Genomic DNA, 144,179 nt, shown 5'->3' with positions numbered 1-144,179 from the left:
AAGAGTTGCAGTCTTACGAAATCACTGATTGGTCTGTCTGTGCTAGATATTTTTGTTTCTACTTGTGTATTGTTTTCCTTCAGTCAGCAAAAGTGTCATTATATATTTTCCCAAAATAGGGTGGCGACTCAGTCAAGGTTTTGAAGCTAGTGCTTATTGTAACAAAAAGGTGAATATGGCTGACAAGAGAAAAAACACAAGAGCTTACATGAGAGCCAATCCCGATGTATCAATGTATACTGATCTACCCCAAGGTCTTAGGAAGAACCAAAATAAGAAAAAGACAGATCCAAATCCCACTTGGAAACCCAGAGGTAATGCATTAGTCAATTCCCATTATCAACCACTAATAGGAAGAGAGTCTTCTTTGCTTAGCTCTGAATCCGAAACTACAAGACTCTTAGGAGGCATTTTCAGTACCCCATTACCAGATGAGAGAGTCTTTCAGGATAAAGATGTATCCACTATAGGAATTGCTTCGTCAAGGCTAGATCCTGTAGTAGATATGAACTATAGGCTAGGATTTAGGAGTTCATTTGATAATCCTTTTAATCTCAGAGCAACCCCATATGTAGAACCAAATCTTATAGATCTGGATGACCCTACTGATTCAGAGGAAACTTCGGCAGATCCTAAAGAAGTGCACTTTGAAATAGGATTTTTGAAGAAATGGATTGCTGAGGAAGAAGCTAAATGCATTCATCTTGAAAAAGAAAAGGAGCAAGCCACCTTGGATGCCATAATAGAAAGGGATGCTTTGCTAAGAAGAATGGCTGCTTTGAAAGAGCAAAATAAAAAGTTAGAAGAGAATACCACAACTCTCCATAAGGATATTTTTGGAGATGTTGATAATCTGAGAGCTAAAGTTCAAGAACAAGAGAAATGCCTAAATCAAAGGCAAGAACCAGTTATTGCTCAAATCCAAGCCTATAAACCTATTCAAGTGGATCCTGTAGAGCCCACTGCAAAAGCTCTAGATAAAGGGAAAGGCAAAGCTATAGGAATCCAAATAAATGAGCCTCAAGCTATACCAAGCAAAACTATACAACCCTCCATGTCAAAATTAGATCTAGATCTTGAGAAGGCTCGAAAAGAGAGGGAAGATCTTGCAAAAGAACTTGAGAAGGTTGAGAATGAAGCTCAAGCTGCAGAAACTAAGAGAAAAATCCAATTCATAAAGTCTAATTCTGCATTGGCTTCATGGCCTAGTTTGTCTATCCCACCTGCAAATACTACACCAGTTAGTGGTCCAATAATCTCAACTCAGGGAGTACCCCAATCTGCTCCTACCTCATCTTCCACTATTGGCACCCAAGTACCCTTTGTCCCACCTCAACAATCCCAAGCTGCTCCCCTGAGTCAAGCTAATATAGCTAGTACTTCAAATGTTCCTAGTTTCCATAAGAAACTTGTATACCTAGAAAAGTATAGACAAATATCATTTGCTAGTATTCCTGGTGCTCCACATCCCATATCGTTTGATTTAAGAGATAAAGTGGTTAAGTTCTCTGGGAATAATGCTGTTATTGGTGAAGAACATTTGAGAATTTTCATTGATATGTTGAATGATTATGAAGTTGAGCATGAAGATATCGTAATGAAATTGTTAGTACATTCACTAATTGAGGATGCAAGGGATTGGTTTAGGAGGTTGCCTGATGATAGTATTACCTCATGGAGTGATTTGGAGAAATTGTTCAAAGAGAAATATGGAGACAACACTAATGCAGGATTCATGTTGAATGAGTTCAACAATATCAAGAAGAATCCAAATGAATCCACATTTGATTTCAATGCAAGATTCCAGAAAGGTATGTACAAACTTTTTCAAGTTATGAGGTTAAATGAAGATGTCTGTCTCATAACATATTTCAATGCTTTTGATAGTAAAATGGCTTATCAATTGAGGCATAAGGATCCTAAGACTTTAAGGGATGCCTATAAAATTGCAATAAATATAGAGAATAATAGGAAGGCATCTGGCAAACTAGGTAGAAGGGATGATCCTAAGCTTTTCAATCCAAAGAACAATAACAAAAGAGAGGGTGATAAAACTCCTATAGGAAAGAAGCCTGAAGAACCTACTATAGGCCAGGTTTTAGAAATGCTCAAAAAGATGAATCCCACTAATTTCAATAAGCCAAATGTTGCTGAAAGACCCCCTGTGAATAACAACAGTTTCAATAGGCAGCCTAGAATGCAAAATTACCCTTACACCACTCAGTGGAAAGATGGTAAACTAGTTCCCAACTAGACCCACAATGTGAAGGATAAAGGTACTCCAAATCCCCTACAAAGGAACACTGTAAATATGAATGATGATGTACCATGGTGCATTATATGTCAATCACCTCATTCTACTGATTATTGTGCTGTGGCTCAGTCATTTTCCCAAAGTCAAGGAGTGCAACCTGAAGAAGAAACTGAAGAGAAAAGCCATGATGATATCAGTTGCAATATGGTAAGCATGTGTGATGATTTGATAGATTCTGAATCAGAAGAGCCCTAAAATGATATTACTAGCCAGAGAATTTCTTACCACCTACATCATCAACAAGTGCTTTTAGATGATGAAGGGTATGATACAGATAAGGTATGCAGTACATTTTTTGATGTAGGTCTTACAAGCTTAAGAATGCCCTCCAAGGAGGAGATTGACAGAATTATAGCAGAAATGATTTCACAAATCCACAATAACTACAATTTGAGAAATAGAGTAGTAAATAATGATGCAGGAAAGCCATCTAGTGTATTCATCAAAGACATCACTCATAAGATGAATGATCAAAACAAGAAAGTCAATGTAGATGTGCCTAAGATCAAGGAAAATAAGGGTAAGAAATGGGAACCAAAGAAGAAGGTTTAATTTCAGATAAATGAAGCAACAAAACTAGTTATGCAACCAAAGAAATCGGAACCTGATGTTATCAAGCAAAATACGGTGCCTGCTGCTCAAAAGATTCCAACTCCAAGTACTCTTGTAAAACCCACTATGGTTGAACCTATTGATATGATATTTATGTTGTCTCAAATTACTGTAAAAATGCCCTTGTCTAAACTTTTTAGAATTGAAGAGCATAAGAATAAGGCTTTGTCTTGGTTGGGTGGAATAGGAAACAATAATATTGTTATAGATCAAACTGTATCCCAAAAAACCCCATTAGTAATAGAGGATAGTGGTATCATATCCCATATTTCTCAAATGTTTTTAGATGATTCCTTAGTGGCATTCATAGAAGATATTGATCCTTTTTTCCTCAGTCTAATCATAAAGGGGAAGACCTTAAAAAATTGCATGATAGACTCAGGAGCTTCCAACACTATAATGCCTTTCAAAGTAATGGAAGTCTTAGGATTGAAGGTGGATACCAAGCAGGGCAGATGCAGAGGAATGGATGCTAGGGAAGTCCCTGTCATAGGTACCATAAATGCCTTACCATTCAAACTGGCTGCATATCCTGAAGTAGAATTAACCATGTCTGTCCTTGTGGTAGATATACCTCCACACTATGAGATGTTACTCTCTAGGAAATGGAGTGCTACCATGGGGGAAAGCCTGCAATGTGATCTCACTTATGCCACTTTTCATATAGGGGACAAAGCTATCAGGGTAAATAGGGAGCCAAGGGTAAATCACATTCTAGGAGAAGAAATTGACAAAGACACCACTTGCTTCTTGGATACCGGGACTAATGCTTTCAGGGCTGAATTAATTATTCAGAAAGTTGAAAACTTACCTACTATTATTGAACATGAAGTTGAATGTTGCATGAACTCACCAAAATTATGGACAATGTTCTTTGATGGGGCTAGTTCTAAAGAGGGTGCAGGGGTAGGTGTAGTTTTTGTATCCCTTGAAAATAACACTTTTAGGTATTCATTTACTTTGAAGTTTTCCTGCACTAATAATATTGAGAATATGAAGCATTTCTGCTAGGACTCAAAGTTGCCATACATCATAGAATTAAGAAATTATGTGTCATAGGGGATTCTGAACTAATTATCTCTCAGATCAAAGGAACCTACTCATCCAAGAATAAGAGACTGAAATAATATAGAAATGTAGTTTGAGATCAGATAGAATTATTTGATGCATTTGGGATCTCATGGAGAGATAGGACTCAAAATAAGATGGCTGATCTGCTAGCAAATGTAGCAATCAAGCCAAAAGAGATATCATTTGCAGGAATCTCTCAGATTGAGGTGCAAAATAGACCTTCCATACCTGACAACATTGAAAATTGGTAGGTTTTTGAGGATGAAAAAGATATTACAAATTTTTTGTTAAATGAAGACAAGTACCATGGTCAGGAAATGGATTGCAGCAAACTGATTGAAACCATAAATGGGAAGGAAACCATTTTTGGTCAAGAGATTATGCAATTAAAAACAAATAAGATGCCGAAGGGGTTAGTGGTCTTGGAAAATATTTTTGATAACCAAGACAAAGTAAAGTTAAGAGTTAATGACCCCAAACCTCAGGAGTTAGAAGAGATAAACTTGGGTACTGATGAAGTTCCCAAAAGGGTTTATATTGGCCAAAATTTTCTTGTTAAAATCAAGAAAACATTGATTGACCTACTTAGGAAATATAGACATGTTTTTGCTTGGTCATATGATGACCTTAAGGCTTACAGGGAGGATCTGTTCCAACATGTCATACCATTGAAGGAAAATGTAAGACCTTTCAAGAAAAAACAAAGACCAATCAATCCTACCCTTGCCCCAAAAATGCAAGAAGAACTAAAAAAACTAAGAGATGGTGGGATAATCAAGCCAATCAGGCATTCCACTTGGGTTTCAAACTTGGTTCTTGTTAGGAAGAAGAATGGAGATATTAGGCTATGTGTGGATTTTAGAAACTTAAACATTGCATCTCTGAAAGACAATTATGGCCTACCTAATATGGAAGCCATGTTGCAGCAAGTGACTGGCTCTAAATTAATGTCAATGATGGATGGTTTTTCTAGATATAATCAAGTTCTAGTAAAGGAAAGTGAACAGTTCAAGACAACCTTCACAACCCCATGGGGAACATATGTATATGTGAGGATGCCTTTTGGCCTAATTAATGCAGGAGCTACCTTCCAAAGAGCCATGGATGTAGCATTTCATGATTATATTGATAAATTTATGGTTGTGTACCAGGATGATCTTATAGCATATTCTAATAAGGCTGAAGATCACTGCAAACATTTGGAATTTTTTTTTATCAAAGCTCTGGAATATGGGGTTTCTTTAAACCCAAAGAAATGCACATTTGGGGTCACAGAAGGCAAACTACTAGGACACATAGTGTCTAAGGATGGGGTGAAAATAGACCCTGAGAGAGTAGCAGCTATTGAAAAATTCCCCAAGCCAAAAAATGTAAAAGGAATTCAATCTTTCTTTGGCCAAGTCAATTTCCTTAGAAGATTTGTTACAAATTTTGCTGAGATCAGTAGACCTATCTCGAAGATGCTCAAAAAGGGAGCCACTATAGATTGGAATGGTGAGCCTTCACAAGCATTCTAAGATATTAAAATTGCAATAGAAAATGCTCCAGTATTGAGAACCCCAGATTATTCAAAACCCATGCATATTTTTCTTTTGCATCCTTCCACACTGTAGCTGCAGTCTTATTGCAGAAAAATCAAGAAGGATATGAGCAGCCTATTGCCTTTTTCAGTAAGTCACTACAGCTTGCTAAACTTAAGTATAAAATAAATGAAAAGAAAGCATATTATTTAGTAAAGGCTGTAAAAGCTTTCAGATGTTACTTGGTAAGTGCTACTGTTATCGCTTTTGTACCTAGTGCTGTAGTCAAGGATATATTTTCTCAACAGGAAGTATCAGGCAGGAGGTGTAGATGGATCAATAGAATCCAGGAATTCAACATTGATATACAGATAACAAAGTTAGTAAGGGGCCAAGGTTTGGCCAAACTCATGGCTGAAGCTAATCTAGAGGCTAATCAGATAAATTTGGTAAATGATGATCTTAGAACTGACTTATGTGACATGGACTAGTGTGACTAGTATACCAATGTCATATATTACTTGCAACACATGGAAGCTCCTCCCCATTTGCCTAAAAATGAAAAGAGGAATACTAAATTGCAAGCCATCAGGTATGTAATTTTCCAAAGCAACCTATGGTGGAGAAATTTTGAGGGAGTATTATTCAAATGTGTTGATAAGGAAAAGACAAAAGAGGTTTTAAAAGAAATGCATGTTGGAGTGTGTGGGGGGCACTATATGGCCAAAACTATTGCACATATGATAATGAGGGCTGGATTCTGGTGGCCTTCCCTTTTCAAAGATGCTCAAGTTATGGTTAGGAAATGTGATCCTTGTCAGAGGTTTGCTGGAAAGCTAAAGTTCTCAGGAAATACCCCATTGAAGCTAGTGGAGATTCAAGCACCTTTTCAACAATGGGGTTTGGACTGCATAGGAGAAATTTTCCCCAAGTCTAGCACTGGCTATTCTTGGATTCTGGTTGCTACTGACTACTTTACAAAATGGGTTGAGGCTATCCCCACAAGAAATGCAACAAGTAAATTTGTCAATAATTTCCTACTGAATAATATTATTTCTAGATTTGGCTGTCCATAGAAAATTGTAACAAATAATGCTATGTGCTTCAGATCTGAGGAATTCATCAAGTTTTGTGATAAATATGGAATGACAAGGTCATCATCTACTCCATATCATCCACAAGGGAATGGACAAGCCGAGTCCACAAATAAGAGCCTCTTGAAGGTCATTAAGAGAACCTTGGATGATAATAAAAAGGCATGGGATTCCAAGTTACAGTTGGTAATATGGGCTGACAGAGTAACTGTAAAGAAAGCAATTGGTGTAGCTCTATTTGATTTAGTGTATGGGATTCAAGCCAAAATGCCTCAGAACAACTTGATGGGACTATACAATTACATCCAGTTGTATGATGAAGATGCTACAGATGAAATGCAAGAAAGAATGGATGAATTGGTAGGACTGACTGAAACCAGAAGAGAAGCATCTTTAAAGAACCAAAAGTTGTAATTGCAAGTCAAGACACTCGATGATAAAAGAACTGTCAACAGAAAATTTGAAAATGGAGATTTAGTCTTAATGTGGAATGCCAGAATTGAAGATAAAGGAAAACATGGAAAATTTGATCCTATTTGGTTAGGCCCATATCTCATTGAAAATACTTGGGGTGAAGATTCTTATATACTCAAAGATGTATTTGACAATAATTTCTTGGGGATTTAGAATTTGTTATTCATTTTCTCCTTGAATGCATCAAAATAATTGTCCAAGATACTAGTATAATTTTCTCCCATTTTAGCAATGTATTCATTTATTTGATAAAGTACTGGCACATCTTTCCTCTAAACAATAGTACCTTTTGATGGAAAGAATTTTTGAACAAAGAAGAATAAACATGTCAAAAGTGAGCCAAACTTACATGGATTGTTCTTTGACATCCTGATGCTCTCCATGTTCTTGTTGAATTGATTCAATAATAACTTGACAAGGTCAAGAGAAAGGTTGTTCTTGACTACCTTGTAAGCCAAATCAACTACTTTGCAAGACACACTATTCAATCTGCTCGAACTGTAGATTTTATGTCAATGACATGAATACTGAACTTCAATTCCATGGCAGTGACACTACTTTTTTTTATTCCCCTTCCTTCCCACTTGGCTAGGGTTTTCTTCTCCAGTTCAACTTGACCTAGGGTTTTAGTCATTTTAGCTTTTGCCAACATTGGGAGACCGATGATCCTATGGATCATCTTCTTGGTTATCAGGATTGGTTGCTCCAACCACATCTAACCATTATGCACATGACAAAGGACAAACCTTATCCATTTCACTTGGAAATCTTATGGAAAGTGAGGAATATGAGTTAAACCTTTTTCCTCAAGATATTGGTGTTCGGGTTTCAACATACCATGAATGCATATCTCCTTTAAACATTCATCCATTTCTAGTGTACCAATATCCTAAATTGTATAGTTGAAATGAGAATGGATATCATGAATCAATAGTACCTTAGGAGGGATGTGGGACTGCACTCCACTCAAATCTAGGATTTTTGCAACTGTATGAGTGAGCTTGAAATCTAGTGCCTTCCATTCTACACCATGAACCAACATATTTGAACCTCATTTCACTTTGTTGCTAGTAGCTACCATCTTCACTAGGTAGGGTTTGAGAGAATTTGAAAAAATTCTATCACAATTTGCTCAAATCACTTGAATGCTCTTGAAGATTGCTTTGCACAAATAGCTCTTTAAAATTCAGAGTAAAAAATGACTTCAATTTCATTCCTTTTATCAAAATTTTCCATAAATGTCTAGTATGAATGTTAGATCAAATTGATAGACTATCATCCACTATATTAGCACTGAATACTTAGTGGAGTCTTTCATGACTTGGTAACCACATAAGAGTTAGTTACTCCCAACATTGCTTGGTAGAGTCTATAAACTGACATTTCTCAGTAAGGAATGTAACTTGGTAGTAACTGGTACTTCTTACTCGGTGATCCCTTTGCATCTTGAATGTTAATATGGATCTTTCGTCCTTTCAACTGGACTAATTTAGATGTATTCTTTAGTATCCTAGTTCCAATTCTCCTCTGAGAAATCAAGCGAAAATGGTCGAGTCACTCAATTCTTGAGTGACTTGATCATCATCACTCAGACTTGCATTCTTAGTAGACTTTGGAACCCATTGTTGTCTCATCTACTTTTTGATGTTATCATCTTTTTCCTTCTTTTCATCTTTAATTCTCTCAGTATTTATACAATTCTTGGAAAGATGACCAAGTTCTATACAAATGAAACATCTTTTGGTAGTATCTCTTTTCCTCATGTGATGCTTTACATAATTCATTCCAATGTGTCCAAATTTTTCATAGTAATGACATCTACACTAAGTGTTATAGTCCCAACCAAATATAGCTTAATTCACAATTTGTTCTACTGGATTCAATAGCTTAGTTTTGTATTTTAGTGACTTGTGCCCATGCTTCTTACATTTGTTACATTTGCCTTCAAATTTTGGTTTCTCTTTGCATTCATTCTCTCTATGTCCATATTGATTATAATTGTAGCATTTTCCATTGAATTTTTCTTTCTCATTGCTCCAACATTTGTGTGATGTATGACCTATCTTACCACAGCGACTGCAAGTAGGTTTAATCTTTTGAGCTCCTTGCTTGGGTGTTTCACCTTCTTCTGTGTATCCAATTCATGCTTTCCCTTTTTTTCTAAAATGACTTTTCTCATTCAACTAATTCATGTTTTCTTGGGATTTCATCATTCTTTCATTGGTTTTCCTTTCAATGTTTAGATCATTCTTCAACCTTTCACTATTTGATCTTAGCTTCATGATTTCTTCATTTGCATTGGTGAGATGATCAATGAAGTTCGTTTGCTAAAGGAATAGGTGTTGAATTTCATTATTCTTTCCTTCTCTCTCTTCTCTTATCTTGTTCTTTTCTTCCATGACTTCACATAATCTTATTGACTAAATTTTTTGTCTCTTCTTATTTTTATTACTTCTTCTTGAAGAGTACTATTCTTTTCCAATAGTTATTTGATTGTTTCATTAGCTTTGATCAAGAGGAATATTTTGAGTATGTGGATATTGAGGACCCTGATAGGGTTAAGTTTGTGAAGACCAAACTAAAAGGCCATGCCAAAATTTGGTGGCAAGAGATTCAGTTAGAAATGAATAGAAGAGGGAAGGAGAAAATCACCAAATGGGATTGCATGGTGAATAGACAAAAGAAGAAATTCATTCTTGTTGACTATGAGCTTGATTTGTTCAAGAAGATGAAATGGTTAAAATTGTTAGAGTAAATAGATATTTTCTAATTAACTCTGGTTGATTAAGCTAAACTTTAGGCATCTAATAATTAATTCTTTTATTAATTATTTTGATGCAACCTAAGTTAGACCATTTTAGGGTTTTCTATCTCCTTTATAAGGATGATCTCTCATTGTAAAAATTATTGAGAGCCACTCAGTTTTGATTATAGCAATCTCTTTTTTTCTCATCAAGAATGTCTCATCTATGGATTTGGCAATTCCTGCCTCCATAGATTTTTGCCTCTCTCTTCTATAGTAGGTTTTTGCATGCAGGTGATTCTTGGGAGCTATAGGGTTGATCTTTCATCAACTTCAACATGGTATTAGAGCTCTAGATCTTCATGCCCCTATTGTGTTTGTGAGAGATTTGGCATTAGATTTGACATTGGTTTTCAGATATAAGCTTTCAACATTTTTTATATTGGATGTAAGGGGGTCACTATTTTTTAGAGCACTTTGAACAAAAAAGAACATTAGTGTTGAGCTCAGAGTACTCAAAAACCCCACATTTTCATATAAAATATGTCCAATTTGGATACTATTGGAATTTGAGGCAAAAATTTTTTGCACCTAGGTTGTTTTGAGCTGGGCATGCAAAATTTTTTTGCACCCAGGTTGTTTTGACCTAGGCATGCAAAATGAGACAACAACATTTTTTATATAAAAAAATTTCAAATCTTCTTAATTTTTTTATCAAAATTTTTTTGTAGACATGCTTTTTAGACATGTTAGATATTTTTTCTTAATGAGGAGGCATTTCTATGTCAAGCATGTACTTGCACCATGTGACTTCTCCCATCTTGGTGTGCTCTCGGTGTGTAATGCAACTCTCCTAGTGTGCCTATTTTGGTCCCTCAATCAATATTTTTTGGAAGAATTGGTTAAATAGTTCAAAAATCCCAATTATTCATTGCATCCATGTAGATTGAGAGTCATGGTGTTTTGGAGATAATGCAATTCCTTGACGCCCATGCATTTGGCCTCTAACATTAGCCTACACCTTAATCACAAGCTCTGTCATCAACACTGTATTCCAACAGTCAATCCAAATTCAATGCCATCATTGACTACAAAAATTTCATGCCTTCAAGTGTGTTGTCTACACCATCTCACCTCTATGGTTCACTTTACCACACATCATGCCAGATTTCAAGTACATGAGAGTTTTTGTCTTCATCAGATATGAAATGGCACATTTTAATGGGGAAGCGATAGTGCTATAACCAAGGCAACTCCTTCAACAAACTGTATCAACAATAGATCTATCATATCAATTCTTCTTTTGATGCCATGAGCCATGTGGCATTTATATGGACCCATTATTTTTGATGAGATCTAAACATTTTCTTAGGATCCATCAATGAATGTTTTGCAACTTTTTGAGAGGGTCAACCTACAATTTTGGAGTTGTGGTGGGCATTGAAATTTTCTCTTTCAATCCTCGGGCTCTATGTTCTCTGAGGCTATCTTTTGTTTGTCTTGAGTTCTATACTTTGACCCTGGCTTGCACTCCACCTTGAACAACTATGCTCCATTACACTTTAGTAGTTTTCTTTGCCAATAGATTGTGGTATCCAATTTTAATGGTGGGCTTTTGGAGTGAACTTCTATTTTGGAGTTTTGATCTACCTTTTGTGGGGTTGTTGAGTTTATTGGTTGGGGATTGGTCATCTTCTTTTGTGGCCAATGTATGATTTGTTTGCAGGCCTCCTTTGGTGATGACTTTTGAAATTCATGCATTTTTCTCATGACTCCTCATCTTTCACTAGCGTGTGTTCCCTCCATCATGTCTTTCTTTATGGGCAGATTTGGTTCTCTCTAGTTTTGTTGGCATTTGGTTCTCTAGTTTTGATGAGGGGGTTCTAGATTATTGTTCGACTGGATAGCAATTTTTTGTTAGTTTTTTTTGGTGATGGAAATCTAAAAAAATTGGCATCCACATGTTTTATGTGCTGACGTAGGGAGCTCCCCCTAATCCCATAAACTCATAACAGAAACATAGAAACAACAGAAAATGCAAGAAAATATGGCCTTCTTATTTGCACTATAAATGTAGAATTATAGAATTCATAAGTACAATATGCTAACCCGCATGGGCACCTTCAGCACAATAATTTGCAAGACAAGCTGTGAACTATCACCTAGAGTTGTCTTAGTCAATGTTTGGGCCTTCTTAAATAGGCAGTTTTATGCCACCTAGGAAGGTTCTAGATGCTCAAACTTAATACCTAAGGCTGACAGACCTTAACAATACATATAGAGTCGGCCAAATACATCTTTGACAAACTATTTTAGAAATTTTGGTAGCCCAACTTCTGAAGGCCATAACTCATGAACTGTTGCTTGGATTAGCTATTATAACTACTTTTTGGAAATGCCAGCTCCTGATCGACAAGCTTGAAACTGTGCTAGTGCCCTTCTGTCAATTTTTTGGAGCTCATTTAGGAACTCTAAAGCCTCCAATGGTGAGCTTGAAGATTTTTCTACAAATTTTTCCACCAAAAATCCACAATAACTTCTTTGATACTAATACTTGAGCAATGATATTTTTATGGTAGGCTTACAACTCTAAAATGAACCTTCCTATAGAAAATGAGAACATTCTAATCTCGTATGAAAAACTTATTAAAAAATAGTAAGTTTCTATAAATAGTAGCCACCCTATCTACTAGTCCTTACTAAAATGGAAAAGACTGGAAATAAAATATTTTTGGGTGATACAAGATTTCCCTTGCACCCAAGATGCTCTTGCATCATGTGCATGAGCCGAGACTAGTCCAAATTGATAGATCCCTCAAATTTTCTTATGCAACATTTACAACATTCTCTTATGCATTCAACAATGTAAAGGTCCTTCCTCACATCACAAAAATCATGATCTCTCTTGTATAGACTCATCATGATTTGGAGGGATCTTGACATCTTTTCCACGTAAACACCATCGGGTATTTTTTTCCTAGCTCTGACTCTTTTTTTTGATGATTTGTGTTTTGGCCACTAGTTTTTAATCTAGCACTAGCCCTTTGTTTGGATCTTGTTTCCAGTGGTTGGATTAAGTTTTCCAATAGGGGTCATTTTATGACATCTTTTTGCCTCGCTAGCCTTTTGACCATCAAATTTGGGCTCCTCACTTGCTGATGTCAGTGCCACATCAACATTGCATTACCATTTCTTGTCACCTCCTTGGCCTCTATTTCAACCTACCTTCACATTTTTTCTCATATCTTGGGCATATGAACTCCATTTTTTGCAAACAAGATATCATTGAAAAGTTGATTCTAAGCCCGTCATAGTGGTATAGTTAGTTTTCAATTTTAATGCGGTTTTGATGGCTTTTTTTCTATCAAAGTCAAGAGTTCAGTTTTGCAGTCTGGGAGACATATCTTGAGTATTTGATCTATGATTTAGGAATTCTTTATATCATTGGAAAGGTCTTTCCAAAATCTTTCCAATGATATTGGTAGTTTTTCCACATTCTGTTCAATCTTCTTCATTTTTGCATTTTGGTGGATAACTTGGTTGTTTTTAGGTTTGGGGATTGATTTTCTTGCTTTAGATGATTTGTCATGACTTCTGTTATCTTTTATATTTGTCTTATGTCTCTTCTAGTCTATTTAGACACCATTTGTATGTATTCTTGCAAATGTACTGAAATAAAGTGTCATACTACATTTGTATTTTCATTTCATTGTTTGTCTTGTTTTTTCTTTTTATTTTAGAAGTGTCATCTAAGGAAACTCATGTAGATTATTGTATTCTTGGGATTCATTATGTCTTTTTCCTTATTGTACATGCACTACTTTGATAAAGTGTCATGAGGGATTTGATGTTTTGCCTTTTTTTCCATCTTCCTTTGTCTAGTGAGTGTCCCTTCCATGACATTAGCCTCATGACATATCTAAGATTGACCATCTTAGTACACAAATATGTACTCTTTTGTGCATCTTGATCATGGTTCCTTGACATTTAGTTTTTTTGAAACACTTTTCTAGTTTCTTGTCACCTCACCCTTGTGTTCATTAGGGGGTGCTTATGTTGTTTCTCATGCTTTCTTGGTTCAACTGATCAGATCTTTACGCTTTGGTGTTTCATTCCATTTGTATCTTTGAGTTCAGTTGTTTGCCTTTGTGTGCCTTCTGATTAAATACAGATTACGATCTTCTCTATCTAGTTAGGTTCTATTTTAGTGGAGGTTCTTTATATCAATAGTTACTTTTGACAGAGCTTTGCAACTTCTACATGCTTCAATTGTGTTCTTCATGATCATCTTTTGTTTATAAGTTCTAGGGTATTCCCTAGTTTAGAGGCTTCTTTAGTCCTTCACTAGTTTCTTTTCAGCATTATTTCCATCTCTTTTTGGAGTAGAGTTTTCCCATGTGGTTTTCTCTATTTCTCCATTTTTTAGAGATTTGGTTGTGCTTGGGTACCTCATATGGCCTTATTTTTCAGGACACAAATATATTTTTAGTAGTAGTTTCCAAGTTTTTAGCTACTCCCTAAGTTTATCTTAGGGTGGGTGTTAGAGTAATTAGATATTTCCTAATTAAATCTGGTTGCTTAAGCTAAACTTTAGGCATCTAATAATTAATTCTTTTATTAATTATTTTGATGCAACCTAGGTTAGACCTTTTTAGGGTTTTTGAGCTCCTTTATAAGGATGATCTCTCATTGTAAAAATTATTGAGAAGCATTCAATTTTGATTATAAAAATCTCTTTTTTGCTCATCAAGAATGTCTCATCTATAGATTTGGCAATTCCTATCTCCATATTTTTTTGCTTCTCTCTTCTGTAACAAGTGTTTGCATGCAGGTGATTCTTGGGAGTTGTAGGGTTGATCTTTCATCAAATTCAACAAAATAAAGTAGGAAAATATATCTAGGAATATATAGAGGAGTTTTATCAAGTCCTTATTAGGACAAGGCATGTGGAAGCAAATAAGGAGAAGGTTCCTGTTGCCTTAATGGGTTAAGACCTAACATTCAAGAGGAGCTAAGTCTAGTTAGAATGACCAACATTGAAGAGGCATACTAGTTTACCTTATGAGTTGAGGAGAAGCTATACAAAATTTTTGATTGAAGGCAAAGAGGGCATGATCAAGGAGAAAGGGGTAGTGGTAGGTCATTTGGAGGCTAAAATGAGGACAAGAAGAAAAATGAAGATGTGGGTACCATCCAAAACTATATGAATGAGGGTTTCAACCACTCCCATGATCAAGAATTTAGAGACCAATGAGGAAGAGGTAGAGGACATGGACAAGGTTCAGAAAGATGAGGCTTCTGTAGTACCTATTTTGATTGCAATGAAGAAGGTCATCATTCCTATGAGTTCTCTCAATTCCAAGGAAGGATAGATAGAAGAGCTAATGGTCAAGAAAAAATTTCTCATGTGGATGATGATGCTAAGTCATCACATTTTGAGGATGCAAAAAGAGAAGTCCTAGTTAATGAAAGGGTTTTGCTAAGTGGTGAGATTGAACTTGGATAAAGGAGGACTCTGTCTCGTACCAAATACAAGTGTGAGGATAAATTTTGTGATGTGATTATTGATGGTGGGAGCACTGAAAAATTGGTTTCAGATGAGATGGTCTTAAAGATAAATCTCAGATGAGATGGTCTTAAAGATAAAGCTCAAGAGAGAGAAATACCCCCATTTGTATAGGATTTTCTGAGTGTAGGATGATCATTGGTTAGTGAACAATGTTTGGTAGAGTTCAAGAGTAGGAGTTACCATGATGAGGTTCTATGTGAAATGATCTAGATGGATGTGTGTCATTTTTTGTTGGGAAGGTTGTGGTAGTATGATAGGTGTGCTATACATGATGGTCATGCAAACAACTATTCTTTGGTGAAGGATGGAGTTCATCACAAGTTGAAGCCCTTGATAAAGGAGGGTGAAAATGTATGCAATAGTGCTAGGGTATGTCTTGTTGTTGGAAGAAATTTTTTGGATGACATGAAACATCAACATACATGTTATGCTTTAATTCCTAGAAAGGATAAGGAAGGTAGTAGTGAAGTTCTAGTTGAATTTTTAGGTCTATTAAGTGAGTATGGAGATATCATATTTTATAATGTTCCAGAAGGGTTTCCACTAGTAAGGAAAATTAGTCATCAAAATGATTTAGTCCCTGGAGCTATTTTGCCTAACAAGGCTTCTCATAGGATAACTCCTACTAAGACTGAGGAGTTAAACAAAAAAATTTAGGAGCTAATGAGGAAATGTCTGATTCGAGAGAGCTTGAGTCAATGTGTAGTACCTATAGTACTAGCACCAAAGAAGGATGGAGAGTGGAGGATGTGTACATACTCTTGGGCTATAACAAGATAACCATCAAGTACTAGTTTCCTTTGCCAAGGATGGATATCTTATGGACTACTTGAATGGGGCTCAATACTTCACAAAGATATATCTCAAGAGTGGTTATCACCAGATATAGATGAGAGAGGGAGATGAGTGGAAGACTTCATTAAAGACAAAGGAGGGTCTATATGAGTGGTTACTCATGCCCTTTGGACTGACCAATGTGCCAAGAACCTTCATGTAGCTTATGAATGAAGTACTAATGAAAATTTTGGGAAAATTTATTATAGTGTATTTGGATGATATTTTGTTTTTTAGTAAGTCTCTAGATAAAACTTTTTTACACATTCATAGTGTCCTTGAAAGGTTTATGGAAGATATGTTTGAAATATAGATGGAGTAACTAGGGGGGGGGGGGGGGGGGTGGGGTGAATCAGTTACTACAAAAATATTTTTACAGATCGTGTAGATGTCTGACAAAACTAATTATTGCTATCACTCGGTAAACATACTAAAAATGTTGTAACTCGGTAAATGCAAATTATATTTTACTTAGTAGACCTAACATCAATAGTAATAATTTGCAAACATGAGAAAAAATAAATGAACATAAGAGACACTAGATTTAATGTGAAAACCCAATATGGGAAAAACCACCAATGTAACTAGTTACTAATTTTCACTCTTCTAAAGTGAGCCATATTAGGAGCCAACCTAGTTAAAGGTTACAAAACACATTGTTAGGTGTGACCTTATTAGATGATTTAATCACCTTGTGAGGAGTGGCCTTGCAAGAGGTCTTAAAACAATTCAATGGAACTGTCACCTTGTTAGAGGATTTACAACAAGTTGTTAAACCAACTTTGTTAAGAGATTTTGGATCACTACTATAATGATAAGAAAGTAAAAATGAAATGACCTGATTGAGATGCAACCAAATTTTTGATTACAGATCTCTATTCTACTTCACACAAGTTTTATCCTTCCTGATTGAATATTACTTTGCTAATCCACAAGGGTATCTGGCCATCCTTCAAGTTCGCTCACACACTTTCCTTCTCAATCAATCAATACACTTGCATACTCTCACACACACTAGAATCTCAACTTAACCTTATATTTATATCATTCAAATTTTCAAGTCAGCTCAATACAAATTATAATGAACAATAATCATTACCATAGTCGGTTGGAATCAATACTTGAAATAATTAAACTTCATATCCCAAATCAACAAAATCCTTCGATACCTGACCTAGCTTGATAAACACTAGTTCTGAAATGATTTCTTATGTTAACCAATAGATGCTTGGTTAACATTGTAAAATTTGTACAAACCCTTTAGCAACCAAGTTTACTCAGTTAATACTAACTCTGACCAATTTTCCTTTGTTAACCATGAGAACTTGGTTAACACTGCTTTCTGCCATAATTCTTTCAACACTTGAATGAGCTCGATAGACACTATCTTTGCTAGAGTAATCTTTAGGAATGCTTGGTAGACAAGAAAAACTATCTTGCTGACCAAGTGAGCTCGATAAGAATTGACTAACAAGTGATATGACATTTGTGTAACATCAAAAACAACACACAATTAGATAATTATATCCAACAATCTCCCTCTTTGGCATTGATGGCAACACAACATGTCATAGCACAATGAAATTTGAGAACGAGACTTTCTCTGATAGAAAGTTTCTCCCTCTTAGATTTTATATCACAAGCTTCTCTTTTATGCAATAATCTCCCTCTGTGAAGGAATTACATAGCTTCTTCTCAAAACAAATTTTAGAAAGATATGATAGTAAAATCTCCCTCTTTGACAACACATGCCAAAGACAACACATACCAAATAAGTATCAATGTACCTTGTGTACTGATTCATATGCAATATTTCCTTCCATATGCAATATCAACTAATTGATCTTCAACTTGATTCCTATTGATGCATCACTAAAACTTCATTTAGTGTGCTTCAGATAGGGGAATGACCCTTAACTTACCTCTTAGATATAAGAATGCATCCTTAGGTAATTTCTTGGTAAATATGTCTACAATATGCTCTTTTGTATGGACATATTCCAATCTGATTTCTTTGTCCTGCACCAATTCTCTGAAAAAATGATATTTTGTAGCAATATGCTTGGTTTTGGAATGCATCACTAGGTTCTTTGATACGTCAATTGCACTTGTATTATCACAAAACATGACAACTGGTTCTTTGATCTCAAACTTTATGCTTTCTAACAACTATTTAAACCAAATAATATTAGAACAATTCACTACTATTGCAACATATTTTGGTTCTATTGTGAATTGGGATGTGCAATTTTGCTTCTTTCTTGTCCAAGATACCAACCTTTTACCAAGAAAGAATGCTCCACTGCTTGTACTTTTTCTCTCATCAATATTTCTTGCCTAATCAACATCAATAAACACTTTTAGGTGTAGATTTCCTCCAAGTTTATACCTTAAGCCATAGTCTTTAGTACCTTTTGAATATCTCAAGATTCTTTTGATTGCCATCATATGATTTTCTTTGGGTTTTTCCAAGAATCTTGCCACTGTACCAACTGCTAAAGCAATATCAGGCCTTGTACGAACTAAATATTGTAATTTTCCAATCATTGATCTATATAAGGTCTGATCTACCTCTTTTGAATCATCATCTTTGGTAAGCTTTAATCCAATACACATGGGGTTTCCAACTAGTTTTGAATCTTCCATACCAAATTTCTTAAGTATCTTCTTGATATACTTAGACTGAGTGATGTAGATACCATTCTTGTTTTGCTGTATCTGAAGTCCAACAAAGAACTTAATCTCACCAAATAGAGACATTTCAGATTCTTTGTTCATTTGTTCTAAAAATTCTTTACATAGATCATCATTCTTTGTAAATAAAGTATCATCCACAAATATTTCTACCAATGCAATCTTGTTATCTGGTCCTTCCTTGATGTACACACTATTGTTATCATTAGTTTTCTAGAAACCAATATGTATAAGGTAGTTGTACAACCTCTCATACCATGCTCTAGGAGCTTGTTTTAGACCATACAATGCTTTGTGTAATTTGTAATTTGTAGACCATGTCCCTTTTGTCTGGATCAACAAAACCTTTTGGTTGTTCAATGTAGACTTCTTCATCAAGAATACCATTGAGAAATGTAGATTTAACATCCATCTAATATACCTTAAATCCTTTATGTGTTGCATATGCAAGTAAGGTCTTGACACCTTCCAATCTTGCACCAGTAGAAAAATTTTCACCATAATCAATGCCTTCTTCTTGAGAGTAGCCTTTACATACCAATCTAGCTTTGTTTCATGATACCTTACCATCTTCATTCAACTTATTCTTGAATACCCATTTTGTTCCAATCACATTTTTATCTTTAGGCCCAGGAACAAGAGTCTAGGTTTTGTTCTTCTCTATTTGTTCAATTTCTTCATTCATAGCCTCAATCCAACTTTCATTTTCCAATGCATATTTAACATTTCTAGGTTCAAAATCAGCAAGTAAACATGTACCTTTTAACTTACTTCTTGTCATAGTACCTTCTAATTTATCTCCAATAATCTGATCTGGTGCATGATGCCTCCTGACATATTTACCCAATACAGGTTCTTTGCCTTTTGAATAAATTGTATTGTCTTCATTTTGAACTTCAATTTCTGGCTCTGTTTCTTAGACTTAGTAGCCATTGGCTCGGTAGCTTCAAAATATGACTTGGGTCCTTGTGACTTGGTTTGAACTTCTTGCAACTCGATACCTAAGGAAGACTTGGGAGTAGAGGTCTTCTTATTGACAGATGTGTCTGGCAATGTATCAAGTTTGATGTAAACAAATCTCCTGTAATCTTCTGGTTCCTTTTTTCTTTCTTCTTTAGTCCTTTTTGCAAACTCATCAATTCTCACATTGCACTTTTTATGATTTTTTGAGTAGACAAATTTAAACATTTATATGCCTTACTTCTGCAAGAATATCCAAAGGATATACCTTCATCACCTTTCACATCAATTTTGCCTTTTCTAGATTCTTTCAAGACATAACATTTACTTCCAAATACTTTCAGGTAGCTTACATTGGGTTTATAGCCATAACATAATTCATAGGGAGTTTTATATGAATCCTTCTTCAACTATACTCAGTTTAAGGTATGAACTGCAGTGTTGATGGCTTCCTTCCAATATTTGATAGCAACATTCTTTTGAATCATTAGAGTCCTTGTACAATCCATGATGAATTTGTTTCTCCTTTCACCTATTCCAATTTTCTCGAGAGTTACAAGGGTTGATACCTATCTTTTGATTCCTCTTTCAATGCAAAAGTTGTTGAATTCATTGGAGATGAATTCACCACCTCTATTTGATCTTAAGAATTTCAGTGTTTTCCCTGTTTCTTTTTCTACTCTTTCCAAATACCATTTCAATTTCTCAAATACTTCTAACTTTTCTCTAAGATACATGACAATCATCATTCTTGAATAGTCATCAACAAAAAGAATAAATAATTTTTCTCTACTATAGCTTTCTATTCCAATAGGTCCACGCAAATTAGTATGGACAATTTCTAAGATATCTTCAGATTGATAGTTTTTTCTTTTAAAACTAGTCTTTCCCATTTTTTCAATTTGATAGTTCTTGCATAGTCCACCATTTGGTTTCTTCAAACTAGGAATGCCTCTTACTTTCCTGAATTTTCTTATTTTCACCATGTTATCAAAATTTACATGACATAACCTTCTGTGTCATAACCACATTTCTTCAACTTGAGCAATAAAACATGAGCAATCACCAAGATCAAGATAAAATAGGTTACCTTTTGTTTGTTTGCTTGATCCAATCAGTTTTCCTTTATCATCCAATAGTCTTCCCTTGCTATGCATGAATTCTACCTTGAATCCAATGTTGATTACTTGTGCCACACTCAACAGATTATGTTTTAGTCCTTTAAACCAATAGGCATTGTTACATACAAGTTCTTTGGTTAATGAGATTTGGCCTCTCCCTCTTATGCAAAAAGGTTTATTATTTCTAAACCTTACACTACCACCATCATAGTCTTCAAAGTGTTCAAATTTTATTTTATCTCTAGTCATATGATGTGAACATCCACTATCTATGATCCATGTATCATTTTTTCTTACATGAGAGATAAGTGTCATCTTATCTTCTTCATTATCAGATTCATCTTTTATAGCAATGTAAACTATTTCATCTTCACTATTATCTGAATCCTTAGCCATAAAATAAGTCTTCTTAGCTTTTTCGTTGAATGATTTGTGATTTTTGAAATCCTTCTTGTCATTGCACTTGTGACTTTTCTTCCTATCATTGCTTTCTTTCTTTGGGCACCTGGCAATAATCTGACCAATTTCTTTACATGAAAAATAGATTAGGGGAACTTTACCTTTGTATTTTCATCTACCTCTAGAATATTTCCTTACAAGTAAAGCTTTAACAATGTAAAGATCACTATCAAAAATTTCCTTTTATTCTTCTGCACTTTTTGACTGAATGTACTTTATTTTCTTGCCTCTCTCCTTAAGTGAAAGCTTGGCCTCAAATGTAGATTCAATATTCTTGGAAGTTGGAACATAATTGTCATAGTTATCTAGCTCCAATGCTGTCAATTTTTCTATCATGCCCAAATTATACCAAGGCAAAACATAAATTTTTTTTTGATAAGGTAACTTAGGGAGTCACATATTGACCTATGCATGCTACAATCAAGCTGTCATAGAGTTTAGTGATTATAATACATCCATACCCGGTTTCCTTAATCGTAATGTTCAACATGTGTTATGTGTGGTTACATGTTAAATCACAAAATGAAAGTGATCTCTAAACTAGTTTTTTTATCATAGAGGAATTCACTTATTAGTATTAGGTTGTTTAGACATTCCAACTAGGTCCTAGGTATCATTTGATAAGTAGTTTCACTTTTGGGTACCTTTAGGATATAGTTGATTGATTGTATGAACCTAATTTGATGATGATGTCAGGTGATATGTTTCATTCGATGCTCTAGTATGATGACAAAAGAAAATAACTTGGCAAGAATTCTATTACATTCATTTAGGGTTTAGGTGATGACTAGGTAGTAATAGCTTCTAGGGCAATAGATTTACCCACAAGGTCTCGTTGAGTAAGCATTGATATTACTTTCAATTTCATGACCTGACTTGGTACAAATGTTGGATAGCTAGTTCTTTCACAATATTTTTTCACAACTTAAGATAAAGATGTAAGGATGTTGGATAAGAAGGTTTTCTTGCTACGTATATATGTAGTTTTCAACATATATGAATCACCTCAATTCGTTGCTTATATTTAATTTTAATTTTAATTAATTAATTATTTTTTTATTAGCAGTATTTTTTTTATAATATATAACTATTGCACTCCCAAAATATCTAAAATCAATATATTGTAATTTAAATATTTCAAAATAAGATACATCTATCATCCTTTAAGTTATCTAAAATCAAAATATAATCAAAATAAACTATAATCATTATTACTCAAATCCCTATAATCAAAATGTAATCAAATAACTAAAATCAAATTCTACTCAAGATAATACTAAACTTAACATCTTGAATTATGCCTAATATAATACTAACCATCCTTTAATTATACTTCACCTCATACCCATAATACTACTAACAACTATTCTCTTTAATTTGCTAATTTTATTATTAATATTATTATAATATCAAGGACTAATTTAACTAACTTCAATTAAATTAATTCTAAATTCCATGTAATATATCACTAACTACTAATAGCTAACACAAATTATATAGTGACTTTAACTCTAACTATTTCTAAACACTACCCATTACTCATGACCCCATTTCAATTTTAAGCCTAACTATTACACAAAACATGACTTATCGTAATTTGCTAAATTTACTTCTATCTACCTTTATCTGATAAAATAAACATTTAAACTAAAATACAATTCCTTCCTCTAAAATTTTCTAATCCCATCAACCCATATTAACCCTTTTACCTAAATACTATGCATTAACCTTTAAAAAAAAAAAAAAAATCAATTCCTAACTAGTGCTTTTATTATGCCTAAACAAACCCCCTTCCCTAGGTCTAGCCGCCTACCTTCCTTGCTTCATGTGAACAAGGACAGGGAGGCGTGGAGTGTGGGGCAGCCTTCCTAGGCAAATTGTGCCTATAAATGCATACATGGAAGGTTTAGGTGCCAAGAAAAGAGGAAGGGTGGGAAGGTGGAGTGGTGGGGTCACCTTCCACTCTTTCCTAATTTTAATTTTTTTTGATCTCATTTTCTTTCCATGAAATTGGTGCCCATAATGCAATGAAAACCTAGCACTTACCTTTATTCTTCCTAGGAACTATGCTATTCCCAAGGTGGGTGGATGCTTTCCCATTACTTCCAATGTTAGAAGTGGCTTAAACAATAGTTGCTGACATGGGTCTTTTTCCCTTGGTGCCCAACTACTCTTCCCTAGTGTGATGACGGTTGGTAGGCATGGGGGACCACTCCACATGTTTGCAACTTTAATTAATTTTTTTTTCAGAAACCCTTTTTTATAAGAATGGTCGCCTAGGGATGGAGGTTTTAACTAATGTCAGAACATGGGCAAGTTTATAGCCATGTTCTTAGGCACCCAAAAAGGTGTTTAGAAGGGTGGGCGTTGTGTGGGGACCACTATCCCTTGAAATTTTTAATGCACATTGACTTTTATTTTATTTTTATTTTTAAACAACCCCACCTTTATGAAGATGACACCTAGAACCATGCAATTTCTTTTATATTATTAATTAAGTTCTTTTCTCTTACCTTGATGGGGACTTAGACCTGTGTCTTGTCTCCTTTAGTCAACTTAATTTATTAATGCCTTGCAAGAGATTCTTAGGATATTCTTTGAATATTTTATTGGTTTGTAATAGACATTGAACTAATTTTTGCATCCCCATACAAAATCCAAAGGGATGAATGGGCACCTACAACATGTTTATTTTTTTATACACCCATGCCTTTATATCAATCATTTGATTTTCTATCCTTATAGTCCAAGCTATTCCTGATATGCTATTCCAATGATAATTTGGAGTTACTCAATATACTATGTATAGTCTAGATTTATGGATTTATTCAACAATTCAAATTTATAATCAATACAATTATGCATACATTTTATAACAAAACATACATGTAAGCTGTTTGATTTTTTTTTTACTTATCTATGAATTTGGGAGTTTGGGAACCATTTTGTTAAGAACTAATAATGCATTCTCTTGAGAGGATTTCAATGAATATGCATGTATATCTATTATACAATGGAGCTAGAAAATAACAAAGTTCAATGAGGAAAGACTTCCTATCATCACAATTGCTTCCATGATAATTGAATCCATTTGACAATCTTTACAAACATGAAGTGGAGCAAGAACTTAAAAAAAACAAGATAGCTTATCTTCCTACACACATTCCATGTTTCCTCCAAGAACTCTCAAAATATAAAAAAGGTGGTGAAATCACCATAACAAATATACACAATGGAAATACCTTTCATAATACATAGATACTCACAACTCTTCCAATTGACAATAGAAAAAAGACAATAACATTACTCTTACAACACATTTAGATTCACATAACAACGTGTAGATTGTTCTCTATCTCAACTCAAACACAATAACGTCTTCTTCTCCTATGCACATGGAAAGACAATAAAAGGTCCAAGTTTCAAGATCATCCAATAAGGACCTGTAAATGAGAGATAAAAATGATGAACCATGGAGGCTGACCTCCCAACCTAGGCCTCAAGTAGGCCACCCCTGTGCCAAGGGAAACAAGGCTCAACCGGGATACATTCCAACAACATCACAATAACAAGAATCAACATGAATACCATAGTTTAACAACACATTTCCAATCCCCAACCAAGGCTTGCACAATGATTCACAGTTGGAATCATAAACATTGGGTGAAGGTGGGCTCTTCAAGGAGGAGAATTCCATATCCTTGTAAAACAAAAAATCTTGCAATTGCAATATTTCAATAATGCTTCCAAGAAACATGCCACAGCAAGGCTATCAATAGAACATGCCTCAACAAGGCTATCAATAACACATGCCTCAACAAGGAATTCAACACTTACTCCTCTTCACATATCCTCACTTATACCTCCCATAGAACAATGGAAAGGCATATGGCTTCAATGGAGCCCATACTCCATGAAAATTATCACCTCTCCAAGAGAAGGATTTCTCAACTCCAATGAAAAGCCCAACCAACCCCTTCAACCCAAGGCTTCTCTTCACTCCCAAGGGTGAGTGAAGCCTTCACACCCAACACAACATACAATTCACCACAACAAAATCAAGAAACAAAATCAAATGCAAGTAAATCCAACATGCTCATTTACATACACAACAACTACTACATACCAAATTCAAACACATACATCTTACAAGAACATTCCTCCAATTTCCTTCTTTCAACTTTCATGAGATGAGAGAGAACATGGCATGAAGCACTAACCTCTTTCCAAGATAGGGTTATGAAAAATGGTGATGGAGAGCTTCCCTTATTTTCTTCCAAGTTTCTTCCTTCAAACCCTAAGTGTCTCTACAATTAGAGAGTGGGTGAACAACCACTAAGTTTGGAACAAGCTCCCTAAAAAGACCTTCACTTCCATCCCCACCTACCCCTCTTACACCCTTTTACCTTTCTACCAATAAGACCTTAACCAAGTGGTGAGATGAGGGAAGAAGTCATGTGACACTCATATTTTCGAATTGGCTTGAAAATGACTAGTTTAGAGGGTCTCCTAAGTCCCCTAGACTAACTTATGGGTATATTTAGACCCCCAACCTATACTACTACCATGTGGGAGACTTATTTTCACCAAAATAACACTTGAGAACCATTTTTAGACTCTCTAAAGTTCCTAACAAACTTAAATTTGAATTCCATCATGAAGGTGACACATCCTAACACTCTCCAAGGTGGGTTAACCTAATTTCATAATGGGGATTAAATTTAGGTTAAGTGACTTCATGCCCAAAATCCTACATGACATGTCATTTTCACATAAACAAAACAAGTGTCAAATTACACACACACATTAAATACTTTACACATCACGATGATATGTCACTAATTAATCATGATCTTTAAACTTATAACCTCCATGCACAATCACATTACGAAATAAACACATTACAATGAGGTTTTGAATCTTCCAAAGATTCACCTTGGCTTAACCGTGTTCACATAGGTTTGAACTTTGTTTCCCCCAATAATTTCCATGGTTCAAATTTCCTACACACTCAACTTAAATGTTAGTAATCCAATGGAATAATATAGAAATACATGCAAATAAATGCAAAATAATTCAATATCACATAACTCGCATTAACATGTACAATTAACTTTCATCTAATCATTTCCATTTAATTTTCAAAACATTGAAATATCAAATATGTGTATCAAAAGTTATCTTTCTTAACACAACCAATTATCATTCTAAATATTATCACAACTCTTTCTAACATAACAATGAAACTCTAAGGTCCTCTTTACTAAATCATGAAAATATATCAACTGGATCTTAGCTTATATGTCCTCAGTGAAAATCACTAATATGTAGACTTTTTATCTAGTATCCTTCCAATCAAGTTATACATAGTGACATTCCTAAAAATATCACTTTATCACATGACGAGGGATTTGTGAGTAACTTTCTAGGGTTAATTTCCTAGACTGTTAAAATGTTTCCATAATTATGTCATCATACTTTAAAACCAATTTTTGAATGTAATCATATGTCTTGTTGCCATTTTAACCTATATTCATTATTGTACTCACTAAAGTAAATGCTAATTTATCTTTCCTTTTTACCTTGTAGATCATACCTTGAATCTCATGACCAAGTTCTCAACTTGAACACATTGAGTCTCATTTTCACATGGTCTTATCTTATTGACCTAATGTTTGGATAGGGTTTCAACCTTTTAATAATCAAAATATACATCAGTCTCTAATAGGATCTCATAAATCATTATCAATAATGAAAATGTCGATCATGACCTAATTAACTCCTAATCATACTCATTCCTTACAGTTTATAATAAAGTACGAATGTGGGCCTTACACTTTCTACCAAGGTATCTAAAGTTATCTTATGATTTGTTTCCCACCTCCTTTCTTGAATAATAGATCCTCTACTTACATAGATAGGAATAAATATTCTAAGAACTTTACTTACAATGGTTTCTTCCTTGATATCTACTCCAGAAGCTCTAATTGCATTGACATTGGCTTTGATTCTTTCCACAAATTTGGCAATATTTTCATCTTCTCTCATTCTCATCTGATCAAATTGTCCTCTAAGGCTTTCTTCTTTGGCTCTCTTCACATTGTCATCACCACCATAGATGTCCTTTAGCTTATTCCACATTTCAAAAGTGGTTTTGTAGTCCTTAATATCATCAAATTCCTCATAGCTAAGAGCAGATGCAATATCTATCATCATGCTGTTATGGTTCTTTTTCTTAGCAATATCTCCAATAGATAGTGTACCAGTAGGAGTTGTGTATTCTTTGTTAAGGTATTTCAATCCTAAATCACCAATGGAATCTAGATGAAGTCTCATGAGTCCCTGTCATGCTAAAAAGTTGTCTCTTTTAAGCTTTGAAATTTCTCTCTTGTAAGACATCCTGATCTTTAGCTTAGGTCCTTGAAACCTTTTCTGCAAGCACCAAAAGCTCTGATACCAATTTTTGGAAATATAGATGGAGTAACTAAGGGGGGGGGGTGAATCAGTTACCACAAAAATATTTTTACAGATCCTTTAGATGTTTGACAAAACTAATTACTGCTATCACTCGATAAATATACAAAAAATGTTGTAACTTGGTAAATGCAGAGTTTATTTTACTTTAGTGGACCTAACGTCAATAGTAATAATTTTCCAACATGAGAGAAAAGAAATGAACATAAGAGACACCAAATTTAACATGGAAACCCAATGTGGGAAAAACCACCAATGTAACTGGTTACTATTTTTCACTCTTATGAAGTGAGCCCTATTAGGAGACAACCTAGTTAAAGGTTACAAAACATACTATTAGGTGTGACCTTGTTAGAGTATTTAATCACCTTGTCAAGAGTGGCCTTACAAGAGGTCTTAAAACAATTCAATGGAATTGTCACCTTGTTAGAGGATTTACAACTGGCTGTTAAACCAACCATGTTAAGAGATTTTGGATCATTGCTATAATGATAAGAAAGTAACAATGAAATGACCTGATTGAGATGCAACTGAATTGCTGATTACAGATCTTTGTTCTACTTCACAAAAGCTTGATCCTTCTTGATTGAATATTACTTTGCTAATCCATAAGGATATCTGACCATCCTTCAAATTTGCTCACACACTTTCCTTCTCAATCAATCAATACACTTGCATACTCTCACACACACTAGAATCTCAACTTCATCTTATATTTATATCGTTTAGATTGTCAAGTTGGCTCAATACAAATTACAATGACCAATAATCATTATCATAGTTGTCTGGAATCAATACTTGAATAAACTTCATATCCCAAATAAAAAAAATCCTTTGATACTCAACCTAGCTCAGTAAATAGTGGTTCTAAAATGATTTCCTATGTTAACCAATAGATGCTTGGTTAACACTACAAACTTTGCACAATCTCTTTGACAACCGAGTTAACTTAGTTAATACTAACCGAGTTAACTCAGGTAATACTAACCAAGTCAACTCAGTTAATACTAACTTTGACCAACTTTCCTTTGTTAACTATGAGAACTCGATTAACATTACTTTTTTCCATAATTCTTTCAACACTCGAGTGAGCTTGGTAGACATTGTCTTCGCAGAGTAATCTTCAAGAATGCTCGGTAGACAAGAAAAACTATCTTGCTAACCAAGTGAGCTTAGTAAGCACTAACTAAAAATTGATATTAAATTTGAATAACATCAAAGAAAACACACAATTATACAATTGTATCCGACAATATAAATTGTTGATTAATTTGAAGAAGTATAGCTTTTTCAAAAAGGAGTTAGTCTATTTGGCATTTTTCGTATTAGTTTAAGGTCTCAAAATGGACCCAAAGAAGGTGAAGATCATCCTAGAATGGCCTACTCCAAGGTCTACCACTAAGGTGACTTCATTCCAATGTTTGGCTAGTTTTAATAGGAATTTCATTAGGAATTTCAGTAGTATCTATTCACCACTAACTAAAACAATGAGAGGGGATAGAAAAGAGTTCAAGTGGACTACATGAGTTGCAAGGAGTTTTGAGTTACCGAAGAAGAAGGTGAGAAAGAAACCTATGTTGGCACTTTTTGATTTAAAAAAAAGTGTTCCAGGTGGATTGTGATGCTAGTGCAAGTTTTATTGGGGTTGTGTTGAGCTAAGAAGGTAAGCCTATTGCCCATTTTAGTGAAAATTTGAATGATGCAAAGAAGATGTATTCTATCTATGATTAGGAGTTCTATAAAATAGTTTAGGCCTTAAAGAAATCGAGGCATTATTTGTTTCCAAAATATTTTTCTTGTAGACTGATCATTAGGCATTACAGTACCTAAACAACCAAGGTAAATTGAATCAGAGACATTTGAAATGGGTAGATTTCATGAAAAGATATACATTTGTACTAAAAAATAGAAGTGGAAATTATAATAGGGTTGTAGATACATTAAATAGGAGAAAATTATTGATGATAGAAATCTAGGTTGAAGTGGTTGGTTTGATGAAATCAAGAATCTGTACCCTAAGGGTCCTAATTTTGCAGAGGCTTGGAAGGCTTGTAAAGAACCTGTTACTCTAGACAAGACCAGGTGGCTAGATTACATGATCTAGGATGGTATGTTGTTCAAGGGTAGTCAATTGTGTATTCCAAGGAGTTCCATGAGGGTGAACTTGATCAAGGAGAAACATAGTGGAGGGATGGAAAGATAATTTAGTCATGAGAAGACCATTGCCACTATTAGTGAACATTATTTTTGGACTGAATTGCCACAAGATGTGAAGAACTTTGTGTAGAGTTGTCGACTATGTCAAATAGCAAAAGGAGTCAGACAAAATATTGAACTCTATCAACCATTGTTTGTTCCATCAAAGCCCTAGGATGACATAAGTATAGATTTTTTTCTTAGATTGCCAAGGACACAAAGGGATAATGACTTAGTATTTGTGGTGGTTGATAGGTTCTCCAAGATGGCATATTTCATTCCATGCCACAAGACTCATGATTGCGTCTATATAGAATTTTTTTTTTTAGAGACATGTTGAGGCTACATGGCCTGCCAAAAAGTATTATTTCTGATAGAGATACTAAACTTTTTGGGTATTTCTAGAGGACTTTGTGGAAGAATTTGAAGACAAAATTAAATTTTAGTTTTGCACATCATCCATAGACTGATGGACAAACAAAAGTGGTTAATATAAGTTTGGGAAATTTGCTAAGGTGTTTAGTCAGAGATAAGCCCATGGGATGGGATTTGATTCTTCCACAAGAAGAATTTTCTTATAATAATTCTATAAATAGGAGTACTAGTAGGTCACCATTCCAAATTATGTATGGGAGTAGTCCAAGGATTGCACCAAAGATGAGGAAGATAGAGAAAGGAGAGAGCACTACTATTGATGCATAAGACTTTACTAAACATGTCAAAAACCTACATGAGGAGGTACATGCACATATTACTAAGATGAACCTATAGTACACGGCTAGAGCAGATCAAAAGAGGAGACATAAGGAGTTACAAGTTGGGGATTTGGTTATGGTGTAGTTGAGGAAGGAATGATTTCTAGCATGAACATACAATAAGATGAAGATGAAGAAATGTGGTCCCTACAAGATTTTGAAATAACATAATTCAGAAAATCTATATGAAGTAGAGTTGCCAAATGGGATCCATATTTCCCCTATTTTCAATATTGCAAACTTAATAGAATATCATGAAGATGATGTAGAGGAGGAGTTGATAGTGCAGTCATGTCCCATTCCTACTTATGAGAAGAAGGGGATCTCAATAGTCGTGTTGGGTGGAGCACCAGAAACATGCAGTATGAGGAGTACCTAGTGAAGTGGAAGGGAGAACCATTAGAATTAGATTTTTCTTGGTTATCCAAGACAAAGGTTTCCTTTTTGGGTTTTCCTCTACCAACTATAAAGTGACAGGGCCACTTTTCAATCTACCCTGGTGTATGATGCATGAGCATCCAATGGTGTAAGGGAAATCATGTATCACCCAAAAATATGCTTAGTGTTAGTTTTTGTTTAATGTGTATGTATTTCTAGATACCCATTTGGGCCAAATAAAGATTCCAACTCTCATAGTTCCACCTTTGGTTTTTTGGGTTAGTATTTATGAGCACCTTGGGATATGTGCTAGTTTAGAAAATAGGTTATTTCATACTTGAGAAATAATTATGATGAGTTAGAAGGATGATTGTATTTGTAATTTAAATCACTCTAGAAAAAGAATCAAGTCAAAAGGCATTACACTTTGAAAGTTTTACAATTTTAAGCTACTTGGAGACCCCCTAAGAATAATTCAAGATTAGATTTACTAAATAACCTCATACATGCCCAAAAAATGGGGGATGAACAAATCTAGTCCAAAAAGCTATAGAGCACTTTGAGAGCTTTCTGAAAAATAGAAATAATTTGTCAATCAGAGTCTTGGATCAAAAGTTATGCCTCATGGAAGTTGGACTCATAACCCTAAACCTAATTCAAGTTACTTAAGGCCATTTCTACATTGTAAAGGAAGTTCTGGTGGAGTTTAAGAGAAGGTTCTATGAGAAGGGTTTTTCTCCAGGATCTAATAACATTGTAAGCCCATAGGGCATGTAGTTGAGTCTATTTTTGTTGTACTGAATGTTAGTATATCATTTATAATAATAAAATTATACTTTTCCTATTATGTTAATTTTGTCTTGGGTTGTGCCCTCATCATAATTGATTATGTGAATGGAACTGTTTATAATCTTTCTTAAAAATTAAAAAAATATTGCCTCAACATGAATTACTTGAAGCAATTTGTGTTGTGTTTCCTTGTTATTGGAGTCTTGTGTGTCCAAATGATTTTAGGGATAATTTATTGGTTTTCATAGATAAATTTTGCAAAACTAAAGAAACCAATGGGGTAACTGTAAATGGAATTTTATATGAATCTCAATTGAGAGAGAAATCACATCATTTTGCAGAGACAATGAAGGAACACTTGATATTATGCAGAACCCTAGAGAAGAGGGATTGATAACCATACTTTGGATAAATTTGGTTCAGAGTGAAGTGTTGATGGATTCAATATCATAATATTTTAAGCTTGTTGCATTTGTTTTGTAGTTGGGTTTGTTGAGGATGAGAGAGTTTTTTAGTGCTTTGGGTTTCCTAATTAAGTGAAATTAAGAAACATGCTAGACAAGAATTTGGAAAATTGTTTGAGGCTATATATATACATCCAAATATGAAGTCAATAATTTTTCTTTTCCTTACAAAAGAACACTGGATTTTTTTGGAAATAACAATGGGAAAGTTAACTTCGAGAGAGGGGGGTAGGGGGTTAAATCAACACTTCAAAACTTTAACCATAAAACATTCACCACATATCCATCTTATAATTTATCATATAAACTAAAATAGATAACTACACATTTGTATCCATAACATGAAACAAATAAACATGACCCAATAGATTTGGTTACCTAGAAACCCTCTAATGAGAAAGGTAAAACTAGGGTGGGATGACACCCACAAATCTTCACTATTACAATTTTAAAGTGTAGCCAATTATGGTTACAATGAGTTTGACCATAAACTATGATCTACCCTATGAGGGGTTTTCCCATTTAAAGGCTTACAAAGACTCTTAGGTCTCACCTTAGAGGATTTAAACTTATAATAAAGAAAGCACTTGGTTAAGAGATTTAAAAAAGCTTGTTAAGACTACTCTATTAGGAGATTTTCTCTATATTACTTGTTAAAATGATTCAACACCATGACCCTTCGGTTAGCACACTATTGGTAGATGTCAAATATTCTCTTTGCTGATAAATCCTTGATCTTTTTGATCAGATAAGTCTCCTTTTTCCTATCTCTACTTTCCTCTATTCTCTCTAATTTATTTTGCAATTGAAAACATGGTCATAACCTCCATAGACACCATGAATTCTCTCTCTGCACTTAGCATTTGTCTCCTTGCACATTTACAAACTCTTTAGGGTTTGCCTTGTTAAATAAACATAGGTAGAATGAGTTAGGTAAGAATCAACGACTAAGGTTGATCCATTTTGTTTCTTAATTCATCCCTTAATTTGATTAGTTGCATGCACTCCATAGGGATCCATAATATATCTCCATACTTATCTCTTAGAATCATAAAACAATCATTATGTCAACCCAAAAATGGTTTATATAGAAGTTTGTGTCATTACAAACAACTATGTCAAAAATTGTTCACTCGACATCCAATGACTTTGACGCTTAGCATACACTATGCTCATTATGTTGTAACTTGACTGTTGAACAACTCAACACTCTTTGTTTACTCGATACCTAAATCACTCAGCTTGCACTGCAATAAGTCAGATAATATATACTATGTTACTTGGCTCATGTAAAAAATTTCAAAACTTCAAAATTTTGCAAAATTTGATGACCTTGTCATACCTTATTACTCCATTACTCTCCCTGAGTAAATACTTCATTTGTGTTTTTGAATCTACTTTTGATAGTCCTAGTGAGTAGATATCTTTCTTGACTAACATTTTCCTTCAAATTTTCAAAATCCCCCTTTTGTTGACACTTATGTCATTTGGGTTGTACACTTAATGTGTGTTTGTCCAAAAATGGCTTATGTAACTCCATGATTATTTTCAATTTTGCATCCCAATTATTGAAAGCTAGCTCTAGTGATTGATATTGAATATCTAACTTGGTAGTAAGGTCAACTAAACCATCATGAGTTGAAAGATGGGAATCTCTCTTCATCAATGTCTCTGCATAGGCTAGTTCCTTATGCAACACCTCCATGTGTAGAGTCAACATGGATTGGATACTAATTAGGTAGACCGAGTATTATCATCTTGTGCTTGTAGCTCAGTAAGCCTACCTTGAGTGGATAGTAGCCTCTAGAAATGCACTTGACTTTGACTAGGAGATAAATTTATAGTGTTACCTATGTTTTGTAGATCTCCTTGTAGTTGGTCAAAAGCCATGCGTGTCTCTTATGTGAAATTCTCCACATTTCACAGGTTGGTGTATAGAGAGAAGATATTCTCTAACACTGTCTTCATGACACTTTCCAATTTTTTTTTGCTAAGTCAACTTGTCTAAGTGAAATAACACTTGATACATTTTCCAATACCTTTGTATGGAACTTCCTTTTAGACCATTCAAGTAATTTTACATTTGAGTCTAGGTCTTCATCTTTGATCTTTTCTACAATGGTGACAAGTTTCTCTAAGATAGGCTTATTCTCATTTAGTTTTGGGAGGCTAAAGGCATCATAGAATATGTCTTTAATATTATGTAACACTTTCTTTTTCTTGTGTTCCCTCTTCATAATTTCTTGCCTATTCTTTCTTTTGTAGAGCTTCTTGCAATACACTCATCTCTTCTATAGTGATTGTATTAAGATCAAACTTAGGTAGCTCGATCACTTCATCAAGACTTACATCACCAAATGATGTAGTATCAACACTAAGTAGTGTGTTTGAGCTTGGCCCTAATATTTGCAGGTGGGTTTCCTATATACTCAGCCTTTGAAGAGTGTGGCTACCAATAGGAGATGTAGATAGTGGTAGTGTTACTAGTATTTGTATTGATATCTACTCCTCTAGCATAGTAGCCAACCCTAACTCTTTAGTTATGTTATCCTCCATTTGAGCTTCACCTTGTAATTGTGTGTTAGGTACATGACTTGCTTCCTAACTTATTTTCACTTCAGTTCCATCTTTCTCAATAGTTAGTAATGGTGGAAAAATTAAACTATTTAGGCTAGGAAATTATGTTTCTATTTTTTGTGCCTCTACCTCTTTCATCTAAAATGCAATAATGGGCATTACAGATGTTGTATTAGTTGTAGCAATTGTTTGTTCTAGGTTTGCAATTTGATCTCCTTGAAGATATTTTGTATCTATCTCTTTCACTTTTGTAGATTGAGCGGGCACATTTGATGTTTCTTGTGGTTTCTCCCCTTTAGATGCCTATTCTTCCTTCTCAATCTCATCCACTCTCATTAGTATAGGATTTATGCATAGTTGTGCTATTGTGGTGGAGTCCTTAAGAATTTTCTTCAAATCTTCCTCAGTCAAAAGATTTATGTTCTATGTTGAATTATCAACAACATCCTTGATAATAACCTCTAAGTCTAATTGACTCTCCTACTATACATGTGGTGGATTGATACTCGATACTTGTACATCCTACTGCTCATCTTCAGTTGTGGCCTCTCATGTGGCTTCCTTAGTCCCTTCCACATTAACTTCTTTGACTGTGAGATCATTCTTTCCTTTCTCACTTTTCTTAGGTTCCTTTTTCTCTTCTTGTGCTTTCTTTTCTATAACCTTGGTGGATAAACCATAAATGTCCTTCCAAAGTAATGTGCTTCGAGTTACCACTTCTTCTATCTTATTCCTCAAAATCTTAAAAGCTTTATATTTGGGGGCAAATCCCCCTTGTATTTATTTATGGATTTAGTCATCGTCTGCTTGTCCAAAGAAGGCATAACTTGGGCTAATTGAGCCTCTCTTATTTTCCTCTTAGTGATCAAACTATATTGCCACTTTTTCTCAACTCAATCATATAGACTTTTAGGTAAGGATTCAGAAATCTCTAGTGGAGTAGATTTTAATGTAGCCATCATCTCATATATGGCTTCTTCAACCTTATTCTTATCTACAGTCCCTAGCTTATCAAAATCAACATGTGTGAACCCAGGAAAATTTGAGTTTATAATAATATTTTCACATAAATTATCTATGTTAGAAGAGGGATTGTAGCTTACCACCTTGTATTGACTCAAGTCATCTGACTCAGTCTTCTCCTCATCTAAATCTGGTTGAGGCACTAACTTCTTCTTTAATCTTTTGTATACATTATTAGAAGGCTCACTTAACTTTTCCATATCAAGTGTCCTCTTTCCCTTAGGCTTCACCAATTCTGTAGCTTGAACTGTGGTTGCCCATGTGCTTGACCTAGTAATAGATACAACTAGCTTTTGTTGTGGTTTCCTCATAGGCTTCTCTATTTTCTCCACAATTTGTTCTTTAGTTTTCCTCTTCTTGGCCTTAGTATCCTTGGGTGCTTCCTTAGCTTCTTCTCCCTTGACACCTTCTACTTCTTCTTCTTGATCCTCACCTAGACCTTGAGTTAATTCTAGTTGGATATGGCCTTGTTCTTCCTCTTCCTCTTCATCTTCTTCTTCACCTCCTTCACCAAATCTCTCCTTCAACTTTTTCACTATTTTGTTCTTCTTTCTAAGTTCTAACTATAGCTATCTTTAGGTCTATTGTGATCCTTGATTTGGCTTCCTCATAATTACCAAATGAGGTGGCACTCTTGTTAATATCTTCTCCTAGTAGATCTGCAATAGATGTAGAGACTCATCTATATTGATCTCATATGGCAAGGGTTTTAGTCTTCTAACTCTTGGTATAGCTGCTTGCACATATGTATGGTCAACATCCACTAGGAAAAAAACATCATCATAATTTTTTTCACTAGGGATATAGGGATCCTCAACCTCTATTTCATGGATTTCTTAAAATTCTCAAAAATAACTAGTCATCATTGACTCAAAATTGTCTCCTAGCTACTCAATAAATTCTAAAATCTATTGTATAATTGACCTATTGGTTTTCCAATCAACTTGACCAAAGGTGGGGAATGTGTTTTTCACATAAAATAATATGAAAACAAGTAAAGAACCAAGTTTACATGATGCACTTTTCCCTTTCTTGATGGCCTCCAAGTTTTCTAATAATTGTTGTACTTGCAACTCAACAAGGTCATAGGAGTGGTCTCTTTTTAATATCTTGAATCCCAAATCAATAGACATACATGATACACTATTCAATCAACTAGACTAAAAGAACTTGTGAGAAATCACTCTCACTACAAAGGTAATTAGAGGATTCAAAATGGTGTCAATAGACATCCCTCTTTTATTCCACATGACACTTGAATTCTTTTCAGTAATTTCCTTCACATCACTTCTCATTCTCTTAGCTCAATCAAGGGTAGGGTACCCTGATACTCGATTTATAATCCTCTTATTAACTTAATTGGTGCACCTTCCAACTAACTATAGTTATCATGTATGTGGCTTAGAACAATTCAAATCCACTCAGTCTTAAACACTTGAGGAAAATCTAGGGCACAGTTTAACCTTTTTCATTCAACAACTTTGTATTCTTCCCTCAAGACTCCATTATCACACAATTTTTTGTAGGCATCTCTTATCTCCATGTCATCTACTTCTCTAATCTTTCCCATATAGTAACATCTAACATCTTAGATCATCAATACTTTTGGTGGTATCATAGATAACACACCAAATGAGTATCCTTTATATGCTATCTTAGGAATAGTTGGGAAAGGGGGATGCCTAACGTCATTACTTATCAATTAAAAATTGAAAAATTCCTTCCCCTCTTTCCTAACATTTACAAAAGAGCTAGAAGTCATTTGACTATTTAGGATTTGCGAGAAAGGAAAGAACGAAACTTGGCAATAGCTAAATACCTTTCAAATTTGATGATGATGAGTAGTAGCTAAATCTAGTTCACAAATACTTGAATCTTCTTTTTCAAATTTCCTTTGTGCTCTTTGTGCACTCTATAAACTCTAGTAAGTGAAAACAAGTCAAAATTTGAGTAAATAACCCTTCATATTTAGTAATAAATGCTTAATGCTTACACAACTGTAAGATCAACTGTTATAGGATTTGCAACTCACTCAACTAACACATGATTTCCAATATGCTCGGCTAGAACTATAATATCATTCACACTTGGTAACAACATAGAAAATTGTAAAACTATATATTTCCTCTAGGTTGTAATCAATAGATTGCATCTTAATTCATGCATATATGATCTTTTTAGATCTAAGATTCTTGGAATTGATGTATAATGTAACTTTTCAAATATCAATCCTATACATACCTCTTATTGCCTAGTTAGGGTTGACGTGATCACCTAATCCATTAGATCAAGTGACCTCATCTAAGCTTGATGTGCCTCAATCTTCCTTCTTCTTCCATGTCTTGTTTATCTACACCTTTACTTTCTCAACATTGACCTTTTCTTTTCCTTTTTTGGTTTCATTGCTCGGTGTTGGTGACCTAGTTGGATAATTTCTACTGACATGACCAGTCTTGAGACAACTAAAGCATGTAGTATCACTCAACCATCTATTGTAGCTACCTCTGAAATGTGTTCTTATGTAATTCATAGGGACATGTCCATATCCTTGACAATAGTGACAACTGTACCTTGTGGTGTAATCTCAATCATAGGATTTTCCATTTTGTTATACCTTTGTTTGCTTGTTTGATGTCCACTTGGTCTTGGATCTGCATTCATATGCTTTGTATCCATACTTCTAACAATTTTGGTAGTATCCTTCAAATATATGAGTGCTTATGGTATTGGTCTTGCATTCATGTGCCTGATGTCATTGCTTGTTGCACTTATTATAGTAACCCTTGAATTTCTACTTAGGATTCTAATTTCCAGTGTTGCTCCTATAGACATTTTTTGTATGACCTAGCTTTCCACAATTATGGCAAGTGGGTTTTTAGTTAACTTTGTTATTCCTTTTCTCAACACTTTTAGATGATTCTATAAGGGAACTCAGGTGTAGAAACAACTTCCTACACTAATCCCTTAAAGAAAGTATTGTGAAAATTCCTATTAAATTCTTACAATTTTAGATTTGATATTATGTAAACAATAATATTGTACTCAACCATGAATACATAAAAAAGATAAAGAAAGAAAACACATAAGCACAAAGATATGCTGGTGGGGAAAAACCTTTTGGTGAAACAACCCCACCCTTCCAAAACCTACATAATGTATTAAATTCAACATAATAGGTTACAACACACTTACAACGCAAGTTCTTTCAGGACACAGAAGACCAATCCAGTAGCAACATACCATACCAACAATATACTTTCTCACAATCCTATCTGTAACCCTAAAAATTCTTATATCATGTGCTTTCAATTTTAGGGCAACTTACCACGTCTTCACGTCTTCACGTCTTCACCCATTGTCAAATCTTCTAGAGAAAGCTCTTACATGTAATAGGAATTTTTCATAACCATTTTAACCATTATCTCTTTACACACAATTCAAGATGCCAAAACATACAAGTGGAGTGATGCATCAACATCCCAACTAGACATGTACACTCACACTTAATTATATTATTTGCAAAAAATACATATACAAAACAAATAATAAGAATAGGAATTATCCAAGGTTGAGAAACCTTATTCCTAATAGATTCTCCTTCCTTAGTATTGGAGTATCCCAATCTAGCAGTCTCATTATTAGGTGTGGAGATTTCATCAATTTCTCAAAGTGTTTGATGGCTTCACTTGGTTTGTTGAATCTTTCAATGAATTCCCTTTCTACTCTCATTTCATTCCCCAGTTAATCATTCTATAACTTTTGGGTTGTAATCTTAATGTCCTTTCCATTCAATTCATGGTTTGCAATCATCAATTGATTCATTATATCCAATTGCATGCTAGCAAGATTTTGTATATTTGATTTCTTCTCTTTCAGACTATTGGCTAGTGTTCTTTTATCATCTTCAATCATGACTTTGTATTCTTTAGCTTTCTTTTTCTATCTATTCATCTCACATAGGAGTACTAATTGGACTTCCTATTCTATTTTGAGATTTATGACCTCTTTAGTTAGGGCATTGTTCTTTCCATTATATCTGCTAGTACTTCATTAAATTCACTTTAGTTTCCATTCTCAAACAATCTAGTAGTATCTTCTTCTTGGAATTGAGTGTCATTTAGCTAAATATCTAGTTCCTTTCTTCTCTACAATGAACATTGTAGTTCATCTCTTGCCTCCTTGAGTTGGTATAGGGAAAATTGTAGTTTAATCCTATGGTTCTCAATAGTCTTTCCGAAATTGTAGACTTCTATCTTCAAGATCTTACCTCCAAAGTTGTAAAAATTTCCCTTCTAGAGAACAAAGCTCTGATACCAATTGTTGGAAATAGCAATGGAAAAATAAACTCTAAGTGGGGGGAAGGGGGTGAATCATACTTCATAACTTTAACCATAAAAAATTCACCACACATCAATCTCATAATTTAGCATATAAACTGAAATAGCTAACTACACATTTTTATCCATAGCATGAAACAAATAACACATGATACACTAGATTTAGTTACCTAGAAACCCTCCAATGAGAAGGTAAAATTGGGGTGGGCATGACACCTACAAATCTTCACTACTACAATTGTAAAGTGTAGCCAATTATGTTTACAATGAGTTTGACCATAAACTATGATCTACCTTGTGAGGGAATTGCTTTGTTAAAGGCTTACAAAGATTGTTAGGTCTCACTTTGTTAGATGATTGAAAATTACAATAAAGCAATCACTTGGTTAAGAGATTTAAAAAATCCTATCAAGACTACTTTGTTAGGATATTTCCTCTATATCACCTATTAAAATGATTTAGCACCATGACCCTTTAGTTAGCACACTATTGCTAGATGTTAGATCTTCTCTTTGCTAATAAATCCTTGATCCTTCTAATCAAATATGTCTCCTTTTTCCTATCTCTTCTTTCCTCTATTCTCTCTAACTAATTTTGCAATTCAAAACACTATTATAACCTCCATAGCCACCATGAATTCTCTCTTTGCACTTAGCATTTATCCCCTTGTGTACTACAAACTCTTTAGTATTTTCCTTATTAAATAAACATAGGTGGAATGGGTTAGGTAAGAATCAACGGCCAAGGTTCTATATTTCCACTTAATTCATCTCCTAATTTTATTAGTTGCATCTACTCCATAGGGATTCATAATATAGCTCCATACTTATCTCTTAGAATCGTAAAATAATCATTATGTTAGCCAAAAAATGGTTTACATAGAAGTTTGTGCCATTAAAAATAACTATGTCAAAAATTTTTCACTCAAAATCCAAAGATCTAATGCTCAACATATATTATGCTCATTATGTTGTAACTTTGCTTATGAACATCTCGACACTCTCTATTTACTCAGAACCTAAATCACTCAGTTTGCACTATAATATTGATAGAGAATGACTAAGTGTTTTGTCACTAACTTGTCAAAACTAATCTAATATTAACAAAGTTTTGGAGGAATGAATGTCAAAGAAGATGTTTGGGCAAAATTTTAATCAATGGAACTAGTAATTCAAGTAATGGTATTGGTAGCATTGATGTTGAAGTTGAGGGTTGGGTAAGTGGAAGTATACAAACTGGAGAAGACATGGAGCATAACGAAGGATTATTTGAAGTTTATAGTGAGGAATCCAAAGATTTATATGAAGAGATGCTATGAAAAGTCTAACAATTATGGTATGTGTTAGAAAGTAAAGTCCACCAAGATAACTAAGGGGAGGTATCATTATCTAATCAATACAACTTTTATCAACCTTATTAAACTTCAACTAGGTCATCAATATAAATGAAAACCATAAGAAGATACACATACACAATAAAACTAGATATGTTAACTATGGGAACCCTTGATCTAAGAGAAAACCCCAGTGAGGATGGTACCCACAAAATGATGTACTAATATAAATGTTCCTTGTAAGAGGATGAACTCTGTTAGGAGCCAATGAAATACACTACGTATATATTAGTCTCTACTAGGATACTTTCAATCCCTATGAGGATATTCCAACCCTATTAGGAGTTGTAGAAAGTAGATGGATCCACTTTCCAAACAGCTTCAAGGGCAAGACCATTGAACTCATTGTCCAATTAGCCTTTGTATTATTCCTTTCAAAATAATAGAAGTGCAACTAATATTAGCAACTCAAACTCTTTATTTTTCCTCTTTCCATGCCAATATCACATGAAATACTTCTTAGACCTCAATACTAGATCTCCAACTTCACATCACAATGATATCTTTGATTGCTTATTTACATTTATCAATCTCTACAAATCCAATACAATTTTCTTACATCCATTCCATACTTGATCATAAGGAAAATAACTTTCCTTTATACCATGTGCTCAAAATTATTTATAGAGTCAGCCTTGAGGCTTTCCCAATAAGTTACAATAGGACCTCAATAAGATAATATAATTCATTACATCTTTCATAATTACAAAATATTGTCAGCTCATAGTCTTCACAACTTTTCACACGTGCGACCTTAGACTTCACACACTCACTATGGCATCATTAGGTTGTGTATTGTCTTTGTATAACTCTTCTCATCAATATTATATCCCTATTAGGAGATACAATCCAATTATTAAAAATGGCTTCTCAAATACTCTGTCTGCACACTATCTTCTATAAATCATGCATAACTCTAACATGTCTTCAAATTTCTACATGTACACTTATCCACATCATCAGGACTCACTTATAAACATATCCTCAATGGATCTTGACCTCATCATCAATAATTGATCTGTACAACCTCAATCTTTGTCTATTACTTTGTCAGTCTTCTAAATATTTTGACATCAATGACAAACATAGTTATGAATGCAACACACGGTTATGCTAATTATCTCTCCATTGTTATAGAAATGATAGAATACTCCCACATAGGAATATCATCAACATTCATGCTAACAGTATGTTGTGGCAATTTTGAAATTATTACTTATTAGTAATTTCTAGAGCCCACTTTCTAGATTCTGGACATTATTCTTTGTATCTTATCATCTATCGTGCATGATTAGTTATATCATTTTCTAAATATCTAATATCAAATAAATATGCACATTGTATGTTAAATGATGTCATTAATCATTCAACTTTTACCAATACTATTGATTTTTATTTGCATTATTATGGTTATTGCTGATATGATATATTGTTATGGTAAAATCCTTGATTATTTTCATTAATTTTATGAAAATATAGAAAGTCATATGATAAAATTCATATTGATTCTCATTAATTTATTTATACATGATAATTGATACAATTCAAAGAAATCATTTTTCAAAAGTTAAATTTTAATACCCAATTTCATAATCATGAGTTATAAGTACTAAGTTTACAACTATTAGAATTATAAAATGACCCTGGATTCCCTTCTATAGAAATAAGGGAGAAACAACAACTTTAGGTTGATTTTCCTCATGGGAAGAATAGGATCAAATTTAGTATTAAATTTCTTAGTTTTCTTTTATATTTGACATGATTGTTCAACAAAATAACATCCATATTCTGCTACATTTATCATGTCCAAGAATTAAAGCTCAAACTTTAAACTCATATCGAACCATTAGAAATAGAAATAAAATAAACACTATAAATATGATTAAAAGTACTTTCCAATTTTCCATTACTCTAATGGATGTCTTATGAGATGATTGTAGATTTAGTCAAATTTTTTAGCATGTTGAATTCTACTTTGTTTGGAATTTTAACACTTGATATGTTATAGTAGATGACTTGAAAGTTTGTCAGACATCCATATTTTGAATATTTAGTTGAAATTAATACTACATCCAATAGTGCATTTAGATTTTCCAATGGTTTGGTGCAACTCACAATTCCTTTAAGAGTTGTATCCTTAGAAAACTTGACTACTTCAAACCTAACTTTGGCCTCCAACTCTTTTTTGTAGGCTTCTCTTCCAATGAATCTCGTGTTAGAAATAGGAAATAGTGAGAGGGAGGTGAATTAGTATTTCACAAACCTTTTCCCAACTATGGATATCTTTTACAATCTTAAATCATGCACATGTGAATAAATTGATAAGTAAACATAGGAATAATAGAATGTAACTCATAACACCATCATTGGTTAACTAGGGAAATCCTGTCCAAGGGAAAACCTCAGTGGGGATGGAACCCACAAAATGGTCCACTAATCAAAAGTATCTTGTGAGAGATATTTTCCTTGTTAGGAGTCTATTACATACGTATAGTATCTCTATCCTTGTTAGAGGACTAGGCCTTGTTATAAGCCTCAACCATATTAGGAGTTGGTATTACAATTACAAAAGTGTGCAAGATGAACCCACTACCCAAACATACAATTACAATGATATATTATGTACAAAAAGGTATAGATACAAAAAACCTTTTGACAATGTTGATATTTTCAATATTTGATTTGTCCTTTATAACACTCTATACATAGCTTCACATATACTATCCTTTCTCTATCATAGGGCTATGGAATAATATAGTTTTATGGGTTTTATGGTTATTTAAAGGGTCTTTTCCTTTAAAGTTAAAAAGAATTTTTGTTATATAAATTATGCAAACCTATAATTACTATGCTTTGGTATGGTTTTAAAGACATCATATGGGGTTATAAATATAATGCTATAGTTAGAACTTATATGTGATAAATGAGATCATGTGTGTATATATTGGTAGATAGATTACTTTCTTCCTTCAAACTTTTATGGGGTAGGTTCCTATAGTCATATTCTATGAGCAAGGATAATCTATCTATGCAAATTATAATGTTTTCTATGAGTTATAGAAAGGAATGTATGTTTTGATATTTGGCATGTGTATTAATCTCTTGTAGGAACAAGTCAAAGAGAGCTAGAAGGAGAATGATCAAGAAAAGTGATGACAGATTCATGCCATGACCCTATATGAATTAATTAACTAAAGATCAGGTTAATGCAATTGTGAACTACTCATGTGCAAATCCAAATTTATGGCACACTACATGAATTGACGAGACTTGTTCTAAGTTGATTTACTTCATTAATGTTGTTGCTAAATCCTTTTTGTTGAAGGATTCTAGATTTAGGGAAGCTAGTTTTCCTTTGATTTTATGAATAATTTGTTGATTTAAACCATTGAAGTTAGTTTAGAAGTGATTTTAATTCACAACAACATTCAATATATAGTCTATTATTGTTAGTTCGTACTATTGATGGTTCAATATCAATAAGAAATGACATTTTTACTTGTTAGAAATTTATCTTTATTTCATAATCATTATCTCATCCAAGGGGGCCCACTTAGTGAGAAAATCTAATTAGTAGGAGTGGTTTTTAATTGCCTTTTAGAATAGATAGAACTGTATTGCTCTCGTCTCCATTGGTAACATAACTATTGGTTCTTCTTGTAGCAAAAAAAAAAACAATCTAGAATCCTATTTGTATTTCAATTCCAACACCCTAGGGTAGTTTCTCAATTATATATTTAAGTTCAATATTTCAATTTCTATTTAGTTTAGTTTTTTCATTCCCATAGATTAGTAATGGAAACTGGGAGGGTTTAGAGCATATGCATTGCATATACCATTTCAAATCAATGTTTCGGGTTGATAAATTAAATGATTTCAATTGATAATTTGGATGTTACTTAAGGATTTCTAATCTATAATTCATGAGTGTAAGATCTAGTGTCCATATCAATAATTTGACCAAGCATTTTTGGTGTTGTTGTTGGGGATGGCACCAATCTAAACCTTTCTCAAAGCTCATTTTTCCAAGTTCCAAAGGATAGATGTTCTATTTTTCATTTATTTTGTATGCATAGAAGAAGAGTCAATCTTGGGATATTCTTTTCTCAAAATGACACCTTGGAGATAGATGAAATTGTATACCTTGACCAAGAAGATCCACAAGTTGAGAACAAAGAAGAAGAAGACCAACCTATTGAAGAACCACCATTTGAAAACTCATTTGTTGATGCACAAGAAGAGTTTCCTTCACCACCATCATCTAAATCAGTATTAAACTTGAATAAATCTTTTGTTGAACCTAAATATTATGACAATCATCTAGCTCTTGTAATTTACAAATTAGGACAAGAAACACCACCTCCACCACTAAGGATGACTCATCCTACCTTTCCATTTCTTATTCTTGGACTGCATGATAATAATAATATAAAGAACATTCCTTCTTCTACATTACAAAAATTCTATGCCCTTATTGCTAAAGACCCTAAAATATTCTTGTTTGATTTTGACACCCTATGTCAGAGTTATGACAACACAACTAATGCCCACAAGATGAAGTTTTTTCAATCTACTCTAAAGGGGGAAACTTTAAGATGGTTTATGGGATTGGGTGAAAATGTTATAGCTAACTAGAATGCAACAAAGAAATTAATTCTTACAAAGTACAAGGAGTATTTTAGAAATTGTAATATGAAAGGGGATGGCATTTTAAGATGTGACAGAAAGAGGATGAGACATTAGAAGACTATGCCTCTAGGTTCATGTTTAATCTACAAAGGAACTAATGCAAGGAAAAGTTATTGATACTTTCTTCTTAATACAAAAATTCTCAAAGTAGGCTAGGCTTCTTCCAAGCCTATCTAAGCATAACATATGTTATCCCTTTAGATTCTCCAAGGTTAGAGACAAGGTGAATGACCTAATCCTTGTGCCACTCTCACCTATTCTATTGTCTCTACTGAACCCTTCACAATACCCAAACAACGAACTCACACAATACCCAACACCACAATCACCTTACACCCTCTAGGATCTTTTTGAACACCATAGTTCAAACTACTTCCTATTAATGGTCAAACAATATCCAAGACTCTTTTTACATTCCAAATGATATTTAGCAGCATTCTGGAATTTGTACAGACCTCCAAACAGTCATACATAACTTTTGAAATATATAATATTTTCACAATCTCTTCAGTCAAAACTTGAGTAATTTGGTTCTAAATAACATATTAAAAAATTAACAAAATCTAATTGTTCAATAAAAAGATATGGTCCATGTATCGATACTATAATTTTTATGATAGAATTCACAAACCTTGTTATAATGTGGGTTCCCTTGTTGCATATGGTGATTACTTCCCAAACTTCCATATCATAGTCACTCCATTATTTGGAAACATTTCTTAATACACCAAGGATGTAGACCAACCCTTGAGCATATCTTCACATTTGCCATGGGACTACAAGTTACTAATTTATTGTCTTTTTTTTTGTAACAACAGTCAAAATGTTGATTCACAGCTTCTTCCAATACAAGGAAATAAGGTGGTGAGTCAACTTGATAAGATGGAAAATTAAATACACAAGGGAACCTTCAAATCTTTCCAATCCTCATACAAAGACTATATGTAGCTACTATGGCCAATTAATCCTGAAACTACAGTGTTCTATTGTTTACCCACTGAATACATGTAAAATATTGTCCAAACTGTGAATATGGTATATTGTTTTCATAACCTATGTGGATAGGAAAATATGAAAAAATAAATAATGATACTCCAATTCATTAGAATATATAAGGAAACCCAAATACCATCATAGCCACAAGGTATTAGAGAAGATAATAAAATTGTAATCAAATGATAATGTGACAACATAATATCACAAGAAATGACTGATTTATTATTCGTACACCACGCTCTGTAGTTTTCATCTCCACATCTCCTCTTCACTATATCTACAAATGAGATTGCATTTATTTATAGGATAATATGATTTATCACCTCACCCAACTGGTTCAAACAATATGAATGAAGTTATTCACCTTCTATACTTTGTCAATTTTTGCAAAGAAAATGCTAACAACATTTCTTTGCAATTTTTACACTTTTTTTCACATTTTGAATTTTATGTACTAATATCATTTCCTAGGTACCTTAATAGTTTTATCATGATATTATGACATCTTAACACTATCATATATTCCATTTATGCCTTTGCATGGCATTTTCCCACTTTTTACTCACTATGACTCATAATACTTAAAACATTAAATTGGTCAACATGACCTTAATTTGAACACCTAATAACATGATTTGAAATGTAAATTACCCTACTATGACATGACTTAATAATATACTAATTGTGACTCAAAATTTCATGGAGATGGAATTTCATGGAGATGGTCAAGGTGCCCTACACCATACTCCCCTTGTTAAAAAAACTCAAGTCCCTTGAGTTTGTCGTTGGGACTTTGTCTAATGTTGTTTTTGCCTCCTTGTTCACTTGATTGCCACCTTTTCCAATCATTTCCCTTTATCTTCTACATCTTCACATTCTTCCAAATGATACTAAACTTTGCTATCATTCTTGGAGGCCTAATTGTGATCTTCAATTCTTCAACTCTTTCTTGGATTACATTAATGATTAACATTATGCCAATTTCTAGTGGCTTCTTTATCTGAGATACCTTAACTCCAAATGAACCAATCTTCTTCATTTTCACCCAAGGTTTTCCTTGTCTCTATAACAAAAATACAATATATTGATTTCTCATCATCCCCATTATCAATAGTGGTGGCTTCTCCCAATTCATCACTAGTTTCTTCTTATTTTTGTACACTTTGATTACTATCCACAAACAATGTATTGTACTTGCATTCTTTGATGTCTTATTCTAATCAATCACCATCTTCATGCTATTCTAAATTTCATCTTGCATGGAATTTAGCTCTGCAACTTCATGATTCTAATTACATCCTATGTGTAATCCAGTCTTGCTTGCCAATAGCAGAAAAAAATTTAGCCTCTCCAAGGGCTATGTTCCTAACTTCTTCATAAATTGAGGTCTTCTCTACCCCTTTGACTATTTGAATCATCAAATGATCTTCCTCTTTTCTATTTTCATTAGTATTTTTAGTCACATTATTGACCGTCTACCCCATTTTCCCTTCATGTTGTAAGGAGTTCGCTGCCACATTATGTTTTAACTCTGCTTGTATGTCTTCTTCACTCTTGATGTTCTCTACCTCAGACATTAGTTCTCCCCTTGACTTGTTGACTTGGTCTAATCTAGTGACCAATTCTTCTCCATCTACTTGATCCTTTGTCTCAACATGTTCCTCAGTCTGTTTATCCTCTTGACTGTCAACTTTTGTCTCAGCTTCTTCCTGCTACATTATTAATACTTCTAGTCTCCTTCCTCTTTCTTCATTCTTTTCTAGTGCCTCTTTCAAATTTTGTATTTCCTCTAACATTCTCTCTTCCTCTTCTCTCTATTGTCTCTTTCTCCTTTCATCTTCCCTTTCTCTTCTTAAGGTATCCCTATAGTATACCCATGTCTTCCATATTTCTTCCTGTTGTGGTGTCATCCTTATCAAAAGAAACTACCAAACTCTCTTAAGTTGTCACAAATTAAACTTTTGCAACCAGCAATTAAATAATCAAACTTCTTATCACTAATCAAAATTTTGTAACTAGCATAACTATGCTCTCTAATATGGTGTAATCCTACTCTGATACCAAATTTGATGCAAGTATGAGGTGCTAATGCTTTCTTCTTAATACAAAAATTTTGAAACTAGGCTAGGCTTCTTCCAATCCTACCTAAGCATGACATATGCTATCCCTTTAGATTCTCCAAGGTTAGAGACAAGGTGAATGGCCTATTCCTTGTGCCACTCTCACCTATTCTATTATCTCTATCGAACCCTTCACAATACCCAAAAAATAAACTCACACAATACCCAACACCAACATCACCTTACGCCCTCCAGGATCTTTTTCAACACCATAGTTCAAACTACTTCCTATTAATGGTCAAACAATATCCAAGACTCTTTTTGCATTCCAAATGATATCTATCAACATTTTGGAATTCAAATATACCTCCAAACAATCATACATAAATGTTTAAATATATAATATTTTCACAATCCCTTGGTTCAAAACTTGTGTAATTTGGTTCTAAATAATATATCCAAAAATTACTAGAATTTAGCGGTACAATAAAAAGAATGTACCGAGACTATAATTTTTATGACAGAATTCACAAACCTTGTTATAATATGGGTTCCCTTGCTGCATATGGTGATTACTTCCCAACCTTCCATATCAAATTACTCCATTATTTGGAAATATTTCTTAATACACTAAGGATGTAGACCATCCCTCAGTCATCTCTTCACATCTACCATGGGATTATAGGCTGCTAATCTATTTTCTTTTGTTTGTAACAATAGTCAAAATTTTGATTCACAACTTCTTCCAATACAAGGAAATAAGGTGGCAATTCAACTTGATAAGATGGAAAATTAAACACACAAAGGACCTTCAAATCTTTCCAATATTCATACAAAGACCATATGTAGCTACTATGGCCAATTATTCCTGAAATGCAAGTGTTCTATTGTTTACCTAGTGAATACATGTAAAATATTATCCAAGCTGTGAATATAGTAGATTATTTTCATTACCTATGTAGATAGGAAAACATGCAACAATAAATAATGATACTCCACTTCATTAGAATATATAAGGAAACCCAAAGACCATCATAGCCACAAGGTATTAGAGAAGATAATAAAATTTTAATCAAATGATAGTGTGATAGTAGAATATCACAAGAAATGACTGATTTATTATTTGTACACCATGCTCTACAATTTTCATCTCCACATCTCCTCTTCACTATCTTTCCAAATGAGAATAAATTTTTATATATGATAGTATGAATTTTAACCTCCCTAACTATTTAAAACAATATGAATGACTATTCACCTTCTATACTTTGTCAATTTTTGCAAACAAAATGCTCACGACATTCCTAGGCAATTTTTACACTTTTTTCACATTTTGAATTTTATGTACTAATATACTTTCCTAGGTACCTTAAAAGGTTTTTCATCATATTATGACATATTAAGACTATCATATATTCCATTTATGCCTTTGTATGGCATTTTCCCACTTTTTACTCACTATGACTCATAATACTTAAAACACGAAATTGCTCAACATGACCTTAATTTGAAAACCTAATAACATGATTTTAAATGTATATTATCCTAATCTAACATGACTCAAAATTTCATGGAGATGGTCAAGGTTCCTTGCACCAAGAACACTCAACATCAGTTGAATGAAGAATTGGAAAAACTTATTTTCCTTAAAAGTGTTAATGATGAAAGTATTGAAACATTGGACCTTATGGCATGAGGTGATATCACTCAAAGAATTTTGAAATATATTAAGAAAATATGCCTTAACTACTCAAGGGTAGCCATGAAGAAAGAAAGAGGAGTTCAGACTGCACTTAGTAAAATCAGTGGTTCTAGAGTTTCAAAGGTGGATCTTTCTAACCCACTATCTGAGTTCAAGAAAGATATTATAAATAATGTTTGTACACAATTGGACACCATCCAAGAAAAAAGGAATCATGGTGAATATGAAACAATGCTTGATAAATATTTACCACACTACTGAGAAAAAAGAGGATTTGGAAGTGTAAGATAGTAGAAAATATGGAGGCCCATCCAATGCCAACTAAATTAAAATCCATAGATGAGAATGGGGATGCCCTCTACATTTCTCAACGAAGACCTTGGTCCCAAAGAAAAGGTATGCCTCAAGACCCTTTGAATAATTATGGTTATAGTAGTAGTCAATGAAAAGATCAATATTTCCTAAATCCTAGACCTTAAGGACCTACTTGAGATAATAGTTGGTCTAGTCAGTGCCAAACACAATGGAATGACCAATGGAAACAACCCCCATCCAATCAATGGAATAATCCTAATCAGCAATGACATCAACCTTATCAAAATTGGAAAAATAACCAATGGTAACAACATCAACAATCTTGGAAGCAATCTAATCAATGAAAGCCTCCACAAAGAAACTAACAATAGTCACCTCAGTGGGGAGCTAATCATCCTAATTAGCAAGCCATTTTAACACCACCTTAGTAGTAGGATATATTGTCTCCTCTTCCTATAACCAGTACAAACCAGCCAAAGAAAACCCATCTTCCTGCTCAACCTAATCTCAATCCTAATAGTAAGCAACCCAATCAATAATAAAACATATTTTATTGATCTTAATGATATACACTTGCAGTCAGGGACTTCTCTATCTGCTCCCAAGGGTCCTATCATTATTGAGGTGATTGTTGATGACTCACCTACTAAAAATGAGGATGCATCTACTCCATCATCCACTCCTATAGCAACTGCACCTACAAAATAGACTCCACCCTTTCATCAAACGCTTGCTAATCTCGCTATTCCTATTGAAAATCTAGTTGAAGTAGAGCTAGTTAATCAATTAAGGAAGATTATTTATACCATTCAATTGATGGATTATATTAAAGAGGTTCCAAAATATACAAAGGCCATTAGAGATGATTTCATTAAACAACCTCATAGGAAGAAAAATGATCCTCAAACAGTACATGTTATGGGTCATTTGTCAGATTTGATGTTGGATAAGTTATCCATGTTAGAATCTAAAAAGATTGATAACCCAAAAAACTAGTGCAAAGAATATATATCTAAAATATGAATGCAAATGATACAAAATCAAAATAGCAACATAGAGTTAGTCTCCAAGAGAGTAATGCAAATGCTAAAAGAAAAATAACATTAAGAGGATGCAAAAGAAATTAATTACAAATACAAGTCAGGTAGCATGCTTATATAGACTAGGAAGAGGGAGGAGGTGGCAACACTGACCAATGAGGAGCAACCATCTATCAAACTAAAGATAGCAAAGTATCTTCCTAAGTTAGCTAATGGATGTTCACATGTAGGAAGGTGACACGTCACAACCACTTTCTAAATAAGACATGTTTTATTAACCTAAGCAAGTTTATTAAAAGTGTAGGAAAAACCTAGCAATATAGGGAAAAACAAATAACCTACTAGGAAATAAAAAATCTACACTAACAATCCATTTCCAAATACTCAGATCTTGGAAATGTCTATGGATGACTTCACTCTATATGGTTCCATATTTAAGGGGGCACATTTACATTTCCTCCTTGGGTATTCAAGTTGATCTAGCTAAGATTGAGGTAATCAACACATTGCCAAATCCTAAAAATAAAAAAGATATTAGAAGCTTCCTTCGGCATACTAGTTATTATAAGAGATTCATTAAAGACTTCAGTCAAATTGCACCTCAATTTTGTAATGTCTTGAAAAAGGATGTTAATTTTTCATGGAATTTAGAGTGTGACAATCATTTAACCAAATCCTAGTTGGAGCATACTATTCCATACCTATGTTGATGCTTTTGATTATGCTAGAGGAGTTGTCTTGGGATAGAAAGAAGGAGTTGTTGAACATTGAATCTATTATATAAGTAATATTTTTCAAGGAAAAAAGTTCAATTATAATGTCACTGAAAAAGAGCTAATTACAATGATCTATGTACTTAACAAGTTTAGACACTTCATAACTAGTTATTAAATATGTGTGCATATAGATCACTTTTCTATCAAGTATATGATGAATAAGCCTACTATTTTGGGAAGATTGTCTCATTATTTATTTCCCATGAAATAATTTTATTTGACCATAGTAGACATGCTAGGGAAAGCTAATGTAGTGACTAATTTTCTTTCATACTTACTGGTTGTAGAAAATCCTACGACAATTGATGAAAGCTTTTTTAGATGAGCATTTTTTCTCTATATTAGAAGAAGACCCATAGTATGTTGATATTATAATTTACCTTAATATAGGAAGGACACTAGTCCATTTCACTCCTACGGAGCATAGATAGTTAGTAGAGAAAAGATTCAATTTCTCTTAGATTGTTAGTTTTATGTTTTACATTGGACCTGATCAAGTGATACAAAGGTGTATTAGGGAAGATGAAACATATGACATCTTTAGGGCATGTCATGATGAACTATGTGGAGGAAAATTTGTAGCCAAGAGAAAAATATTCAAAATTTTGATAACTAGTTACTACTATCCCACTCTACACAAGGATGCAGTAAGGTATACATAAAATTTTGATAGATGCCAAAGAATGGGATAACCTACTAAGTTTGATGAAATGTCCTTACAACCACAAGTAATTGTTATACCCTTTGACAAATGAGAAATTGATTTTTTTGGACCTATAGAACCTTCATCAAATGGGAAATCATACATTTTAGTTTCTACTGGTTAGGTTACCAAATGAGTAGAGGCTAAGCCTATGAAACATGCTAGGGACAATAATGTTGCAAAGCTTTTGTATGAAGCAATATTCATTAGATTTTGTGTCCCTAGTGAAATAGTAACTAATTAGGGTGCACAATTCACTTCTAATATGATTATTTCCCTCATGAATGAATACATCATTAGAGATATTGGTCAAGCATAAATCACCAATGGGGAAATTGAAGCCATTTTGACTAAAACAATAGCTATCCATAAAAAATATTGTGCATATATCTACCTGAAGTAATTTGGTCTTATAGGATGACATGGAAGACTACAACTAGCTTCACCCCCATTGAATTAGTCTATGGTAAATAAGTTGTCATGCCTATAGAGTTTGAGCATAAGACACTAAGGATAATCTTGGAACTCAATATTGATCTTACTAAGGCACAAAGAGAAAGAATTATATAGCTAAATGACCTATATGAGTATAGAAAATATGCCTTGTACAATATTGAAGCTATCCAACAACAAAGAAAGAAGAGGCACGATATGTTTATCAAGGATAAACAATTTTTTATTAGTGATTGGGCACTATTGTATGATTCATGTTATCATCATACTCCAGGAAAGTTTCAAACATGATGGTTCAAGACATATGAAATAATATCATTCTTTGACAATGATATAGTACAACTTTCCTAGTTGATCCTATTTGTTTTAAATTATTGGTGAATGATCACAAGCTTAAGCTCTATCATAAGCCACAAAGAAATGAGTTCCTGCTATAGACACTCAAAAATGGTTCACATCTATGGTTTAATCATTTTTTCCCATTTTCTCATTTTACTAATTCTGATCTTTTGGTGAACTTGATTGTCATTCGATTATATCTCAACAATATTCTTGATCATTCATTTCCCCTTTCAAATCGATTGTAGATCACTCCAAAATCAATTCCCATTTTATCCAAACTTTTTGGAATCAACCTAGAATCATCCCAAATTAACCTAAAACCATCCCTACTCAACCAAAAACCATTCCAACTCAAGCATAATCAATCTAAAACATGTCAAATATCTTAATTCAATCATCATCTATCAAACCCTAGGCATTTTTTTGTCTCTCAGTGCCTTGAAAACCTATAAAACCTTATCAAACTCGTCAAATCTAACCTTAGTACTATCATGTACCTCAATGCTAAGTAAAACTATCATTCTTATCATCTGATCATTGACATTATTGAGTCCCTCAATTTAGATCATGGCATTATCATAGCATTTTTTATAACATTGACAATGTTTGTCGATGTTATTATGATCAACCTTATCAATCAGTTCAATCCTGTAGCATTTACAATGTCCATTAAATATTACATATTCTTAATCCATTTCATGTTTCCTTGGAATGTTACTAATCCTAATCAATCAATCAATTTGATCATGGCTTTGATCTACCTGTCATCATCCTAGTCGATCTGCATAATCACCGCATTTCATCAAAGGATATTATCACATTTTATCAAATCAAATTGGTCAATCATTTACTAATTTATCCTATAGGATTAGATAACCCATAATCTAATCCTACATCATTTCAATTAATTTTCATTATGCATTACTAATTATTCTTCCTAACTAACACTCTCAATTAATTGATATTTATTAACTAATTGATTCTTCTTCGCGATCTATAGGAATTTACAATTTCCTAAGTTCTATTTTCCACCTCTAATATCCATTTTATTAATTTCAATTTTTGTGGATATATGGATTTTTAATTCAAATATTCCGCATAATCTTGCCACATGAACATCTTACATCATAGATTCTATCCTTACACTTGGCTAAGATGTCATAATCCATATATTTTATTCCTAACACATATTTATAATAAGCCTCCATCATATAAATGGCTATAAATGGCTTTGAGCTATCATGTGCACATCATATATTCTCCTCCACTTTTAGCCATGTTGACTTCCACATGTCATAGAATCCTACAAGGGGCTTTGAGGTGTCATATGCACGTCATAGATTCTCTTCCACTTTTAGCCATGTTGACTTTTGTGCATCATAGAATATCACACTTTGCATCTTGTGTCATATGCATCATGGATATCCTAATAAGTATCATACCAAGTTGTGCATTTTCATTGACAAGTGTCCATCCTCTCATTCAATCCTCTCCTCTTGCATGTTGGCTATAAATTGAGCCTTCTTGCTCCCATTTTTTATCATTAATATTAAATAGTCCTTAGAGTCCTCAACATTGTTTTTCATTGGTCTTCAACATATTCATCTCTTAGCATCCATTAGGGTTCAAATCACTCTTCTAGTACTTTCAATAGCATTATCCTATCATAGGCTTTTGTTTTCAATTGTGTGAAATATAGGCAATTGGAGCTACATCAAATGGAGAAGAAAGAAGGACATGAGAGCTACAACTAAAGAGAGAGTTTTTACTTTATGTTTATTTCTTTGTTTTAGTTCGCTTTCATGGTAGACTAGTGTAGAACAAGATTTAGTATGCAAAGAACATTAACAAATAAAGTAAACATTCACAAACCAAAAACTAAATTCACATATATGCTTAGACAAAGAAAGCAAACAAGAAGTGCAAACTTCACAAGAGAAAAAACTCCATGCTTTCTTGATTCTATAGATGTGTCCTTTTGCTGTGGATGTATGCTCAAGATGCTCAAAAGCTGCTTCAATGGAGATGGGTAATGGCAAATTGGTAGCTTTGTGAGCTCTCAATTTGGCATTATAAGGGTAAGATTGATGGATTTGGTTCTCAAAATAGCATGGTAACTTTAGCTCAAAGATTGTTGATGAAATGGCTTGGGATGGGATTCAATTTATAGGCTAAGGGCTTGAGGGATGGAGGGTTTAGATGCAAGGATGGATGAAGGATTAAGGAGGGCTAGGATGCACTCAAAGGAGAGCACATGGATTGTACTTGTTTAGCACCAATGGGAAGGTGACACTTGTCACAAGGAGGATGAGTGTGAGAGGGTAGGGTAAAGGGTTGGTTAAAGTAATGATGAGTGGGGTTGAGTATGTAAGAGGGATGTAAGAGGAATGAGTGTGGAAGAGGGAAGAGTGTGGAAGATGGATGTAAGAGTCATGAGTGGGCTTGTAAGAGTCTTTTATGTTTTGTAAGAGCACTCATGACTTAGTGGTTGGGATTTTTGAGGGGAGACTTTGGTTTGAATTAGGAAAGTCTTAAACTTGTTTAGGGAATGTGACAACATTAGGGGGTGGATTAGGCTTGGGTTTAGGATTAGATTAGGGATGTTAGAGATGTACATGTGGATGGCATTAATGAGGGTGCGTGAGTTAGTGGCTAAGCTTGGTTAGTATGGGTGGATGGGGTGGATTAGGCTAAATGGAGGATTAGAGATAGGTTAGGGGTTTTTGAATTTGAGGATTTCATTTATCAAATAGATTTATTTAATAAATGGGGATTTTTGAAATTAGATAGAAGAATAGGATTTAATTGATAAATAATAGATTATTTGATTTATAAATTAGGACTATAGATGATTAATTAAATAAATCAACTAGGGATGGAAAAGGATTAATTAAATAAGAATTTAATTAATGATGCTTTTAGAGATGGCTAAATTAGATTACCAAGGCAGTGTAATCAAATTTAGGTGTCTACATTTTGCCCCTCTTTGACATAGTGTTGAGACAACACTATTTCAAAGAAGTTTGAATAAAGACAACATGAAGAAGATGTTTTAGCAACAAAGTTGCCCCAGTCTCAGATAAGAAGAGGAGAGACTAGACTTAGATGATGCCCCCTCAAGAAGGCGGCGGGGAGAGAAATGAGGCTCGACAACTTCTTGAAAAGTACAAGAAATTGAGATGAGCTGAGATGCAGGTTGGCAAAGAGAAGGGGCTGAATTAGCTCAAACTCTCACTATGGGAGAATGATAAAGGAGAATCAAGGGCACAAGAGTAAAGCAAGCTTAAGACTTTCCAGGATTGGGGGGGGGGATGGAGGAGCGGAGCGCTATAAAAGGAATCCATGGTAGGGAGATGGATGATAGAATGATAAAGCTGATGCAACAAGATTTCAAAGAGTCAAATTGGCAGAAGATGGGTTTCGGAGATCCCTAGGACTAGGATTGTGGATCTCGAAAGATGAGGCTTGGTGGATTGATTTGATTGGTGGATCACTAAGACTAGGATTATGGATCCCTAAACCTAAGCGCGAGGAGTGATTCAAAGAGATACTGATGCATAAGCTGGGGTAGGAGCGACAGATGTAGGATATGGATGGGGGATAATGGAGATGAAGGGAATCGATTGAAGCTTTTTGAACGGGGGGATACTTCAAAGAGAAGTACCACCATGTAGTTGAGCACTAGATTTGCTATAGGACTGTTGGTTAATTGCGAAGGTTACCAAGAACATCAAGGCCTTTTCACCAACTGTCCAGAGGATTGATGAACTGACTTGAAACAAACACGCAAGGATTGCCCCAGTATCACACATGAATCCTAGAGGAAGCAACATGAAAATGACACTAGGTAACCCACAAGCAGAAAAAGAAAACGAGCAAAAGACCTGATCAAGACCTTATGCTCTGATTGCCCCATTCGCAGCATACCATGATATGGAAGATCATGGCAACCTTGAGGAGGGAACAAGGAGATTCCTTGGAAAAGATATTGCAAGACCCAAAAGGGAAGATCCCAAATCAAAAGAAAGCGAAAATCCAAAAGAGAACTATTTTCCAATGAGATGGGTAGGACAAGGTACTAACGGACCAAGATCAAACATGAGGAAAGCTATATCCTGCAAGGATCTATCAGAGAGAACCTAAGCTGATGGATCTGGATAAGTGATGTGTTTGGCAAGCTGAACTAAGAAGGATAACACTTTGGTGACAGGAGATCTAGCTAAAGGATGCATTGGAATAGCTAACCAAGGTGTGCGATGTGTGCAAGATGTTGATCAAGGAAAAACTGACATGAATGTTGGATAGATACAATGGTACTAAGCTAAAGAGGATGTACAAGCTAACAGACCAAGATATGTTACAAATGTACAAGTTTGTTCATGTTTTGGTTTTTTGTGAGATGGAAATGTTTGTGAAGGATGGGATGTCTATAATAGTTGATAGGTGGATAGGTAGATGGTTTGTGAAAAGCTTAAGGAAAATGGGATTCTGTGTGTGCATGTGATAGGATACAAGATTATTTACAAGCTGGAATATGGTACAAGCTTTGGACAAGATTCGGATATATACAAGGTATGGTACAAGATTTACAAGGTATAATACAAGCTTTGGTACAAGATTTACAAGCTGTACAGGAGGTATTGACAAGCTCCATCAGATTTTGGATATTTGATTGGAACACCAAGGGAACAAGCAGGTGTTTTATGGGATGGTGGGTGGATGGATGAGGGATAGGATAGTGATAGATAATGGATTAGTCTTTAGCACACAAGGCGCCTGAATTACCAGGTTTTCACCAAGGTACCTATCCAAGGCGCTTGAATTGCCAAGTTTTCACCATTGGACGCTTATTTCTCTTTACTATTTTTATTTTTATTTTTTCAAAAGCTGGGTATACCAAGGATCTTCAAGCATAGAACTTCTTGAGATGAATGATGTTAGTGGGATCATTCAAGAGTTCTCCTTCTAGTGTAGATAATTGATAGGCTCCAGAGCCAAAGGAGGTAGTAACCACATAGGGACCAAGCCATGTAGGTTCAAACTTGCCTTTCTTTTCTCGATCTGCATGGACTTTCATATTTTCTTTGAGGACCATGTCACTTGGCTGAAAGTGTCGTGGGAGCACCTTCTTGTTGAAATTCCTTTTGAGACGAGTTTGGTAGACTGTGAGATGGTCATAAGCTTGTTGTCTCTTCTCGTCTAAGAGATCTAGCTGGGTGAGTCGAGCTACTTTGTATTCTTCATCTGAGATTTTCCCTCGCAAAGATATGCGTAGTGAGGGAAGTTCAATTTCTATAGGTAATACCACTTCGGCACCATAGACTAGGGAGTATGGAGTTGTGCCTGTGGATGTATGGAAGGAAGTTTGATAGGCCCATAAAGCTAGATTTATTTGAAGGTGCCAATCACGGCCGGAATCATTGACAACTTTCTTTAGGATTTTGAGGAGGGTTTTATTAGTTGCCTCTGCCTGGCCGTTACCTTGTGGGAAATATGGGCTAGAAAAGCGGTGATGGATGCGGAGGGAAGTGCATAATTCTTCCATGTTCAGATTTTCAAAGTTACCTCCGTGGTTAGTGAAGATGGTGGATGGGATGCCGAAGCGAAAAACAATGTGGTACAAGATGAACTTGGAGACTTGAACTCCTGTAGCTGAGACTAGGGGGACTGCTTCCACCCACTTAGTGAAATAGTCTGTAGCTGTTATTATCCATTTATGTCCATCAGATGAGAGAGGGGTGATAGATCCAACTAGATCAAGGCCCCAACAAGCGAAAGGCGAAGGTGGTGCAATAGGTTGTAGATCTTGTGCTGGAGCGTGCACAAGATTTGCATGCTGCTGACATGGGAGACACTTTTTGACAAAGTCACAAGAGTCTTCTTCAATGGTAGGCCAATAGTAGCCTGCTCTAAGGATTTTTCATGCTAGGAAAATACCACTCGTGTGGGCACCGCAAAGTCCAGAATGTACTTCTTTTAATGCCATCGCAGCCTCATTTTCATCTAAACATCGAGAGAGAGTATCATGATAACCCTGATGATATAGGGTATTGGCTATGATAACATAGCAAGATGATTTTCGAATAAGGTTTTGGCATTGGGTGCGTGTGAGGTGAGGGGATATGATACCATCATTAAGATAAGCATGAATTTCATGGTACCAAGGGGATTGGGGACCAACCAAGATACAAACATGGTTTGAATCCTCATTCGCATAAGCGGGTGTGAGGAGCTGCTCAACTAAAACTTCATACTGCGTAGCTTCTTGGGGAATTTCCAAGAGCGATCCGATAATGGCCATGGCATCTGCTGCCTTATTCTGCATTCGAGGCACTTGTATAAACTGAAGAGTTGTAAAATGCTGGTTCAGCTGATCAACTAGCTCTTTGTAGGGTAATAGCTTTTCATCTTTGGTTTGATATTCATTTAAGACTTGTTTGATGATGAGCTGGGAATCACCAAAGATTTCTAACTCAGTGACATTCCATTCTACACCTATCTTTAATCCTGCTACAAGAGCTTCATATTCTGCTATATTGTTGGTGCTAGGGAATTGTAGCTTGAAGGCTTTTGGAATGTAATCTCCTTGAGGTGTAACTAATAATATTCCTGCCCCTGATCCATGAGAGGTGTATGAGCCATCAAAATAAAGCTTCCATGGGGGCTGTTCTTCAATTAGGCAGATATGCTCATTTGGAAATTTTGTGAGCAAAGGATATGCATCTACTAGAGGTGCATCAGCTAGGTGATCTGCTATAGCTTGCCCTTTGATTGCCTTTCTGTCCACATACTGGATGTCAAACTCACTTAGTAGCATAACCCACTTTGCTAGCCAACTTGTGAGTGCTGTTCTAGAGAGCATATACTTGAGAGGATCAATCTTACAGACTAGTTGGATGGTATGACTTAGCATGTAGTGGTGAAACTTTTGAGTTGAGAAAACAACTGCCAAACAAGCTTTTTCCATAGGAGTGTAATTGAGTTCATAACCAACTAGGGTTCTACTGATATAGTAGATGGATCTCTCTCTGCTATAATCATCATGTTGTGCTAGAAGTGCCCCTAGAGCAGTAGGTGTTGCTGATATATACAAGATCAAGGGACGACCAGGAATTGGTGGAACCAAGATAGGGGGATTAGTGAGATACTGCTTGAGCTGATCGAAGCTGCACTGACATAAAAGATCCCACTTGAAGTTCTCATTCTTCTTTAGCAAGTGTGAAAATGGTGTACACTTATCTGCAAGTTGGGAGATGAAGCGCCGAACAGATTGAAGTTTCCCCTGAAGAGAGCGAAGCTGTCATAGTTTCTAGGGAGGAGGCATGTCTAAGATAGCCTTGACCTTTTTGGGGTCAATCTCTATACCTCATTTAGAAACTATGAAGCCTAGAAGCTTGCCAGATGTGACCCCAAAGACACACTTCTTGGGATTTAGCATGAGATGATATTGGGCCAACCTATCAAAGAATTTTTCCAGGTCAACAAGATGATCCATGAAGGTGTGAGTTTTGACTAGGATATCGTCCACATAATCTTCCAAAATGCTATGGATAAGATCATGGAAAATGGCTGTCATAGCTCTTTGATAGGTAGCCCCGACATTCTTTAGGCCAAAAGGCATCATAGTGTAGCAAAAGGTTCCCCAAGGGGTAGTGAATGCTGTCTTATGCTGGTCCTCTTCTGCAATCTTGATCTAATTATACCCGAAAAATCCATCCATAAAGGACAGAATTTCACGTCCAGCTGTAAGATCTACAATCATATCTATGTTGGGCAAGGGAAAATCATCCTTTGGACAAGCTTTGTTAAGATCTCTAAAATCAGTGCAGATTCTGATGTCACTGGAAGGCTTAGTGACAGGGACCATGTTGGAGATCCATTTTGAGTAGTCGATAGGTCAGATAACCTTAGCAGCTAACATTCTTTTTAGTTCAGCTTTGACTAGTAAGGCCACCTTGGGGTGCATTTTTCTAAGCTTTTGTCTTACGGGCTTGATCTTTTGATCGACTGCAAGATGATGAACTACAAGCTTTGGATCAAGTCCTGGCATGTCTTGATATGACCATGCAAATCGGCCAATGTTCTCTCGTAAAACCTCAAAGAGGAGGTCAACTTGGTCTTGTGATAGGGATGCAACAATGTGAACAATTCTAGGGATCTCTGAAGAACCAATGTTGACTTCTCTAGTATCCTCTATTAGAATAGAAGACACCTCTAGTCAATTATCTTGAGGAGGCAATACTAAATCCTCATGTTGTGCTTGTGGCTCTGGATTTTCTTGCTGAGGGGTTCTCTTCGCTGCCTTAGCTAGTCCCAGATTTACCTTAGTTCCAGTTTTGGGTGTATCGAAACTAGGTTGGGGATTTTCTCCAAAATACCCCTTGGGATCTAGCTTGTAGATGTAGGCAGAATCTGGCTTTGTCTTCTTATGAGGAGTTTTGGCTCCCATGAATCTTAGAAGTGCTTTCTCTGATGCGAACTCATCAATATGTATGACACTTGGTTGGTCCCAATCTATGAGTTGTGGATGAGCAAGTGGTAGGTCAATGAGATGGATGGATAGTTCTCGGAGAACAGAGTCTCCTAGGAAGATTTGGTCTAGGATATCGTCGTAGGCTCTCTTTTCAACTTCCTCAAGAATGTCTTCAATTTCGACAAGGTAGCGGTGGATGTTCGAAAAAGCGTGACCGTTCTCGTTGGTGCCCCTAGTTGTGGGTATGCCAAATCCAAGTCCTGACTTCGTTTCCCAATTATGTGCTTCGATGGGACATTGCATGCCCCTTTCTTTTGGTCCTAGTCCACCTCCTTGATAGTTCCATTTTTCAGTGATGAGCTTATGTTTTTGGGGATACTTTTGGCTGAAGTGATCAAGGCGTGCCTTACGTTTTGGAGGTGCATCCTTATGTAACCAATTGTTGATATCCGGAGTGAGCTCTTCATGAAGAGGGGTTTTTGAGGACACAAAGGTGGTTGGGCCAAACTGTTTGTATCGAGGAGGTGGAATCTCCCTAGCTTTGTGATATGTCGGTTGTCCATGGGTATGTGGATCAAGTGGGATTGCTCCGACAACAAATGCATCTGACAGACTATATTCTCCACAACCTTTGTTGTTGATCTTTACGGTAGATAGGGTGGAGGCAAGGATGGTTTCTGCATCATTACAAGTGTGGGATGAGCTGGCGATGGATGTGCCGATGTCTATTCTAGGACAATGGTTTGTATATGAAGCTTCAACCGCATTGCAGTAAGCAAAGGGTTCTAGATCGGCATGGATGGTTACCTCAGTGCCCTGATGTGAAAATTTGATGCACTGATGGTAGGTGGATGGAACGGCCTTCATAGCATGAATCCATGGGCGATCAAGGAGGATGTTAAATGGTAGGTTTAGATCAACAACATGGCAAACTGTCTCTTGGATGACTGGCCCAAACTTGATTGGTAGCAAAATAGTCCCTTCTGTGGTTCTTTCCAAGTTGTCATAAGCTTTGATGGTGATAACTTCATTGATCATATCTGCCTCAGTATACCCAACTTGTTTTATGAATTTTAGGGTGCAAATGTTCAAGGCTGATCCATTATCTATCATTACTCTTTTCACGATGAAATTGGATACCATGATGGCTATGCGAAGCGGAAGGGTGTGATCTGGCTCAACCGCGGGTATGTCGGTGGGTTTGAAAGATAGGGCACATGAGGATGAAAGGTGTCCAGCAAGATTACAAAAATCAGTAGTATTGATATCAAAAGGGACATGAGATTCTATGAGAGCACTGTCAAAGGATGTATTTGTACATAGGACTAGTGCGGAGAAGGTCTAAAATGGAGATTTGGGATGGCATGTTCCCAAGGTGTTCCAAGATATTGTACCAGCTTTTTGATGGACCTAATGGTGCTGATGAAACTGGTGGGCCTGTGATGTTAAATTGCGCTCTTCGAGTGGTGACCGCACACTCATTGTCTGGTCCTCGAATATTGATAACATTCATAGAAGGCTCTTTCTCAGATATACAACCTATAAGGCTACCATAGTCTATATAGGATGAGGTGTGGTCATTGTTCTTCCCATGCTGTTGGTTTGGCTGGCGGTTGTTGGTGTTGTTTTGGATAGGTGCTTTTCCAGGATTTTGGTTGTTGTGTGGAGGAAAAGCATTTTTATAAATCTGTAAGCCTACATTGGGAGAGGTTTGGGCAGCAACAGTGATTTCCTTCCAATCAATAAGGTCCTGTACATAGTCTTTCAGTTTCATGCATCTGAGGGTGGTGTGACCGTTTACCCTATGGAACTTGCAATACTCATTGTCCTTGTACCATGCAGCTTTGGATTGGCTTGGATCAATTTGCTGGGTAGGAGAAAATTTGATGAGGTTTTCCTTAGCCAATTTCTCAAAAATAACATCCAATGGCTCACCAAGGGGTGTATAGTTTCTAGGTGCAGGTTGGAATCTGGGCTTTTTCCCTGCAGCTACATTGATGGCATTAGCTTGATTGTTAGACCCTTGAAAGTTGGGTCTTGTATTGTGGTTTTGATAGCTTTGGTTATTTCGTTGTTGGTAATTGATAGCTTGTTGGTTGTTTGTTTGATATGGTGGGTTAGACTAGTTTTGAGAAGGACCAACAATATTCACATGTCTGGTGTCAGTAACCCCATCTGTTGCAACATGCTTGTTTTTGTTCCAATACCTAGACCTGTCATTGGAATGTGATTGATTTTGGTTGGCCTCTTTGTAAATCTTGACCACAACATCTTTGATGAGTCCTTGCTCAAGGATCATTCCTTTCTCTTTGATATCCTTATAGGTCTGCAAACAGTTCATGGTCATGTGGTGAGCCAAGCTGGGATGTGCATTATCAATAAACATTTTCACCACATGGCATTCTGGCAAGGTGCAGGATATGTGGGTGGTAAGGGTTTTCCATCTTTGCAGGTATTCGGCAAGGCTTTCTCCACCTTTTTGCTTGGTGTGGACAAGATCAACTATTGATAGCTCTGTTTCAACAAGATGGGCATATTGGGCTACAAATGCCTCAGATAATTCAGCAAAGTTTTTAATTCTGCCATAGGGGATTCTATAAAACCATTCAAGAGCTGGTCCAGCCAAGCTTTTGGGAAAAAGGCGCAAGAGGAAGACATCATTGTATGCCACGTCCTGGCAGTGCATGTAAAATTCTTTGATATGTGTGACCAGGTCTCCTTTTCCTCTGAATTTGTCAAATTTAGGTACCTCAAATTGTTTGGGAAATGGTGTCGTGGTAATGGCTCTGTCAAATGGGTAAGGGCACACATTCTCAAACTTGAATGTCTTTGGATCATTCCCTTCTTGGATGGCTTTCAAAGCTGTCTTCATTTGCTCCCATTTTGAATTGATAGGTGATGGCTGGGGTGCCCCCAATGTAGGAGTTCCTTGAGGTAGGTATGTGCTAGATGGGGCCATTGAATATGGATGGTTATGAGGGATTTGCTGATAGGGATTGTACATTGTTTGGGCAGCTGCATGGTGGATGACGGGTTGTTGAGGGGGAGGTGGCGCATATTGCTGCATGTGCTGCGAGGCTTGCTGTTGATATGGGATTTGAGGTTGGGATTGAGGAATATAAGCTAGCTATGGGATAAATGGATTTCTTTGTGGAGGTAAGGTATAAGATGGTTGTGAGGCTTGGGGAAAGGATCGAGGGGCTTGTGGGGTTTGACCAATATATGTGGGTTGTGCCCCCATTTGGGATGGTATCTACAAATAATTGGTGGTTGGTTGGGGTGGTGGATTACCTCCTAGAAGTGGCATTGAAAAGTAGTTGGTAATAGGAGGTAATGGATTAGTTGGTGGTGGAGGTGGTGGGAATTGAAAGCTTGGGAATGGAATTGATGGGGTTTGATAGCTTGGTGGCTAGATTTGGAAGCTTGGTATAGTGGTGGCGGGAGCTGGGGTCACTTGGGAGATTGGTAGAAGATTGGAAGTAGCTTGTGAGATTTGATAGCTTTGTGGAGCGAAGGTAGTAGCTTGTGGATTTGTGGCTGGTGGTATTGAGCTCCCAAGACCTAATGGAAATGATGGGATTGTGCTTTGGGCTGTGGTGAACAAGCTGGGGGCGATGAAAGGTTGATTACTTGGCCCCATGGGTGGCATCCCTGTTGTATATTGCTAAGGTTGGCCAAAGATGCTAGCATTGATTTGGGAGATGGGTGGATTTGGAAGGCTAGGTTGGGGAGCGGCAGCAATAGTGAAGGGGGTGAACGGTGAGGTGTTTTGGGTAAAGGGGGTTTGGAGCGGAGAGGTATGAACCAAGGATGAAGTGGTGGTGGCTGGGTTGGCTTGCGGCATGGAGATTCAACTTGGGTGGATGATGGTATGTTTGGGTCTGTTGGGTCATATGGATTGGCTGGAGGCTCTTCTTTTGGAATATATTGAGGATAATTTGGATCATAAGAGCCTATAGGTGGTGGTAGCTACCCAAACAATGGGTGAAATGGATCTGATAATGGAGGGGGTCTTCCGAAGTCAAAGCTTCCTACATTGTCCCTTCGAAAATTAGCCATGATTGTCTCTTTGTTTTTGTCTATAATGGCGTTTACCAATACTGCATTTCCTGGTTGGTTCATGAAAGCTTCAATGTTAGTAGGTGATGGCATAGCTTGCTCTGGGATGAAGGATGGCTGAGTGCTCAAGGGGGGTGAGGTTGTTCGATCCAAATGATAGGGCTCCATTGTTTCTTTCTTCTTGGCTAAGCGAGTGACGGGTGGCATGAAAAATGCTCCTAGGGATGAGATGCAATAATGTTGATGGATGCAAAAGGGGGAAGGTTTTTCTATACAAATGATTTCCTAGGTTGAGGCAAAGCTATATGACAAAACCTAAGGAGGATTGGGTTAGGGATTCTAACTTCAAAGATATGTTGTCAAAGCACAAAAGGTCTGCTTTCCTATGTGCAAGCTTGGTGGTGATTGTGTCAACTTAAGGATAGACTGATGATCCTTTAGGAAGAACACGAGATTAACCACTTGCAGATCCCAACCTTTAGCTCAAGGTGATGAGGGATAACAAGTGTCAAAGGGATAACCTTGGTGAGATTGGTGATTTGGAAGATTTTAAGAATGGCAAACTTTTAGCAAGGTGACAACAATTTTGAAAGCTTAGATGTGCAGATTTTCGATTGCTGGCTAGATGGTTTGATTCTAAATGAGATGGATGAGCTAATAATGCTTAAGGGGATAACCTAAGATGGCTGGATTTTCTACAAAGATGACTCTAAAGTGAAGCTTATCCAAGAATATGTGGAGAAACAAGGGTGTCTAATCATAGAAATCATGCCTAGTTGGTAAGGCATAAGCAGTATTAACTCCTGGATGTTGGCTAAATTTGATGGTGCACTCTAACTAGGCCTCTTGAAGTGCTTCGTCGGTAGCTTTGTCTTCTGCTTTGTGGAGTTTGGCAATTCGTGGGCTTAGTGTTATTTCTTTTCTCTTGGCTGAAAGTTCTTGGTATGCTAGAGATGGCTTGAGTTTGACTTTGTGAAACTTCTATTTGGGTTTGGGTTGTTCTGACATAAATTCTTGAATTTGCTTGGCTTTGGGAGATTCTGGTTGTTTTGCTTCAACCTGTTCAACTTCTAAAATAGGCAGTGACTACGCTAAGTGTGCCCTAAGCTAGGATTGACCAAGTTTGGCAAACATTCATTCAATAAATAAAAACAAGCAATAGATAGGAACACCCAGATAGAAGTTTGTGGTTCTTAGAATGTGATTCCTGCGCCGAGGAGTGTGTATGTTCTACAAATGTTTCAATTAGTCACTCCAAACACATTAACATCCTAGATGGTTTTCTGCAAGGCTGACAATTGGTTTAGCTAGGGAGTCCTCGATATACGCAAGGTACGTGAGGCCCAAATCCGTAGATGAGACTGAATGGATGTCACACAGCCGAGAGGAGCAGTAACCCACTTCTCCTCTTTCACTTCTCAAGGGTATAAAGTTCATTGAGGCTTAGCCCGAATGAAAAAATCTTGATCCCAAGAGAGGTGTCTTTCGATTCACTTCCCAATTCTTATACTCCACCGGAACGCTGGAGTTGAGGTCGTCCAAGGGGTGATGAAATCCCCAAGCAGGCCTCCTAAAAAGAAACAAGGTTTTAGATCCTAATCTTATGCACCCAAGATGGCCTTGAAAGATGACAAGGGGAGAGAAGACTTGGATGACCTTGGGCTAAAAAACACGCTTTTTCTTTTACCAACTGACTCTTATGTGTGCTAATCTAGACTTTGCAAGCACTCATGTTTAAGAGACAATGTTCAATTCCAACTTGAAGTGCTAACAAAAGTAAATCGATTGAAGAATGCAAACAATAAGAAGAGTTAGGGTCAACAAAAGAAAACTCGCGCGCCTGGAGGCCCTCCACGTCAAGTATCGATTAATTTTCTTTAAGGCATTCAAGGCCCAAAACAAAAGTGTGTGAGATTCGATTTCAAGCGCGCGCCCAGAGGCTCTCCACGTCAGTTGTTGTTCAATTTTAGTGCCCAAACTTGAAGTGTGATCGATTTAATCTAGAGTTTTGGCCATTTAATAATTTTGATAAAGTTAAAGCAAACGTTCAAAGACCAAGTGAGTGAGTTAGATTGTGGAACATTTAACACCTTTTTCAAGTAGACCCATCCCCATAAATGGCGCTGAGATTGCAACCAATGGTTAATATTTGATGGGTGATTAGAAAAGAGGTGAGTCCAAGGAACTACTTAAATTGATTTTTTTAAATTTGTATTTTAACTTAACAAAGTTTCTTAAATGTCCAAAAATCAAACTTTACCTAGATTGCATGTGGAAAAGAGATTTGTTTTGTTCAATTTTAGAAGCTCCAAATGAAGTGTTTGATATTGCAATGGTTAATTGATCCTTGGCATTCAAGATTGGATTTTTTGTTTTAAGCATGCATTCCAAGGAAAGTTGATTTTAATCCATGACATTCAAGAGTGTGTTTTGAGCAATATTTATTCAATGGAAAATGTGTTTAACCATTCAAGTTCATTTTTTTAGCAACATGCATTCAAAGACAAATGGTTAAACATTCAAGTTCATTTTTTAGCAACATAAAAACCTGCAAGAAACATGGTTAGTGGTTCCATATGTCCTCCAACCTGCAATGAGACAAAAAAAAAAAAAAAGCAATTTAGTTAGCCAAAATCTTCAAAAATGAGAGCTTAACTATGGGAAATTTTTTTAAAACTTTTTTTGCTATTTTTTCTACGCGTAAAAATGCTTAAAATGGTCTAAATCCTACGAAACTTTTTAACATAAGCAAGTAGAGACGACAGTCTATCAAGTAGAGATGCCAAAATACGAAGACGCTGAAATACAGAGACGCTAGTATTCGGAGATGACAGAACAGATTTGCAGCGCAAAAAACAGGTGACAAGCAGAGACGCCGATTTGCGCAGATGCAGATTTTCGTAGACGAAGATTTGGATTGGTGGTGGCAGAGACGTCGATTTGCGTAGACACGGATTTTTGCAGACAACAATTTGGATTGGCAGCGATGGAGACAACAGAACAGGTTGCAGACGCCAAAACTGCAGAGACGACACTGCGCGAAAAAAGTTGAAAAACGTGATTTTTTTTTTAGATGGTATTTCTTCTTCCTAAGTGCATTCTTTAACCTGCAAAAACAAGCAAAACACCCTCACAACACACTCAAACAACAAAAAACATTAGATGGTTAAAAAAAATGACATATAGATGAAAATAGATGATTAAATGACCCATAGTGGGGTCCCACCGGGCGTGCCAAAATGTAGAACAAGATTTAGTATGCAAAGAACATTAACAAATAAAGTAAACATTCACAAACCAAAAACTAAATTCACATATATGCTTAGACAAAGAAAGCAAACAAGAAGTGCAAACTTCACAAGAGAAAACACTCCATGCTTTCTTGATTCTGTAGATGTGTCCTTTTGCTGTGGATGTATGCTCAAGATGCTCAAAAGTTGCTTCAATGGAGATGGGTAATGGAAAATTGGTAGCTTTGTGAGCTCTCAATTTGGCATTATAAGGGTAAGATTGATGGCTTTGGTTCTCAAAATAGCATGGTAACTTTAGCTCAAAGATTGTTGATGAAATGGCTTGGGATGGGATTCAATTTATAGGCTAAGGGCTTGAGGGATGGAGGGTTTAGATGCAAGGATGGATGAAGGCTTAAGGAGGGCTAGGATGCACTCAAAGGAGAGCACATGGATTGTGCTTGTTTAGCACCAATGGGAAGGTGACACTTGTCACAAGGAGGATGAGTGTGAGAGGGTAGGGTAAAGGGTTGGTTAAAGGCATGATGAGTGGGGTTGAGTATGTAAGAGGGATGTAAGAGGAATGAGTGTGGAAGATGGATGTAAGAGTCATGAGTGGGCTTGTAAGAGTCTTTTATGTTTTGTAAGAGCACTCATGACTTAGTGGTTGGGATTTTTGAGGGGAGACTTTGGTTTGAATTAGGAAAGTCTTAAACTTGTTTAGGGAATGTGACAACATTAGGGGGTGGATTAGGCTTGGGTTTAGGATTAGATTAGGGATGTTAGAGATGTACAAGTGGATGGCATTAATGAGGGTGGGTGAGTTAGTGGCTAAGCTTGGTTAGTATGGGTGGATGGGGTGGATTAGGCTAAATGGAGGATTAGAGATAGGTTAGGGGTTTTTGAATTTGAGGATTTCATTTATCAAATAGATTTATTTAATAAATGGGGATTTTTGAAATTAGATAGAAGAATAGGATTTAATTGATAAATAATAGATTATTTGATTTATCAATTAGGACTATAGATGATTAATTAAATTAATCAACTAGGGATGGCAAAGGATTAATTAAATAAGAATTTAATTAATGATGCCTTTAGAGATGGCTAAATTAGATTACCAAGGCAGTGTAATCAAATTTAGGTGTCTACAACTAGAAGGTTTTTAGCATATGTTTATTGAGTTTGGTGATTTCTCATAGTATGCTAGGTATTAACCCATTTTCTAGTTCAACATCTTCATCTCTTAGCATCCATTAGGATTCAAATCACTATTCTAGTATTCTTAATAGTATCATCCCATCATAGGCTTTTTCTTTCAATTGTGTGTAACATAGTCAATTGGAGCTACATCAAATGGAGAAGAAAGAAGGAAATGGGAGCTAAAGAGGAAGTTTTTACTTTATGTTTCTTTCTTTGTTTTAGTTGGCTTTCATGGTAGACTAGAAGTTTTTTAACATTTGTTTATTTAGTTAGGTGATTACTCATAGTATGTTAGATAATAACTCATTTTCTAGTCCTGCACCCACAAGAGTTTGAACTTGAAGAACCTCATACTCCTCTACAGCCACATCATTTGGTACTTTGACCTAGTGTGCATCATCTCTTTGAATCTTCTCAAAGACACATAATAAATACATCACCTTCTCCATAATAATTTAATTTCACCTTCTCTCTCTTTCACTTTGCCACCTCATACCCAATTCAACATTAATGTATGGAGAAAAAAAATTGCATCAATAACATTGCCAAGTTAGTGTCATTCCTATGTACATATAATTGTTTTCTTTAATTTCATAGCTTGGTGTTTGTTTGTACATAGTCATATTTTCTCATATTTGTATCATGGGACCCATGCTCTAATTTAAGTGTTGGGGGGAGTTTTGTGTGATGTTTCTGACTAATTAAGCACATATTATTTCATTTTCACACATTAATTAAATATTGCTATTATTTTAAAGGACGTGTCATATTTTTAAAGTGATTTAAACTCGCATTGATGTGACACTTACTAATATGAGAAAAGGTACAAATGACTGCATTTATTAAAAGGTAGGACATATGTGAGTTAAAGGTTAATGATGATATGACATCATTTAAGATAACTACATTTTTTCTAGAACTCATTCTCTTTTCTCTAATTCATTAGTCACTTTCATGCAAAAATTCAAAAAATTATGTTCAACAAATTTCCAAAACTAGTTTCATTGCTAGTTTGTGTTGTTTCTTATTTTGGAGTTTAGATCAATTTGGTGAGGATGAAGGATAGTAGTTATGGGAGGAGAATTGATACATCATGAACTAGTAACTTGTGACATTCTCCTGCAATACAATGTTTTTCATCCTTTGTTTGAAGGTCGAGGGTGGTTGTAGTATTTCCAATTATTTACAACATGGGATGATGAAGTAGCATTCTAGTTTTTGAATTATTTGCACAATGGCATTACTATAGTTAAAGGACATAGAGTGGAATGCAGTTAAGAAATAATTTCTAAAGTATTTAGTTTTCCACTAGAAGGGAATATTATCAAAGAAAATTTTGAGCAAAAATTAGCCAAGGCTCAATTTACCATGCACATAGATAGGTAGTTGGCGATTGATAGAAAAAAAGGCACAAGAAGAATATATTTGCAAGGACCCTATGATCAATGTTCCCTTTACATCATGCAATATATCACCTATGAGGGTAGACATCAATGGTTGCACAACTTGTATTTTAAGCTTCTCAGTTGCCTTTATCATGATAATAGGCTAGTGAACCTTCCACACTTTATATTCAGTCATTTTAAGAAGAGATAAATTTATGTTTAGGAAGGAAAGACCAACTCTATGTCTAATCATTTTTTTATTAAACTACTAGTTGAAAGGGCTTTGGGAAAAAATTCTAATATTTCATGGGATGATTTCTTATTAATGAATGAATATGCACCCAAGTTAGTAAGGCCTATAGGTCAAGGAGTAGAGAGAATAGTTACTACAACAATAACTACTATGAAAATAGTAGAACGGCCTGAACCCTCACCCTCTGGCTCTTCTAAAAACCCTAGGTCATCTAGAAACAAGAAAAAGGTAGAAAAATCACCATCTATTTCTACCTCGGGGAAGGGCAAGGAAAATTTTGTTTCTAAAGAAAATCCTACTACTCCTCAACCTCAAACCTATGTTACAACAAGGTCTTCTACAAAATGAGTTGGGAAAGAATAAGTCCAAGAACCATTAGGGGAAAACATAGAGGACTCAAGTAATATAGAATATATCAATGTCACCTCCTTACCTCCTATTAAGAGGAAGAAAATTGAAAAAGAAATTCATGTAGCATCAATTGAAGGAGAGTCTTCAAGGAAGAAGAAAACAGTGTGAAAAACCTTGTTTAAAACACATATAAGGAGGAGTGACCATATTTCTAGAAAACCTAGCATAATTGATACTTTTATTGATAATCCTTTTCACATTGTCATTCTTGAGTTTGAAAAATAAATTCTTGAATCTGCTAAACAAATTGAAGTTTCAAGAGGGAGTTCATAAAATGGTTTACTTAATGATCAACATAATTTAGGATAGTTTTAGGTAGATGAGGATTTTAGTCACATTGAAGATGATAGTAGTAATGAAAAATCGGGTCCCTATGACTATGTGTTTCATAGGAAAGGGAAGGCCCCCCATGTTGTGCATGAATCTTTTGAAGATGAGAAGGGAGTTTAGAATAATGAAACTATTTTTGTTTTTGGTAATGAATAAGAAGAAGGTCCTACAACCACAAATGATAATCTTGAGGATCTCAGTGAGGATTATCTTGCATTCAATGTGAACATTATTGATCAAATTATGGAGAAGATGGATAATGAAGGTTAGATTCTTTAGTACAAGTATCCCAATATATAAATGGAGGTAGAAAATCTTCCACAACAACCAACAAATGATAACCTTGAAAGAGAACTACTTTTATGGAATAGAAATCTAGTTGATGAACCTAAAAAAGATGAACCACAAGATGTTTGATAATCAATGACCATTTCCTTCTCCAAATATCTCTACACTATTAGCAACGAGATTAAGTTTATACCAACAAATTTTGATTGAAAAGGGCATGTGGTTGGAAGAGAAAAGAAAATTGTAATAGATTATTTAAAATCAAAAGAGGAAATTATTGGACAAAGAAGATGAGATAACAGTTCTTGAGGATAAGGTGAATCAGATCACTGCATTGATACCTACACTACTTCAATGTAGGTCTCTAGCACATGTGTATAATCTATTCCTTAATGAACAACTATTGAATTATAAAATGGCTAGAATTGTTTAGGGTCTTATTCCTTCTTTGAATACACCACATGAATTCTATAATGTATTCCAGCAATCTTCTACAATTTTTTTTTTTTTTTAAATGTGAGCTATACATGAACAATCTAGTAGTTTCATATGATAGGGATTTGAATCTCATAATGTATATAGGAGAAATTTAGCTAAGAGCATTTATGCCTTGGGTCCATAGTGAAATCAACAAGGAAAGTTAAGCTAGGCCATACCAGAGGAAGAAATAACAACACCATTGTATCTTAGGCTCGAACCAAGGGATCCAAGGACTTATTATTATGATTGGCTAAAAATAGCAGTTAGCAAAGTAGGGAAGAAACTTATTAAGCCTCTTAGAAAATCTTCCTATGTAGAGTTTGAAGAAATATAGGAAAGAGAGCTAGAAGAGGTAGAGAGATCAATTATCCAGAGATGAATAAGACTTCTACATGATTTAAAGTTATGAGAGCCACATTCACCTCAAAAATTTATTATAGAAAGTAGAGGGGCTCCATGGTATGCATTTTTGGGAAGTGACATGCAATTTTTTTGGATTCCACTCAGATTTCAGCCCCCACTTCTTATGTATCCACTCTTAGGTTTCCATGAAGACACAAATAAACATGATATGGTTGTCAAAGTATATATTGGGAGCAGTTGAGAGACTCTAAAGGATACTATTATAGTTGGGATAAAGGAGAGGAAGTGGAGAACATTGCATCAAATTTCAAAATGAGAGCTTGAGTTAGAAACCATATACTTGCTAGAGGACTAGCAAGATGTTAAGTTGGGGGGAATGATGGGGCTATGAAAAAATATAGTTTTATGGGTTTAGTGGTTATTTGAAGGGTCTTTTTGTTTAGAGTTCAAAAGAATTTTTATTATATACTTTGTATAAACCTATAATTACTATGATTTACTATGGTTTTGAAGACATCATGTGGTTTTAGAAATATATTTCTATAGATAGAACTTATATGTGATAAATGAGATAATGTGTGTGTATATTGGTAGATATATTACTTTCTTAATTCAAACTTTTATGGGGTAGGTTTTTGTAGCCATATGTCTTGAGCAAGGATTAGTCTATCTATACAAATAATGTTTTCTATGAGTTATTGAGATGAGTGTATGTTTCAATATTTGGCATGTTTACTAATCTCTTGTAGAAACAATTCAAAGATAAGTATAAGGATCATGATCGAGGGGAGTAATGATAGATTCATATGGCAACCCTATACCAATGGATTAACATAAGATCAAATCAATGCAACTGTCAATCACTCATTTGAAAATCTAGAGTTATGGTGTACTACATTTGATGAAGACTTTTTTAATTAGGAAGAACATATTCTATGTTGATATATTTCATTAATGTTGTTTCTAAATTATTATTTTTGAAGAATTCTAGATTAAGGGAAGTTAGTTTTCCTTTGATGCTATAAATAAGTTGTTGATTCAAACATCTAAAGTTAGTTTAGAAGTGATTGTAATTTGTAACAACATTCAATATATAGTCTTTTATTTTTAGTTTATATTGTTGATGGTTCAATATCAATAATAACTGGCATTGTTACTTCTTAACACTTTATCTTGAGTTTATAATCATTCTCTCATCCAAGGGGGCCCACTTGGTGAGAAGATCTAAATAGTAGGAGTCATTTTTCATTGCTTTTAGAATCTGTAGCCATTGGTAACATAACTATTGGATTTTCCTACAAAATAGGAAAATATTGTAGAATCCTATTTTTATTTCAATTCCTACACTCTAGAGTAGTTGCTCAATTCTATACTTAAGTTCATTATTTCAATTTTTAGTCAATTTAGAATTTTCATTCCTATAGATTAGTAATGAAGGAAATTTTACAACATATAATTTGTAGATACCATTTCAAGTCCACGTATCAGGTTGATAAATTAAATGAGTTCAATGGAGAATTTGGATGCTACTTAAGGATGCCCAATCTATAAGTCATGAGTGTAAGATCTAGTTCCAGATCAATCATTTGACCAAGTATACTTCTCTAACATAAATTTTTCATCATTAAGAAAGTATATTTGAACTTCTAAAGACATCATACAACTTCACATAAACACATCTTTCCTTAATACCCTTTTGTTTTGTCCTAATGGCCTTCATGTCTTCACATGTATCTCAAAACACAAAATTAATTTTTTCTAAGTTAGGGTTAACATATAGGATGTCATCCCTCATTACTTAAGTAATTATTTTGGTAACTAAAACAATTCCTTAACACAATTGATTGTTTCCTTGTCTCTACTTTGTTCTGCCTATACATGGCTACAACTAGTAAATTGTTAATATTTCTATCTTTACAACTCATATTGATGTGCGCTCTAACATATAGGGTCATCACACCTTATGATATCTTCCCTCAAGTGTGCACCTATAAATTATCTATCTGTGAAGCTCACAAACCAAAAAGGTGTCTCTTTTGTCTGTTAGTCTTCACAACACTTGGACAATTTTTTATGTCTTCAAACAAAAACTTTGTCTTCACAAATTTTTGACTTAATATAGATGATATGTTTCCATAAATGAAAACCTCAATGTATTTCCATACTCACCTCTTAGCCAAATTTCCAAGAATATCCCACTTTTGCATTGATGGCAACATATGGAAAATTGGCTAAGTTCCAAAGTTCCAAAATTACAAATTGTGAAATTATTTACATGGCCATACAAAGTTTTCAAAATGTGGATAATTTCTATTAGATACCATCTCTTACTTCATAGATACTCCTTAGTTTGTACTCTATCTTATACCTCCTCATACTTCCATATAATTTTTCATAAAACACTCCCCATTTGACATCAATGACAAAGGTGAGCCAAAAACTATATGCAAGTTAAAATTTGATTTTACCTTTACTATGTTGATGAATAGGTTAGCAATGTAATGCAATGATAAAAATTTCTCTTTAGATTAATTAAACCATTATTCCATGCATCTTTGACTAGTTTTGATACTATGATAAGGGTACATAAGCCATAAGATGTCAATTTAGTGGCTTGAAAGTCTGGATAAGAAAAGTATTTAAAAGATATCTTTTCCTTACAAAATCATCAAGCTACTTCTACACTAGGTCTTTCTTCAATGAAAAATGTTCTCTTAATAAAGAGAATCTCTACAATATCTTCTCCTTGTTTTCCTCCAGTATTCTATGCTCAACATTTACTCAATTGACTCTTTGCTCCAAGTCAATGTTCTAAGCATCTATATTCTTTAACCCATTGATGATAATCTTCAACTCATCTTCTTTTATTCTGATTTGTGTGGTGAAGGTCTAAATTTAATCATGTGACAAAGCACATTTTTTATATATCTCTTTTCCTTCATCTACACACCTTCTTAACTCTTTGATTCATGTGTCTAATTTTACCAAACCATCCTTAAAAATTTTACATACCTCATGTGTAGCTCGGGATTTCATAGTGGCTACTTCTACTAAAGTCTTGAATTGTTTGTCAAACTCTTATAATACATTACTTTCCTTCTTATAGGGATCACTCTCACTAATCTGTACACTTATTAGACTTTTCATTTTACCTATCATCTTCTCAAGTGTTTCTTAAGTGTTTTTTATTCCCTTTCTTTTCTCAATATCTAGGTCTTCTATGACTACTAGTGGTGTACTTCTTATCTTGCTTGCCAATAGTGATTCTAATAAATATTTTGATGAACTAGGAGTATCTTTTCCTGGTTCCTTCATGGGAGTAACCAAATGATCTTGCACATTCTAATTGTTACCTTCATGGGAGTAACCAAATGATCTTGCACATTCTAATTGTTATCTTTCTCTAACTATTGCATGGGCAGAGGTGTCAACCTAGAATTTGCATTGTCCTCTTATTGAGCTGATTCATTTGGTTGCTGAGTGTCCATAGTTTCCTTTTCTATCTCAACATGTCTTAGTTGGGATGTAAAGTGGGATGTTTCTTGCATAATTATCCTCTAATCAGTTTGTAGTTTAGCATCTACATTCTTAACAATTTTTTCCAATGTCGTTAGGTCTTCTAATTTATTCTTTTCATCCTTATGTTTTCTCCCCTTCTTAATTTTTACTCTTATCATTCTCCTTATCCAATCTATGATAATTAACTAAATGTTTAGTGGCTAAATTATTAACAATATTATTGTGATCCTTGAATGGATTCCCTATCTTGATCACAATGGTGTGTGTTGTCAATGTTCACGGTGTCATCATCAATTGTGATATGTGGTGGCTCAAATATTTTTCCCTCAACATTTACTTGTCCCTCCTTTCTAACTTTTTCTTCACTCATCACGGTGACATTATCTTCCTATGAGGTACTAAGAATTGGGGTCACCAATGTTCCCCCTATACTCATGTTCCCTTCCTTTTATTAGGTTAAGGTATATACAAAATTATTTTGTCTTCTAAACTCTCTGTTATTGCTGCTAAGATTTCCATCTTTGGTGTATTAAGTGACTTTTTTTATATGAAGATATAACTACTTCATTTCTGGCCTCTTCTATGTAGGCTCTACTCACTGTCTTATTCAATATCCAATCAGCAAGTATTTCAGTAACTTTAATTACTTCTTTTTTTGTCCTCCCATGATTTTAATGACCCTTATCTTATCATGCATCGATCGATTGAGTCTATGCATTAGTCTTTCCATTTGTGCAGTATTATTTACATCATAACATCTTCTCATGACCTCATCTCCTAAGGTTTCTTATTCTTTCTTAGTTCTGAATCAAACCTTATTTAATCTGTCATATAACTCTTTAGGTAGTTCACCATGAATTAAAAGTAGGGGTTTCTTCATTTTAATCATATATATAATGACTATAACATCCAAATTCTATTTCTCATATATTGGATATCTGTCATAGTATTTATTGATCTTCTTAAGATTTCATTCATTTAAGATAGAATCATTTAGATTCTCAATTATTGGTTTCCTACTTGCTTTCTTATTACTTCTTCCTTGTCCTTCTTGTTGTTATTAAGGTTGTGATTGTTGTTGATCTTGGGCTTCAAGTGGAGTGTTTTGACCTCTCATCTTTCTCCCTTTATATGTGGCCATTATGCTTTTCTTTTGCCCAATCGTGTAGCCATTTCTTTAACTCTTTTAGGATTAGGGGTCTCTTGTTTTTCTTTCTTTACTTTCATTAATCCTATTGATCTTCTTGTACTAGTAGGTGTAGATGTTTGAACTTGTATTATACTAGCATCTTCTTCTACCATAATTTGATACAATGCAACTGATTATGCTAAAACAAATTGAGGTGTAGGTGTTGTAGTGTTAAGGCCTTCAAATGACAAGGGTGGAAAAACTAAGATATCCTTCTAACTAATCTATTACATATCAGATACAATTTTATTAACATAAAAAAACTCTTGGGGTGTCATCTCAATTTCCTTCAAAAAAATCCTTATTTTACTATCTACTCTCTTCCTCAAAGATATTTTAAGTTTAATATTATAGGCCATCTTCATGTTTTCTTTGCAAGTGCCAAATCTAGGACTTTTAGGATCTAAATGTGCACTTAGGACGCTTTGTGCATATGCTTCAATTATTTCCTTAGTAACATCATATCCAAGTGGGTTCACATATATCACTCCGGGAGTGATTGCCTCTATATAGGTGAAATCAATGTCAACCATGAAACATTATTCATCCTTATACCTTTCAACTACAAATTTAGGAATCCTTGACCTCTGCTTCATCTCTAACTAGAATATTTTCTTTATAAGGGTTGCATTTTCATCAACTTTGTCCATAGGGTACCTCCTATATAAATATGTGAGTTTCTCCATAGTACATTTCTCACTTGTCCAATTAGTTATAGGAATAGATGGAAAAAAACATTTATGTAATTAGTGATTGAAATCTGAATTGTACATTTCTTGTTTTCCTTATCCTTTCCAAGTTACATACCAATTGAATTCCTAGAATTACACACAAGTTAACTTGAAATTTTTCAACACATAGTTTATAAGATGCATGTACAAATCTAATTGCCAATTCCTCATCTCTTAAACTAGAACATGATTTAGTGGAAATATTTCTACTTACAAATTTCACATCATCCTATTTGATTTGACTAAGGACTATTCATCTTCCATTATACATTGATTTGGAATTTTTAATCATAGTTTTCTTGACATTATTTTCATTAAGTGGGATTAATCCTTGATTGCATTATCTAGTAACTTCATGAATCAAATCTATTGAAACATCTATCATTCTATTGTTGGAAATCTAATAGGGAAAGTAATGTTTTGAGAGGGGGGTGTGAGGCCTCACCTCGACCCATCATAGGATAGATGATTTAGTTACATTCTAATATTTATGATTCAATATTTTGACATATTTTTGAGTTTGATGGATAACGACTCATGTTATCCATTTGATTATGACATTTACATTTGATGATTTTAACTTATGATATGTACTAGGACCTAATTCACATGCTTGATGATTTAATGGTTATGGATTCAATATTTCATTGTTATGATAGAAATGGATTATGATGATGTTCAAAATGTAAATTTGGTTAAATAAGTAGAGAATAATGTTGATATGCAAATTTTGGTATTTCAATATTTTAAATATTCCATATGAAAATGCTTAGAAAGGAAAGTTAATTGTGATAAATGAATATGCTAGCTGATGTGAATTATGCAATATTAATTTGTCATGCATTTCTATATTATTTTCATTAGAATACTAATGCTTGAGTTTAGTGTGCAAGAAATTGAACCATGAAATTTAATTGGGGAAACAAGGTTCAAACTCATGTGTACATGATAAATCCAAGTTGGATCTTTGGAAGATTCAAAACCTTGTTGTAATGTGTTTTTCACTACATATATGTGAATTGTATGTGTGTGATAGATTTAATTTTATGATCAATTAGAGATATGTCATTGTGATTTGTAATGTGTTATAATGTGTCACTTGACACTTGTATTGTCCATTTGTAAATGACATGTCATTTAGGGTTTTGAGCATGAGGTCACTTAACCTAAATCTAATCCCCGTTAAATATTTAAGTAAACCTACTTGGGAGAGTGTTGGGATGTGTCACCATCATGTTGGATTTCAAATTAAAACTTGATAGGGAATTTAGAGGGCCTAAAAGTGGTTGCAAGATATAAGGTACCCACATGATAGTATAATGTGTTAGGGGTCTAAATTTCACCATTTAAGTGTCTAGATAATTTTTGAGACCCTTTTAGCAAGTCATTCCTTAAGTATTTCAAAATTGAAGTTGTCCAATGACTTTAACCTCACCTTTACACTTGGTCAAGGCTTTATTTTTAGAAGGGACAATAGTGTAAGAAAAAGTGGGCTTCATGTTTTTTCCAAAATTGAGATAGTAGGTAGGTTAGAGGTATTTTAAAGATATTTTTGGACAAAATAGTGGGTGTTCACCCACTCTCTAATGTTAGAGACAATTAGGGTTATTGGAAGCTAAGGGAAAAAGGAGCTCTTCATCAATGTTCATTTTCCATTGCTTGGATCAAGATGGGTACTTTTTACCCATAGAATTTTTTTCTTTAATGAAGAAGAATATTTATGTTGTATTCATGAGCATGTAGGAATGTGAATTTCATATGGTCTATATTGTTTTTGTGTGTGTGAATGAGCATGCTGAATCTTTTTGTGTTTGGCTTCTCCCTTTGGTTTTCTTGTTTTTGGAATGCATGTTGTGTTGGGGTGTGAAGGCTTCACTCACCCTTGGGAGGGAAGAGAAGCCTTGGGTGAAGGAGTTAGTTGGGCTTAACAATGTAGTTGAGAAACTCTTTTCTTGGAGAGAGAGATATATTTCATGGATTATGAGATCCATTGAAGCCATATTCCCTTCTATTGTGATATGGGAGGTATAAGTGAAGTGGTGTGAAGAGAAGCATATTTTGAGAAAGCCTTGTTCAGTCATATTGTAATTACAAAATTATGTATTTATGTGAATATGAAATTCTCCTCTTTGGAGATCCTACCTTTACCCAATGTTCATGATTCCATTTGAGAATCATTGTGAAATCCTTGGTTGGGATTGTGAAATGTTGTGTTTTTGTGTTGTTCCTAAATTAGTGAGTTATTTGTGTGTAACCTATTTGATCCTTGTTTCCCCTAACTCAGTGGATGGCCTCTATGAGGCCTAGGATGGGAGGTGAGCCTCCATGGTTCTTGTTAAATAATTTTTCAATTTTTTTGCTCTTAGATCCAAGAAGAAACTTGGGACTACCTTATGCAAGGATGTAGCAAGGGGTATAATACATTTGTGTAATGCATTTGAAAAATGAAACCTAAATCTAGGTTATTGGGCATTGCATTCGCAAAGATGAAATCCTCACTTATGTCATTTTTGTATTGTAATGTAAAAAAAATGAGATCTTCATTTTATGTACATTCTTGTGAAGAATGGATCCATGAAGGAAATGAAGAAATTGGGGGTATGAACACATTTGTGTGCATTGCAAAATTCAACAACATGCATTAATATGTAATGAAAAGGAAGGATTTTGGTATCATGATGGTCATGTTGAATGTAAAATAGATTAATTTCCAAAAGTAATCTATTATTTTGAAACTGAAAATGAACTTCCAAAAGTGAAATCCCACTCATTTTGAATCATGAATCAATACAAGAAAATGCATCTCAAGACATGGTTCATATAAAGAAGTTTCAATTGCATTAGTTCAATAAGAAGTACCATTTTAAGTTATCTTATTGATAGATAAGAATAATCTATTTTCTTCATATTTGATCTTGTTTAAATAAAAAAAGAAATGTTTTTGTACATTTTATTATTCTAAGTAGTTTTAATAGATTCAATACCTAGGCAGGTGCATTGAAATGTAAAATAACCATCAAAATAAGACTCATAACATCATAGATATATAGAGAAAACAAATCAAATAAGAAATATGGCATAAACCCACCATAAGAACACTATCTTGTAAGTGCAAAATCGCTCTCCAAAATTTGTATGGGAAGTGGGAAAATATCCCACTCCCAATTACAGTTCAATAAAATAATCCTAGGGAATATTTCCTAGGACCTCTAACTTCTAAATTAAAATATATATATCTAATTACTAACAAACCTTAGAAAGGAAAAAATATATAACTTAAAATATTTATACTATTCCTAAAATATTTTCCCAAGAAGGGTAATGTGACTCTTGGGGAGGACATACATCTCTAAAAATGTATATATAACAATAAACAAAAAAAAACATATCCACCCACTCCCCTAAGAAAATCAACCCATGCAAAAGTAATGTTTTTAATTAATCTAGCAAAAAGGGAGGAAATATGCTTATTGGGAGCATAGATCATACACGGAAGGCATGAGGTGAGGGGACATGGTACCCACCACCTCTTGGAATCCATGTGCATGCTTTCTATTAGAAACTTACAATTGGAACAATTGTTGTTTTGTCATTGATGTCAAATATATTGATGAGACATATTGCTACCTAATCTAAATGTCATATCTATTTGATTAATGAAGAGAATTTGAGAAGTTGATCATAACTATAGCACCTAGATGAAAGGTTGAAGTTATGAAAAGAAAGTTACAATGGACATTTGATTAGACAAACATTGATAAATAATAGTAATTGTTTATGTCAAGAAAGAGAAGACAATTCGAGTTGAAGAGTAAAATACTAAGAAGTAATGCTACTATCAACTGAGTTATAGTTAGTGCCAAGAAAATCTAGTGTTGAATGAGCATTGGCATCGACCAAGAAAGTTAGTTGATGTCAGTTCAGAAATCTTTAAAGCAACCAAGTATTTCAGTGATGACCAAGTATCAAAATTTAGAGATTTTTGAGTGATAGTAAGAGAATAAATTCAAAGAAATTGTAAGATCAAGTTGACTTAGTTGATTTCTTAGGAGATGTAAAAAATGTTGAAGATAATATTGATTAGTTGGATCATTAAATTCAAGGAGAAGATTAGACAAAGACCTAACAAATGGATTCTAGAGAAGTTTCTAGAGGATGATACAAAAGATGGATAGATACATTGAATCAAGTTGAACCTGATTGTAAACCCTAAGATCTATGATGGATGTAGAAAATGGTAAAGAAAGATTGCCTATATAAAGAGATGCAAAGCTAAAAAATCGGTGTTGTGTGTGTGTGTGTGTGTGTGTGTGTGTGTGCGAGCTTGTATGTGAAGAGAGAAATACAGAGCAAGGTTAACCAGAAACACATGAGTTTGAGTGAATGTCAAGCTAAAGGAGAAAGCTTGTAGATATGATGTTGTTATTGATAAGTGCATTAGGGTAGAAGGCTTAAGTTTTGATGAGAAGAGTGGACTAATTTCTTGAAGGGTGTCCAAAAAAACCAAGATCAGAGATGTCAATGGAAGGCTTATCAATAAACCAACATAAGGACCAAATAGAGATGTGAACCTGCAAAAGTGAGTTGTAATCACATAGATCAAAACCTATTGTTTTATTTCTTATCAGTGTAAAAGCTTTTATTGAAATCCTTCTAATAGAGGTTGACCTAACAATTATTTGAAGACTTAACAGTGTGTGTTAATCTTTTAACTAGGTGACATTCTAAATGGAATGATCAAAGTCCTCTTACAAGGGCACTCCTAACAGGGTGGTTAAATCTTTTAACCAAGTCACTTTTAATAATTTTTTTAATAAATTTTAATAGGTTTGGCTCCTAATAGGGCTCACTTCAAAAGAGTGAAAAAGAGTGACATGTTGCTAGTTGTTTTTCCCAAATTGAATTTCCATGTAAAATCCTAGTGTCAAAAATGTGATGAATGATTTATGTGTGTTTACATTTGATAATATTTTCATTGTGCTTATGCTCATGATAGTTTACAATATAGACTGAGCAACAACAAGATAAGCCAAAAATTGAAGTGTTTATTGTTTAATTGTTCAAGTGGTACATATTGACCTTGAGTAACTAATTCACCACCCTCCCCCCTCTTAATTATTCTAAATATTTCTAACACTTCCCACAAACTCTGTCATATCCCTACACATGCTTGGTCTATCTCGACATTGGCTACGATGCAACATATTTGCATTGACTGGATGCCATGCCCCATCCAATATCATACCCACGTTTCTAATGTGCACTTACATGTTCTGAAATACACAAGCATGTGCAACCTTTTAGTATTATCAAACTTAAACTTGTACTGCTTGTAAAATTATTAAATTATTATTATGATATGCTTGATTAAAAAAACATTATTATAATGTTTGTTTTGTTGTAAATTCTAAATGTTTAAGTATATAATATTAAAAAATATATTTATTTTTCAATCTTACATAACTAAAAAGATTTTAGATATTTTTTTTTATTTTTAAAATATAGTGAAAAAAAATATTATTTATTTTGGACAAGTAAAAAAGTTTTTAACGAAATTTAAGTATTTTAATTAGAATGGAAGATAGAGATTAAATTCAATTCAAATTATTATCAATATATTATAAAACACAATTAAATAATTTTACATATTATTAAATAAATTAATAAAAAGTTTAATAAAATATATTTTAAAATAAAAATCTTAATATTATATAAATGAATGAAAAACTTGTTTAGAATATATTATTTGAAGTATATAATATGAAAATAATTATTTTATTTTAGATATTAAAATGTCAATAGATTTTTATATTTTATATTGTTGTAAGTTTTAAAATTTTAAAATATAGTAATTAAATAAATATTACTTTTTTTAGATAAATAAAATAGTTATAAAGAAAAATTAATATATTAATTAGAATGAGGGATAGATTAAACTCAATGATCAAGGTGACTTTTTATTTTAAAATTTGAAAAATCAAGCAAAACATATCAATTAGTAAGGAAATATTAGAATTAAGTTTTTAAATAGCATTGATATTTCAATCTCCTAACAAATTGTGTACACCAATTAGAATATGGTATAGCTAAAATTGTAAATGAATTATTTTTTAAATTAAACCTTATCACAAATAATAAATGAAATTTTAGTAACACATGCTGTAATTTATCATGAAAATAAGATAAGAATAAAAGAATCCCAAATCTACAATGGAACATTCATGAAATAATTGTAACATAATATAGTTAAGTAAATGTGAAAAAAAATAACTTTATGCTTGTGTTCATTGATCTCTCATGTCCAATAAATGCAATAGACAATAGGTCCAGAGTTCCATAAGAATAATACATTATATAGTAATTGATACATTTTCTATTCCCTCAATCTTGAGGGGCATAACATACAATTAAAAAATCCATTTAATAAAATTATAAATGAATTCATTTATAATTAAAAAAATAAAATTGAATAATAACATAACAAATTACACATAGCTAATGGTCATGATATAATTGCTAGAGTAATTATTCTTTTGCACTTATTAATTAGATTGTCTTGATTTAATTAATTAAGTTATTTATTACTCTAGTTTACTTAAGCTATCTCTTAGGTACATATAATTAATATTTTATATTAATTATAATGTGTAACCTAGTTTTCTTTCCCTTTAGGGTTTCATTCACCTCTAAGGTTGAACGCTTGTAATTTCCCTTTCATTATCTTTGAATACATTTTTCTCTCACTCTGTTGACATTTCCAAGTTGCGCTTTTTTCCTTATATGATTTCTCTTTAGCAACAGGTTATTTGCATGCAGGTGCTCTTGGTGAACTATGAAGTTGGTTTTCCCAACTTCTACATGGTATCAAAGCATCCCTGCTACTACCTAGTTTGGAGATCTTGAAGTCACAATTTGAAGATAGAAAACCCATCTTTTAGAGGTTTTTTTTCTTCAATCTGGAGGAGGCACCTTTTTTTGGTGCACTTTGGGCAAAAATGGACATCACCATCACACTTAGAAAGCATGTATATTCAAAATTCATATAAAATTTGTGAATTTTGGCCACAGTAGCCTCTGAAATTTTTTTTGCCTCCCGGGGGCCATAATTTCAAAAATTAGAAATTTTTTTAAAATAGTGTTTTTGGGCACTTTGCCTAGAAACCATCCACGTGCTACCAGTGGGTTGCCCACACCTAGCCAGAGCCCTACATTTGTCGATGTGCCACCGCAACCCAGACTGTGTCTAGCAACCACTATCACACCGCCCACCCACTGCCACATTGTTGACAACCACCACCACTGAGATCCCACCACCCAGTGACCATCGCAGTAGGTGATGTCACCTTTTGCTAGGTGATATCATTTTCCCAATAGGTGAAATCATGTCCTGGTCACTGACAAAATTTTCTAACAAATTTTTTCGATAGGTACTAATGTCATTTTTTGATGGGCTAACATTATTTTCTGGTGTGTTAATGTCATTTTATAGCAACTAGATTCTTATTTTGGTTGACGGCCATATGGTTGTTAAAATTTTTCTAGTGCTTGTAATTTTCTAGAGAGCTCATTCTTTGGAGGAGCAATTCATTTTTTTGCCATAACTTGCCCATACAGAGGTCTTTTTTCAATCCAAAAGAAATGTCAAAAAGCTAGTTCCAAGCTAGAGATGATTATGTATGTTTCATTTTTTTACATGGCCATTTGAGCTCCTATTTTTGGCATTGAAGTAGAGGCTTCAATTCCCTCCCTCTCTGCATTTGGCATCCAAGTTTTTCTTCTCAGTTTTTGTGCTTTCCATAGTTTTTTCTTTGGTTTACGAGGGATATATTTATATGTTGTGGGGGGTGCATTTTCTTTTCTACAATTTAATTTAGAATTGACCCTTATACTTCCATCTTCTTCTCTCAATGTCGGACCCCTTTTTCGCTTGACTGACACCACACAACTACCATAATTGGAAAGCACACATGGCTCAGCTTCTTATGTAATGTGGCTTATGGTCATGTCTGGATGAGAATCAACATATCCTGTAGAGCCCTTTTGAGGTTCTTCAACATAGAAATAAAATGGATGAAGCCATGGGATTGATTGCACTGAACATCTCCAATAGTCTCTTATTCCACCTAGATAGTTTAACCACTCCTTGGGCTACTTGGACCAAGCTTTACAACTTTTCTAGCATAGTAAATGAGTTCTAGGCACTACAGCTTGATGCAAAGTTGACTTCTTTGACACCTACCAGCTTTTCCACCATTTAGGACTTCTTGATGAAGTTCAAATCTCTATGTACAATTTTGCAATGATGTGGGAAAAACAAAATAGATGATGAGTGTATTTTTTATACTCTCAAAGCTACGAGGATAGTATTTGATCTTTTCTTCCACTTTCTACTCCACTATGGATGTCTTGGGTAACATACATCAAATGTCTTTTTTTGAGACATTCTTTGATTATTTGACATAGGAATAGGCAAAGATCCAACATGTGGATGCTTCTAGCTCTTCAAACCAAGCATTGGTTGCTTAATCTTCTCAAGGGAAACCAAAATAGAAAGCCAAATCAAAGAAAGATACACCAAAAATTGATTCCAAACCTCCAACTAACCCTTCCAAGTGTAAAACTTCTTCAAAGTCTACCGAGTCTTCCTCCAAGACTAAGAAGAAATTAGTTGAGACCTACAGCTTTTGTAGAAAGGATGGACATCCTATTTCTAGGTGTTGAAAACATTTGGAGGCTTTAGAGGAAGCCATGCAGGAGCATCACATTTTTTCTCCTAAGTCTTCATCCCCCCTGCAAGGAAAGGTCATGCTCTTACTACACAAGCATTGACTTTCGGGCCTACTTGGATTCTTGATTCTAGTGCGTGTCACCATATGACTCACACTCAGTAGTTGGTGACCTCACTTGTTCCTTGTGCTACTTCACAGATTGTTGTTGGGAACTCATCACAAGCTTACAAGATTTTTAGGTTTGATTAAAGGATTTAACATCACAACTAAGTGATTAATCTATTGGGACCACTCTATTAAGAGATTTACCCTAAAACACCTGTTAAAATATATCATTACCTAATCCTTTAGTTTGTACTTGAATGTTGATGATGGATCTCCTCCATTCAATATGATATCACCTCTTTGTGATATATCTTTAATAACTCTTCTTTTAACTGTTCACTACTCTACTTGGTCACTCTCTTGATTCACCTTCAATTTCACATGCATCCAATCTTCAAACTCTCAACCACATTTTCCTATCTCTAGAGCTTAAATAGTTTCCTTGGAAGTTTCCAAATCTTGATCAACAATCTAGATCCATCCTTTTTTCTACTTAGTCCTTGCAATTTTCTGATTGGCTAATCTCTTTGCATATGGATTAATGATATGTAATTAAAGGTATAACTACCTCTTTAAAAAACTTCTCAATTATACAAATACATCTCCGGCTTGAAAAAAATAGTTTACATAAGATTATGTCTCATTCCAAACAAATACACAAAACTGTCTTACTCAAAAGTAATAGGTTGTTGATACTTAGTCATGCATCTTCTTCATAGTGTCATTTGACTTCAACTTTACTCGACATACACTGTGTTACTTGTTATCTATTACAATTGGCCTATGTATGCACTCAACGTGCAAATTGTCTCTTGAATAACTTGGCTATATATTAGAGTACTCTGGGACCATTGACTTGCTTAGTAGTAACTACTACTCAACACTAAATGAAATATGAACATGTCTTCTTTACATTACTCAACCTATATAGAATGACTTGGTCATAGTGATGATTGACCAATCCTTCTTGATAATTGACTAAGTGTTTTGTGCTAACTCACAATACCATGATTTCTTTTAGGGTCAACAATCTCCCCCATTGACATTAGTGGCAAAAACACTATGTCATGATCAAAACTTTACATTCCAAAAATTTAAAATAAGTACTTCCTCTTTGGATATAATCCATACCTATAGCTTGATCTACATATAGACTTATGTACTTTCATTTTCAAAATCTTTAACAAAATCTTTTAGTATCACACATCTCTGAGTATCAGACTAATTAACTTCTTATTACTTAAAAAATATAAACAACAATTTTTTTTCAAAATTTCATACAATACATACATGATCAGATGTTTCTCTTCTTCTTGTCATACCTTTTTTGATCATGCATCACTCATTCATTCCCCCTTGTTTTTCCACAGTTGTTCTAATTTACAACTGGGGATTGGGAATGATAAGGACACAACCCAAGATAGAATGAGCACAACAAGAGAAGAAGAACCTTATTATCACAAATGATATGTTATTATAGTTAGTATAGATGAAATAGACTCAACTACATGCCCTCGTTGAAAATGAATTGATACAAGTATGATAAATGTGTTCCAATCATTGTTTTGTCATTAATGGAAAACCTGCTATTTGCTGGTAAGACAATTGCTTATATGATTAAGTACTATCATTTATTTGATTGATGAAGAGGATTTCATCAAATGATGTAACAATAGCACCTAGAGGAAAGGTTGAGTTATGATATGAAAAGGAATACAAGAATCAACTAAGATAGTGATATCATAGTGCATTGATAATCTACTTAAGGTTGCAAAGATTGGTTGCACTAAGCAAGTTTAGAAGAACAAGACAAACAAAGTTTGTCTACCAAGCTTGACCGAGTTGATAGTAGGTGCCAAGCAAAGTTAGTACAAGCCGAGTAGAAAATCAATTGGAGCTGAGTAAAAGTCTATTTTAGTGTATGCCGAGTAAAGTTTAGTTGATGCCGAGTAAAGTTTAGTTGATGTTGAGAACTAGTAAACTTTAGCTCATGCCGAGTGATTTTACAGAGGATGTTGAGCAATGCATTATGTGTCAAGCATCAAAAGCTAGTCAATATCAAGTGTCAACATTATTTGAAAGATTATGAATTTGATAGATATGAGCCAACAAGTTTGTTTTCTTGGATTATGTGAACTATGTGGAAGATTGATGAGCTGGTGGCATAGAATCCATGGTAAATCATTTTGAGGTGAATTCAAAGGGGATTAATGGAGAAGTTTCTAGAAAGTGATGAAATGAAATAAGGGGTAGATTCATTAAATTATACCTAATTTTTCCTAACCCTAAATTGGTCAATGGAGAATGAATAGAAAAATGTCTTAATTCTCTAGTTTTAGAAATGGTTGGTCAAGAGCAAAGGTTGTCACGTGCGGGAACCTAAGGAAGACAAGGAGTCTAGGATATTGCTTCATTTAGTGACCTAAGTGAAGAGTCTACATTGGCAAATTAAAAAAAAAGGCTTAAGGGTATGGATCCTTGAAGGGTGAACAAGCTATTAGAGCTGAAGTGTGTGAAAGCCAAGTAGAATGGAGGATTGAAAAAGAGATCTATAATCTACAAATGGATACGTAAGTTGTTATCAGATCAATCCTTATTGTTACTCTCTAATAATTGTATCAGTCTAGGGTAAATCCTTCGTATTAAGGTTGATCTAATAGTCATTTTAAATACTTTAACTAGGTGACATCATAAGTGAATGATCTAAAGTCCTCTAACAAGGCTCACTCCTAATAGGATGATGGAAATCTTTTAATAGGGTCATATTTAACAATGTGTATTATAACCTTTAATAGGGTTGGCCTTTCATAGGACATCACTTCAAAAGAATGAAAAAGAGTAGCATGTTACTAGTGGTTTTTTCCAAATTGGATTTTCACATAAATCATTGTGTCAAGTGTGTTGTTGAATCTGTTATGTTTCATGTTTACATTTATGTAAATTGATTTGACAGTAACCTACAAGTTTTAAGTGATTGCATAATCTTATGGATGCATGCATGATGATAAATGTTTTATGGGTTCAATAAGCTGTAAAATTTTTTAATAATACATCTGGACCTTGGATTACTAATTCACCCTCTCCACTCTAAGTTATTCTAAAGAATTCCAACAATTGGTATCAGAGCCTAGTTGCTTAAGAGGACTAGTTTAAAGGTACTAGTGTATATGCTACTTTAGTATGTTAGAAACACTAAATTAAAACAATCAAAAAGCATTTGCATACTGATTTAACATAACTTCATGAGAGACAAAGTGAAGTCCTCAAATGAGAATATGAGCCATGGATAGGCTCTCTCAATGAGGATGATCACTTGATGTAGAGGTGTGTCTAATAGCTAAGATGGCTTGATTATGTATGTATGCTCAAATGCTCAAATGGGCTTCAATGGAGGATTTTTGATAGATTTTGGTGAATGGATTTGAAGTAAAAAATAGCTTCTCAAAATGGCATTATGGCTTTACTTTCTAGATTGTGTTGTTTTTTGCAAAGGGGAAGGATCCAATTTATAGGCAAGAGGCTTGAGGGATGGAGGGCTAAGATGGAAGGAAAGGAAAAAGCTTATGGAGGGCTCAGATTGAATGAGAGGAGATCACATGGATTGTGCTTCCTTACAGCCAATTAGGGAGTGACACATGTCACAGGGTGAGAGGATGGAGGAAAGGGCAAGGATGAGTCAACAAAGGAGGCTCAAGGGATAATATCTTCATAAAGACCCTTCATAAGTGCTTTGTAAGAGCATTGAAGGAGAGTGTAAGAGATATTTGAGGGTCATTTATGTTGGAGGGTGAGGAATTTTGACTTGGGTTGGATTAGGAAGGTTTTAAGCTTGCTTAGGATTGTGAAAATGATTAGAGGATGGATTAGGATGGTTTAGGATTAGCTTAGGGATAGACAAGTGGATGGCAATAAATGAGGGTGGGTGAAGGAGGAGATATTTGTTAAATTTGGCTTGGGTTAGCAAGTCTTAACCCCATTTTTAGAGAATGTGACAAGGTTAGGAGGAGATTAGGATTAGGATTAAGGATAAGGATTGACATCTTCTAGAAGAGTCTAGGCTTTGGATGAGGATGAAGACTTTCTAGAAGAGTCTAGAACTTCCTAGGATGAGGATAAAAAAGGTTTTTTAGAAAATAAATAAAGTTTTATTTATTTCAAGGGTTTGGGTTGGGGAGATATTTATTAAAACATTTTTAATAAACATGAGGATTAATATTTAATCTTAATTAAATATTTTGAGTTGGGATTAGGGATAGGAAATGATGGGATTAGCCTTTAATTGAAATTAAATAAGGATTAGAAGATTTTGGAAGAGGTTAGTGGTCTTAAGGAAATTGGCCAAGTTTTGGGCAAAAAATAAATTATTTATTTATTTTGAGATTTTTGATCAATTTATTAATTAAATAATTAATAAATAAGGAAATAATGTTTAAATAATATTTAAACATTTTTGGGAGGGATTCCTTAATTAAATATTTTTAATTAAGATATAGGGATTTAATGGCATAAAAAATTAATTAATTAATTAATAAATGATGATGTCATCAGGGACTTTTTCTAGAAAATAAAAATACTTTATTTTTTAAAGGATTTTTAGGTGTCTACAACTAGAAGTATGAAGATCAAGATGTCAAAAAGAGAAGTACCCAAGCTTAATAGAGATAACTTTCTTGCATAGAAAAGTCTAATGAAGCTATACCTTAGAGGACATCAAGATCATGCACAATCTACCATTACTATTGAGCATGTTGATCCTATTGGAGCCCTAACTACTAAGAATCTAAAAAAGAAGAAAGAACACAACTGGGAAATGTTGGAGATTACCTCTACCCTAAGCTATACTTAAGTTTGATGATATCAAAAGTTTTGATAGTGCAAAGAAAATGTGGGACGTTCTACACACCATCTATGGAGGAGACAAGAATGTTTTGAGAGCCAAAGCTGAAAGTCTCAGATGTAAGTTCAATGATATGAGAATGCAAGAAGGTGAGAATATTGCTTAATATTGCTCTATGATAAAAGATGGTGTTAATGCAATAAGATGAGCTATTGGTAAAATTGATGATGATTCTATACTAAGAAAATTTTTGAGAACACTGCTACCCATCTATGCTATTAGAGTTTCTACAATACAAGAACTAAGATGTGTACTAGGGAATGATCACTCTTGAAGGTCTAGTAGGTAGGCTCACTTCTTTTGAGCTATCTAATTTTGATAATTACAAACTTAAAAATATTGAATTTTCTTTCAAAGCTAAGTTTTCATTAAAGGAACCTAATGAAAAGAAGAAGGAAAAGACAAAATATGTGTCTAGTGACAATGATATAGATGAGGAGGATGTAGATTAACTTGAATCACTACTGGCAAGGAGAATTCATAGAGGTAAAGGAAATTTTAAAGGTAAACTACCTATCATATGTTTCAATTGCAATTAGGTTGGTCATATTGCTGCTAGATGTCTAGAGAAGAAGAACTACAAAGGTAGTGACAAGTACAAAAGTAGAAGAGATGAAGATAGCAAAGATTACAAAGACAAAGGCAAGAAGTCTTGCTACATTGTTGAAGAGGAAACAAGAGATCAATTTGATGAATTGGTGTATATTTCAATGAAAGATGAATTTTTTGAAGATGAGGCAACTGCACTTGTGTCTTGTATGAACAAGAATGACAAATGGATCATTGATAGTTGGTGTTCACATCACATGACTAGAGATAAAAGTAAGTTCATTACCTTGAATTTTTATGATGAAAATAATGAAAGATCTAGTAATGATGTACCAAGTTTGATAAAAGAAAAAGGTTTTATCAAACTCACAAAAAAGATTTTATGTGATATTGCTTACTATGCTGAAGGATTTAACTATAATTTGTTTAGTGTGTCACAACTGAATAATTTAGGATATAAGGTTGAGTTTGAAAACAAGATTTCTAAGATATATGATGCTGATGGGAAATTGATTGGAAAGGGTAATCAAACTAGAATTAATCTATTCTACCTTGATATAGAGGATGCTACTTATTTAGTTGTAAAATTTGATGATGTGTGGCTATGACACAAGAGGTTATGTCATGTTAATTTTGATAACTTGGTTAGTATCAGTAACATGAGAAAAGTTAGAGGTTTTCCTAAGTTGAAAAGCCTGATAATATAATGTGCAAACAATGTTAGTTAGGCAAGATGACAAAGTCAAGTTTTAAGAGTAAAAATCATACCTCTAAAGGAATACTAGAGATTGTTCATACTGAATTGTGTGGATCAATTGAAGTGCAAAGCTACAAAGGAGATAAGTACATTATGCTTGTTGTTGATGATTATTCTATAATGATGACACTTATGTTTCAGAAATAGATATCTGATGCTCTCCAAATGCTTAAGTGGTACTTAGCAAGAGTTGAAAAGGAAATAGATAAAAGTTTGAAATATTTGAGATCTGATAGAGGATAATTTGCATCAAATGATTTTAAGATGTTTTGTAATGACAAAGGAATCAAAAGATAGACATCTGCTCCTAGAACCCCTCCACAAAATGGAATTTCTAAAAAGAGGAACAAGTCTATAATGGATCGTGTTAGGACACTCATGAAGGAGACAACAATTTCTTTGAAATAATAGAGAGAAGCTATAAGAATAATTTTCTATACCTTGAACCATGTACAAGTCAATAAAGGTACTCATTCAACACCTTTTGAACTATGGTATGGATACTCACCCAAATGTAAAATACTTTAAGATATTTGGAAGCAAATGTTATATTCTCAAAGATTTCAGGAATGGTAAACTAGATGCAAAAAGTCAAGAAGATATAATCCTAGGTTATTCCAAAAGAAGTATTAACACTAACAAAGTTGTGGAAAGTGCAAATGTGAAATTTGATGAATATAAAACAGTATATGAGGATGAATCTATGAAGGAACTAGAAGAATACAAATTATTTATATACTTTTATAAAGGTATGCCTACTGAAGAAGATGTTACAAATCAAGTTACAAACCAATAGCAAGTTTTAGTGACTATCGAGTCACATACTATGAATGTCGAGATGCATTCAAGAACTGAGCTACATTCAAGTGCTAAATTACAGAATGAAATTGAGGCACATTCTAATTTTGAGATTAGTTTACATAAAAGAAATGTTGAAATACCTAACAAAGATGTACATAGTGACTCATAAGTTGAAAGACCAAATGAAGAAACTAGATCTAAACCAAGATTATCTAAATATGTCAAGAAACATCATCCTGTTGCACAAATCATTGGAGATAAAGATGCTAGACCAATGAAAAGGAACAAGTTGAGAAATGATACATGCTTACTAAGAATGAAAGAGAACAAAATAGTGAAAGATGCCTTAGAAGATGTGGATTGGAGTAAAGCCATGGAAGAATGGATTGAACAAATTGAGAAAAGTAAAACATGGACTCTAATTCCTAGACCAAAAGAGAAAAATGTGATTGGCATCAAGTGGGTATATAGAAATAAGTTACATGAAAATGGTGAAGTCACAAGGAATAAGGAGAGATTAGTCTATAAAGGATATGCACAAGAAGAAGTAATTGACTATGGAGAAACATTTTTCCTTGTTACTAAATTGGAAGGAGTAAGAACACTGGTTTCTTATTTTTCCTACCAAGGTTTCAAAGTTTATCAAATGGATGTTAAATCTACATTTATGAATGGTATATTAGAGGAAGAAGTTTATAGAGAATAGATAGAAGGATTTGTTGATGTTAACAATAAAAACATGGTATGTAGATTACACAAAGATTTATATGGTTTGAAGCAAGCACCAAGAGCATGGTATGAGAGACTTCATAATTATCTTGTGAAATTGGATTTGAAAGGACTGGTGATAACAACAATCTGTACTTGAAGATAGAGAAAAGAAAAGGTATTTTGTTATCTAAAATTTTTGTTAATGATATCATATTTGGAGGTCAAGATATTTTATGTAGGCTTTTGCAAATGAAATGAAGCAAGAATTTGAGATGTCTATGTTTGGAAAGATCAAGTTCTTTGTGGGTTTGCAAGTATACCAAATGAAATATGGTATACACACCACTCAATCAAAGTATGTCAAGGAGATACTAATTTTTTTTGGATTGGAGGATTCCAAGCTAGTAAGTACACCTATGGTAATAGGATATAAATTGTCAAAGAATGACGATTTAGCTAAGGTGAATCAAACATTATACAAGTCTATGATTGGAAAATTGCAATATGTAGTACACAATAGACCTAATATTGCTTTATCTATAGGGATAGTTGCAAGATTATCTACCAATCTCAGGGAGACTCATTTGATGTTGTAAAGAGAATAATGAGATATCTGAAAGGAATAGAGGAATATGGTCTATACTGTTGATATTTGATTGAAAAGATCATTTGAGTAGAATGATTTTTGAAGAAGACTGTGCGATTCAATCATTGTTTTTTCACTAATGTCAAACCTACTAAAGTTGGTAAGAAAATTACTTATATGTTTCAAGTACTATCACTTAGTTGATTGATGAGGAGGATTTGATCAACAAGATGTAACAAAAGTACCTAGAGGAAAGGTTGAGTTATGATTATGTATTGAAGTGCAAGAATCAGTTAAGACAGTGATAACATAATGTATTAATGATCTACTTGAGGTTACAAAATGACTGGCTACATTTAGAAAGTTTAGAAGAATAAAGTTAAACAAAGTTCATTTGCCAAGCTTGACCAAGTGTATAGTAGGTGTCGAGAAAATTTAGTGCAAGCCGAGCAAAAAGTTAGTTGGAGCTAAGTGAAAGAAAATTCTAGTGGATGTTAAGCAAGTTAGTAGATGTCAAGTAATTTTTAGTTGATGCTGAGCACCAGTAAAATTTAGTTGATGCCAAGTGATTTTACAATAGATGTCAAGTAACGCAATATGTGTCAAGCATTAGAAGATTGATAATGTTGAGCTACTACATTATGATAAAAATCAAAGATTCACCAAATAAAATTTGACAAGTTTGTTTTCTGAGAACTTATGAATCAGGAGGAAGATAAGATTGATGAGCTAGTAGAACCAAATCTTATGTAAACCATTTTGGAGGTGAATTCAAAAGGATTCCAAGAGAAGTTTCTAGTAAAGACATGGGGTAGATACATTGTATCCTACCCAATCCATCAAAAACCCTAATTTTGGTGATGGATAATGAGTGGAAAAATGTTATAATTTCCTATATGTAAGAATGTTTGGTCATGAAGCAAAGTGAGAGAGAGTTTGATGAAAAAATTTGATAAGGAGAAGGAAAGGGGTTTTGCTTCACCAAGTGACCCAAGTCAAGAAGTCTACAATGGCATACTAAGCAAGAAGGCTTAAAGAGGATGAATGCTTGAAGGGTGAACAAGTTGTTAGAGCTACAAAGATTGGAAGCCAAGTAGATTTGAGGACTAAATAGTGATATGTAATCTGCAAGTAAGGTTGTAACTTGTATAAGATCAAAGCTTTACTATTGCTTTCTAACAATTTTATTAGCCTAGGGTAAATCCTTTAGAGTAAGGTTGACTTTACAGTTATTAGAAAATCCTTTAACTAGGTGGCATTCCAATTGAATGGCTTAAAGTCCTCTAACAAGGATTACTTTTGACAAGATGACTAAAATCCCCTAACCGGGTCACATTTAATAGTGTGTATTGTAACCTTTAACAGGGTTGGCATTTAACAGAGAATCACTTTAGAAGAGTGAAAAAAGAGTAGTATGTTATTGGTGGTTTTTCCCAAATTGGGTTTCCACATTAAATCATTGTGCCAAATGTGTTGATGGATATGTTGTGTTTCATGCTTTACATTTCTACAAGTTGATTTGACAGTAACATATTAGTTTTAGTTAACACACAATGAATGCATGTATGGTTAAGAATGTTTTATGGGTTCACTACATTGTGAAAAAAATTATTTGTACATCTGGACCTTGAATAATTGATCCCCCCCCCCCCACCTTCTTAGTTATTCTAAAAGAATTCCAAAAATTGGTATTAGAGCCATTTGCTTAAGAGGATTAGTTTTAAGGTACTAGAAGCACAAAGATCAAGATGTCAAAAAGAGAGGTACCCAAGCTCAACAGACATAAATTTCCTACATGAAAAAATTTGATGAAGCTACACCTTGTAGGAATTTTAGATTATGCATAATCTTGGATTTTAGTAGAACATGTTGATCTAGTAGGAGCCTTAACTGCTGAAGATTTGAAGAAAAAGAAAGAACACAATCAAGCAATGTTGGAGATTGCCTTTTCCCTAAGCTATGCCAAATTTGATGAAATCAAGGGCCTCAATAGCGCAAAGAAGATGTGGGATTCCCTAGACACCATCTATGGAGGAGAAAAAAATGTTCAAAGAGCCAAATCAGAGAGCCTCAGAGGTAAGTTTGATGATATGAGAATGGAATAAAGTGAGAATATTGCTTAATATGTTGCTAGAATAAAAGAAGTTGTTAGTGCAATAAAAGGTGATACTGGTAAAATAGATGATGATACTGTGCTAAGTAAAGTCTTGAGAACATTTTTTCCTATGTATGCCATTACAATAGCTTCAATCCAAGAGTTAAGATGTATACCAGGAAATGATCTAACCCTTGAAGGTCTGGTAGGAAGACTCACTACTTTTGAGCTATCTAATTTTGACAACTATAGACCAAAGAGTATTGAATCAAGTTTCAAAACAAAATTATTACTGAAGGATTCTAAGGAGGTAAAGCAGAAGAAGAAGAAGAAAAGAAAGATAAAGTATGCATCCAATGATAGTAACACAGATGAGGAAGACATTGCACAATTGGAAGCATTGCTAGCAAGAATATTTCATAGAGGAAAAGGCAAGTTCAAAGGTAAGTTACCAATCATTTGTTTCAATTTCTATGAAGTTGGTCATATTGTTACAAGATGTACACAGAAGAAGAACTACAGAGAAGGAAACAAGCACAAAAACAAAAGAGAAGATGATGGAAGAGATTACAAAGACAAAGGCAAGAAGTCATGCTACATTTCTGATGAACATGACTCTGATGAAAATGATGATGAAGTGATATATGTTGTAATGAAGAATGAATCTGATGAGGATGAGGCAAATGCACTTATGACTTGTGTGAACAAGAATGATAAATGGATCATTGACAATGGATGCTCACATCACATGACTAGAGACAAAAGTAAGCTCATTACCTTAACTTGTTATGATGGAAATAGTGTAAGATTTGATAATGATGCACCATGTTTGATAAAAGGAAAAGGGTTTATCAAACTCATAGACAAGATTTTATGTGACAATGCTTATTATGTCGAAGGATTGAATTATAACTTGTTAAGTGTGTCACAATTGAATAATTTGGGATGCAAAGTTGAGTTTGAAAATAAATCAGCCAAGATATATGATACAAATGGTAACTTGATTGGAAAAGGTGATCAAACTAGAAGTAATTTGTTCTATTTGGATATAGAAGGTGCTACTTGTTTTATTGCAAAATTTGGTGATGTATGGGTTTAGCACGAGAGATTATGTCATGTAAATTTTGATAATCTAATTAGTATCAGTAACATGAAAAGAGTTAGAGGTTTTCCTAAGTTGAAGAAACCAAAAAATATAATGTGAAAACAATGTTAGCTAGGAAAGATGACAAAGTCAAGCTTTAAAAGTAAATCTTATAGCTCTAAGCACTTGAAATTGTTCATACTAACTTGTGTGGACCTATTGAAGTGCAAAGCTACAAAGAAGATAAGTATATAATGTTGTTTGTTGATGATTGCTCTAGGATGATGATAGTCATGTATCTAAAACAAAAATCAAATGCTTTTCAAATGTTTAAATGGTACTTGTCAAGAGTGGATAAAGAAAGAAGTAAAAGTCTGAAATGCTTGAGATCAGACAGAGGAGGAGAATTCACTTCAAATGAGTTTCAGATGTTCTATAATGATAGAAGAATCAAGAGACAGACATCTACACCTAAGACCCCTCAATAAAATGGAATTGTTGAAAGAAGAAATAGGTCTATAATAAATTGTGCCAAAACACTCATGATGGAGAAGAATGTTGCTTTGAAATACTGGAGAGAAGCTATAAGTACTACTGTATACACCTTGAACCACATGCAAGTCAAGAAAGGTACTCATTAAACACCTTTTGAACTATGGTATGGATATCCACCTAATGTGAAATACTTTAAGGTATTTGGAAGCAAAAGCTATATTCTTAAAGATGTTAGGAATGGAAAGTTTGATGCAAAGAGTGAAGAAGGTATATTCCTTGGTTATTCCATAAGAAGTAAAGCTTACAAGTGTTTGAATACTAAGACTAAAAAAATTGTGGAAAGTGAAAATATGAATTTTGATGAGTTTATAGAAGCACATGAGGTTGAACCTACAAAAGAACTAGAAGAATACAAATCATTTGCATACAATTATGAAGGAATTCCTACTGAAGAAGATGTTACAAATCATGCTACAAACCAATAACAAGTCTCAACAACTGATGAGTTAACCTGTGAATGATGAGCTACATTTAGATGTCGAGTTGTAGAATGAAGAAAATGCACAATCTGACTCTAAAATTAGCACACATGAAAGAGATGTTGAAACACCTGACAGAGATGTACGCAGTGATATTGAAGCTAAGAGACAAAATGTAGCCACAAGAACTAAGCCTAGACTGTCTAAATATGTCAAAAGACACCACCCTGTAGATCAAATCATCGAAGACAAAGATGCAAGGCTAATGACAAGAAATAGATTGAGAAGTGTGATGGGACTCAAATTTGCATTTCCTATTTTGAGTGTCCATTTCAAATTTTGAATTACTTTGAGCACTATAAATGTTTTTTCATGCATATGTAATTGGCTATCATTTCAAGGCCTAAGTGGTGTTTTAGTTTTATAACACCCTTCATTTGGCATATGCATGTGTTTCATATTTTTATTTTTTCATCCTGATTCATTTTGCAAAATTCTGTTTTGAACTAGTGTCATATTTCATAATTTGCTTGTGTCAAAAAGTGATAGGAGGGCATGTTTGCATTTGAATATATGATACCTGGTTAAGATTTATAACTCGTCACTTTGAAAATATTTAATATGCATATCAAATAACCTATGTTCCAAGTTTTTAAGTTGTTTTGACATGTTTTGACTAGGTTTTGAAAGTCTCAAAGTTGGTCAGTTGCCTCTGTTGTAAATCTACATATTGTTCATATTTATAGTAGCCCTGTTTGACCAATTATAACTTTGACCTAGTTGATCTTAGTAAGAAACTTTCTTTCGCATTACATTTTAGAGGTCACACACTTTCTACATTCCTAATTTGAGCTTATGATGAATCTATTTGATTAGTTTTTCAAATGCGATTATGAATGCAATTTATACCTTTTTACTGGTGTCATAAAATGTAGATTAGTCAATACCCTAGTTTGAGATGTTATAACTATGAATCTATGATCACCTGGACTAAATAGATAGTATCTATGTATTCTAATCTAATAATACTTCAAGTGTACTAGTTCATAAACCTTGACAAATCTATCAACACACTTTCTCAGGGCCATTCCATTTGCAAAAAACTTTTTATATTGATTTCTCCAGTCTGCAAATCTAGGTAGCCAACTTTAGACCTTCGCCAAATTTATCCAATCATTCATCATGAGCTCAAATTAGAGGTTCATACTTTGTATGTTAGTATCTACCAATGCCCCAGTTTCTAGAACCTCAAGTGCCTATTTGCCCAGTTTTCAAAGTCAAATTTGAATCCACTTTGTGGTCTTCTGACATGTTTATTTGCAAGTCATTTTAAGTAAGCAACTTTGGAGGTCGATATCTTTTGCCCCTAATGTCGTCATGTGACAAGATTTAGTAGGCCTATTAAATATGTTAGAGAGATAAGATATCCAGAGTTTCAAAGCATGGCCAGGTGTTTATATTCGTTTTAAAGCTAGCCAACAAGCCTCCTGACATAGAGTTCACATTGGTGCGTAAATGATTTAAAATAAGTATTCAGTGGTGAATTTGGATCAAATTTGATTTTAGTCAATTCAAGATGATCAATGGATTAGTTTCCATGTTAGTTGTTCAAAAACAAAAAAAATTAGCTAGGCCCACTTTGGGGTCCAACTGTTTGCATCAAATCAACAACGTACTATGAGCATTTTCATTAAATCAAGTCACTGAGATATGGAAGGGATGGAATATGTTTTTTTTTTAAAGAGATCAAATGGTTATTAGAATATACAATTTGTTCTTTAATTTTGAAGGAATGGTGATTCTTAAATGCATTGACAAATAAGAGATGAAGTCAAGCTTGTCATAACAATCCCAAGGTTCACACTTGTTTGAGAACTAATTCAAACCTTCTAATGAAGGCCAAGTTTAAAATTCTTTACTAGATGAAATTTTTGAGAAATCTTTTAAAATTAAGATTTGAGTTATTTTGAAGTTCTCATTGGCTAATCAAATGGTAAAGTCATAGAATAGGAGAGACCACCATAGCATTCCATGTCCAAAGAATGAGAGGGAGCCACAACTTGTGAGGATGCATGGAGCTCTGCGCAAGATAAAGACGCCCAAAAGAAAGTCCCATTTACACATGAATGGAGAGAAACTTTCAAGTTAAAGGGGACAACCCATGGCCCTGGTTGGAGATGAAATCTACAGTGCCCATGTTGAAGCAAATACAACATCCAACGACAGGGGCAAGACATCTTACGACAACTGCAGGGGTCTCTATGACTGGCAATCAATGTGAGGAAGTAGAATGATCGTGGCAGGGGTCTCAGGATTTGTAAGGAAGACCCACGTCTATGCTAGCTAGAAGGGCATCCACTAAGGAAGCCCATGACATTGTTAAATCAAAAGAAAATCTCAGTGCCTTTGTGGCCTTTCTTTTTATCCCACATGGGGGATATGGTAGTTGAGTTAGTTGTTTATATGCCAAGAGACACAAGAATTAGGCATCTTCAATGGCACATTTGGAGAGTGAGCCACTAATCACATAGAGGGGTTGTTGTGGCCAAAGTCAAATATTTTGACTTACCAAGTGCCAATAAAGACCCAATAGTGAGATCGAGAGAGCCAACATGGGGCTCTACGATGTTGTAACTATAATGTAATATTAGAGAAGTGGGCTTTTTCATGTGGTCAGAGGGCCAAGATTGGAGATATGAGATGCTACGACGAGGAGTTTATGTTGTTTGAGAGATTGTGAAAATAAATTTTTAAAGGTAAGATGCCATGACGTTGTCATAAGATTGGGGATGATAAAAAATAATGGTAAGATGCTACAAGATGTAAAATTTGAAGTATCTCAAATGATTTAAATGTGGAACCTACCTAGGTAATTGACAAACCAAAGGTGGACAAGTGGCAGAGGGGAGTAAATAAAAAATAGATAAAATAATTAAAATATCAAATTTTTTCAACGTAGATATTCAAATGATTGAAAGATTTAAATGGTTTTAAGTTTTTATATAGTTTTGACTATAATCATTTAAAATTTTCATTTTAATGCTCTATTCATAGCCTGGAGTAGAATTTTCAAATTGATCTTAGGGGCACAACTTTTGTGCCAAATATGTAGTGTAGCATATTGATAGAACTAGCAAGAAATCAATTTTCTATTTTTGCCATAAGTTTTTACACAACTCTTTGTTGGAAGCAGCTACAAGAGGATTTGTAATTCTAGGGAAATCTCAATAAAAATGCAAATTTATTGTTTCCAGATGAAATTAACATCAGATAATATTAGATTTTCATCATTTTTTATTTCATCGTAAGTTATGAAGGATGATTTTATTGTTTTAAATGAAGTTGGTAGCAATGAAGTTTTTGCTAACAAGAGTAGATGAAAACGTGATTAAATCAAATTGAGGACTCCTATATCTTGGATGTGTATTTGATATTTTCTTATGAAGATATTTTGCTGATTGTTATGAGATATATCAAATATTTTGTTGCATCATTTATGGTTTTTGGTTACAAGAAAATGAGGAAGCTTAGTTTCAACAACATCAAAATTGAAGACATTTTAGGGGGATAGATGTCAATTTCAGATTAGAAACCCTAAAATATCTTCTCTTCTATATATTCTTCTTCTCTTGTCATTGTAGGGGTTGCAATTTTTATGACTAGTGAGACCACAAGGTTGGCTCCAGTTCTAGATTTGTGATACCATGTTTCTCAGTACTTTTCCTATGTTATGAACAACTATAGTGTATTTCTTTTGAAGCATTTTAAGATATACAGTCATTCCTTGGTGTTATTTTCAAAATTTTGACATACAAATGTTGTATTGTTTTCAATGAGATTAATACAAGGGCTTTATTTTCTTTAGTTTCATTCTGATTCTCATCTCCTTCCTCTGTTATTTGTAATCTTTTGTGTTTGAGAACAAAGATCTTAAATTCAATTGCAAACCCTTAAAGTTGTATGTCTAGATAAATTTGTTAGTGGAACAAAGATCCATGTAAATGCTTGTTTACATTGACAGGGTTGTATATTACACCAGGAGGATATTACCATAAGTATGAGAGTTTTTATGAAGATAGATATCTATTTGCAAGCTAGATAGATGGATCAGATGTTTTCATATATGAGTATATTAGGATATCCATATGTATGTTAAGGTTTAGTTGATGCCCAATGGATAAGGGACTGGTCAGCTTAGAGGGAGCAGTTTCTCTACTGTTGCATACCTAGGTTATGCTGAGATCCAAATTATCAATCAAATATCTTTCCCTTTATGTTTAAGAATTGAAAGAGTTTCCCTCAGTTGGTTTATCAGGTTCATGTGCTCTGTTATTAGCTATTTCACCCATGAATGCTTGCATAAACATAAAAGATTAAGGGATTTTATCTGTTATTGAGATTCAGTTATATGCCTTTACATTGGTACCATATAAAGAATCTGAGGTCAACCTGCCTAGGTCTTGCAAAGCCTAAAGAAGAAGAAGGAATTACCCTTATGGTTGGTCAAAGATCAGCAGTAAAGTGCATCCATTATAGAAATTTTCTAGAATTAGATGTATTTGGTTTCTTGGTTATTTTCAAATCTGATAAATCAAGAGCCAACAAAACGGTGACTCTACTACCAAAATAAAAATACTACACTAGTAAGGAATTGTAAGTTGTTTTTCATCTCCCTGCTAGATTTGTGTCTCTCAATTATGCCTTATTCTTGACAACAATATCTTTGTAGAGCAGTGATAGATAAGTGAACATAGAGTGACTATTGTGATTCTAAGGGTCAAGAATGTTGGAAATATAGGAGGAGTAATTTAGAGAGGGGGGGGGGAGGTGGGTGTTGAATTAGTTACCACTAAAATAAATCCCAGATCCCTTAGATGTCAATAATAAAATTTAGACTAAGAAAATTGATTACTACTGTCACTTGGTAAACACACAAAAAATGTTGTAACTCAGTATATGTAGAGTGTGAATTACTTTTAGCAGATCTCAAAAAATTAACAATAATTCATTTGCAGGTATAAGCGAAATGACATGAACACATGAGACACCAAGATTTAATGTGGAAATCCAATTTGGAAAAAACCACCAATGTAAGTAGTTACTATTTTCACTCTTCTAAAGTGAGCCCTATCAGGTGTCAACCCTGTTAAAGGTTACAAAACACACTGTAAGGTGTGACCTTGTTAGAGGATTTAATCACCCTATTAGGAGTGGCCTTGTAAGAGGTCTTAAAAAAATTCAATGGAATTGCCACTTTGTTAGAGGATTTACAACTTGCTATTAAACCAACTCTGTTAAGAGATTTTAGATCACTGCTACAATGGTTAGAGAGTAACAATGAAATGACCTGATTGTGATGCAACTGAATTTCTAAATCTAGATCTTTGTTGTGCTTATACTTTGATCCTTCTTGATTGAACATTACTTTTCTGCTCCACAAGGATACTTGCTTGTCCTTCAAGTTTGCTCCCTCTCTTTCCTTTCTCAATTCAATCAACACACTTGCACACAGACTTGAAAATCACAACTTGTCACTATATTCATATCATCTAGATTGTCAAGTTAGCTCATTACAAATTAGAGTGACCAATAATCATTACCATAGTTGGTTAGAACCAATATTTGAAATAGTTAAGCTTCATATGCCAAAATAACAAAATCTTTCATTAGCTGACCTTGCTCAGTAAACACTGGTCTTGAGATGATTTCTTGTATTAACCAACAAAAGCTCGGTTAACACTGTGAACTTGCAAAATTCCTTTGATAATTGAGTTAACTTAGTTAGCGCTAACTATGTCCAACTTTCATTTGTTAACCAAGTAAACTCGATTAACACTATTTTTACCATAATTTCCTTTGATGCCCAAGTGAGCTCAATAGACACTGTCATCTATTCAAAGTAAACTTGTGAATGCTTGGTAGATAAGGAAAACTATCTTCACTAACCAAGTGAGCTTGGTAAGCACTAGCTGACAACTGATATGACATTTGTGTGACATCAAAGATAACACACAATTAGACAATTGTATCCAACAATCTCCCTCTTTGGCATTGATGGAAACACAACATGTCATAGCACAATAAGATTTGAGAATAAGATTTTTTTGATAGAACATTTCTCCCTCTTTGATTTTACACAAGAAACTACTTCTTTCATGCAATAATCTCCCTCTATGAAGGAATGACATAACTTCTCCCTCTTGAAATCACAAATTTGTTTTATAGAAAGATATGATAGTAATCTTCTCCCTTTTTGACAACACATGCCAAAGACAACACATACCAAATTAGTTTCAATGTACCTTGAGTATTGATTCATATGCAATGTTCTCTTGACTATGTTGTATCAACTAATTGATTTTCAACTTGGTTCCTATTGATGCATCACTAAAACTTCATTTAGTGAGCCTCAGATAGGGGAATGACCCCTAACTTACCTCTTAGATACAAAAATGCATCCTTAGGTAATGGCTTGGTAAATATGTCTGCAATCTGTTCTTTTGTATGGACATATTTCAATCTGATTTCTTTATCTTGCACCAATTCTCTAACAATGTGATATTTTATAGAATTGTGCTTTTTTTTGGAGTGCATCATTGGGTTCTTTGATATGTTAATTGTGTTGGTCTTATCAAAAAACATGACTACTAGCTCTTTGATTTTAACCTTTATTCCTTCTAGCAATTTTTTGAACCAAATAATGTTAGAACAATTCACTGCTGCTACTACATAGTTTGCTTCTACTATAGATTGGGATGTGCAGTTTTGCTTCTTGCTTGTCTTAGATACCAACCTTTTACCAAGAAAGAAAGCTCCACCACTTGTACTTTTTCTGTCATCAAGATTTCCTACCCAATCAACATCAGTAAACACTTTTAGGTCTAGGTTTCCTCCAAATTTCTACCTTAAGCCATAGTCCTCAGTACCTTTCAGATATCTCAAAATTCTTTTGATTGCCATCGTATGATTTTCTCTGGGTTTAGTTGAGAATCTTACCACTATCCCAACTGCTAAGGCTATTTAGGCCTTGTGTGAACTACATATTGTAATTTTCCAATCATTTATCTATATAAGGTTTGATCTACTTCTTTGGAATCATCATCTTTGGTAAGCTTGAGTCCAGTACATATAGGGGTACCAACTGGTTTAGAATCTTCTATACCAAACTTCTTGAGTATCTCTTTTACATACTTGGATTGGGTGATATAGATACCATTCTTATTCTATTGTATCTATGATCCAACAAAGAATTTTATTTCACCAAACATGGACATCTCAAACTCTTTGTTCATTAGTTTTGAAAATGTTTTGCATAGATCATCATTTCCTGTATATAGAGTATCATCCACAAATATCTCTGCCAACACAATTTTGTTATCTGGTCCTTCCTTGATGTATAGACTATTGTTATTATTTGTTCTCTAAAAACCAACCAGTATCAAGTAGTTATGTAGTCTTTCATACCATCCTCTAACAGCTTGTTTGAGACCATATAGTGTGTTGGTGCTCAAAATTGCATTCCATTTTGAGTGTCCATTCCAAGCTTTGAGCCCCCTATGAATGTTTTTCTTGCATATGTACTCGGCTGTCATATTAAGGTCTAAGAGGTGATTTATGTTTCTAACACCTTGCATTCAGCGTACATATGTATTTTGTAATGATCAACTGACATTCTGAGCCATTCTACGAAGTCCCATTTTGAGTAGTCTTTAGTTCTGCATTTTCTACCTAAGTGTCAAATAGTGATATGAGGGCATGTTTGCATTTGAATATCTGGTACCTAGTTAAGATTCATGTCTCAGCACTTTGAGTATGTTTATTATGCATACCAAAGAACCTATGTTCTAAGTTTCAAGTTTTTTTGACATATTTTGGCTAGGTTTTGAATGTCTCAAAGTTGGTCAGTTGCCTCTGTTGTGAATTTTCATATTGTTCATAATTCTGGGTAGCCATGTTTAACAAGCTATAACTTTTGACCAGTTCATCCAAATAAGCAATTTCATTTTGCATCATATTCTAGGGGTCATAAACTTCCTATGTTTTAGATTTTAACTTATGATGAATCTGTTTGATTAGTTTTCAAATGTGATTCCATTTGCAATTTATAGAGTTTCACTGGTAATCAGAAATGCAGATTGATCGGAAGCCCTATTTGGAATGTCATATCTTTGAGTCTGTGATTGCCTAGATCAAATGGTATGTTCCCCTACATTATACTCCAAAAATTCTACAAGTGTGTCAGTTTTCAAGTCTTGACGAATTCGTCTGCACACTTTCCCAGGGTCATTCCATTTGCAAAAAAATACTATTTTACTGATGTTCACTGTCCTACAAATCTAGGTAGCCCTCTTTGCATTCTTTCCAAATGTTTACTATGATTTTTCATGACTCCAAATCACATAAATACATTCTCCTCATGACAATGAATTGTTACCCTAGTTTTCAGAACCTGAAGTGTTTGTTTGCCTAGTTTTCAAGGCTCAAACCAAATGCAATTTCCAATTTTCTGATATGTTTATTTGCAAGTCATTATAAGTAGGCAACTTTGGAGGTCGATATCTTTTGACCCTGATGTCATCATGTGATAAGATTTGGTAGGCCTATTAAGTATGTTGGAGAGAACAAAAAGTCCAAAGTTTCAGAGCCTAGCCAAGTGTTTATTTCAGTTTTTAAAGCCAGGCAACATGCCTCTTGGCACAATTTTCACAATGGTGCAAAAATGATTTAAAATGAATTTTAATGATCAATCAGTGGTCAAATTTGATTCTAGTTAGTTTGAGATGATTGATGAATCAGTTTGCATATCACTTGTTTGGAAAAAAAAAAAAATTTAGTCGGACCCACTTTGGGGCTTGACTGATTCCATCAAATTGTTCAGATGTTGGGGTGTTGGAGGATGCAATTTTTTAAAATTAAGTCTTGAAGAGTTGACAAGGCCTGAAACATGAAATAAAATCATTTTCTTACTGAAATATTTGAGTTTCAAACTGGATTTGAGCACATGAAGGAGATTTCAAAATTGCTTCATATTTTTTGTCGTCCTTTCCATTACTATAGCTTTGAATTAGCATATCAAATAGTGAAAAGCTAGTGATATAAAAGCACCGTCTGAGGTCATTGATTATAGTAAAGTAATATATTAATGTATTGACATTTTGAAAATAGGATTGCAAGGGTGGCAAAGAATAGGTAGAGCCCAAGTCAAGGCAACAGAGGTCTTGTTGTTTCATTCCCTAAAAAGCAAGGGATGCCCATCACACAAATTTCAGGTTGTTTTTCATGTGCCACAATAAAGAGAAAGAAATTCATGCAATGTTAGAGCAAAGAATGACCCCACGCATTAGTTTTGGGGAATGAAGAGAAGGTTTGTCACAAGATTTTGAAAGGCCATGTGGCATGTGGATTCCCTTGTTTGAAGCTTCACATCCCACGCATTCAAAAGTTAAGATCATGATTTTAAGAGTCTACTCCCAATCCGTAATAGGCCATACATGGAGCAAGCCACCCATATCTGCAGGGATCTCCATAGCAGTTAAAAAGAAGAACATTGAAATTGCTCATGCAAAGATGATAGAGTAACCATACAAATAAAAAGTGCCCCCACATTCTGAACTAGAACTCACGACTGGAGTAGGGAAGCAATCGACAGGCTACATGCTCCCACGTCCAATGGCAAGAAGCCCACGTTCAAAATAGGGGACAACTTCAGCATGAGATGCCTTAGTCCATGGCAGGTGATAGAATTTTTTAGGGTGATCCATATTTTTTTTAAAGGGAGACGGTTGGATGAGAGCATCAAGGCCTCATGTTTTGAACTGCAGGAGTCTCCACATTTTGGCAGGGAGGAAAAATATGTATAAAATAGTAGGGAGGTAAAGAAAAACCATGCAAGAGGTAGAGATCTTCAACTGGCTGAGGACACATGGCTTCCAAAGGAAAGATGGAAGGAGAAGCTCCATATTAAAACAAAACTGCAAGTCAAAGGGAAGTCACTTGCGCCCAAGTCACCATGCTATCCATGTTTTTGTATGATGATCATGGTAGAGAATACAAGGCCGCAGCATAAATGGAGATCATGTATAGGCACACTTTATCCCACACTGGGGATGAGGAGGGGATATTACCATTTTAAATGCCCAAACACGCAAAGCTAAGTTGTCTTCAAAAGACACCTAGCTCTTGGACATTGTTGCTTGCATAGAGGGGCTCATCTGGCTGCTAGAGTCAAAATGTTTTGACCTACAAGTTGGGGAGGAGTTGCCATTTGGCAATATGCCATTAGGTTGGAGACTTCAAGTTGAAGAGCCCTGATGTTACAATCAACCATAAGATCATAGGATAAAATGTAGAGTCCTATGATGCCATGATGTAGGCTTGGGATCAGAGGGTCGGGGGAGAAACATTTGAGGCCTGCGATGCTATGACAATGTTGTGAGATTGGGGCATAATTTTAAAAGTCCTATGATGCTCTGATTGCCGTATCATTGATAGGTGATTTTCAACGTAATACGATGCTACGATGAGGATTAATTAAATAGTTAATTAATTAAAATGCTTATCAAGTCTCATCGTATGATCAGGATTTTAAAGTATATGGGCTACGATGTTACGATTTCATCATAATATCGTAGACCCATATTATTCAAAGTTTCAAATATCTCAAATGCAAACAATGATAAGGGGCCCACCCAGGTACATTTCAACAAATAAAAAAGGGACATGTGGATTGGGAGTAAAAGGAAATGATTTTTTAAAAAAATCAAAATTTTAAAATGGTTCAATGCATGAAATATCAAATGGAAAGATATGATATTTAAATGTTTTTATATAGTTTATACTATATAAACTTTTAAATTTTCATTTTAACACTGTGCACAATCTAGGGGCCTGAATTTCAGATTGGTCTTAGGAGGACCATTTTTGTCTGAAATAGGCAGTGTAATATGCCAACAGAACTGACAAAGAGTGAATTTTCCATTTTTGCTACTAGATTTTGTGCAAGTGTTAACCATGAGCAGCTATAGGCAATTTTGTGATTTTGGGGGCTTCTCAGTAAAATTTGTAGAATTATGTTTCTAGCTTGATTTGATATCAGATTTTGATCATACTATATTAGTTTTGACTTCTTCAGCAAATTAAAGGATGAATTGAATGTTTTTTTGTGGGTGGTTGAAAGTATTTGTTTTTTTGGCAATAGTGCAATTGAATTGCCCAAAAAAAGCAGAAGTTACAAGCAAAGATCAAATTTTGAAGCTTCAATATAGTTTATGATGAATTCTTGATATTTTCTCCATGAGATATTTTGTATATTAAAAGGGTATATATCATATATTTTGGCATCATTGATGATTTTAATTGCAAGTAGATGAAGAAGTTCAGTTTCAACTATTTTAGATTGAAGATCATTTTCATAGGGACAGATCTCAATTTTAGATTACAAACCCAGAAATATCTTCTCTCCTATATATCTTCCTTTTCTGCTCTTTGTATGGGTTCCAATTCTTTGGAGATTTTCTAAGAATTGTGAGACCAAGCTAGTTCCAATTTCCTGAGATTTTTCTCATAGTTGTGATACCATTTTCTTAGTGTTCTTCTATCATGAACAATAGTAGTGTATTTCTTGTGAGGCATTTTCATATTACACAGCCATTCATTGTGTATTTTCTGAGTTTTGATATGCAGATGATGTATTGGTTTCAATGAGATTAATGCAAGAGTTTCATTTTCCTTAGTTTCCTTCTGATTCTTGTCTCCTTCTTCTATTACTTGCAATATTTTGTGTTTAGGAATGAAGAGCTTAAGCTCATTTGTAGTCCTGTAAGGTTGTATGTTTGGGTAAATTTGCTAGTGGAATAAAGATCCATGTAAATGCTTATTTATATTGACAAGGTTGTAGGTTACAGCAGGAGGATATCACCATAAGTATGAGAGTTTTTATGAAGATTGATGTCTGTTTGCAAGTCAAATAGATAGATCAAATATCTAGATATATGAGTATATTAGGATTTCCATCTATATGTGAAGGTTTAGTTGATGCCCAATAGATAAGGGACTGGTCAGTTTAGAGATTGCATGTTCTCTATTGTTGCATACCCGAATTATGCTGAGATCCAAATTATCAATCAAATATCTTTCCCTTTATGTTTAAGAGTTAAAAGGTTTCCCTCACTTAGTTTATCAGATTCATGTGCTCTGTCATTAGCTATTTCACCCATGAATGCTTGTATAAACATAGAAGATTAAGGGATTTTATCTCTTTTCCAAATTTAGTAGTATGCCTTTACACTAGTACCATATAAAGAATCTGAGGTCCACCCACCTAGGTCTTATACAACCTAAAGAAGAAGAAGAAATTATCCTTATAGTTGGCCCAAGACTATAGTCAAGTGCATCCATTATAGGAATTTGCTAACCTTAGCTGTATTGGTCTGGTTTTTTGGTTATTTTTAAAATCGTTAAATCAAGAGCCAACATAGTGCTTTGTGTAATTTACAGACCATGTCCCTTTTTTCAGGATCAACAAAACCTTTTGGTTGTTCAATATAGACTTCTTCATCAAGAATTCCATTCAAAAATAGAGATTTAACATCCATTTTTTATATTTTGAATCCTCTATGAGTTGCATATGTAAGTAAGGTCCTAACACCTTCTAATCTTGTAACAGGAGAAAAAGTCTCACCATAATCAATTCCTTCTTCTTGAGAATAGCCTTTAAATACTAATCTGGCCTTATTTCTTAATACTTGTCCATCTTCATTCAGCTTACTTCTGAATACCCATTTTGTTCCAATCACAATTTTATCTTTAGGCCTAGGAACAAGAGTCCAAGTTTTGTTCTTTTCTTTTTATTCTATTTCTTCGTTCATTGCCTCAATCCAACTTTCATTTTCTATAGCATCCTTAACACTTCTAGGTTCAAAATCAGCAAGTAAACATGTACCTTTCAATTTGCGTCTTGTCATAGTGCCTTTTAATTTATCTCCAATAATCTAATCAGGTGCATGATGCCTTCTAACATATTTGTCGAATATAGGTTCTTTTCCTTTTGAATGAATTGTACTATCTTCATTTTGAATTTCAATTTCAGGCTCAGGTCATTCAAACTTGGTATGCATTGGCTTGATAGCTTCAAAATGTGACTCAGGTTCATGTGACTTGGATTGTACTTCTTGCAACTAGGTAGCTGTGGAGGACTTGGGAGATGAAGTCTCCTTATTGTTAGATGTGCCTGGAAATGTATCAGGTTCGAAGTAAATAAATCTTTTGTAATCTTTTGGTTCCCTTTTGCTTTCTTCTTTAGTCTTTTCTGCAAACTCATCAATTCTCACATGTGTACTTTCTATGATTTTATGAGTAGACAAATTCAAGCATTTATATGCCTTGCTTCTGCAAGAATATCCTAAGAATATACCTTCATCACCTTTCACATGAAACTTGCCTTTTCTAGACTCTTTCACGATATAACATTTACTGCCAAATACTTTTAGGTAACTTACATTAGGTTTGTAGCCATGTTGGCGCTCAAAATTGTAGCCCTAATTTTGAGCACCGTTGAAAAAATCATGCCCTAAAGTGCCTTTTATGCATATGTGGTTAGTTGTCAGTTTGAGGCCTAGATGGTGTTTAAGTGGCTTAACACCTTCCATTTGACATGTGCATGTGATCCACAATGTTATTTTTCCATCCCGAATCATTCTGTGAAGTTCCATTTTGAGCTAGTGTCAAAATTTGCAATTCTGCCTAAGTGTCAAATAACGACCAGAGGCCCAGTTTGCATTTGAATATCTTTTACCCAGGAATCTATCATGACTAGCCACTTTGGGAGTGTTTAATGTCCATAACAAAGAATCTATGTTTCAGTTTTCAAGTCATTTCAAATTCGTTTGACTAGGTTTTGAACCCCTCAAAGTTGGTCAGTTACTATTTTGTACATTTGTGTAGTTGTTCACAATTCTGGGAAGCCCTGTTCGACCAATGATATCTTTGACCCAGTTGACCCAAATGAAAAAATTCCTTTTGCATCATGTTCTAGGGGTCAGACACTTCATATTTTCCAGTTTTGAGATCATGATGAATACATGTGGTCAGTTCGCTAACATGATTAAAAACCTAGTTTACATTGTTTTGTTATGGCTAAGGTATTCAAATTGATCCAGACCCCTGTTCGGCATGTTATAACTTTGACCCATTTATTGGTAAGCCAAAGTGAATTGTACCATTGTGTTGTGTCCTGAAAATCCTTAAAGTATGCCAATTCTTAAGTCATGACGAATCCATCTGCATACTTTCACATGTTCATACATTTGCCAAAAACTACTTTTTGACATATTTGCCAGTTTAAAATTTTCAAGTGCCTATTTTCAGAAATTTGCCAAATGTGCCCTGTGATTCGTCATGAGCCCAAAACATGGAATTATATTCTCTTCATGGCAAAGAACTTATATCCTAGTTTTCATAACCCCAAGTGATCAATAACTCAGTTTATAATGTCGAACACGAGCCCAGTTTATGTTTTTTAACATTGTTTGCCTGCAGGGTAATTGAAGTATGGATGTTCGGCAATTAAAATCTCTTGACTGGGAATTCATCATGGGCTAAAAATTTGCAGTGTGATAGAGTATGCAGAATTGAACACTCATGCCAATTTTTGTGGCTTGTTTGCTTGATTGAATTAGTTTTTAAGGCCAGTTGGCATGCCTCCTGACACAATTTTCACAGTGGTGCGGAAATGATTGAAATAGGTTTTCAGTGATGATTCAGTGATCAAGTTTGATTCCGGACAGTTCGTGGATGCCAATGACTGATTTCATCAGTTGCTTAGAGTCTTGACATTAATAGCCTCACCAATGCTGCCTATAGAAGTGATTGAAGTAGTCTTCTACTATTTGGTTTTAAAGATGAATTCATTTTAAAATATATTGACATTTAGGCAAACCGCTACATTTGAGAACTATACATTGCTTTTAAATTTGAGAACCATATATTTATGGCACAACATAAATGGAGTCTCAAATGTTTTGAAATAAAATTCTGAAGATCAAAGTAAAAGCATTTTTATGCATTTAAGAGTGTCACGGAAAAGGACAAAATATGGTAGATTAATTCCATGGGGGAAGAGGAAACTTGCAGGCAGTCCATGTTTTGGCAGAGTATGTAGTTTTGCAGGCATAAATCATCCATGACATCAAGGAAATATTAGACAAAAAATATGGTTCTTATTCTTTTTGAATTCCTCCAACACATTTTCTACACTTTGAAGGTTGGGGACATATAAAAGAGCCCATGAGCAGGCACTTTCATACAAATAAGGAGGAAAATACATAGCAGCAATATCACACTCCCAGGCATGAATGAAAGAGGAAGAGCCACGCTAGAAGAAGGAAAGTCACCCACATGAAGAGTGAAAGCCATCAAAAAAAGCCCAGTAAAAGGAGGTGAATGCAGCAAAACAGGGAAGGCCATTAAAGCTGCAAATGAAAAGAACAGAGCCCACATTCAAGCTCGTGGGAAGCTATAACAATGAAGCGCACCAGTATATAAAAGAAGGCGTGAGGCAACTTGAGGAATCTGCCAGTTTAAGTATAGAGGTTGTGTTTTTAAGAATTGAAGGGAGCCGCTAAGAAGCCGCCCAATGTGCAAAAAAGAGATCCACATAAGCCATCAAACAAGCAGATTTGTAGGAAGTGAGGAAAGAAGATGCACTTTTTTAAAAAGGGAATACAACAAATGGGGTGGCAGGAATAGAGCACATTAAAGAAGCAGAGCTCCACGCTCTCCTACAGAGTGTGATATAGATGCGACCTATGGAAAGGACTCCCTCCACGTTAAGAAGAACCTGCACAATGCAAGAACAGAGAGAAGCCGCTGGGAAGGAAACAAACTTGCATAGTCCCACATAGCCCAGGTTTGAGAAATTTTAGACTTTAAATACAATTACACACAATATATATTGTGACTTAGAGAAAGAGGCTTTTGGAAGCCATGGAAAGTGCGCGGGACCCCCCAATCCAACCCAAAGGAGGATGATGTCAGCCATATCTAAACAGAGCACAATTTTGAATGGGCGTGCAATTAAAAACCAATTACGTCAGCACAATCGAAAAACCCAAGAATCTGGCTAGTCGCTACCTCGCTAGCCGAAAAATCTTGGCAACTCCAGCTAGCGAAGTAGCGAGGTTGTCAAGAAATTTAGAAATTTGATGAGATTCAAATTGTAACGTGGGTCCCACGTGCAATGCCATCAGTGAATGATGAAAGGACAAGTGGTAGCGATAGAATGACTAGGCGATGATGTGGTGGGAAAAGCTCAGAGTTCACCAGATGTTGACATGTGGATGATCTGACAGTTCTCGCTAACTTGCCAAGTGAAAGATGCACGAGATTTAGCGTAGCGAGTTAGCGAGAAGATGACACGTGGCCGATGGTGCAAATCAGGCAGGCCAATCAACAAGTGACACGTGGCACTAGTCAAACCAAGGTTGACGACGGATTAAAAGGGTCAGGGAAATATTGAAGAGTTAAAAATAATAATATTTTATTATTATTTTTGTTGAAAATGCCCACGTCAAGTTTTAAAATCAAATGGGACATTTTTTAAAGTTTATACTTTAGAATTTATCAAATTTTATAAAAAATCAAATGTGTGGACATGTTTTTTTATAGCAGAGGAGTCATTTTCAAAATGACTTTCAGTGGGTTTCTGAGATGCAAAATAGGCGATGTTATATATCATCGAAATCGGGAGAAGACAAACTTTCCAATTTCAGAGTCAATTTTTGCACAAGTATCAGTCTGTTTGATCTACACAAGGTTTTCTATTAGGTACCTGAATTGCAACCATTTTCAGACCAGGAAGTTCAGATTTGATTTTTGACATGATATTGATTTGAATATGGTTAAAAAATAGTTGAAAAGTAGTATGGGTCAAAATTTGAGCAGATTCACTCAGTAAAAACTCATTTTCACTGGCATTCTCATGGGGCAATTAGATATTTTGGTGATTCAAAAAGATTTCATCATTAAGCAAAGATATTTTGCAAATCAGTTATAAAAAATGATGAAACAAAATCAAATCAGATGGGATGAAAGAAGAAAGAGGTTACTCAGTTGCACAGGATTGAATTTCAAGTGGACACTTTTCATCTTCAGAACAGATCCAGAAATTCTTTGTTAGAGTAAATAATTAATTATTAATTATTTATTCTATTTACTTAAGCTTACTTAGGTTAATGCATTTATTTATTATTTAGTATTTAATGCATGTAGTGGTTAGTTGTTGACAACACAGGAGTTTGTTCCCTTCTAGCATGTTCCACCTTTTGTGGATATGTGTTGAGTTGTCAAGCTTATCTTCTACCATCTTCTAGCTTGTTCTACAAGCTTCCTTGAGGTCTTTATAAGCGACCTCTCTCTCATTGTATTTTCATAACATCACATCATAAGGCATTGTAAATACATTTCTTCTTGTGTTTGCATATTTGTCTCTCATGTATGTTTAGGGTTTTTCCCTTGCTCCATGCTCTTCTTCTCTTTGGCTTCTCTTTGACAAGTTTTCTCATGCAGGTGATCTTGGGCATCTTTGGAGTTGGCTTTCCTCAACTCCAACATTCTTTCTCTTCTATTTTATTCTTTCTTTCTTCCATTTGAAGGGTTCCAGTCTTTGGAGAAAAACCAGTCACTACTGAGATACTAGATTTTGGATCTAGTTTTGATATGTTCCCATACTGTGATACCACATAATTCTTCAGCATTTCTTCTTGTATTGAACAACATTTTGAGTTTTATGAAAATAGTTCATGTCTGTTAGGTGATTTATGAAGTATTCTGTACATCTTTCATGTATTTGATTTCAAAGAAAGCAAATAAAGAGCGGCAATGGTTTCAAATTCAGCCTGAATCTTGTCTCCTGTTTGTAGATCTGTAATATTTTCTAGTTTATGATCAAAGACTATAGATTAGGTTGCATCTCATTTAGTGATGTATGTGATTGAAATACCTTGCTTATGGAACCAAGAGCCATGTAATCGCTTGGTGTTTATCATAGGGTTTACTGATTTCATGATGGGATATTCTGAGTATGAGATTCATTTTGATGCAGATGTTAGTTCACAAAGTGAAAGATAGATCAGAGATCTGGATGTAGTAATATGTTTGAGATTTCCATGAGATGTATGGTTATAATTCATTTAATTTCCCAATGGATTAGGCACTAATCCGTTATAGGATCATTAGGTTTTGTTGCTCATATTTGGGTCTTGCTGATATCAACATATTAAATCAATTTTCCCTTTTATGTTGAAAGCTATTCAATGTAAACCCGCACTTAGCTTTCCAATTTCATGACTCATGTCCTTAGCTATTTCATTCTTGTGATCTCTTGGTTAAGCATAGAAGAATTAGGGGTTTTATCTGCTTCATATTAGATTCAGTGTATGCTTTGATAACTGGTACCATATAAAGAATCTACAGGTCTACCTGCCTAGGTTTTGTAGAGCCTAAAGAAGAAGAAGGGTCATGCCTTATAGTTGGCCCTGTGTCTGAAATGATATGTTGATAATGGGAGTTAGCTGCCCTTAGATGTGTCATATTCTCATGGGGATAATTGAAAATGGGTAACGTTTTCAAACACCAACAAGCCATACCATAATTCATAGGGAGTTTTATGTGACTCATTCTTCAACTAAACTCAGTTCAAAGAATGAACCACATTGTTGTTGGCTTCCTTCCAGTATTTGATAGCAACATTCTTTTCAATCATTAGAGTCCTTGCAAAATCTATGATGGATCTATTTCTTCTTTCAACTATTCTATTCTACTCAAGAGTACCAAGGGCTGATAATTGCCTTTTTATTCCTCTTTCAATGCAAAAATTGTTGAATTCATTGGAGATGAATTCACCACCTATATCTGACCTTAAGCATTTCAATCTTTTTCCTATTTCTTTTTCTACTCTTGCTAGATACCATTTGAATTTCTCAAATGCTTCTGACTTTTCTTTGAGATACATAATAGTCATCATTCTAGAATAGTCATCAAAAAAAAGAATAAAGAATTTTTCTCCACTATAACTTTCTATTCCAATGGGTCCACATAGGTCAATATGCACAATTTCCAAGATATCTTCAGATTGATAGTTTTAGTTTTTAAAACTAGTCTTTCCCATTTTGCCAATTTGACAATTTTTGCATAATCCAACATTTGGTTTCTTCAAACTAGGGATACCTATTACTTTTCTAAATTTTCTTATCCTAATCATATTTTCAAAGTTTAAATGACATAGTCTTCTATGCCATAACCAACTTTCTTCCATTTGAGCAATAAAACATGAGTAATCACCAAGATCAAGATACAATGGTCACCTCTTGTTTGTTTGCCTAATCCAATCAAATTCCCTTTGTCATCCAATAGTCTTTCCTTGCCATGCATGAATTCTACCTTAAATCTAATGTTTATTAGTTGTGCTACACTTAGTAGGTTATGTTTCAGTTCTTTAACCCAATAGGCTTTGTCACATACAAGTTCATTTGTTAACGATATACGGCCTTTCCCTTTTATGCAACAGGGTTCATTATTTCCAAACCTTACACTACCTCCATCATAGTGTTCAAAGTGTTCAAATTTTGTTTTTTCTCCAGTCATATGATGTGAACATCTACTATCTATGATCCATGTGTCATTTTCACTAATATGAGAGATAAGTGCCATCTTATCTTCTTTTTCATCACATTCATCTTTTACAACAATGTAAACTATCTCATCTTCATTGTTATCAAAATCTTTAGCCATAAAACAAGTCTTCTTACCTTTGTCTTTGAAGGATTTATTATTTTTGGATTCCTTCTTGCCTTTTTACTTGTGGCTCTTCTTCTCATCCTTTCTTTCTCTGTTTGGGCACCTAGCAGCAATATGACCCATTTCTTCACATGAAAAGCAGATTAAAGGAACCTTACCTTTGTACTTTCCTCTTCTTGTAGAGTATTTCTTTGCAAGTAAAGCTTCAATAGCTTCAAGATCACTATTTAAACTTTCCTTTTTTTCCTCTTCACTTTCTGACTAAATGTCCTTTGTTTTCTTGCCTTTTTCTTTGAGTGAAAGTTTAGTTTCAAATGTAGATTCAACATTTTTGGAATCTGGAACATAATTGTCAAAGTTGTCTAGCTCAAAAACTGTCAATCTTCCTACTAAGGCATCCAAATTTAATTTGTGATTTGGGTCACATCTCTTTTCTTGAATAGAAAACACTCTAATTGCATAGATAGGAAGAAATGTTCTGAGAACTTTACTTGCAACAGTTTCTTCCTTGATTTCTCCTCTAGAAGCTATAATTGCGATGACACTAGCTTTGATTCTTTCCACATATTTGGCAATATTTTCATCTTCTCTCATTCTTATTTGATCAAACTATCCTCTAAGGCTTTATGCTTTTGCTCTCCTTACATTGTCATCACCACCATAGATGTCCTTTAGCTTGTTCCACATATCAAAAGTAGTTTTATAGTCTTTGATCTTATGAAATTCATTATAGCTAAGAGCAAATACAATGTCAATCATCATGATGTTATGGTTCTTTTTCTCAGCAAGATCTCCAATAGATAATGTACTAGTAGGAGTTTTGTATTCTTCATCAAGGTATTTGCAACCTAAATCACTAATGGTGGCCAGATGAAGTCTCATGAGTCCTTGTCATGCTGAAAAGTTATCTTTGTTATGCTTTGGAATTTCTCTCTTGTAAAACCTTCTGATCTTTAGCTTAGGTCCTTGAAAACCTTCCTACAAGCACCAAAAGCTCTAATACCAATTGTTGGAAATATAGGAGTAACTGGGGGGGTGAATCAGTTACAACTAAAATAAATCCTAGATCCCTTAGATGTTAATAATAAAATTTAGACTAAGAAAATTGATTGTTGTTGTCACTCGGTAAAAACATAAAAAATGTTGCAATTTGGTATATGCAGAGTGTGAATTACTTTTAGAAGATCTCAAAATATTAACAGTAATTAATTTGCAAGTATAAGAGAAATAACATGAACACATGAGAAATTAGGATTTAACATGGAAACCCAATTTGGGAAAAACCACCAATGTAACTAGTTATTGTTTTTTGCTCTTCTAAAGTGAGCCTTGTTAGGAGCCAACCTTATTAAAGGTTACAAAACACATTATTAGGTGTGACCTTGTTAGAGGATTTAATCATCCTATTAGGAGTGGCCTTGCAAGAGGTCTTAAAACAATTCAATGGAATTGCCAACTTGTTAGAGGATTTACAACTGGCTATTAAACCAACTCTGTTAAGAGATTTTAGATCATTGCTACAATGGTTAGAGAGTAACAATGAAATGACCTAATTTTGATGCAACTAAATCGCTGAATCTAGATCTCTGTTCTCCTTATACTTTGATCCTTCCTGATCGAATATTACTTTTTTTCTCCACAAGGATACTTTCTTGTCCTTCAAGTTCATTCTCTCTCTTTCCTTTCTCAATTCAATCACCACACTTGCACACACACTTGAAAATCAAAATTTGTCCTTATATTTATATCATCCAAATTGTCAAGTCAGCTCATTAAAAATTAGAGTGACCAATAATCATTACCACAATCAACTAGAACCAATACTTGAAATAGTTAAGCTTCATATGCCAAAATAACAAAATCCTTCATCAGTTAACCCTGCTCGATAAACACTAGACCTGAGATGATTTCTTGTGTTAACCAACAAAAGCTTGGTTAACACTGTGAACTTGCAAAAATCCTTTGGTAACCAAGTGAACTCAGTAAGCATTAACTCTATCTAACTTTCCTTTGTTAACCAAGTGAACTTGGTTAACACTATTTTTACCATAATTTTCTTCGACACTTGAGTGAGCTCAATAGACACTGTCATCTATTCAGAGTAAACCTATGAATGCTCGATAGACAAGGAAAACTATCTTCACTAACCAAGTGAGCTCAGTAAGCACTAGCTAACAACTGATATGACATTTGTGTGACATCAAAGTTAGCACACAATTAGACAATTGTATCCAACAAAGAATAAGTTTTCTTTCACTTTGTTAATGATGTGAAATTCCAAGGTTGTCTGAGTTGCTACCCATTAAGTTGGTAGATGAGTTTTTAGATCTACTGAAAGTTATAAATTCTAAAAATTATTTTGGTGAGTTGTAAGTTTGCAAGACATGGCAGATTTCTTATTACCTAGTGTATAGGTGATTGACCAAAATCATAGATCTATCTCTGCCAAGAGGTATATGCCATTATGTTTTGATGGCATTCATGGTTTCCCAAACACCATGTCATATGACCTTAGAAAAAAATTGCCTAAATTTAGGGGGAATGATTTGGATTCAACAAATTAGCATATTTAGATTTTTAGTGACTTGATGGGCGACTGTGAGATTGTTCATGAGGATGTACATATAAAATTATTTGTTCAAACTTTAGAAGGTGATGCTAGAGACTAGTTTTCCTTTTTACCAGCATGTTCTATTTCATCCTAGAGTGAGTTGCATTCAGTCTTCATGGAGCAATTTGGAGAAAGGGTAAGCATATCTGATTCATATAGTAAATTTTTAAGGATTCATATTGAGAATGATGAACTTGTTCCTTAATTTAATATCAGATTTATAAGAACCTTGAATGAGATCCTTGAGAAATGTAGATAAGATGATCGAGTGTGTCTAATATTTTATCTTGATGCATTTGATAAGAAAATGAGTTATCGGTTAAGGAATGAAGAACCTTAAACATTATATCAGGCTTTTATGACCACTATGGATATTGAAAACAATTTGAAGTATGGATTGACTAGAGGTCATTTTTCTATGAGTGATTTCTGGTATAATGGTTATGAAATAAAAGTTGAACATAGTGTTGTAACTTTAATTCCACATCAAAATATCAACACCCCTACTGTAATGTATAATCAAATTGAAATTTCAAATTAGAATGTGTGCGTAGAGAAGAATGAGTCTATTGAAAATGAAGACACATATGCTTGTGATGTTACAGTAGTAAGATGTATTTTAGAATTTGATAGAAATTAGCAATGTGATGATATTATACATCAAGGATTAGCTACAAAAGTGAGTTCTTGTAATGATAATTATCTCCATGATGATGTTGCTAATGTTTCTAAACATGAAGTTGTTGCATCTAGATCTCAGTCTTGTACAAGTGAGGAGGCTAAGAGTTATGTCTCTGATGATGATTTTGATGTTGCTGGCCCAACATTCCATGGAGAGGTAACACAAGATGAAGAATTTGAATCACACTTATCTTAGTCATAGTCAAAAAAAATCAATGATGGAAGTAAACAGTCATATGAAAGTGAAGGTATGATTTATTTTTCTAAATGTGAAAGCAAAAATGCATGTCAGCTTTTGCATTATACAAATCAGTTAGTCGATGAAGCATTTGAGAATGATTTGTCCTCAAGGTATGAAGATAAAGAAATGGTGATTCCAATTGATGCTAATGAATTTGAATATGAAGATCTCTGGGAAGGGTTGTCAAGTATTTTTACATTAGACAATAAAGTTGCAACATGTAGTGAAGGGTTTAGGAATGAATCATGGTCTATCCATAATTATTATCCTAAATAAGATGATGAAGAGAATGTAATTATGGATACTACATGCATGGTAGAAGAAATAAAAAGTGAGTCTTCATCTAGTTCTGATTTTTCTTCATATGCTGAGAGTCTCCATGAAGATGAAATGGGTAGTGAGTTTAAAGTGTATACTAATGTATTATATAATGAAGATTTTGATGATGATCCACTCATATTTTGTCAAAATGTTCAAAGAGGATCCTTGCATGGAGTTATCAATCCATTGTTTGAAGAAGACATTGGAGTTTCAAATTTAGTTGAGTTAGATGCAAATGGTGACACACTTTCATACTGCTATAACAAATCATAATGTTGTTGTTCTATATGTGATAGTGAATATTCTAATGATGTTACATTTTGTGAGTTTGAAGATGAGGTGCTTGATAGAGTTATCTTTGAAAAAGCTGGCACTTTATAGTAAGTCTTATGATGTTTCATATGAGGTAAAAATTAATCAACATTTCAATTATAATGATGACAGCGAGGTGTTAGATGAAAAGGTTATTGAAAATATGCCTACACCTTGCAAGGTATTTTATGATGAATGTTTTAGTACGAGTGATCCATTTGATAATTGTGAAGAATCAATGGAGAGCCCTAGATTAGTTTCAGTCATTGAAAAATATAATATTGGTGAGTATAAATTTGAATATTCATTTGAGTGTCAATTGGCTATACATAGAGATACACATTTTCAAGGTGTGGCTGATCTTTTTCCAAAATTTGATAGCATACATAATTCATCTATTGAAGAAAATTATCAGCTTGATCTTGGTATATTTGAGCATGCTGACCCCTATTTTCATAGTGAGCATTATGTTAAGGATGTCCCTAGTATTCACTATGAAAGTTAGGAAAGATATTTTATTTTGTCAGTTGAGCTAATTGAGAATTTTGATGTGTTTGGTGAAATTGATGATAAGTTTTTTTCCAGATTACCTCAGAGACATGTAAATTAGAATCATGTGTTTGATAGAGGTAATAATTTTGGAGAAGTTTAGGTGGCCTGGGGTCACCATTTGGTATAGTTAAAATTGATTCTATGCTTTTAGTAAGTTGTTCAAGAAATTTTTTGTCAGAGTGGTCTGCTTCCTCCAAAAATATAATTTCTTGCCATGCCCACAAGGGGCATGCATCCCCACATAGAGCCACTAATGGGACTCAAATTTGCATTTCCCGTTTTGAGTGTCCATTTCAAATTTTGAGTTACTTTGAGTGCTATAAATGTTTTTCATGCATATGTAACTGGCTCTCATTTCAAGGCCTAAGTGGTGTTTCAGTTTTCTAACACCCTTCATTTGGCATATGCATGTGTTTCATATTGTTATTTTGACATCCCAATTCATTCTACAAAATTCTATTTTAAACTAGTGTCATATTTCATAATTCTGCCCCCAAGTGTCAAAAAGTGATAGGAGAGCAAGTTTACATTTGAATATATGATACTCGGTTAAGATTCATGACTTTCCACTTTGAGGATATTTAATATGCATATCAAAGAACCTATGTTCCAAGTTTCAAGTCATTTTGACATGTTTTGACTAGGTTTTGAATGTCTCAAAGTTAGTCAGTTTCCTATGTTGTAAATTTACATATTGTTCATATTTCCAAGGAGCCCTATTTGAAAAATTATAGCTTTGACCCAGTTGATCTTACTGAGAAAATTTCTTTTGCATTGCATTCTAGAGGTCACACAATTTCTATATTCCTAATTTAATCTTATGACAAATCCATTTGTTCAGTTTTCAAATGCGATTCCAAATACAATTTATACCTTTTTAGTGGTGACATAAAACACAGATTGATCGGTACCCCAATTTGAGATGTTATAACTATAAATCCATGATTACCTAGACAAAATGGATTGTAGCCCTACATTCTACTCTAAAAATGCTTCAAGTGTATTAGTTTGTAAACCTTGAAAATTCTGTCAGCACACTTTCCTAGCACCATTCCGTGTGCAAAATAAAAATAAAAATTATTGATTTCCCCACTCTGCAAATCCAGGTAGCCAACTTTAAACCTTTATCAAATTTTCCTAGTCATTCATCATGAGCTCAAATTGGAGATTCATACTCTCTATGTTAGTATCTACCAATGCCCCAGTTTCCAGAACCTCAAGTGCCTGTTTGCCTAGTTTTCAAAGTCAAATCCGAATCCACTTTGTGGTTTTCTGACATGTTTATTTGCAGGTCATTTTAAGTAATCAACTTTGGAGGTCAATATCTTTTGACCTCGATGTTTCCATGTGACGAGATTTAGTAGGCCTATTGAATATATTAGAGAGATAAGATATCCAAAGTTCCAGAGCCCAGCCAAGTGTTTATATCAGTTTTTAAAGCTAGGTAACATGCCTTCTAACACAGAGTTCACAAAGGTGCGAAAATGATTTAAAATAAGTATTCAATGGTGAATTTTTGATCAAATTTGATTTTAGTCAGTTCAAGATGATCGATGGATCAGTTTGTAGTGTTAGTTGTTCAAAAGCTAAAAAAAATTAGCTGGGTCTAACTATTTCCATTGGATCAATAATGTGCTATGAGAATTTTCATTAAACCAAGTTACTAAGATATGGAAGGGATGGAATATGTTTTTTTTAAAAGAGATCAACATGGTTATCAGAATATACAATTTTTTCTGTAGTTTTGAAGGATTGGTGATTCTTAAATGCATTAACAAATAGGAGATAAAATCGAGCTTGTCATAATAGTCCCAAGGTTCACACTTTTTTGAGAACTAATTCCAATACTAAACCTTCTAATGAAGGCTAGGTTTTAAATTCTTCACTGGATGAAATTGTCGAGAAATCTTTTAAAATTAAGATTTGAGTTATTTCGAAGTTCTCATTGACTAATCAAATGGTAAAGTCATAGAATAGGGGAGACCACCACAACACTCCACGTCCAAAGCATGAGAGGGAGTTGTAACTTGAGGATGCAAGGAGCTCTACACAAGAGAAAGATGGCCAAAAGCAAGTCCCATTTTCACATGAATGGAGAGAAACTTGCAAGTTAAAGGGGGTAGCCCATGGCCCTAGCTAGAGATGACATCTACAGTGCCCATATTGAAGAAAATACAACATCAAATGGTAGGGGCAAGACATCTTACGACAAGTGCAGGGGTCTCCATGCCTAGCAATCCACATGAGGAAGTAGAATGATCATGGAAGGGGTCTCAAGATCTGTAAGGAAGACCTACATCTATGCCAGCTTGAAGGGCATCCACTGAGGAAGCCCACAACATTGTTAAATCAAAAGAAAATCTTAGTGCCTTTGTGGCCTTTCCTTTTATCCCACATGGGGGACATAGTACTTGAGTTAGTTGTCTATATGCCACGAGGCATAAGCATTAGGTGTCTTCAATGGCACATTTGGAGAGTGATCCACTACTCACATGGAGGGGCCCGATGTGGCCAAAGTCAAATATTTTGACTTACCAAGTGGCAATAAAGACCCAATTGTGAGATTGGGAGAGCTAGCATAAGGCTCTATGATGTTGTGACTATACCATAATATCAAAGAAGTGGGCTTTGTCGTATGGTCAGAGGACCAATATTGGAGATATAAGATGCTATGACAAGGAGTTTGTGTTTTTCAAGAGATCATAAAAATTGAATTTAAAGGTAATTAGATACCATGATGTTGTTGTAAGATCATGGATGATGATTCAAAACTAGAGAATTCAAAACTAGTAAGTACACCTATGGTGACAACACTCAAGCTATCAAAGAATGATGATTTAGCTGAGATAAATCAAACATTATACAGATCCATGATTAGCAAATTGTAATATGTAGTACACAATAGACTTGATATTGCATTAGCTTTGGGGATAGTTGCAAGATTCTCTACTAATCCCAGAGAGAATCACTTGATGGTTGTGAAAAGGATAATGAGATACTTGAAAGGAACAAAAAAAATTGGTTTATACTGTAAGAAGAATGAAAAATTTGAATTGAAAGCCTACATTGATGTTGATTGGGCTGGAAATATTGATAATAGAAAGAGCACCAGTGGAGGATCATTCTTCTTAGGAAAAAGACTTGTTACATGGACTAGCAAGAAGCAGAATTGTATTTTCCAATCTACTGTTGAAGTAGAGTATGTTGCTACTACTATTAATTGCATAAACATTGTATGGATCAAGCAGCTACTTAAGGGAATGAAGGAACAAATCACAGAACTAGTGACATTTAATTGTTCCTATAATGCATACAAAGACAAAGCACATTGCAATCAAGTATCATCAGGTAAGGGAATTGGTTCAAGATAAAGAGGTGAAGATGGAATATATTAACACAAAGGAGAAAACTGTTGATATCTTCACTAAAGCATTACCTAAGGATGTTTATGATTATCTGAGAGGTAAACTACAGATGATACCCCTATCAAAGGCTATGTAAAAGATAGAGGGAGTACCCTGCATTAAACAAGCTAACATTCATTTTATACAAATTCATGCAGTGGATCTTACTTTAGGAATTGCTTGAAGTAATCACAAAATTGGAATTACAAATTAGTCACAAGCAAGGTGATAGAGGGAGAAATTTGAAGAACCTGCAAGAGCCTACATCTACATATATCAAAGATGCCAAGTGTTGAGTATACATCTTTGGCATTGTTGTCAAAGAGGGAGAAAGTACATTAAATTGATCAAGTGCAAGAGGAACAATGGAGAGAGTATACCATCAAAAGATTAGAAGATTAAAAGAAAGAAAGAGGGAGAAAGTAGAAAGTAATTAGAACAGAAAAGGATCAGAACAAAAAGAGGGAGTAATATTTTGTAACCTAATTAGAAGAGGGAGCTACTGATAAAGGGAGAAATTTCAAATACAAGTTCTCTTTGTGGTATTATCTTATTGTTTTAACTTAGCTAGTTTGATGGAACAAGTTGTTCATCATCTCTTTGACTAGTTGATTAGTTTAGTTTTCCATCAATGCTAAAGAGGGAGATTGTTGATATTTGATTGAAAAGATCATTTGAATATAATGATTGTTGAAGAAGACTATGTGTTTCAATCATTGTTTTGTCACTGATGTCAAACCTGCTACATGCTAGTAAGATAATTACTTATATGTTTCAAGTACTATTACTTATTTGATTGATGAGGAGGATTTGATCAACAAGATGTAACAAAAATACCTAAAAGCAAGGTTGAGTTATGATTATGTATTGAAGTGCAAGAATCATATTAGATAGTGATAACATAATGTATTTATGATATACTTGAGGTTACAAAATGACTGGCTACAATTAGAAAGTTTATAAGAACAAAGTTAAACAAAGTTTATTTGCATAGCTTGACCAAGTGGATAGTAGGTGCTGAGAAAAGTTAGTGAAAGCCAAGCAAAAAGTCAGTTGGAGCTGAGTGAAATAAAATTCTAGTGGATGTCGAGTAAGTTAGTAGATGTTGATCAAGTTAGTAGATGTCAAGTAATTTTTAGTTGATGTCGAGCACTAGTAAAATCTAGTTGATGTTGAGTGATTTTACAGTAGATGTCAAGTAATACAGTATGTGTCGAGCATTAGAAGATTGATAATGTCGAGCTGCTGCATTATGACAAAAATTGAAGATTCACCAAATAAAAGATGACAAGTTTATTTTCTTGGAACTTGTAAATTAGGAGGAAGATAAGATTAATGATCTAGTGGCACATAATCTTGTGTAAACCATTTTGGAGGTGAATTCAAATGAATTCCAAGAGAAGTTTCTAGAAAAGACAAGATATGGGGTAGATACATTATATCCTACCTAATCCATTGAAAACCCTAATTTTGGTGATGGATAATGAGTGGAAAAATGTTCTAATTTTCTATATGTAGGAATGTCTTGTCATGAAGCAAAGTGAGAGAGAGTTTGATGCAAAAATCTAATAAGGAGAAGGAAAGGGGTTTTGCTTCATCAAGTGACCCAAGTGAAGAAGTCTGCAATGGTGTACTAAGAAAGAAGGCTTAAAGAGGATGAATACTTGAAGGGTGAACAAGCTATCAAAGGTATAAATATTAGAAGCCAAGTAGAGTTGAGGACTAAATAATGATCTATAATCTTCAAGTAAGGTTGTAAGTTGTATCAGATCAAAGCTCTACTATTACTTTCTAACAATTGTATCAGCCTAAGATAAATCCTTTGGAGTAAGGTTGACTTAACAATAATTGGAAAATCCTTTAATAGGTGGCTTTCCAATTGAATGGCCTAAAGTTCTCTAACAAGGCTCACTTTTGATAGGGTGACTAAAATCCCTTAACTGGGTCACATTTAATAGTGCGTATTGTAATCTTTAATAGGGCATCACTTCAGAAGAGTGAAAAAGGAGTAGCATGTTACTGGTGGTTTTTTCCAAATTGGGTTTCCACATTAAATCATTGTGTCAAATGTGCTGATGGATATGTTGTGTTTCATGCTTTACATTTTTGCAAGTTGATTTGATAGTAACATATCAATTTTAGTTAACACACAATGAATGCATGCATGGTTAAGAATGTTTTATGGGTTCACTAAATTGTGAAAAGTTTTATTTGTACATTTGGACCTTGAATAATTGATTCCACCCCCCCCCCCCCCCCCCCCCAAGTTATTCTAAAAGAATTCAAACATATACTACAAGAAAAATGAGAAATTTGAATTAAGAGTCTATACTGATGTTGATTGGTGATTCGACTAGAAATATTGATGATAGAAAGAGCACTAGTGGAGGAGCATTTTTTTAAGAAAAGAGGCTAGTTACATGGACTAGCAAGAAATAAGACTACATTTCACAATCTACTGTTGAAGCTGAATATGTTGTAAATTGTACAAACATTGTATGGATCAAACAACTACTCAAAGTTATGAAGGAAGAAATTATTGAACTAGTGATACTTTATTGTGATAGTAAAAGTGTTATAAATATATCAAAGAATCTTGTGATGCACATAAAGACTAAGAACATTGCAATCAAGTATCATTACTTGAGAGAATTAGTTCAAGATAAAGAGGTGAAGATGGAATATATTAACACAAAAGAGAAAAATTTTGATATCTTCACAAATGCATTACCCAAGGATGCTCATGAGTATCCAAGAGGTAAACTAGGGTTGATACCCCTATCAAAGTCTATCTAAGAAATAAGAGGAGTGCTTTGCATCAATCAAGTTGATTGACATATGTTACAAATTGATGTAGTGGGTCTTACTTTAGGAGCTGCCTAAAGTAATCAAAGAGTTGAAACTATATATCTGTCACAAGCAAGGTGACAAAGGGAGAAACTGAAGAATTGCATATCTACATATTAAGATGACAAGTCTTTGGCATTATTGTCAAAGAAGGAGATAGTAACTGATCAGAAGAGATATTGAAGATAGACATTGTTAATAGCACATAAAGGAACTAAATAAAGAGGGAGAAATCCTAACACATAGTATGAGGGAGAAATTTTGATTGTTGAGAAAGAAAGTGTATCTACTTATTACATCTACCTAGTAAGAGGAAGATAATGTAGAAGGAGATATAAGACGTAATTCAGAGGGAGCCATAAGGATGAGTTCATTGTTTGTTGAAAGATGTTGATAGAGGGTGAGATTTCAATACAAGGAGTTATTTTCTTTTTGATATTTTGTTGGTCTTGCTATTTAAACTGAGTCAATTTGGTTGATCAGTTTGGTTTGTCATCAATGCCAAAGAGGGAGATTGTTGAAAATAGATTGATACAAGTATGATAATGTGTTTCAATCATTATTTTGTCACTAATGTCAAACCTACTATTTTCTAGTAAGACAACTACTTATATGATTTAAGTACTATCATTTCCTTGATTGATGAAGAGGATTTCATCAAATGATGTAACAATATCACCTAGAGGAAAGGTTTAGTTATGATATGAAAAGGAGTGCAAGAATCAACTAAGATAGTAATACCATAGTACATTGATAATCTACTTAAGGTTCCAAAGTTTGGTTGGATTAAGCAAGTTCAGAAGAACAAGATAAACAAATTTTGTCTACCAAGCTTGACTGAGTGGATAGTAGGTGCCGAGAAAATCTAGTACAAGCCAAGCGGAAAATAAGTTAGAGCTAAGTAAAAGCCTATTTTAGTGTATGCGGAGTAAAATAATTGATGTCAAGTAAAGTTTAGTTGATGTCAAGCACTAGTAAACTTTAGTTTATGCCAAGTGATTTTACAGAGGATGTCAAACAACATAGTATGTGTCGAACATCAAAAGCTAGTCAATGTCAAGTGTCAACATTATTTGAAAGATCATGTATTCAATAGATCTGAGCTAACAAGATTGTTTTCTTGGATTATGTGAACCATGTGGAAGATAATATTGATGAGCTGGTGGCATAAAATCCATGGTAAATCATTTTGAGGCAAATTCAAAGAGGATTGAAGGACAAGTTTCTAGAAAGGGATGAAATGAAATAAGGGGTGGATTCATTGAATCCTACCTAATCTGTCCTAACCCTAAATTGGATGATGGAGAATGAACAGAAAAATATCTTAATTCTCTATTTATAGAGATGGCTAGTCAGAAGAAAAGATTGTCATGTGTGAGAACCAAAGGAAGACAAGGAGTCTAGGGTATTGCTTCATTTAGTGACCTAAGTGAAGAGTTTACATTGGCAACTTAAGCAAGAAGGCTTAAGGGTATGGATGCTTGAAGGGTGAACAAGCTATTAGAGATGAAGTGTGTGAAAGTCAAGCAAAATAGAGGACTAAAATGGAGATTTGTAACTTGCAAATGGAGTTGTAAGTTGTTATCAGATCAAGCCCTACTGTTACTCTCTAATAATTGTATCAGTCTAGGGTAAATCTTTTGGATTAAGGTTGACCTAACGATCATTTGTAAATCCTTTAACTAGGTAAAATTTTGAGTGAATGGTCTAAAGTCCTCTAACAAGGCTCACTCCTAACAGGGTGATTGAAATCCTTTAACCAGGTCACATTTAACATTGTGCATTGTAACCATTAATAGGGTTGGCCTTTCACAGGGCATCACTTTAGAAGAGTGAGAAAGATTAGCATGTTACTAGTAGATTTTCCCAAATTGGGTTTCCACATAAATAATTATGTCAAGTGTGTTATTGAATCTGTGATGTTTCATGTTTACATTTATGCAAATTGATTTGAAAGTAACCTACATGTTTTAAGTGGTTGCATAATCTTATGGATTCATGTATGATGATAAATATTTTATGGGTTCACTAAGCTATAAAAAGTTTTAATAGTACATCTAGACCTTGGATAACTAATTCATCCCCCCTCCTCTTAGTTATTCAAAATAATTTTGATAGCCCTATGGGCTTACAATGTTATCAGATTCTACAGAAAAACCCTTCTCGTAGTACCTTCTCCTAAACTCCATAAAAACTACCCTTACAGTGCAATAAATGACCTAAAGTAATATGAATTAGGTTTAAGGTTAGGAATAAATTTTAGGATATGTCACTTGGAATCTAGTGTCAAAGTAAGAGGTTCTAGAAGACATGCCAAAAGTTGGTGCAAAATTAGAAAAATCTAAAAATGGTAGTTCAACTTCCGAGAGGCATAACTTTTGATCTAGGACTCAAATTGATGAATCATTTATATTTTTGGAAAGCTATCCAAGCTCTCTATATCCCCATGGGATATCTTTTCTCATCCCCCATTTTTGAGTTTGTACGAGGTTATTTATTACCTCAAATCTAACTTTGAAGCATTCTTAGGGGGTCTCTAGGCAACTTAAAACTGCAATAACTTTCAAATTGTAAAGCCCCTTGACCAGATTATTTTTCTAGAATGTTTTAAATTAAAAATAAAATCATCCCTCAAACTTACACCTTATAACTCATCATAATTATGGCTCAATTATAGAATAACCTATTTTCTACACTGGCACATATCCAAAGGTGCTCAAAAAAACTAACTTAGAAAACCAATAGTGGAACTATGAGAGTTGCAATATATATTTTTCCCAAATGGCTATCCATAAATATAAACACATTAAATAGAAACTAACACTAAGCATATATTTGAGTCATACAGGATTGTGCTTACACCACTGGATACTCTTGTATCAAACACCTAGGGTAAATTAAAAATTGACCTCATCACTTTATAGTTGGTAGAGGAAAACCCAAATGGGAAACCTTCATCTTTGATAACCAAGTTGAATCTTCCAATGGTGATCCCCTCCACTTCACTAGGTACTCCTCATACTGCATGCTTTAGGTGCTCTGACCTACATGACTATCCATAATTTCTTCAATCTCCTTCTTCTCAGAAGTAGAAATGGTAAATGGCTCCAATATCAACTCCTCTAAACCATCATAATGATATTTCATTAAGTTTGCAATATTAAAAATAGGGAAAATATGGATCCCATCTAGAAACTCCACTTCATATGCATTCATGAATCATGTTTCTTCAAAATCTTGTAGGGACCAAATTTATTCATCTTTATCTTGTTGTAGATGCCCACTAGAAATCATTCCTTCCTCAAGTACACCATAACCAAATCCCCAACTTGGAACTCCTTATATCTCCTCTTTTGATCAACTCTAGCCTTATACTACAAGTTCATCTTGTTAATATGTGCATGTACCTCCTTATGTAGATTCTTGACATGTTCAACAAATTCTTCTACCTCAACACTAGTCCTCTCTCCTTGCTCCATCTACCTCAACTTAGGTGTAGTCCTTAGACTACTCCCATGCACAATTTGGACTGGTGATCTACCAATATTCCTATTCACAGAATTATTGTAAGAAAGTTCCTCTTGTGGTAGAATCAAATCCCATCCCTTGGGCTTATCTCCTACTAAACACCTCAATAAATTTCCCATACTTCTATTATCCACTTTGTTTGTCCATCAGTCTGTGGATGATGTGTAGAACTAAACTTCAATTCTATCTTCAACTTCTTCCACAAAGTCCTCTAGAAATACTCAACAAATTTAGTACCTCAATGAGAAACAAAACTTTTTGGGAGACCATGTAGCCTCACCACCTCTTTGAAAAACAAATCTACAATATGCACTACATCATGAGTCTTGTGGCATGGAATGAAATGCACCATCTTGGAGAACCCATCAACCACCACAATACCAAAGTCATTAACCCTTTTGTCTCCTCAGAAATCTAAGAACAAGATACATACTAATGTCCTCCCAAAGCTTTGATGGAACATGCAATGGATGATAGAGTCTAGTATTTTGATTGACTTCTTTGGTTGTCTGACATATTCAACAACTTTGCACAAACTTCTTCACATCTTGTGACAATTGAGGCCAAAAATAATGTTCACTAACATTGGTAATGGTCTTATCATGACTAAAGTATCCTTCCATCCCTCCTCTACATTTCTCTTTGATCAAGTTCTCCCTCATGAAACTCCTTAGAATACACAATTGACTACCCTTGAACAACATACCATCATGGATCATGTAATCCAACCACCTAGTCCTATCTAGAGTAATAGGTTCTTTACAAGCCTTCCAAGCCTCTACAAAGTTAGGATCCTCAGGGTACAAATTCTTGAGTTCATCAAACCCAACCACTTCAACCTGCATTTTTGTCAACAATAGCTATCTCCTACTTAATGCATTTGCAACTCTATTAGACCTTATACTTCAATGTTTCAATACAAATATATAGCTTTGCATGAACTGTACCCATTTCAAATGTCTCTAATTCAATTTACCTTGGCTATTTAGGTACCACAATGCCTGATGATTAGTATACAAGACAAATTATTTTGGCAACAAATAATGCCTCAATTTATTTAAAAATTGAACTATTGCATAGAACTCTTGATTATAAACAAAATACTTCTTCTTTGCATCATTCAAATTTTCACTAAAATAGGCAATAGGATTACCTTCTTGACTCAACACAACCCCAATAGTACTACCAATAGCATCACAATCCACCAAGAAAACTTTGTTAAAATCAGGAAGTTCCAACACAGGTTGCTCTGTCACCATCTACTTCAACAACTCAAAACTCCTTGAAGCTCTTGTAGTCCACTTGAACTCATTTCTATCCCTTCTCATTTTTTCAATTAGGGGTGCACATATACTACTAAAATACTTAAAATTCCTGTAAAAACTAACAAAACCATGGAAAACCTCACCTTAGTGGTAGACCTTGGAGTAGGTCATTCCAGGATGACCTTCACCTTCTTTGGGTCCATTTTGGGACCTTCAACTAATACAACAAACCCAAATAGACTAACTCCTTCTTGAGAAAGCTACACTTAAGATTTATCAACAATTTATCTTGCGTCAACATTTCAAGGAAACTACAAATGTGCAACAAATGTTCATCCAAAGACATACTAAAAATCAAAATATCATCCAAATAGAAAATTAATTTTTTTCCTAAAAATTACCTTAGTGCCTCATTCATAAGTTGCATGAAGGTGCTTAGTGCATTGTCAGTCCAAAGTGCATGACTAACCACTCATATAGACCCTCCTTGGTCTTGATTGTAGCCTTCCATTCATCTCCCTCTCTTATTTGTATCTAGTGATAACCGCTCTTGAGATCTATCTTTGTGAAGTACTAAGCTCCACTCAAGTAATCCATAAGATCATCCATCCTTGGCAAAGGAATCTGGTACTTGGTGGTTATTTTGTTTACAGACCAAGAGTTTGTACACATTGTCCACTCACCATCCTTCTTTGGTGCTAGTATTACAAGTACTACACATGAGCTCGGGCTCTCTCAAATCATACCTTTCCTCAATAATTCCTGAACTTGTCTATTTAGCTCCTTAGTTTTAGTTGGAGTCATCCTATGAGAATCCTTGTTAGGAAAACTAGCTCTAGGGAGTAAATCTATTTGATGACTTATTTGCCTTACTGGCAGCAACCCTTCTGGGAAATTATCAAATATAACATCTCCATACTCACCTAATAGACCCAAAAATTTAACTAGAACTTCACTACTACCTTGTTCTTTCTAGGAATTAAATCATAACACATATGTTGATGTTTCATGCTATCCAAAAAAATTGTTCCATTAACACGATATACCCTACCACTACTACATACCTTTTCACCCTCCTTTACCAAGGGCTTCAACTTGTGATGAACTCCATCCTATATTAGAGAGTATGTATTTGCATGACCATCATGTATAGTACACCTATCAAATTGCCATGACATTCCTCACAAAAAAATGGCATACATCCATTGGGATGATGTCACAAAGAAATTCATCATGGTGACTCCCAATCTTGAACTTTACCAAGCATTGTTCACTAACTAGGACCTTATAATCATCCTGCACCTAGGCAATCCAATATGGATGGGGGTGATTCTCTCTTTTCAGCCTTAGCTTTGAGATTGTCTCCTCTGGCACTAAGTTATCATTGCTCCCACCATCAACAATCACATCAAAATATTTACCCTCACACTTGCACCAGGTATGAAACAAATTCCTCCTTTTGTCCAAGTTCAGTCTCACTACTCAAGAAGACCCTTTCATTAACCAAAAATTCTCCTCTTTGTGCATCCTCTAAATGTGATGACTTAGCATCATCATCCACATGAGTAACCCTTTCCTGACCATCATCTCTCCTATTAAGAGATTTACTTTGTATCACCTATTAAAATGATTTAGCACCTTGCTTCTTGATGTCAGATCTCCTCTTTACTGGTTATCTCTTTATCCTCCTGATCAGACCTATCTTTTCAATCCTTTCACTTTTTATCTTTGTTTTGCTCAAATTGAATCTCCATTGTAGTTCCATAACTTAGCCATAATTTCCATCATGAAATTCTCTCTATGCTCTTAGCATTCCTCTCCTTGTGCATGTAATACTTCTCTTCGCATCCTCTTCATTTGCATTCACACTCCCTCTTAGGGTTTACCTCTTTAAGTAGGCATTATGAAGATGGGCTAGGTCATAATCAATGGTTGTGGTTAATCCTTATTCCTACCTAATTTTTCCCTTTATTTGATTGGCTACATGTATTTGCATAGGGATTCATAATATGATTGGATCCTTATTTCTTGATATCAAAAATTTATGTTCATGCTAGCCAAAAATGGTTTACATAGAAGTTTGTGCCATAAAAAAAAAAAATCAGACACTAGTAACTCAACATCAATAGACTTTGATGCTCAGCCTTCATTATGCTCTTTATATTGATACTTGGCTTATGAATGGCTCAACACTTACTCTTTCTCAGCACCTAAATCACTCAACACACTATTTGATTGGCTCCTTTTGTTTTCTTGACACTTGAGTGACTCGAAAAAAACTTACTTATTGGCACATACTATTTTTTGGCACTAACTATCATATTACTCAGCATATATTATCTGGAGGTTGATACTTTCTAAATAATGACTAAGTGTTTTGTCACTACTTTGTCAAAACTATAATGAGATCCCCCTTTGACATGAGTGGAAATAACACTTTTTCATGGCATATACAATCTTATTTTGTACATAAGTCAGATAATATATCATCTCAGTTCAACTTCTATACAAATCTCAAAATTTGCAAAAAATGTTGCCTCTCATACATTATTGCTCCCTCTGAGTAAATACTTCATTTCATTTCTATAACTCCTTCTAAGTAGATATCTTCCTTGACAAAATTCTCAAAAATCTTCAAAATCCCCCTTTTTGACACTTATGGCATTTGGGTGGTACTTGACTGGTTAGAACAATATCCTAGTAACACAAGGATTGGGCATCCTTAAAAAATGATTCATTACTAAAATTCATCATGTTTCTACTTAGAACATCATGCTAAACTCATTTAATGTAACAATCTAGGAATGTGAACTTGAGATAGTGACTGCAAAGTTTATGCTTTAGTTCTTCTCAATAGTCATCACTACTAAGGTAAAAGCAGTTGCTATAGGAAACTTATACTAGAAACTAAACTTATAGACTAATTCTAATCTAAGGAAAACATAATAGTAAAAAAATAATGCTCTGGAAATAAACCTATGCTGCAGGATACAACCAATGGTTTTTCTACTAGTGATTGCAAGAATAATAGTACCTAACAACTCAAAGAAAACTTAACTGAATTCTACTTAAGCACGGACAAAGAACGCACCTTCCACATGGGCCCCCATGGAAGTGTGAATGAATTATAACTCAAACATTAAAGTGAAAAAATGTCATGTATTCGTTCAATAAAACATGGACACAATATAGAATATCAAGATGCTTTACTGTACTGCTTGATTACAACATGAACTTCTCAAAATAGCTAACTCCTTTGGAAACATAAGTTCCAACTTATTCAAAGGAAACTAGGAAAAATAGAATGCCTATAAACTAGGTCTTCCATTACATAGCATAACAACTTTTAGTTTCAGGACCAAAAACATCATTTATGCAAGAAGATAAACTACATTCAATGCTTTAGAAATATAGGAATGCTCAGCAACGAAATTGTCTTGAACTAAATCAGCAACTACAAAGTAATGGAAGGAGTGGAGCTATAAATGAACTCTAAAATAGTCACCCACCTTGAAAGACCCACTCATCCTTTAGTGTTCTCCTTTCTTGACTTATTCTTCCTAAAAAAGGTTAACACAACAAAATCCAAAACATGAATCCAAGGCATAGATCATAATAAGTTTTTCCTATTTTAATGTAGCCTTGTCACACAACTAAAAGAGGTCTACCCATTAAAGCTAGAGAAGAAATATAACAAACTTACCATGAAATTAATTAATCTAGATATATATTTAGTATTTTCTTTAAGTTTCATAAGCATCAAAAATACATATAGTCAACACTTATAAACATAAAAGACTCTATCATGTTTACAAAAAACTATAAGATATTCAAGTCTGTACTTAGAAAATTATAAACAAAACATCCCAAAAACTTGACTTGTCAGTACATTTATAGTGTATTTGTCCAAAAATGACTTATGTAGTTCCAATATGATTCCCAAAGCAGAATCCCAATTTTCTCTGGCTGCACCTAAGGATTGAATTTGTATTTCTAAATTTGTTGCCATATTGACTAGATCCTGTGTAGAAAGATGAGAAGCTTTCTTTAGCAATATTTCTGCAAAGAAAAGTTCCTTCTGCAAAGCTTCCATGTGTGGGGTCAACATGGACTAAATGATAATCAAATTTGATCAGATATTTGCATCCTTTTCTTGCAACTCAGAAAGCCTACTCTTTTTCAGCAATAATCTCTAAAATTGAATGTGACTAGTGCTAGGAGATTGCATGTACCTATTAATTGTAAATCTCCTTGCATCTAGTCAATTGCCTCCACTAGAGAAAATTTTATCCAAAACTTTCTTCACACTCTCCATCTTAGTTGATAAATCAACCTGTCTTAGTGCAATGGCACTAGATATCTTGTTCATAACCTTAGTGTGAAATTTCCTTTTAGACTATTCCAATAACTTTACATTTGTTTCTATATCTTCACCCTTTATCTTATCAACTATATGTATAAGTTTCTCTTAGATCGGTTTATTGGAAAATGAATTTGAGATATCAAAAGAATCTACAAAAACATCTCTAATATCATGTAGAACCTATTTTTGCTTATACTTTCTTCCCAAAATTTATTTCCTTGATTTCCTCTATAGAGTCTAGAACAACCATTTCTTCAAGTTTGATTTTTGTTGGATCAAACTGTGGTAGAACAATTACTTCATCTAAACTTGTATCCTCAAATGTTGTAGTCTCACCACTCTTAGGTGCACTAATACTTGGCCTTGATATATGCAATGGTGTAGCTTGAGTACTCAGCCTTTGAAGAGTCTCATTACTAGGAGGAGGTGTAGTGATTGATAAAGTGAACAGTGTTTGTATGGCTACTTGTTCCTCTATCTCAATAGTCATCATATGCTCTTCCTTTTTTTCAACCTCCTAATCTTCAATGGGTTTCAATGAGGTGAGTGTAGAATTCTCTTTCTTGTCCTCTTTCTCTTCATTACCCTCTTTGTCAATTATGACAAGTGTTGACAACCCTGAGCTTTGTAGACTAGGTAGTAATGTAGTTGTAGTATTTTCCACCTTCTCCTTCATCTCAATGACAATAGTAGGCATTGAATATGGTGCTTGGTTAAGTTCACATTTCTATTCTAGGGTTACACTTTAATCTTGTGTTTGTTCATGGGATTCCTTCTCCTTAACTTCTACAACATGTGGGGGCACAATAGATGTGTCTTGTTTTTGTGTCTTAGTGGATTCAATCTCATCCTTTTGAGATTCATCAATCCTTACCAATATAGGAGTTGTGCATGGAATAATAGTATTGGTGGATTCTTGTTGTAAGCTCTTTAAATCTTCCTCACTCAGTGGATTTACATTACATTTAGAGTTATTAGGTATGTCCTCAATAGTCACTAAGTCATGTTGACTCTCTTTTTATCCTTCTATAGGACTGGTGTTTGGATCATTAACATCTTGTGCATCTTCCTCAACTATGTTATCATGATTTGTCTCATCTTATTCTATTTCATTCTTCTCTACCTCTATTCCTACTATTTGTGTGGTAAACCCATAGATTATTTCCCATAGTAATTTTCTTTGGGTTACCACCTCTTTAAATCTACTTCTCAAAACATGAAAGACTTTGTATCTAGGATAAAATCACCCTTTGTGTTTCTCTATAGCCTTTGTAATCATTTTCTTATCAAATTTGGGCATAACATGACCTAAAGAAGCCTCCTTGATTTATTTTTTAGTCTCCATATTAAACTCCCATTTCTGCTCAACTCTTTCATACAAACTTTTAGGTAATGAGTTAGCAATCTCTAAAGGAGTGGTTTTAAAAGTAGCCATCACATTATAAATAGCTTCCTCAATATTATGCTTATCTCCACTATCTAACTTATCAAAATCAACATGTTAAAAACCTAAAAAATCTACATTATTCTTTATATTGTCACATAGCTTTTCAATATGAGATGAAGGATTGTGGCTTACCACTTTGAATTGACTGATGTCATCTGATTCTATCTTTTCATCATCTAATTCCTCTTGAAGTTTCAAACTCCTCCTCAATCTCTTAGCAAGCACACTCAACTCTACTATATCATCCTTCTTTTTTACCTCTTGTTGATTTAGCTTCCTTGGCTTGTACAGTGGCATCCCTTGTGCTTGACCTTGTCAAAGGTGTAGCTGGCTTCTGTTGTTCCTTCTTTGCCACTTTTTTTGGTTTCTCTACTTTCTTTTGTTGTGCCTTCCTCTTCTTTTCATTTTTTTTTGGTTCTTTCTTAGCTTCCTCTTCATCCTCTGAAGCTTAATCTTCTCCTTGTTCTGGTGTAAGTTGTAAGGGTCCTTAACCTTCTTATTCTTATTCTTCTTCTCCTTCTCCAACACCAAACTTAAATTTCAATGTATACAACAATTTTTTCTTCTTTCTGATGACGATGGCATTTTGAAAGATTATAATTATCCTTGATTTGGCTTCATCATAATTTCCAAAGGATGTAGGATCCTTGTTAATCTCTTCTACCAACAATATAGTGATTGTTGAAG

The sequence above is a fragment of the Cupressus sempervirens genome, chromosome 10, assembly GCF_028749045.1.
Source record: "Cupressus sempervirens isolate cs-2001-9-10 chromosome 10, ASM2874904v1, whole genome shotgun sequence".
In the NCBI taxonomy this organism is placed as follows: domain Eukaryota; kingdom Viridiplantae; phylum Streptophyta; class Pinopsida; order Cupressales; family Cupressaceae; genus Cupressus; species Cupressus sempervirens.
Note: the sequence above shows the minus strand (reverse complement) of the source record.